This window comes from Papaver somniferum, chromosome 9 (assembly GCF_003573695.1).
Source record: "Papaver somniferum cultivar HN1 chromosome 9, ASM357369v1, whole genome shotgun sequence".
Lineage (NCBI taxonomy): Eukaryota > Viridiplantae > Streptophyta > Magnoliopsida > Ranunculales > Papaveraceae > Papaver > Papaver somniferum.
This window is the reverse complement of record NC_039366.1, coordinates 20213232-20357410: the sequence shown is the minus strand read 5'-3', so window position 1 is coordinate 20357410 and position 144179 is coordinate 20213232. Positions and strand designations below refer to the sequence as shown.

The 144179-nt window shown below is 36.2% G+C and overlaps 5 protein-coding genes, 1 long non-coding RNA gene, 23 other non-coding genes and 4 pseudogenes across 32 annotated transcripts; 13 read left to right on the top strand and 20 right to left on the bottom strand.

The window, feature by feature from the left end:
- Nucleotides 1-5000: 5000 nt before the first annotated feature.
- LOC113311543 lies at nt 5001-5633 on the bottom strand. Its single transcript, XM_026560371.1, has one exon. The coding sequence runs from the start codon at nt 5631-5633 to the stop codon at nt 5001-5003; it is 633 nt and encodes a 210-aa protein (XP_026416156.1).
- A 43890-nt stretch (nt 5634-49523) lies between these two features.
- Nucleotides 49524-49642, top strand: LOC113314499. Its single transcript, XR_003342439.1, has one exon. It is a non-coding gene; the product is annotated as a U5 spliceosomal RNA (small nuclear RNA).
- A 1011-nt stretch (nt 49643-50653) lies between these two features.
- On the top strand, nt 50654-50773 carry LOC113314497. Its single transcript, XR_003342437.1, has one exon. It is a non-coding gene; the product is annotated as a U5 spliceosomal RNA (small nuclear RNA).
- Nucleotides 50774-51671: 898 nt separating this feature from the next.
- On the bottom strand, nt 51672-51760 carry LOC113314520 (annotated as a pseudogene).
- A 2652-nt stretch (nt 51761-54412) lies between these two features.
- On the top strand, nt 54413-55012 carry LOC113311542. Its single transcript, XM_026560369.1, has one exon. It carries the CDS (start codon nt 54413-54415, stop codon nt 55010-55012), a length of 600 nt encoding a protein of 199 aa, XP_026416154.1.
- Nucleotides 55013-57190: 2178 nt separating this feature from the next.
- LOC113314490 lies at nt 57191-57310 on the top strand. Its single transcript, XR_003342431.1, has one exon. It is a non-coding gene; the product is annotated as a U5 spliceosomal RNA (small nuclear RNA).
- Nucleotides 57311-58059: 749 nt separating this feature from the next.
- Nucleotides 58060-58249, top strand: LOC113314469. The gene has a single exon (XR_003342417.1). It is a non-coding gene; the product is annotated as a U2 spliceosomal RNA (small nuclear RNA).
- A 759-nt stretch (nt 58250-59008) lies between these two features.
- LOC113314695 lies at nt 59009-59170 on the top strand. The gene has a single exon (XR_003342575.1). It is a non-coding gene; the product is annotated as a U1 spliceosomal RNA (small nuclear RNA).
- Nucleotides 59171-61496: 2326 nt separating this feature from the next.
- LOC113314517 lies at nt 61497-61563 on the bottom strand (annotated as a pseudogene).
- Nucleotides 61564-62689: 1126 nt separating this feature from the next.
- Nucleotides 62690-68824, bottom strand: LOC113313868. 2 transcript variants are annotated; one of them, XM_026562650.1, is made up of 12 exons: nt 68454-68824; nt 68268-68369; nt 67838-68159; nt 67591-67725; nt 67338-67420; nt 67168-67261; nt 66975-67073; nt 65785-65976; nt 64918-65323; nt 63789-64740; nt 63337-63683; nt 62690-62891 (listed from the first exon to the last, which is right to left on the bottom strand). In XM_026562650.1, exons 1-8 carry the CDS (start codon nt 68741-68743, stop codon nt 65953-65955), a joined length of 1149 nt encoding a protein of 382 aa, XP_026418435.1. In that variant the 5' UTR covers nt 68744-68824; the 3' UTR covers nt 62690-62891; nt 63337-63683; nt 63789-64740; nt 64918-65323; nt 65785-65952. The 2 variants fall into 2 exon arrangements, with proteins under 2 accessions (XP_026418435.1, XP_026418436.1); XM_026562651.1 differs by lacking the exons at nt 62690-62891; nt 63337-63683; nt 63789-64740 and having other exon boundaries at nt 64931-65048; nt 65150-65323.
- A 1299-nt stretch (nt 68825-70123) lies between these two features.
- On the top strand, nt 70124-70285 carry LOC113314710. The gene has a single exon (XR_003342588.1). It is a non-coding gene; the product is annotated as a U1 spliceosomal RNA (small nuclear RNA).
- A 3657-nt stretch (nt 70286-73942) lies between these two features.
- On the bottom strand, nt 73943-74063 carry LOC113314500. Its single transcript, XR_003342440.1, has one exon. It is a non-coding gene; the product is annotated as a U5 spliceosomal RNA (small nuclear RNA).
- A 651-nt stretch (nt 74064-74714) lies between these two features.
- Nucleotides 74715-74875, bottom strand: LOC113314700. Its single transcript, XR_003342578.1, has one exon. It is a non-coding gene; the product is annotated as a U1 spliceosomal RNA (small nuclear RNA).
- Nucleotides 74876-80224: 5349 nt separating this feature from the next.
- On the bottom strand, nt 80225-80422 carry LOC113314720. Its single transcript, XR_003342598.1, has one exon. It is a non-coding gene; the product is annotated as a U2 spliceosomal RNA (small nuclear RNA).
- A 268-nt stretch (nt 80423-80690) lies between these two features.
- On the top strand, nt 80691-80799 carry LOC113314510 (annotated as a pseudogene).
- Nucleotides 80800-81922: 1123 nt separating this feature from the next.
- On the bottom strand, nt 81923-82040 carry LOC113314486. The gene has a single exon (XR_003342427.1). It is a non-coding gene; the product is annotated as a U5 spliceosomal RNA (small nuclear RNA).
- Nucleotides 82041-83204: 1164 nt separating this feature from the next.
- On the bottom strand, nt 83205-83367 carry LOC113314708. The gene has a single exon (XR_003342587.1). It is a non-coding gene; the product is annotated as a U1 spliceosomal RNA (small nuclear RNA).
- A 4827-nt stretch (nt 83368-88194) lies between these two features.
- LOC113314717 lies at nt 88195-88392 on the bottom strand. The gene has a single exon (XR_003342595.1). It is a non-coding gene; the product is annotated as a U2 spliceosomal RNA (small nuclear RNA).
- A 3235-nt stretch (nt 88393-91627) lies between these two features.
- Nucleotides 91628-95980, top strand: LOC113313777. Of its 3 annotated transcripts, XM_026562562.1 has the most exons (11): nt 91628-91998; nt 92084-92185; nt 92294-92615; nt 92730-92864; nt 93035-93117; nt 93194-93287; nt 93382-93480; nt 94479-94670; nt 95132-95305; nt 95407-95537; nt 95715-95980. In XM_026562562.1, the coding sequence occupies exons 1-8, from the start codon at nt 91709-91711 to the stop codon at nt 94500-94502; spliced, it is 1149 nt and encodes a 382-aa protein (XP_026418347.1). In that variant the 5' UTR covers nt 91628-91708; the 3' UTR covers nt 94503-94670; nt 95132-95305; nt 95407-95537; nt 95715-95980. The 3 variants fall into 3 exon arrangements, with proteins under 3 accessions (XP_026418347.1, XP_026418346.1, XP_026418348.1); XM_026562561.1 differs by having other exon boundaries at nt 95132-95537; XM_026562563.1 differs by lacking the exon at nt 95715-95980 and having other exon boundaries at nt 95424-95524.
- Nucleotides 95981-98902: 2922 nt separating this feature from the next.
- LOC113314516 lies at nt 98903-98969 on the top strand (annotated as a pseudogene).
- Nucleotides 98970-101297: 2328 nt separating this feature from the next.
- Nucleotides 101298-101459, bottom strand: LOC113314686. The gene has a single exon (XR_003342567.1). It is a non-coding gene; the product is annotated as a U1 spliceosomal RNA (small nuclear RNA).
- Nucleotides 101460-102221: 762 nt separating this feature from the next.
- LOC113314468 lies at nt 102222-102411 on the bottom strand. Its single transcript, XR_003342416.1, has one exon. It is a non-coding gene; the product is annotated as a U2 spliceosomal RNA (small nuclear RNA).
- Nucleotides 102412-103163: 752 nt separating this feature from the next.
- LOC113314489 lies at nt 103164-103283 on the bottom strand. Its single transcript, XR_003342430.1, has one exon. It is a non-coding gene; the product is annotated as a U5 spliceosomal RNA (small nuclear RNA).
- Nucleotides 103284-104145: 862 nt separating this feature from the next.
- Nucleotides 104146-104343, bottom strand: LOC113314715. The gene has a single exon (XR_003342593.1). It is a non-coding gene; the product is annotated as a U2 spliceosomal RNA (small nuclear RNA).
- A 3897-nt stretch (nt 104344-108240) lies between these two features.
- On the bottom strand, nt 108241-108360 carry LOC113314487. Its single transcript, XR_003342429.1, has one exon. It is a non-coding gene; the product is annotated as a U5 spliceosomal RNA (small nuclear RNA).
- Nucleotides 108361-110556: 2196 nt separating this feature from the next.
- Nucleotides 110557-111156, bottom strand: LOC113311541. Its single transcript, XM_026560368.1, has one exon. The coding sequence runs from the start codon at nt 111154-111156 to the stop codon at nt 110557-110559; it is 600 nt and encodes a 199-aa protein (XP_026416153.1).
- A 1992-nt stretch (nt 111157-113148) lies between these two features.
- On the bottom strand, nt 113149-113346 carry LOC113314718. The gene has a single exon (XR_003342596.1). It is a non-coding gene; the product is annotated as a U2 spliceosomal RNA (small nuclear RNA).
- Nucleotides 113347-115419: 2073 nt separating this feature from the next.
- LOC113314504 lies at nt 115420-115522 on the top strand. The gene has a single exon (XR_003342444.1). It is a non-coding gene; the product is annotated as a U6 spliceosomal RNA (small nuclear RNA).
- Nucleotides 115523-116553: 1031 nt separating this feature from the next.
- On the bottom strand, nt 116554-116673 carry LOC113314501. Its single transcript, XR_003342441.1, has one exon. It is a non-coding gene; the product is annotated as a U5 spliceosomal RNA (small nuclear RNA).
- Nucleotides 116674-125712: 9039 nt separating this feature from the next.
- Nucleotides 125713-125874, bottom strand: LOC113314699. The gene has a single exon (XR_003342577.1). It is a non-coding gene; the product is annotated as a U1 spliceosomal RNA (small nuclear RNA).
- A 1315-nt stretch (nt 125875-127189) lies between these two features.
- LOC113314506 lies at nt 127190-127292 on the top strand. Its single transcript, XR_003342446.1, has one exon. It is a non-coding gene; the product is annotated as a U6 spliceosomal RNA (small nuclear RNA).
- A 1221-nt stretch (nt 127293-128513) lies between these two features.
- On the bottom strand, nt 128514-128633 carry LOC113314498. Its single transcript, XR_003342438.1, has one exon. It is a non-coding gene; the product is annotated as a U5 spliceosomal RNA (small nuclear RNA).
- A 10182-nt stretch (nt 128634-138815) lies between these two features.
- On the top strand, nt 138816-142420 carry LOC113308862. The gene is made up of 6 exons (XR_003340144.1): nt 138816-139077; nt 139303-139351; nt 139751-139909; nt 140248-140357; nt 140789-140900; nt 141992-142420. It is a non-coding gene; the product is annotated as an uncharacterized LOC113308862 (long non-coding RNA).
- The last annotated feature ends 1759 nt before the right edge of the window (nt 142421-144179 follow it).

The following is a 144179-nucleotide window of genomic DNA, read 5'->3' as shown; positions in this document are numbered from 1 at the left end:
AAACCACACACCCTTTTATGTTCTTCTGTCTTTCTTTTCTCTTTGCTTACAATGTTGTCTATCATTTTTGGCCATGGATTTAGCTTCTGTTTTACTTCAACTAATTCACATTTTCGCAAATTATTACCACATTGCATTTTACCATCATGATTTATTAAAAAAATGAAATACTAATTATTAGTACATTTTTTCATTATTTTTTGTAAAATTTAATAAAATGGAATACGAATAATGTTTGTAATATTCGGCGTAATGATAACGAATACGCGAAACTCACTGTTAAGTAATTATCTAATCTTGTACTAAGGCCTAAGCTTACTTAAAACCAACAAATATTCTTGGGTCAATGTTAATAAAAATATTAAAACCATTGTTTTCAGGCATGCGTAAAGCTGGTTATGGCATTTTGTGTGCCTAAATCGAGCTTATGGCAGCTAAAATAATGTACTTTCTCCGAGGTTGTCTGCTTAACTTTTATCAAATTTAGTAAGTAATATTAATTCGTTAATGCCTTTTAGTTTAGTTCTTAAGCAAGATCCAAGTAAAAGTTTACAAGTTTCTTCCATATTCATGTCAGTATATGTTTGGACTCCGAATATCTATATTATCTCTATATATATAGAGAGAGAAATGAGCTAGCAATGGTGATAATGAGGTGTGCATCAGATAATATATATCTCGATATATTTATTTATTTTCTATCTTTTTGATCTGCTACAATTTAAGTGTATTGGGGTTGTGTCTGAGAAAACATTAGGGATCCAAGAACATTAGGGGCAGAGTGGATACTTTTAGTCCTACCACCAGCAGACCCCAACCTTTATGACTACTCTTCGCCCCTTCCATTCCCGATGCTATGGTTTTAGGACCCATGACTTGTTGGGATTCTATAGTTTTCTCATCATAAATGTGAATAAATGGTGTTTAGATTCAAAAATTTTGACAGCATGGTTTGCCATTTTATGTCTTTTGAGAAAGCTCCTGGAAGCTACGACGATGGACTGGATTTCGACTTGTTTTTTTCACTGAATCAACTGATTCATGTGAATAGGACTCTGTTCGGTCTCGTCGCGAGTCAGATGTCAGATCGTATGGTTTTTTATTTTTCTATTTGAGGTATAACTAGTCGACTTGCACATCTAATTCGAAGCTATCTGAGTCAGATATTATTTTATACTACCTAACTTCCTGGGAATATATCTAGTCTGGTAAAAAAAAATTATAACTCTGCTAATTAATATTCTTTTCGTCCCTATTATAAAGGCGGAGAAGTAAAAATTTTCAGTCCCACCAAATGGACAATTTTATTTTCTTTAATGATCTTTCTTCCATATATACCCTTATTAAAGAGTATGGGTATCAACAAACTTATGGTACTCCCAAAGATAATTCCACTACTATAGTATTTTAATGGGATTAAAACTGTTATTTTGACACTTTCTAGATAAATCCAATTAATTTTATTGGGATTTTGTACGGGTAAATAAGGTAAAATAAGGGAGTAATCTTTGAGTCAGATCCAGACGAAGCAGAGTGTCACCAGAAAACAAACAACCCATAAATCTTATGTTACTTCAACATTCAAGAATACTCAAGACGAAAAGCGCGGAAAAAAGGGTCGATTCAAGTTGTTATTCAAGCATTTGCTTAAACGTGAACTTAGATCAAGTCAGATGTGCCTAATGGTCAGGCGCAAAAATATAAATCACTTTTGTGCAACCATTAGGCGCAAAACAACAATCGGATAAACACAAATACACTGGTGATCTAACGACTATATATTTTTGTGCTAAATTGTTGGGCGCAGAAAGTCCAAGCGATCGTATTAACATATCCACTGGTGATCCAACGATTACACTGTTTGTGCCAAATCGCTAGGGATATTTTTCTTGAATCTTAAATCACCATAAGAGTTAGGAACTGATTCAAGGTGACGTGCTCTCAAGTTGAATCTTGATTTTGATTCACCATAGGACTTAGCCTTATATTCACTTCAGTACAAAAATGATTTTTTTTTATTGTTTTTTTATTTTTTCTTGAAATGAAAGGTGATATATTAAAGGAAATCAATTGTGAATATGAGTAGCATCAGCCAACAATTGAGTTGTGATCTCCACAAGAGAAGAATTAATCCAAGTACTAGATAAACCGTCCACTCTAGCTATTTTTGAGATTATGCAAGCTACTTTTTTGCCTTCTTTAGGAATGTAGGAACATTTCCAAGAAGTGAAAGAAGAAAAAAATATTCTAATGTCTTTAATCATATTAAGTAATCTCCATGCAATATCATTGTTGATATTATTGACTGCATCCACCGTTGTTTTTGCGTCAAGATCAAAATGCACCTTTTCCAGCTTTAAACTTCTAGCCCAATTTATTGCTTCCCACAATCCTATACATTCAGCTTGTTATGGACTTCTCAGGTCCCTTAGATGGATGCACCTTGTTGATTATTGTGTACCTGCATATTTACCAATAATTATTCCAATCCCCCCAACTTTACTAGTATTTTGATAAGACCATCACAAATAAGAGTAAAAGCATTAAAAGAAGGAGGAGTGCAATATTTATTATTGCGACAGTTTTTATTATTAGTGTTCAACAAAGAATATTTCAGTGTTGCATGCTCCTCAATGTAACTTCTGCATCTCATAATCGTTCTATCTGGAATAGGATTGACGTGTTTAAAAACTTTATCACATCTGTCAGACCAAAGACACCGACCAATGATAACTCTCTTGCAGACATCATCCTCAGAGATTTTCCTTGCATGTAGATCACCAAACCAGCTACAGATCAAGTCAGAAAAAGAGATGAGGCCACTCTAAGACCAACCTAAGATAGTAAACCAAACTACCCTAGGTAAATTGCAATCTATCAGAACATGAGATGGATTCTGTTGAACCTGCTCACAGAAAGGGCATTCATCTGAAACTCCAGGGATGGCATAACTAAGAATATACCTAGTGGGAAGTAACTTAAATATAACTTTCCACAAGAAATGACGTATTCTAGGAAGAACATAAAGCTTCCACGTGGTTAAGTATATTTTCCTCATCCTTGGTCCAACATAGACTAAGCTATTTTGTCCTTCATACATCCGATGATAACATGATTTAACAGAGAACTTTCTGCTTCTTTCCAGCATCCAAACAAATCTATCCTCTTGACTAGTATGAATTAAGATGCGAAGTATATAGCTGACTGTAAGAGGCTCGAACAGTTGGTCAAGAACATTGGAATCTTGATAAAAGAGCTAATTAACATGCTTAAAATTTTGATGGATAGAGCAACTCTGTTTTGGAGTAGGTGGAGTTGTCAGTTCCGAAATCCATTTGTGCTTCCAAGTGAGCATTTTGGTGCCATCTCCAAAATTTCATCAGCTATTTTTTTGAACAAAATTAATTTTTGAACTCATACTTCTCCAAGACCATGTAGTATTTGTCTTCTTCTTCTTCAAGTTAAATAAATCACCATCAGAAAAATATTTGGCATGTAAAGATTTAACGATCATTGATTTTGGATTAGAATAAAGTTTCAAGCGGACTTTGCAAGGAGTGCTCTGTTAAAGATATGCATGTCCCTAAACCCTAGACCACCTTCTTTTTTAGGTTTTTGAGTTCTTTTTCAAGTAATAATGTGATTACCTTTAGAAGATTTTTTATTTCTCCAGAATGCTTGTTGAGTAGAACCCATTTTTTTGATAGTAAGTTTAGGAAGTTTGAAGCTTGTCATGTGATGAATAGGAATAACACTTGAAACATTTTTAACCATAACATATCGAGCTGCTTCTGACATATTACTACCACTCCAGTTAGAGAATTTAAAGCCCATCTTGCCCACTAGGGTAGAAAAAGGAATACACTTGCTTCTGCCAACAAAGAATGGAAGTCCAAGATATTTCTCTTCTTTGATATTAAGTTGTCTCACCTGCATGATTCCACTGATAGTTTGACACATGCTTGGTTCTATATTAGAGATGAAATACACAACTGATTTATTAAAGTTAATCAACTACCCTGAATAAGCACTGAATGTTTCAATAACTTATAGAAGCTTATGAACTTGTGAATGATTAGCTTTACAAAATAACATGCAATCATCCGCGAAGAGTAGATGATTAATCTTAAGGACTGAACGAGATATTTTCACACCTGTTAACTGGCCAGTTTTTTCACAATAAGCTAAATACCTTGAGAAAGATTCCATAGCTAATATAAACAAATAAGGTGACAAAGGATCACCTTGACGAATACCCCGAGAAGGTTTGAAAGCTATAGTAGGAGAACCTTTGAGCATGACTTTTATCTGAGTTGTTGAAATATATTGAGATATGAGCTGACAAAATTATTCGAGAAACCAATTTTTTTAAGAATGTCGATCAAGAAACTCCATTCAAGTCCATCGAATGATCTGGACATGTCCATTTTAAGAGCTAGGTGTCCACTTTTTTCTTTCTTCTTCTTCTTCATTGCTAGCACAATTTCCTGAACAAGACAAATACTTTCAGATATTAATCTTCCTGATACATAATCAGATTGCATTGGAGATATGCTTCTTCATCTCAAAGCAATGATTTTTGAGATAATTTTATGGGTTGTATTGCACAAAGCAATGGGTCTAAAATCCTTAAGCCTTTGAGGTGTTTGTATCTTTGGAATCAAAGAGACTCTTGTATTGTTAAGCTGTTTTAGAAGGACTCGAGAATGGAAAAAGGACTTGATCATTCTACAAACATCATCTTTGACGACTTGCCACTGAGATTGATAGAATCCAGGAGGGAATCCATTCGGACCTGGAGATCTCCAAGGATCCATAGTTAATAAAGCTTGATGTATTTATGAATCAGTTGGGATAGCTTCTAATTATTGATTATCTTCTTCTGAGATGCATTGAGGAATATGCTGAAGACAGTGCCAACTATCAGTTGGGAATAAAGTGGTCATTAAATTTTGAAAGTGATTCTTGAGCAGGTTCACAACAGAATCCTTATCATTACACTAAGACCCATCTGGAGCTAAAAGAGAATCAATCCTGTTGCGAGATTTCCTTCTGTTTGCTCTAATGTGGAAATATTTGGAGTTCATATCCATATCATTGTAGACGTGATCCCTAGCTTTTTGCCTGTTGGAACTTGCTTGAATATCATTGAGTGCCCTGATATATTTCTCTAATTTGATGACTCCTTCAGTATTAGAACCACAAATATCTGTAACTTGTAAGTTGGAAATCTTAGATTGAAGCTGTAAGATCCTGTTATTTATGTTGCCAAAAGTACTTTTACTCCAGACAGATAGAATATGTCTGGTGTTAGATACCTTGTTTGTCATGACAAAAATATGAGATCCCGAGTAATTAGATAACCAAGTAGACTTAATTTCATCACAACAACTATCATGTTGTAACCACTGCTCAAAAAACTCCCAACTCTTACCAGTAACTCTGTATTGTTTAGATAATTCCAGTAAAATAAGAGAGTGATCCGAACCATTTTGAGAAAGGTGACTGAGAATAGAGTCAGGATACGCTAAGGTCCACTCATTATTAATTAAAGATCTATCTAGTCTTGATTTGTGTTTACCTGTTCCGTGTTTATTACTAGTCCACGTAAAAGGGCTTCCACAAAAACCCATATCTGAAAGACCAGAATCTTTAATAAGATATGGGACTTCACTAGGTATAATATGAGAAGATTCAGTATTTCTCTCACAAGGGGATAAAGTAATATTTAAATCACCTAAGAGAACTCATGGAATCTTAACAAATAAATAAAATGAAAAGGTGTGTTGTGTATGAACATTTTGATACGGCGGTGCGTTCAAGTCATTAAGAAAATGTTTGAGTATCACATAAGAAGTAATATATCAACATGATTGGTTGGAAAGTCAAAACTTAATTTAGTAGCTAAAGTTCAAAATGAAATAAAAAGTTATCTCGCACCCTAAAATTTTGATATCCTACTTTGTTTAGTTCGATAAGGTGTTTGGATATCACTTAAGAAATAATTTTGCAACTTAATTTATTCAAAAAGTCAAAATTTAGTTTGGTAACTAAAATTCGGAACAACTTCTAGAAATAAAAAACAAATATATGGTCTTTGCTCTCGACTTTTGAAAACCAAGAGTGTCAACGATTCGGATGCCTTAGGAAACAGAACCGTATTCGGGTGCCGATCAAATCATGGTACTCGTTGGTTCACTAGAAGGTAATCATTTATCATAATAATTTATTATTTAATAAAGGGGTAATTTGCGTTACCTCCCCTACAGAACAAATATTAGTGAAACCTCCTCTCGTCACTTTTTCCATCCAAACCCAATTAGCTGAGTCAGCTGCTTCGTACAGCTGGACAATTTCTTACACGTGAATTTTATACTTTCCCATAATACCCTCATGTATGATCATCCAACGGCTGTGCATCATGTCAGACAATGGATGGTTTCGATTTGGCACCGTTTGGGTAATTGATTAGAATTTGAACACGTACCTCTTCGTCTGTATAACTACCCCTCTATAGAGCGGGAACACACATTAGAGAGAAAGAAAAAAGTTTATCAGTTGCAGAGAGAAGAATAAATTGATCGAAGAGAAGAAGAAATTGATCGAAAAGAAGAACTGGCTTCCTATTTCTTTCTGTTTCATATGTTTTCTAGGGTTTAATCGTGATGAATCATAACCGGAGACGAAGATTGTGAGTTTTTTTTTCTAGAGTTTATGTTCTTCCATTCTGTTTTCGTTTAATGATTCGATACGTGATTATGGGTTTGATGTTATGCATGTTGTTCTTGGGTCTTTATCATTATCCTCTAATTTAGGATGGATGTTATATGCTTAATCGATTGTAGAAATTACCTGTGTGTGAGTTGGTGATAGTTGAGAAAAGGGTCTCTGATGTGATATAGTGTAGGAATTGGGTTTTTCAAAGTAACCCTAATTTCATTTTTTATAATTTCTGTATTTGACGCTCTGTTTTTTTTTGTTCATGTGATTTGGGTTTGTTGTATATTGTACAGTCTATTAAAAGTGTTGATTGTGGTGATTAATTTAGGTTTTTGGTTATGTTGCAGTGAAAGTGTTGTTTATGATACTAAGAATGTCTATTTACACTATGATGGAGAATGGCCTAGGAAACAACCTGTTTGTGGATTCAGTTTCCTTGATTATATGAATGGAAAGGAGGTGTATTGGCCTAAGTATGATGGAGACACTCTGAACATGCTGGATCTGTTGCACAATGTTTATGAGTATATTGATGGGATAGATGGCCACCATTGTGATTTTCAGTACTTGGAGAGTGGATTTCTTTGTGATGTTGTGGATGATAAAGGTTTGCTGAAGTTTTGGAATGAATCAGATCAAGATGTTCCTAATGAAGTTCATTTGTTGCACCTGAGGTTATGAATCAGATAATGAAAAAGAATCCGAGGAGTATAGGTGTTGTTTCCACTGATACTGACCATGACTTCAGTTATTGTTGCTTGGCATTTGATGCTTTTTTGACTGGTTTTAAGGATGGATGCAGGCCATTTATAGGTCTAGATGGGTGTTTTCTCAAAGGAAAGTATGGTGGAGTGTTGCTTTCTGCAGTGGCACTTGATGGAAACAATGGTATGTATCCTCTGGCAAAGTTTATTTGTGATTGTGAAAACAAGGAAAATTGGATTATTTTTCTCAATCTAATCAAGGATAGATTGCTAGAACATCCTGCTCCATTAACATTCATCTCAGATAGGCAGAAGGGATTGGTCTCAGCACTTGAAGAAGTGTTTCACTCAAGTAGGAATAGATTCTGTTTTAGACACATATTTGAGAATTTTAAGACCAAAGGCCACAAGGGGACTCACTTGAAGACATTAGCATGGGGTGCAGCAAAGGCCTACAGGAACACAGATCACAATAAGTATATGGCTACCATGGAAACAGATAATAAGAGGGCAAGGGATTGGTTTGCTGATATCCCAACACATTTGTGGGCAAGATCTACTTTTGATACTACTTCAAAATGTGAGCATGTGACAAATAATTTTTCAGAAAGTTTTAATAGTTGGAGTTTGGATGTAAGATCCAAACCTCTGCACAGGATCCTTGAAGGGTTTAATTTGAAAATGATGGGTCTGATGTTTGATAGAAAGATGAAGGTGAAGGAATGGGAAGCTGAAGGTTTAGTTCTTGTCCCTAGAGCTGACAGGATAATCAAGAACAGGATTGAGAAGAAGAGAAGATACCATTTGTATGGTTCTTCTGAGTTCTGTTGGTGTGTGCAGAACCATCAAACCTCAAGTAGATGGAATGTGGATGTCAAGGAGAAGACTTGTAATTGTAATGTATGGGAACTTACAGGAATACCCTGTGTACATGCTATTGCTGTTGCTTGTCACCTTAGACTGGATATCAATAGGTCAGTTAAACACTTCATGCTAACTGTTTGTAACTTCAGCTTTCATTTAATAATTCATTTGATACTTTTTGTTGATTTTGTGCAGTCTGGTGGATGATTATCACAAAATCTCATCTTATAAAAAGGCTTATGCTGGAAAAGTTATTGCATGTGATAGTCAAGATCACTGGAATGAGGAGGTCAGTTAGTAATGTCATTTAATGCAATTGATTAACTTTTAGCATTCATTTGTATTATTTAATTGAGTGTAATTGTTTGTTTTTTGTACTTGATAGCATCCAATAGTGGTGTACAGGCCTAAGTTCAAGATAAAGACATGTAGACCAAGAACTAAGAGAATTAGGTCTGATGTAGAAGGAGAACAACCACACAAGAAGGCAAAGAGATCTTGTACCAATTGCCAGTCTACTAAACATAACATTAGGACTTGCCCAACCAGAAATGCAAGGGCTACACCCCCAAATGGCAGTGGAAAAAGAAGGGGCAGAGGTAGAGGCACAACATCCTCATCTACACCTAATGTATCACATGCTGTGGGAAGGTAAGTACTGTTTTCTTTCTCTCTTATGCCTTTTTTCAATGTTTACATAATAATATCTTAACTCAATTATCTTACCTAGACTGATTGAATATGGGCAGGGAGGGAGCTGCTTCTACACCACCAACACAAAGAAGGGGCAGAACACAAGAAAGGGGAAGAGGCTTTGAATACCTTCTTTTTGGGACAACAACTGAACCATCACCAGGCAGAGGAAGGTCTACACTAACACAAGGCAGAGGAAGGTCTGCCCCAATGTCAGCATCAAGATCAGCCACTATTGGAAATTATCAGAATCTATATGGGACTATGCCAGATGGAATGAGGGAACCAAATAGACCAGCTTCTCATACATTCAAGCCACCAAGATGCAGGATTTAACTAACAGTATGAGCATCTTTTTTTGGAACTTAAGACTTTTACTTAATTACTAATTATGCTATTACATAATACTACATAGCAATTGAACAATAGCTAATTAAACAGATGATGAACTGCCTTTTTTTGTGAATGCTATTACATAACAATAGCTAATGATGAAGCAGATGATGAAACTGCCTTTTTTGTGAATGCTACATAAGACTTTTGTGAATGCTCTTAGTTTTCTTTTTGTTCTCCCTTTTCCACAGTCACTGCACCTTTAAACCTGTCACATATTTCTGCAAACATACTGTCACTAACATCTGAATCAATGACCATTTTCATGTCGTGTGTTTCAATTGAATATTTCCCTTTGATAAAACACCCATCAAGGCCAGCTATTGGTGTGATTTTTTTGTTGGATGCAGGTGAAGCTTCTGGGCATTGTGAAACCCAATGAGAATCACTACCACACTTGAAGCACCCATCCCCTAACTGTTGTTTTTCTGTTTTTGGTATTTTTGTTACAGCAGCTTTATCCAACCACTCAAATTCATTACACTTTGGTTGGTTTTGGCATCTCAAGAATCTCCTTCCTTTGTTGGCTTGAGTGTTTGCTTCCCAAACTCTACGCAAGCCATCACATTTTCTACATTTGGAATAGAGGTAAGGGCATTTCATGGCTAAATGGGTAGTTCCCCTGCAAATTTGACTGCTACACAGATGTTCAAGACACTGCAAAAATATGAAAAATTCTTTAGTTTTACCTCCTAACTGTAAATATAAAAATTAGTGTTACCTCCTCTAATGGTGGTTTTACTTACATCGGTGGAGTTTGAAGATGAATCACCCATAATTCTGGCAGCACTTCAGATGGTGAGATTGGTTTTGTTTGAAAAGAGCAGGTCTGTGGTAATGGATTTAAGGAGAGGTGCAAAATATTTTCTCTTCATATATGCTTTATATAGAAATGGATGGTGAAGATGACGGTTGCAGGTGACTGTTGAAGGTGACCGCACAAATTCGACCGTTGAACGGTCGAATCTCAGAAAATCCGACCATAACACGTGTCTAGCCGTTGGATGATCATACATGAGGATATTATGGGAAAGTATAAAATCCACGTGTAAGAAATTGTCCAGCTGTACGAAGCAGCTGACTCAGCTAACTGGGTTTGGATGGAAAAAGTGATGAGAGGAGGTTTCACTAATATTTGTTCTGTAGGGGAGGTAACTCAAATTATGATCTTCACCAGGGGAGGTAACGCAAATTACCCCTTTAATAAATGATTAAAGTATGAAAAATGAGAAATAATATAAGTTCATAATAATATAAGAAAAATGAAAAATGAGAAATAATTGTTATTTATCATAATAATTTGTTATTTAATATAAGTTCGAAGTGAAATTGGATCGATTTGAGCTAATTATACACAAAATTAAACATATTCAAATGCCCATTATTCGGCGAGTACCTCACAATATACCTTATTAGGAGCCGAAAGCTAATGGTTTCTAAACAATTTTGCCTGTCACGTACTGGATCCGGTATTATGACTCGAAACCGAAACCATTTAGGGCCGATTTGGTTATAGACAATTAGATTTCCATTTCCTAATAAAAATTAGTTATGCTCCTGATCGGGAAACACTTCTGCTTCTGCTCGCCAAAATAATTAAAATGTATATTCATGTATTTACGGTGTATAAACCATTTTCTTTTTAAAGACAAAACACATTAAAAAAATTTGACAGTTTGATCCATGCTTTTGAGCATGTAAAGATTTAGTGGCCTGAACAGACAGTCATACCATCACTGGCAAGTTGCCTTGTTTGCAGCATTGTTGCACAACTAGCGAGGTGAAAGTGAACGAACAGGAGTAATTCTTGTTCAGAGTAACTGGTAAAACAAAATGAATAAAAGAAAAAATGGTCCTAGACCTTACCCTAGCATGACACGTGTACATACAAAATGATGGAGATCTACGTGTACCCATGATAGTTGGTCCAATGAAGAAATTTCGTCGTTATCTTTTCTTCTCATCATAAGAGCCAATCAGAATTCGACAGATACTGACCCTACGATTACTCTCTGTTACTCCAAATTTAGAAACATTTTGCTTTTTGTTATAGTCTGGCTCACAGTTCACAGCCTTCTCAGGTGGGTGTTCAGTGTGAGAAACTGAAAAGACGAACTTGGCCCACTTCTCCTACGCGATAACGACTGTGTTGCCTCCACAAACCAAGTAACAGCCCGATCCCACTTATCATCATCACATCGACGATTTTTACATCAATGATAAGATTAGGTAAACTATTTACAATAACAAACACGATTAATTATTTCCTCCGCTCCTAATTAATAGACTGGTTTTGTTTTTAGAGAAAATTAAGTGAACTGATCATTAAAAGTGATTCTCATGATAATTGTCACGACATCTATTTATAGAAACCAGCCTATTATTTAGGAACGGAGGGAATATACTTTATCAAATATCGCCCGAAATCGAGTAATTAGTGATCTGAGTTCAAAATTCTTTACTGATAAGATTAAAAAAAAAGAGGATAAATCGATTGTACATTTTGGTGGAAAGATTAGGATTAGTAATCTTATAGGCATGAGTAAATTTAAATCAAAAATAAAAGCATCGAAAACAACATTGTAGTAAAAAGTATTATCACTGGGTAATTCTACCAGTGATCTGAGTTTAAAAAAACAAAAAAAAAAAGCCGGGTGAGCTATCTTTTTCATGGATCACTCCTACCACCTTTAAATTACTTGTATGAAATGAATGTGTGACTAACTCAACAACCTTTACCCATAGAGCAAGTATCAAAGTCGTTATAATAATCCGTTGCTAGGCTTTCTTTTTCCGTATGCAGACGTGAGAATCACGTACACAAACAGTACATGCATGTTATGGGATCAAACCTTACTATTTATTATCCCTTCTTTTACCATCGCAAATCCATAAACATTGAGTCAACAAATACTCTTTTTACCAAGCAAGAAAATTACAAAAATCCTCTTAAACAAATTTTCTTTAAGTAATAGAAATTGGGATTACAACACTAGGTATATACATTTTAATTCTATATTTTAAAATTTCAAACACCAAAATAATGGGATCAAACGTTATTATTCTTTTACCACCTCAAATCCATAAAAATGAGTCAAGATGATACTTTTTTACCAAGCAAGAAAACTCCAAGAATTCTCTTCATTTCTTTTTTTTTTTTTTTACCATCACAAATCCATAAAGATGAGTCAAAATGATACTTTTTTACCAAGCAAGAAAACTCCAAGAATTCTCTTCATTATTTCTTGAATTCTTGGGATTTGAAACAAACAAACAATTTTCGAGTATTAGAGATTGGGATTACAAGAGTACCCATTTCATGTCGTTGCTTGGGGTTTCTATATTTTTTAAAAACCAAAAAAGAAATAAAGGAATCAAAATTTGGTTTGTTGTAGAAAATGGGAATCCTAATCAGAGATTTATGATCCAAATATTTTGTCCCATTGCCTACATTGATCCCCAACAATGATGCGGAGATAAGAGGAGTAGATTAACACAAGTAACAAAGATGAAGATGAAGAACAAAACCCAAGCTAAGCTTAGCTAGTAAAACAACAACAACAACAACTTAGATGAGCCATCATCAAATGCTTGCATCCATCTTATCTAATCTAATCTATACACTCCCTAAACAACCCTAGGTTTGTGCTCCCGTTTTGTCCCCCATTCACATATCTTACCAAGGTTTTTAACATTTCTCTCCTTTCCTTGCCCACGTCTCTCTGTTATTATATTTAGCACGTTTTTCCTCATCTTGTGTTTTTCAAGTGCCTGTCTCTCCATTTCCACTGTTCTTGTGGTCCAATAGCATCAGTTTAATCAAACAATGTTTTCTTTGCATAATCAAGAAGGTTTCTAGGTATTAATATGTTCAGTCCGCGAGCCCAATGTGGCCGGAAGCAGTTTTGTTTCTAGGTAGCATTCGGTAAGGTTTAAATACTCACCCAAAATGAATTCAGATGCTACGGTATGCTCCCTCCGCTTCAAAAAGATAAACTTGTTTTATATATAATTTATACCTGAAATAAACTTATCTTTTTGAAAAGTAATAATCGTTAAATAACAGTCCTCCGTATTAAAGTGTCATCTAAAAGAAAAATTGTATTCATTTTCTTGCCAATGTTTGTATTTGTTTTTATAACTTATGATGCCCTGAATGGGCATCAAGCAAGTTTTAGATGCCTTTGCTTGGGAAGCACTAAGCAGCCATAACTTTGACAATGGCTTTGTTGGATAAATTAGTCTGCATGGACCCTATACTTAGTCCACAGTCCATGGCATTATCATGATTAGATAAATAATTTACTAATTAAACACATTTGATTAATGGTTCAATGCTCTAATTAGTTAACATGTGATTTTAAGGATGCCAAAACCTACAAGATTCAAAGTAATCTTACTAATAAAAAAGGAAGAAAGGGAAAAAAGAGAGATAAGGATATAAATTTGTGGTAAAGCAGCCAAGGACTGTGGTTTCCCATCTTAAGCCAGAATAACTTTTCAGAAAGAGGAAGATGACAACTTTGGATCTAGGCATGGGAAATAAAAAACAGACAAGGAGTTTAAAGATCAACTTTCTAATGAGTGTGTACCATGTACGAATTCCACAAGGTACTAAGGACTCCTAAAAGATATTCGTGCAAGTATAAAGCGAAACCACCAAAAGTTGTATTTTCTCTTTCTTGACGGGCCAGGATCAGGGACAAGGTCTCTTAAAGCATCCGACTAATTCCTGAAGCAGATCATCAAGATTAGGGGAAGACTAATCCTCGCTCGCATGATTTATAAAGGGATGCCACCAGTATCAGCGGAGTCAATACCATTTGAGCGATCCGATGGTTAGGATCTGTCAGCACTTGTTTATCATATATGTAATGGTATCATCCCCGTTAATATTGATATATCTCCGTTGTAAATCATGAATCCCGGAACAAATCATTAAGAAGAAATGATTCTTCGATCTCTAGTTTGTGAGGTGATTGTCAAATCACTTGGCCATCTTTTTGATGGTTATATTCTGAAAGGGAACGTGTTTAGATGACATCCTCTTTTACATCTAAATGTATAATCTTATCAACCAAATTGATAACGATGTTAAATCCGAGTCTGCTTCAATGACATGAAAATGTGGCTTCTCGATTAGATGATAAGTAATTTTGTCAACACTATGTCAATGGATATTGAAGAGATAATTTTGACAGGATTTTGTAGTTAGAGATAAACATTGTTCTTCAAAGTTTAGTTGATGGGGACCGTAGTAAAACCACCACATATTTTTGTTGGTTCCTTTTTAGCTAAAATCAATTTTCATTTTTCTTAACATATTTTATTTGGTGATTCTTTTGTGTGGTTCTATAAAAACGATCGTTAATGCAAATTCTCATCGGACTGTTTCCAAATAGGTTATTGAATTTATAAACACAAAAAAAAGACTATTATCTTCTTGATAATTCCTTTACCATAACCAAACCGTAATTCAAGAAGTATATTGAATTGATCCATGGACAAATTAAGAAAGTGACCAACTTCCAAATTCCTAATTAATAAATCGTCTGTTTTCTTTATCCTTATATAGAATGGCTTTTCCGTTAGTTTAACCACTTGGGACCCCTGGAATGGTCAACCATGTTAATAAAGTCAGTTACTCGAAATTAATCAAATATTCTTAATGACCTATCCATACATCATTTTAAGTCCATTTGATTTCAATTCTTCTTCTCCTTGTTTATGCTTCTGTCAAATATATCTTCTTCAATGGGTCTGAGAAGAATGAATGTCCTCTAAGATATTGAATCTCATCGTCATCATCTCTATGACAGAGTAGAAAAATTTCGCTTCAGACATGTCGGGTTACAATCCCCTTGGAAAGGTCCGACTCCCCGATATGCCACATTACCAACTTTTTGAAAGATTTTTCCTTAAAAGTAATTATTTTTCGAATTTCCCCAACTACTTTATAAGCGTCTTCAGGCAAAACACTCATTTCCACACGCATCGGAGATCCCAAAGGGAATTTTCATTTTAACCATAACAACTTTGTTTTCGAGTTTAAGGGTCGTATCGTCATTACTGTGAAGATCTAATATCTCTTTAAAGAATTAAAACAAAATAAGAAAGTCAATTTCAGAGAGCAACAATAACCAGAGATGAGAGCTAGACATTCTCTCATTTTGCTCGTAAAACCAACTTATATCAACATCACCAGTAGATCAAGGTATTCGTGTCTCTACACAACTACCTCATGCATGATTATTTCAATCAGTTTCTTACGATTTTTCAGTCGCATGGAAAAATGAAAAGGAAAAAGGAATTATGAGAATCCATGGAAAATAAATGAGCTTCTCCATTTTTATTTTTCATTTTCCAAAAATGTGACATGTGTCATAATGGATGTTGAACTATTTAGGCACATTAGCTTATGATTAAAGCTGCATGTTTCCCTTCAAGAACCAATATTTTGGGCAGTCATACTTTTTGAGGTACTCTAACTTAGGTTTCTCGGCAACTTTCAGAAGAAATATTTATATCTACCTGTTTTAATGGGTTGAATTAAACCCGAGAAAAAGTTTGGGATCTCACAATCTCTACGATAGAATTTCTTCTTTGCTAAATAATTTCTCTCATTGTAATCATCATCATCTTTGATATTCTCTTCTTCCCAAATTTTAGGGTTTCAATTTCCTTCCTTTAAGGTTTTTATTTCTCATTGTTTTTTTTTTTGTTCAATTTTCAGATGAGTGGCGATTTTGAATTTGGGTATTTGATGCTTTAGATCTGATTGGTGTTAATAAAAAAAAAAGTGTAAAATTCTCGAGCTTATTCCCTGACGGTTATGCATTCCGTAAGATGGTGTTAGTTGTCGCCTTACCTCTCTGAATGCATAACCGCCAGGGAATAAGCTCAAGAACCTTAATCTTTACGTATGTATATGGTTAGGGAAGATATAATTCTTATGTGATTCATATTGCTAAAATTATGCTCTTTTTCCGTAAATGGCTTAGAGAATAATTTTTATTAATGTTATTTTTCTCACGGAAGTGATGTTTCTTAGTTCCCCTAATGTTAAGATGATTATTTTGAACTTTTTTGTTCGTAACTAGCGAAAAGAGAGAAAAATATTTGGCATACAAATTATTGTTAACTTACTGTCCAAGAAATCCTTCTCTTGTAGTTAGAGAAATATCGCTCATGTTGTTCTCTTGCGAATGACATGTAATGGGGGGGGGGGGGGGGGAGTTCAAGTTGAACTTGTGCTTAATTGTTATATCTTAAAGGGAAGTGCGGTTGTGGAATTATAGTAGATGACTGTACTTTTATCTCTTTTTGGTGAAGATGCTAAGTTTACTTAGTGAAATCGCCTTAAAACTTTGGTATGTTATCTTTAGTCTCGATAACTCCTTTTGTAGTTCATTAAGATCCCTTTTCTTTCACCTTTGCCAATTTTGTTGATAAAAAGAGGGGAAATTCTTTAGTAGTATTCTATATAACATATGGATTCTCGGGGAATAATGTAAGGTAGTGAATTACAATATGTAAGTTTTTACCTGTTATGCAAAAGAGACAAGTAAGGACTAAGGGGAAGAACATATTTCCATACTATTGATTCAAAGTTTTGGTACAATTGGACTTTGAGGTAGGTAAAAATACCATACACTGATGTAACAACTATTGAGTAGATTGACTTGTCATTCTAGAAAATCTCTAAACCAGTATTCTCATAAGTTTTTATTCGCCACGGATCTCCAACAAAAAGGTACTGACATGATCATATGTAAAACCGTAGAAGAACTTTGAATTACGAAGAATTCAACCAAATGCTGAAGATTCAAGAAATCGAGCATGATGGATATTGAGCCGAAATGTTTATTTTATCGAGTATATATGTATAGGTAGTTTTGTCATTAAAATTGATAAAGGGAGAGATTGTTAGAGAATCGCTTGGTCAAACTCGCAAGTTTTTCTATCTCAGGCTTATTGTCAATGTTAGATGTACAGAACATGCAATATCTTGATCCCTAGTTTATTAAAGTCAAGTCTCGTATTAGGATTATAGTATGGTAGTTGAACATCGCTAGTGCTTGTAAGTTCAAAAGGTACTTAGCCACTATGAACCATCATCATACACGGTTCCATAACCCTAGATCATAATGCATATTCTTCTGTGTAATTTCAAGGCATAAATTTCACATACTTACATAAATTCCTAATAAGAATTTCACCCAAACCAAAAAAGTGTTTGCTTGAAGTCAAAGCTACTTGGATACTTGAAAGAGATACTCTTGCAACATGATTTCTGAATACCTAACACTCTTGTGTCATAGTTGCTAAACTAGAATCGTCCTCTATAACCTACATTCTTCTTAGGATTATATTGTCGATTACGACTTTGAATACTTCTTTTAGGGATTCGTGAAGCCCGGTCTGACTATCTTATACCTGATAGTCCTTGAACTCGGATCTTGTTCTTATTGATATTTGAGGTTTTCGTAATCTTGGATCAGGAACGAGATAAATAGAATCATAAAGTTTTCTTCTTCTCGAACTTTGTGATTCATCAATATATATATATATATCTAAACTCTTCTTTAATTTGTTTGTAATGTTCTTGAGAGGTGGTTAGTAATCCAGGCTTCTCAGAAAACTAAGTGTAAGTGCTCCGGATTCGTGAGGTTAGCTGTACTTTATCTAATGTAAACAAATGTCTAAACCTAGATTAAAAAAAATCAAAAGGAATATCAAACAATTTTGTTTATTAGAGGCAGATTGGTATTAAAAGTATTTAGTGACTTTGAAGCAACTCTTAGGCTGTAAAGGACGCCAGCAAAGGGAATCAAGTGCTTAGAATCTTACGAGGTTCAAGAGACGTAAGGAACATGACTGCATTTGAATTGCTTAGAGGGTTAATTCGGCCTAAACTACATTCCAGTCCGAAGTCGGATAGTAGGCTAGTGTCTGTAGCGGTTTAATACAACATGGTGTTCAAAGCTGGACGACGTCTCATGGTTTTTCTGGAGGTGCAGTTTTCCTCAACAAAATTTCTAGTGTCTTAAAGACTTCACTTGGGAAATTCTGATGTCTTAAAGACAAGCTTGACTCGAAATTTCTTCTTTGCAATAAATCTACTGAAGTCATACGACATAATCTCAAATACATAAAATGGTAAAGCTTGTGAGTAAATAGAATGGTTGATATATAGAGTCATCCTCTATTAACCTAGGTTTCTTATGAGAAATATAATTAGGTCTACGACTTAAAGACTTCACTTGGGGATTCGTGGATCCAGGTCCGACTATCTTCACCTTGATAGTTCGTGTATCCTGTTATCCAGGTTCTCGTAATCTCTTTCAGGAAAGATAGATATAAATCATAAAGTTCTCTTCGTCTCATAATTTGTGATTCCCCAAGATTGATATCTGAAAACTATTCATAATTGATTAGTTCACGATTGTTCTTGAGAGGTGATTAAAGATTCATACTTCTAAGCTAAGCAATACACAAAATAATCGATAAAGATTAGGTATTGCAATCATCTTCAATAAAATTTAATTTAATAAACTTAACGATTGATAGTTGATAATATTTGAATTAGTTAATGCAGAACACATAAATAGTCTACTTCTAAAGCTAGATTTTCCTCCTTGAAACAATAAGAATAAATTCCTATAATGAGTTAACTAGAATGGTAAATCCTTAAGTAATTCTTCATCATTCCCGAACTCATTGTCAGCGAACAGTGATAGACGCATTTATGTGTCTAATTTGTCCTCAATGTTTCGTATTGTTAGTACTTGTTTTCGTCCTTATTATGGTGTTTTGTGTGTTTGTAGGTATTTTTGGAAAATAATTATTGTTGGAAAATTCGGCTCGAAAAGTTGCAGGGAGCACCCCCGGAGGACATTTTTTATTCGGACTCTCATCATTGGTTAAGGGGCACTCAATTACTAAGGGGCAACCCAGGTCACCCCAAAAAGGCAGATGCTATTCGCACCCCAGGATCGGATAGGGGGACCATCTTCAAAAATTTGAATTTTCATTTTGGCGGGAAATTTTCTTCTTCAATTGGCAGATGTCTCGATCGATTTTTGGACGTGATTTTGTACGATTCAATCGCTGAAACTTTGTAGAAAGATGTGATATAACCATATTAAGCTATTTCAGGTGTTATCTCGGGCCAGAATTGGCTGAATCAAATTGTGGAGAAAAACAGGGAGCACGTCATTGTATGGAGACTGTCACGGTATTTGCATGAGTTGGAATGAGTTTGCGTATGCTAGGATGACTCTAACAACCATCTGAAGTGTGAAGGATATAAATATAGTAATTTGGCAGCTTCAGAACTCGTGGAGAAATCAAATATCTAAATTATTTCATAAACAGATAGTGAAGAATAATTGAAGATTATATGAAGTTATGGCGAGATATTTGGGCCCTGTGGAGTATATATAGGGTGTTGGGAACTCAGAGAGGTGCTATCGAGACTTAGGGAGGTTTAGGGAAGCTCAGAAACAAAGAAAAATGTTTACAGAGAAACTGCCGAGTTGCAGTCGGGGAAGAAGGTGAATAGTGAACTCGATAATTGAAAACAGTCGCAGAAACTATGGCATAAACTTTCAAATCCAAACTCTTTGTAACAGTTTTATAACAATTATTCCAACAATTAATAAAGTTTGCAGCAATTCACTTTCGTTCTTCCGTTACAGCGAGTTTTGTAGCAATTATAACAGTTACAAACTCACAGTTTCATACTTTTCACTCTTTTGATCATCTTTTGAGCCATAAACCAATCTTTTGAGACCATGACTGATATGAGGAGCTAAACCCATCCTCTGGGGCGACGGAGGAAGCTATTCTGACAATGAAAAAGTGGTAATTTATATTTTAAATAATTTATGCAATTTAAATTATGATTTTTTTCATAGAACAAAAGAGTTTTTCCAATGATTTTTATTAAGCAATTGTTATTTTAATTGATGGTATATGCTTAACTTTGAGTTCTTGATATTCCATGCTTTCAACTTACAATTGCTCTTTTATAAAATCTATTTTTGCAATATTTAGAATCACTTAAATGGGAAATTGCATAATAATAATAATAATAATATCAATTTGGAATTGATATAATAGTGGAATCCTTAGCCCCAGTTTCTCCAAAATCTTGACATCACTTTTTGAATCAAATTTGCAATATTTATTTAAATCTAAAAATTCTTTCCTTCACAAGTCTGAAAAGAACCTATTATTTACCACTATTACAAAAACTTTGAGAACACATCAAATTTTTGGCGCCGCCGACACGGACTTGTCTTTAGGATAGAGTTTTTAGATTTTTTTCTTTTTTTCTTTTTTAGTTTTTTTTTTTTTTTTTTACGTTTTTGGGTTTTTGTCTTTTCCTTTCAGATTTTGGGAATTTGGAGCGAAAGAAATTTTTGCCAAAGCTTTTGGCGAATATTTAAAGACTTGAAGTAAAAGGCAAAGCGAAAGGAGCTAAAGAAGAAGAATTTTTTTTTTATATAGAAAAAAAGAGAGTGTTATTTTATTAGATTGTATTAGGAATTCTTTTTATTTTGTATTTTTCTTTTTCTTTTTGCACTTTATTTTTTGGACCTTTCTTTTGGACTTTGGACATTTGGACATTTTTTTTTAAACCCTACGGAAGGGTAGATTAAATATTAAACTGTTTGCAGAGAAGGACGGTGATTACGATATCACCTCGGCCCCTCGGGTTCGTACACAACATAGGAGTTGTGGCCCGAGTCGACGACAACGGTTCATCCCCCGTCTGGAACGGGAGGTAAGTCTGTCGAAACACTCGCGAATCCCCTGTCAGCGAGTTACTGTATTCCTTCGTTTGCATATATGCTGAGGAACTGAAAACGGTTGTTTTAAATTCCTAGTAAAGGGCAAGGACTGGCCATACAAGATAAGGGTTCGGATTTCATCACCGTTCTCTTCTTGCCCGCCTTAGGAAAACGAAACCAAACGCGAACCTAAGCTTTAAAATTTGGAATAGAACGAGACCTATAGGGTAACGAGCTTAGTAGGAAAGTCGTTCGAAAAATATTGGTTACTCTTTTAGCATACTTCGAAGTTCATGATGGTTTCTGTGAGTTGAATGCGTGACTGCGCCGCCTTGTGATAGCGGTGAGGCCTTGGGTATCAAAGCTCCACTGAGCTTCCCTCGCCTCAATTCAACTTACTTTGACTTGGATTGATTCCAGAGGGGTTTGCTTAAATTGTAACGAATTCCCTTTCGAAGGATTAGAAGCTGGTCTAGAAACAATCTAAGTGGAACCATCATGCTTTTTGTTTGCTAGAAATCAGTAGGTTTGCTGTGGTGGAGTCAGCCTTGTTTGTGTTTGCATAGAACTTCCCTTCCTTTTAGGACTTTTCTCTTTTTTTTTTTTTTTTTAGTGTATGCCCGAAAGGGCTTGGAAAAGAAATACTTTTGGCCGTTTGATTAGTGACGAGCCTAGAAGTTCTTCTTGTGAAAGCGGGGAGCTCGAAGACTCTTTTTTGAGAGCCCCGTTTTTGGAAACTTCAGTTTTGAAAATCTGTCTCTTCGTGAGGAAGGTACCCCTAGTACTTCAGCTGTGCCAGCGATGGCAACTTTGAAAGATTACATGTTCCCAACTAGGACCAACCGAGCTTCGTGCATTAAATTGCCAGCCAGTACGGCTAATTTCGAGATAAAACCTAGTATTCTTCAGATGATCCCTATGTTCTTAGGAAAAGATGATGAGAACCCTTATTTTCATATTAGGGACTTTGAGGAAATCTGTGGGACAGTTAGAATAAAAGACCTCACTGATGAAGTTTTGAAACTTAAGATGTTTCCCTTTTCCTTGAGAGATAAAGCCAAGACCTGGCTGAACAACCTACCACCTGAGTCCATTGAAACATGGCAGGAACTTGTTGCTGCTTTCTATATGAAATTCTACCCTAAGCATAAAACTGCAGCTGTTAGGCAGAGAATTAGTGCTAGTGTGCAACAAGAGGGAGAGTCTCTTTATAGGTTTTTAGAGAGATTCAATGATCTCCTATCCCAGTGTCCCCACCATGGATTTGATAAAATGAAACTTGTTGAGATTATTTATAATGGTTTAGACTATTCGACCAAAGCCATGGTCGAGTCTATGTGCGCTGGTGAGTTCACCAGTAAAAATGCTGATGATGCTTTTACCTTCTTAGGAGCTATCGCTGAAAAATCCCAACAGTGGGAGTCTTGTGTTGAACCCCCTAAAAGACTCTTGGTCAATAGAAGTAGCACCAATGTGGTAGATACAAGCTTCGAGTCAGATGCTAAGTTTGCTGCTTTGTCTAGAAGGTTAGAAGCTTTGGAATTGAATCAGCCTAATTATAGGTCTCTTGTTGAACCTGATGATAGGATTAGAGCCGCTCAAGTCTCTAGTTGTGGAGTAGAGCCCAATAACTCGTTTTGGGAAGGTCATGTTAGTGAAGAACAAGCCCATGCTGTCTATAACAACGCTAGGTTTGAGAACCGTCAGAAGTTTGACCCATACTCAGAAACCTACAACCCTGGTTGGAGAAACCATCCTAATTTTTCTTGGTCTAAGGGCCAGAATCAAGGTCAGTCTAGTAATTCTCAGCCTCCCCCAGGTTTTGGTTATGCTAAGAACTCTTCAGGTCAACCCCAGTTTCAGAACCCTTCGGATAAAAAGATCACAAGTTTAGAAGACACTCTAGCCTCGTTTATTAAAAACTCTGATAAGATCAACCTAATGGTTGCTCAAGGGATAGAAGAAAGTAAAAATATAGGTTATGCTAACTCCCAAGCTATTTCTGAGTTAAAAAACCAGGTTAGTCAGATAAATGAATCTTTGAGGGAAAAAGGTAAGTTTCCTAGTCAAACTCAACCCAATCCTAAAGCAGAGAAATCGTACAATCATGTGAACTCTATTACAACCCTTAGGAGTGGAAAGAAAGTTGACAATAAGGTTGCCATGCCTGATAGTGAACATGTTGTAGTTCACCCTTCTGAGCCAGAAAATGAGGAGACTGATAGAGTCTCTAAAAAGACCAATGAGGGTCCTGATGAGCCCGCTTTGTTCCCAGAGCCCCGTTCCCCCAGCTGCTAGTTCCGACTAAGAGGGAGTCCAACTTTAATGATATATTGGAGGTTTTTAAGCAGGTAACTATCAACCTTCCACTACTAGATGCAATTAGGCAGATTCCCTCTTATGCCAAGTTCCTTAAGGACTTGTGTACGCGAAAGCGTAAGCTCAGTGTCCAGAAGAAAGCCTTCATAGCTAGTCATGTGAGTTCTATTATTCAGAATACCACTACTCCTAAGTATAAAGACCCAGGGTCCCCTACCATTGCTTGTACAATAGGTAAATACCGTGTTGAGAAAGCGTTGCTTGACTTAGGAGCCAGTGTGAACTTACTTCCGTACCATGTGTACCTTAAGCTAGGACTTGGTGAGATGAAACCTACCCAGGTAACACTTCAGTTAGCTGATAGGTCCGTTAAAGTTCCTCGTGGTGTGATCGAGGATGTTCTCATAGAGGTTGACAAGTTTATTTATCCAGTGGATTTTATTATCCTAGATACCCAACCTGTCCCTGACCCAGAGAACCAAATACCAGTGATTTTAGGTCGCCCGTTTTTAGCCACGTCTAATGCGATCATAAACTGTCGAAATGGTATTATGAATCTATCTTTTGGTAATATGACTATTGAGTTGAATATTTTTAATGTCAATAAGCTACATTCTGAGCTAGATGACACGTGCATTGAAGAGGTCAACATGATAGGAACCTTAGTTCCGAAGTCTGTACCAAACACCGAATCGGAAGATCCATTAGAGAGTTGTCTAGCCCGTTTTAGCATGGATTTCGACGATGATAGCAACATTGAACAAGTAAATGCTCTGTTGGATTCCATTCCTATGTTAGATACCGATAGATGGAAATCTAGTTTGAACCATTACTAGCTACCGAATCTACCTTAAGCCCTTATTTCGAAGAGCCTAAAGATCCTCCTAAGTTGGACCCCAATTATGCATTTGTAGGCCCATCTGAGATTTTTCCTATAAACTTCCGATTTGGATAGTGATCATGAGATTAGGCCAGTAACCGTGCTTCAACACAATAAGGAAACTCTAGGGATGACCATAGAGGATATGAAACATATAAGTCCTATAGCTAGTATACCTCAAAAGAATTTAGAGGATGAACCACCTGATTATAACTCAGAGAAAGCAATTGACCTTTTTCAGGAACCGGATGGTCTAGAAATTAGGAATATTGTGACTAGTTTATCTAGAGACACCCAAAACTCTAAGTTTGGGGGTAGTGAACTAGAAGAAGCTCTAGAGTATTTTAAATACTCTCCGGATCCGGAAATTCAAGCCATAGTTAAAGGTCTTACGGAGAATAGTGATTACCCTAAATTTGGGGGTAGAGATTGTCAATTATCCCCAGTAGAAGTCCCTAACTTGGGACTCAAGCCTAGTGCATCTGAGGTATCGCTTGAGTCTATTCAGACTCCACAACCTGATCCGCCTGATACTGTTCAGGAGGAAATCCATATATTAGAAACCCGTTTTTCGGATGAATCTATTTTTCAAGACACTCTTATGAAGCCCAACTGGAGGCTCTGGATAGATCCGGTTGTCTTGCAAGAAACCTTAGATGAGGATGTGCTCCTTCTGTTCATTTTTCTGAACCAGTGCAGTTGTCTCATATTGGTGTTAGCTCTATTTGGTATTATGGACCCACAACTTTTTCGGCTATTGGTATATGACTTTGGAAGGTGAAGATCCTTTTTGAGGTATTTGATGTCTGGCTGAAGACTTTAAACTTAGCACTTCTTGGGAGGTAACCCAATCTCACGCAACACGGTAATATCTTTCCTCAACCCTTTTTGCTTCAAGTGGTAACAATTTCTCCTCGTTCATGGTTAATTTTATCATTGGAAACATTGAGGACAATGTTAGATTTAAGTTTGGGGGTATGGGAAAATCTTTTAGTTGCAATAAATAAATACGCTCCAGAGCCTAGAGATTTATGCGTATTCAGGATGGCACTAACTAATCTAAGTGGATGGAAGCATCTTGGTTGTAGGAGTTGAGGAACCAATCTGATTAGATGGAAACATCTATAGAGTCTATTCATAAAAGCACAGAGCTCAGGTGTTAGAAATAACATGATAGTTGCACCATATCTCGTTGAGTCCTTTTCATTTCTTTTTTTTATTTTTTTTTTTCATTTTAAACTATGTTTCTCTAAGTGATTAGGTGGGGCACACGATTCAAGTTGTTACCACTGCTAGGGTGAATTAGAGTGACTGAGTTACTAAAAAAAAAAAAAAGACCGGACCAGTTAGACCAATCGGAATAAGTATTAACACTTGGATAGCAATATGCGTGTGTTCTCCCTGTTTCCGTCGCCTAAGCAAGCGTGGAATGCAGGACCCGTGGGAACTATCGTGTAATCTGCTGACAAGAAGCATGCGCTTGGATCAAAAAGATCTATTCATGTCGTTAAGTTAAAAAAAAAATGGTTATTGTTCTGTGTAGTCAACTGCTGGTTCCCTTGTATTTGCCAGTTTGTTGATCTAGATTTAAGTTATTGACCACTGGTTCCCTTGTATATGCCAGTTGTGTTGATATTAGTCAGACCGGTATCTCAGTCCATTAGGATAGGTTCATTCTGGCAGTGGCCTTCAGACAGATATGTGAAACATCGATCATTTGGTTAACATCAAAACCATCTACATTTTTCTATTTCCATCTCCTTTTTCTATCCATATGATTAGTTTGACTCCGGATATGATGTCCATAGTGCAACTATCTGAGTAGAGCTCTGTCACTTTATATGAATTTTAGTATGCTTGAGTTTAAACTCGTGTACAACAATTGGAATTTCGCATCAGGGTACTTCCTCCTGTAGTCAGTGGTTGTAAGCCAACCTAGGAGATTTTTTAGTGCCTTCCAAGGTTCGACATAGATAGCTAGGGTCTGGAGTAATGGTTTTGTGGGTACACCTCTGGTAAACCCTCCCGAGATTAACTCGGTTTTATTTTTTATTTTTGCTCGAGGACTAGCAAATAATAAGTTTGGGGGTATTTGACGCATTTATGTGTCTAATTTGTCCTCAATGTTTCGTATTGTTAGTACTTGTTTTCTTCCTTATTATGGTGTTTTGTGTGTTTGTAGGTATTTTTGGAAAATAATTATTGTTGGAAAATTTGGCTCGAAAAGTTGCACGGAGCACCCCCGGAGGACATTTTTTATTCGGACTCTCATCATTGGTTAAGGGGCACTCAATTACTAAGGGGCAACCCAGATCACCCCAAAAAGGCAGATGCTATTCGCACCCCAGGATCGGACTTCAAAATTTTGAATTTTCATTTTGGCGGGAAATTTTCTTCTTCAACTGACAGATGTTTCGATCGATTTTTGGACGTGATTTTGTGTGATTCAACCGCTGAAACTTTGTGGAAAGATGTGATATAACCATATTAAGCTATTTCAGGTGTTATCTCGGGACAGAATTGGCTGAATCAAATTGTGGAGCAAAACAGTGAGCACGTCATTGTATGGAGACTGTCACGGGATTTGCATGAGTTGGAATGAGTTTGCGTATGCTAGGATGACTCTAACAACCATTTGGAGTGTGAAGGAGATAAATATAGTAATTTGGCAGCTTCAGAACTCGTGGAGAAATCAAATATCTAAATTATTTCCTAAACAGACAGTGAAGAATAATGGAAGATTATATGAAGTTATGGCGAGATATTTGGGCCCTGTGGAGTATATATAGGGTGTTGGGAACTCAGAGAGGGGATGTCGAGACTTAGGGAGGTTTAGGGAAGCTCAGAAACAAAGAAAAAAATTTACAGAGAAACTGCCGAGTTGCAGTCGGGGAAGAAGGTGAATAGTGAACTCGATAGTTGAAAACAAGCGCAGAAACTATGGCCTAAACTTTCAAATCCAAACTCTTTGCAACATTTTTGTAACAATTATTCCAACAATTAATAAAGTTTGCAACAGTTCACTTTCGTTCTTCCGTTACAGCGAGTTGTGTAGCAATTATAACTGTTACAAACTCACAGTTTCATACCTTTTCACTCTTTTGATCATCTTTTGAGCCATAGACCAATCTTTTGAGACCATGATTGATATGAGGAGCTAAACCCATCCTCTGGGGCGACGGAGGAAGCTATTCTGACAATGAAAAAGTGGTAATTTCTATTTTAAATAATTTATGCAATTTAAATTATGATTTTTTGCCTAGAACAAAAGATTTTTTCCAATGATTTTTATTAAGCAATTGTTATTTTAATTGATGGTATATGCTTAACTTTGAGTTCTTGATATTCCATGCTTTCAACTTACAATTGCTCTTTTATAAAATCTATTTTTGCAATAATTAGAATCACTTAAATGGGAAATTGCATAATAATAATAATAATAATATCACTTTGGAATTGATAGAATAGTGGAACCCTTATCCCCAGTTTCTCCAAAATCTTGACATCACATTTTGAATCAAATTTGCAATATTTATTTAAATCTAAAAATTCTTTCCTTCACAAGTCTGAAAAGAACCTATTATTTACCACTATTACAACAACTTTGAGAACACATCAAACAACATCGAAACATATTGTTCATGACTTAGGGTTTTAAGTCATTCAAACCTATTAAATTGTTGTTGACAGGTGCTTCTTGAATCTCGGAAGATTTTTGCAAAATACCTTTAAGAGACTTCACTTCCATCTTAGTCTTCTTAAGTTCTTTAAGAAGGGTTGTAAATCTTTGATGGTTGGATCAGTTTTCTCTTGGCTTCTACATATTTTCTTCTTCCTTTTAAATAGTGAATCTTAATCCTTAGGGTATTTTTTTCCATCTTCCTTAGTAGTTGTGAGAATATCAACAACCATAGGAATACGCGTCTCACTGGAAGAGTGTGTTCTTGGAGTCTCTGTTAGAGCACTGCTCGTTCGAACTCGCAAGCGTTGTTATCTCAAGCTTGTTTGTCAAGTTCAGTTGTCAAAACTATAAGTCTTGCTTTATAGTCTACTTATAACTATGTCTCGGATTAGGATAAATATGTAGTTGAGCTTTAGACTTCACGGCGTTCATCGATTGAAGACGAAGAACTACTTAGGGGAGCTTATGGAACTTCATCAACAAAAGTTATGTGGAGACTTGAACTCATCTATCACTCAGAAGTCTATTCTATTCTATCTCCTATTGAGACAAAAGTCGTATAACTATATAGACTTTACATTATAAACATTTGATATTTCGAGCTGAGTTTAACTCGCTTATATCTTTCTCGAAATATGTGTTAGTAAGCTTTTTGCTTTAAACACATTCATCATTATTCTTGACGAAATTCAAAAGATGATCATGTGAAAATCACCTGGTAACATCTTACATGATTTGTGTGAGACAGTCATTTGATGTAGGATCAGAATATTTCGTATTGATCATTCGATCACTTGAAAATTGCCTATAAGCTAATAGTTTGTGTGAGACAGTTATTGTCGTCTTCTAAAAATGTTTCAATGATTGAAATGGTAGTTAAGAGCTAAAACCCATGTCTGGATACATTACGGTTTGTGTACTTAGTGTACAAACTGTTTTGACGGAATTCAGGACCGGAAGTTTGCATACCCGTTCGCAAACTTATTCAACTGTTTAAGTCAGGTACTTAAGTTTGCATACCCGTTCGCAAACTGATTTAACTGTTGAAGTCCGGGAACCAAGTTTACGTACCCGTTCACAAACGGTTTCAAATGAATTAGGTCCGGAGCTAAAGTTTGCGTACCCGTTTGCAAACCGTCGAGTTGTGACCAATGTTCAGAACTTAAGTTCGCGTACCCGTTTGCGTACTTAAGTGATTCAAGTTCTTAAATCGGTTAAGTATGGTTTCATACTCATGAACAAATACATTTATAAATTAAGGAATGCAATCTTTACAAACTGTGGCTAAAATGTTCATGAACTAATTCTTTTGAATCAATCCGATTTTGCATCAATTGTGTCTTATATACTTCTATGAGAGTATAAACAATTGAACAAATCTATGAGTAACACAATTAGATTCATTTGATTATCAATTGATCTAGAAGTGTTAAGATGAACAAGGTTAAGAGAAAAGTTTTCATATGGCTAACTTCGGTTAACTGTTATTGAGCCAACTCAATGTACATGTTTAGGTACGGTTATCCATATCTAAATGAAGGTATATTTCATTTGTGTGTAACAAGATAAAGACCATCTAACGGTGAAAGATATTAGCTTGAATCTTAAATCAGGTTTAATCTAATGGTGAATATTGAATGCTTTGTTACCAATGTAACATTGATTGTAAACCCTGATTTGAAGACTATATAAGGGAGAACTCTAGCAACTGGGAAACCCAATCCCCACACCTCCTGTGTGATACTAGTTGCGACTAGAGTCGATTTTCCTTTAACCTAGGTTTTTCCTAAAACCATTATAGGTTAACGACTTAAAGACTTAATTGGGATTCTGAAGCCAGACCCAACTATTTTCTCTGTAGTTGCATGTTCTGATCTTACTTTGTTTTATCGTATTGAGTATTATATTTTCTAAGATTTGCTCGAGATTTATCTCTGATAGGTAAGATATAAAAAGTAATCACAAAGCTCTTCGTTTCATTCTTTGTGATTCCACAATAACTTGTTCTACTACCATATAGTTAAGTTATTGTGAGGTGATTGATATTTCTAGGCTGTTCTTCGGGAATATAAGACCGGATTATTAATTGGTTCCTGTTCACCTTGATTTATCAAAAGACAGAACAAAAACTTCGTAGGTATTTCTGTGGGAGACAGATTTATCTATTCAAATAGACTTTTCTGCGTGAGACAGATTTTTTTATCAAGTCTTCGACTTTCGGTCGTAGCAACTCTTAGTATTGGGTGAGATCAGCTAAGGGAATCAAGTGTGCAGAGTCCTGCTTGGATTCAGAGGCGTAAGGAACGTGAATGTACCTTAATCAGTGTGAGATTGGTTAGGGATCAACTACACTACATTCCGAATTTAACTTGTAGTAGGCTAGATTCTGTAGCGTCTTAATACAATGTGGTGTTCAAATTTATACTAGGTCCCAGGGTTTTTCTGCATTTGCGGTTTCCTCGTTAACAAAACTTCTGGTGTCTGTGTTATTTTTTTTCCGCATTATATTTTCTATATAATTGAAATATCACAGGTTGTGCATAGTTCAATCAATTGGTAAATCCAACCTTTGGTTGTTGATTGAAATTAATTGATGCTTGGATATTGGTCTTTGGTAACATCCAAGTTATTTCTCATATTGATCCGGCTCACATATTTTTATCTGTTCGATTGCAGATTGATTTGAGAAATTGAGATATAACTCTTGGATATATTTTCCTTGATTGAGTCTGACTGTCTAGTCGATTCTCTTGGAAATATATTAGAGTTAGTCCATACAGATTGCCTAAACGAAATATTGAGTGTGGTTGTTAGACCCCATTTTTTCAGGCTCCATAATAATTTCTTAAAGAATGTGATTTTAGAATTCTCATGAATCGCGCGTGCGCACAGACACACACACACAAATATATATACTTCGATAACAAATCTTTGGAAGAATTCCAAAATAGAGTAAGAATAGAAAATGGAAGATGACCAACCATGAGGAGTTACAAAACTTCAAGAATTCTTCTTTCACGAACTAGAAATAAAACATGAAATGTCGAATTCCAATACCAGACTTTCTTAAGGTTTATACAAGGCAAAGTCTTTTCAGCATCACTATTTGAAATATAGAGAATAATGAAGATGTTAATTGAGGTAAGATATGTGTCCCGAGAATATATGAATTCCTCATCAACTAATGCCAGAACTATTTAAGTTTAAATATCAATTGTATGATTAGATAATTTTCTAAGAGCATACCATATATCTCAGCTAGGTATGTAGAAATTCCCATAGATCATGTTCTCATCTCTTGCTTAAGAGTCGGATAAGCAGGGAGAATTTTATACTAAGAACACAAGATGTATTGATACCCACATCGGTCATTAAATTTTGGACTTACTATTAGCGATGTGGTAGCACCAAGTCTTGGAGTGACTTACTTTATTAGGTGCATAAAGAATAATTTGACATTTTAGCTTGGGAAAGTTGTTAAAAACCAGACAAGATACGTGATCTATATATTGGACTCATCCCAATGGAGTAGGTACTCAACTATCAAAGATGAATGTTTGTTATTCTCTTTTTATTAACGTCTATAACTGGCAAAAGATATCATAAAACTAAAGACCCACTTTATTACACAAAATAAACACCAAAGAAGATGAAATTTCAAGGAATAATATTCAAAACACAAACTAAGGTTTTTTTTGCCAAAAAGCGAACATGTTCATATAGAATAGTTCGTGTAATTCTGCTAATACTGGAACTGTACAGGTTTGCAAACCATTGGTAGTGAATCCAGGCCCAAGGGGTTTGTGAACCTTAGCAGTTCATGAAATCAGATTCAAAGGGTTTGCAAACCGGGTTTAAACCATGGCCCGAATTTTCTAAGTGTCCAATACCCTATCCCATGACAGAGGTGTACCTCGGGACTCCCTCGTGACTCAAAGCTTGTACTGGGGCTAAAATCTCTCATTGTGACTCAAAATTTACAAGTGTAGATTAAGATTTGTCTAACGGCCCTAAAATATACTTCATAAGGCCAAGCACTATGGTGAGGGATTTCACTAGGCTATCCCCTAATTGTATCGAAATCCAAGTTCTATGGTTTCCCAAATCCCTATCCGTTTTCATGATATTATGCACGGAGCAGATACATCATGGCCAATTCCTCAGAAAATCTCTCCCATTTGGATCGGAGAATTTACGGAGGAAATCGGGTTCTAAATTTCCAGAAAGGATATCCCTTAGCTACTCTACAAAGTTGATCAAATATGATACGCTTTGTAGCGCAGAGAGATCACACGGATACTGAGTATCAGTTTGGTTTTTCACTTTACGGAAACACAGTTTCCGTGTAATATTCAACGTATACTCAGTATCAGTTTCTGGTTTTCCTTATTTCACACTAATATTTTTCCTTTTCACTCTTTTTATTTATTTTTATTCTTTTTTTTTACCACATGGATACTCAGTATCCATTTGACGCTATTTACATGAAAACTTAATTTCCGTGTAGTATAGCTAAGGGATGCAAAATCGCTATAGTGAGGTTGGCTTCAGACCCATTTCCCTTAGCTTTAAATAAGCTACAACTAAGGAAAAAGGATCACCATAGTGCTTTGCCTAAGCCAAAATTTGACATGTTGTCAAAAATGTGTATTGTAACAATATATACCTCATGATCCAAAATCTCGACTACGACCCAAAAAGAACTGTTATATGATTTAAATTTGTCGTATGACCAAAATGTGTCATCTGTCTTGATATTCATTTACCTATCAGCCGAAATTTATATCGCACGATACAAGCATGAACCCAGATCTTCCATTAAAACCCATATGACACAATCTCTTTTAGGATCTAGAACACCAATACAAAGGTCCAATAACTTGGATTATTTCATTTTTATGCAATAACATCTTGCGAGCACTAATACAAAGATCCGGCAATTATTATTATTTTATTTTATAAGCAATAGCACCTCTCAAAAACCTAATATTTTATTTTATAAATGAATCTAGGTACTCTATGAAAATTGAGTATGCAACCAAATTACGTGGCAAGACCGGTATTAGTAATTACTAAATTCCATAAATAATCCAATCTATTCGGTCTAACGGTAAAAACTATTTTGTTTTACATGGATAATAAATTGATGTGGAATTTAATAACCCCATAAAATAGTCATGCTAGAGCAACCTCAATGGACACACCAAACATGAAGATTTGATGATTGATTATACACCTACAATGGGCGGATGAGCAAACCCTCAAATATAAGGGTTTGTTCATCGCGTCTCAGATTGAGTCGATCGACTCAATCTGAGATGGCGGTTTTAACGGAAACGATCGGTGTGTACTGAGTCGAGGCTCGGTTCAATCAAAGCGGAAGCTCATACCATATTGAGCCGATCGTTGCATACTGAGCCAACAAGGGCTAGTCCATCCAATGGCTATGAATCCCCTCCCTATAAAATGAGTTGATTTCAACTCCAAAATCACACATTCCTTCTGCACCAACAAATTTTCTGAGCAATGGATCAACCATATATTAATCCAGCTGAATTTACGATTGATGAAAATTTGTCGCATTTTCGAAACTATGTAGCTCTATATCCGGCTAGGGGTGAAGAACGACGTCAAAGTGGCGTAATGAGTATGAGTTATATCCATAGAATTTTTGATAACTTATGTAATGATACCGGTAACCCCAACAATCGCAACGCTGGGTTGTTTTACTGGATTCATGATATAAAACAAGAAGTTAGAGGATTCATAGCTTTCGTTCGGCTTGTTGGTCGGTGTAGACTTAGGGGTGAGATAAATGTTGATGTTGTATTGCAAGCTCGAGAGGAATGGCGAAGATGGAAAAGAATAAATTTTACTTATGAATCTCATTAAGCAATCTTAAAGGATTTTTCGATATCTCGTTTTGGGTATTGATAAGTACAAATACTGCTCGAGATAAAGTTATAATTAAGTTATAATTTAATTTCTAGATAAAGTAGTATTGATTACATGTAACAGTTACATTAAATAATATAATTTTGTTTTACAAATATTAAATAACGATAATTTTAGTTATCGGCTCCACTCCAGTTCCTGTAACACGTCCCCCCTTGCATCAAACTTTCAAATCCACTATAAGTTGCTGCAGGTTGAGACCCTTGAGCATCATCTCCCGCACTTTGGTTTCCAAACCATGGACATAAAGTATTAACTGGAGACCCATCAAAGTTTAATGATCTCCTAATCTTGATAACCTTTGGGACCTTCTTCACTTTCCAGATGATATGAAGATTATTGCACTGGACGAACTGGAGAACCTTGAACTGGATGAAATGGAGATCGTGGCACATGAGGTATTTTTGTTTCTGGCACTACATCATGGGAGGATGGAGTTATTGTACGCTGAAAAAAATAGGACTGAAGTTCAATGTATCCCCAAAACTCGCGCAACTGTTGTACGTATATACGTCTAGTTTCAATACCTCTTAACTCCATTTGGTTCAATTGTTCGATCAATTTTTCTTGAGTTTCCGAAGTGCCTGTATAAGAATTAGGACGATCGAGACCTTGCGACACAACGGGAAGAACTTGACGCTCTCCAGCAAGATTAAAAGTCTCTAACTCCCAACTCAAAACTGGCAAATTAGATCCATCCAATGAAGAAGAAGATATGGTTTTTCGTCTTGATCGAGTCGACGAAGATGAAGCTCCCGATCTAGGATAAGTGGTGAAAGTTGGAATCACTGATGGTGCGTGTGTTGGAGCATCCAACTTTAGTAATGCTTTTCCCATTGCGACGAAATCCAAACCATAAATGCTTAAAACTTCTCTAAGAATTATTGGCTTTGTAACACTCTTGTGCCATCAGTCGTAATGGTCTTCATCACAAGGGGTGAATTTAGTCTCATACCTTTCCCAGACTCTTGCCTTTAGTTGTACGTATCTCGACCTGTACTCGCCAGATATTCTTGGAGGATGGAGTGTCTCTCCAACTCTGACCAACTAATTGTCTAGCACATCTCTCCCCCAAAAAATAAACACCAATATTACTGACAGGACTATACAACACCATGCGCTGCAGTGAAAAGTCTATGATCCTTCTGACTCTCTCAGTATTGTATTCTTCAAAATCCAGATACGACCTCCAAATAACATTATATTTGTTCCTAATCGACATTTGGGATCTCCACACATGAATGTTATCCCGCTCATACTTTTGTTGTCTTGGCTTCCAATTACCACCTTCGTACCTTACTATCATTGTCCAAAATTTCGTTTTGTAGTCGAAAAGTCTTGGTACACCAATGTTGAAACATGCATACCACCAGAGCTGGAGTAAAAAAAAATATAAAGGAAAGTAAACTATATTTAGTTTAAGGAATGTATCAGCGTATTGGACTTGCTAAATATTTGTACACTGATATAAAGCTAAATAAATGTATTGGCGTATTTACCTCAAGATGCCAAAACAACCTTCAATGTTTGACCTCCAACAACATGCGAGATCGAAACAAATGTATAATTCAGCCAATATAGCAGACCCTCAATCATAAGTGGCAGCCTTTTCCATTTCTTGCAGCGTCTCTAGACACGCCACTTGAGTGCTTAAGTTTGAGTTGCGAAAAAAACATGAACCGAGTATCCATAAAATAAATACCCTAGCAATTTATGTATCTTTAGCAGGGCCATACCCTTTCAATCGTTACCACCATGCAATTCGTTGACTATATATTCCTTTAAACCGAAATTAGCAATTCCGCCACCTCTTAAAGCTAAATTATTTCTTTGTGTTGTTACTTGGAAGTACAGTGGAAGTGCATCTTTGTATCTTTATTCGGCTAACCATCTGTCTTGGTCAAATGGAGGATCATCTCCCACCCCATAAGGTATCTCAAGTAGGAAATACAAATTTAATGGTGTTATGCCTGAAAACAATTCAATTTGTTCATTTCATTTGTAATCCTCGTATTGAGTGCATACAAAATATAAATCAAAAGATATGACATACCTATTTCGAAGTCATGAAAATGAAACGTGTGAATAGTATACCACCAACGCTCCATTAGTATACCCACCAGTTTGGGCGAATTTTTATGCGCTTGGATATGGCACAAAGTAAACCAAGGAAATCGATCGACAATAATTTTAAAACCACGAGGAAGTTGGTCATAAACTTTATGAACTTCGTACCAACCACCTCTTGTTTTCTATAGAGAACTATCCCCCTCAACCTTTGTGGACAGATGACCTTCACTAATTGCTAATTCTGGACATGAGAGTAGTCGGGCATTGTAATCTTCCTACGAATCTTGTCGTCTCCCCCGGTAGAACTTCACTGTGTTTATTTTTAGGTGGTTTTCTATTTCTTTGTTGACTAATATCTTAAGATCGATGAGGCATGGTAATTAAATGAGTGTTAAATTTGTGTTTAAAAAAATGTATAGAAGATTGAATTTTGTTGAAAAGATATAGAGAAGGTTGGATTTAAGTTGAAATTATGTAGAGAAGAAAACAAGTTGTTGTGAGTAGAGAAGATTGAAGTTGAGTTGAATTTATAGGGTGTGGGAATGTGGCCGCTTTTCTGTTATTGGAATTTTACCGTTGTTGAGCCACTTTGAGCCGAGGCTCGTCTCAGTTGGATCCGAGTCTCGTCTCAGTTGGAGCCGGTCGTACCAGACTGCAACGATCGATTTTTTTTGTCTCGATAAACCCCTTGTCCACTGCTCAAAATTAACACCATTCACCTGACGTGCCAAACACTCTAATCAGGTATGGCCCATTGGAGTTGCTCTTACATGGGCGACCATTTTCTCACAGATAAGCAAGATGATCTTGTCATTCGCTATTAGACCCACTAAAACTCACAAACCTTACGCAGGTCACATGGTTAGAAAAGTACCCACCTCGGTGTGTTTCTCGGCCTGTTTGTAATTATTCAAAAATAGCTTTAACTCTTCTTATCAGCAACAAATTAACTTGTAAAAATTCAAGGCACAAGCCTACACATATATGAGCAAGCAAGATTAGAGGCACATAATGCTTAGAATATTAATGTGACACTAAAGTTGATCGAAACACCTTACCTAGATTTTTGAAATGTGGTGGTGGTGGTGCTTATGTCTGTGTCTTGCCATGATTTGTGTTTGTGTTGGGGTTTTTGCTGTCTTTGATCCCATATTCCACATGGTGACATGAAGAAAACATTCATGTTATGATGTAGGGTTTTGTTATAATTGATTTCTTGGGATAAAGCATATTCTTAGCCTAGGGTTTTGCTTGGTTTGGAGTTGTATGTATGATGCATTAGAGTCTAATCACCATCATCATGTCACAAGTATAGAGCCTTCTAATAAGTTTGTGATCTTATCACAAACAAAACCCCATTTGCATAATTCATTTCTCTTTTGAAATTTTTCATGAGTGTGTTTTGACCCACTGGTAAAGCCAAACCAAAACAACTTTATGCAAAACAACTAGTAAAGTTGGGATATCTTATGTTTGAACCCTATTGGACAGCTTCGCCATGTGTCGGTTTCGTATTGAGTTAAGTAGAATACCATCAAGTTCATTGGAGCGCTTGTATTTTGGTTTTAGTGAGTCGGAACCCATGAAAAGATCATCACCATTAGTTGTACTTGAGTTCACCAACCGTCCAACCCTAGTCTCTCTAATTTGTCAGTTCATCATCCATCAAAGAATAGTCAGGGGTTCTCGTGCAATCTTGTTCCCAAGTAGTTCTAGACAAACTCTCGAGGAAAACTCCTCCAAAACAGTCATGACCTAGATAAAAAAAATTTGGTAAACCTGGTATCTGTTATCGGGAATGGTAGGTCTTACCTAAATAACAGGGGATCAAAAAAGCATTGACGCATTATCTTAAAACCTAATTTTGTTCGTGCTTGATCTTTCACCACATATATAAAAGATGGTAAGGTCCTGTTTGGTATAGTTTTCAAAAACAGTTTTCTGTTTTTAAAAAAGAGAAAACAGAAAACAGGAGAAAATGCGTTTGGTAAGGACATTTTCAGAAAATGTTTTCTATCTGTTTTCTGTTTTTAAAAACAAAAAAATGAAAACAACAAATTATTGTTTTCTGTGTTTTCTCTTTTTTTCTTTTCTTTATTCTTTTCTTCTTTTCAGAACAAAGTAAGAGATGGGGAATGACTGCAAGTGAGTCATGGCTAATATCACTATTTCTTAGACGAATCTTTACATTTGATCCGATTTAGTTGGTTTTCCTTGTTTTCAAAAACAGTTTACCAAACAATTTTTAGAAAATGAAAACAAGGAAAAAAGGGTATGTTTTTAAAACAGTGGAAAACTATTTTTGAAAACTGTTTTTCAAAACTGTACCAAACAGGCCCTAACTGTTTAGAAAATCTTTATCACCCATTCCCTTAGATTTTTAAGATCCAAAATGTTGTTTTTCCTTGCCGAAAATGACAAGTACTGAGACAGTGAAAAAAAAGAACGCAAATGAAGACCCAATGCATGGATATAAGATTCTATGTCTCATTATAAAAGTTACTTGACGTAATATGATTCATCTTGCCGACCCTATAACTATTGAAGATAAGGCGATGATTACGTTAACGATCGATGGCTACGATGATTACATTTTAAATTTTTGGAAAAAAATAGAAGTCTCTTTTCATTTCTACTTTGTAATGTACATTTACTTTTATTAAGTACATTGATTTAAAATACTGTACTTATTAGTGTTTAGAAGACCATCATCTAAAGCTCTTTTTCGAGCTCAAAGTAAATTTTAATTATGAGCTTGAGAGTAAAGCCCGTTGTTCTACTTAATTTGGCCTTAAATTTAGATGAAAAACTTGAAAAGTATAAGTCGATAAATGTCTTTGGAATTTGATTTTGATTAGTGAAGTCTTGAGCTCAAGTTTGACGAATGGGAAAATATCGGTTAACATTTGTTTTTGGAGGAAAACGTTGCTTTCTACTTTAGCTTTTGGTCTCCATTTTAGGCCCTAAATCACTAACTTGGATTCTGTTTTCAGTTACTTGTGATCTTTGTTTTCGTTTATAAATTTTGTTTCCTTCTCTCAAATTTAGAATAGTTAGATCATAAATGTGTATTATTGCATGCCACAAAAGTTAGTAATAAAGCCTATGCAAAAAAAAAAAACTAGGCATACCCTAAAGTGTGAGGTAAATTATGTTACAGGAAAATCAGATATTTTCTTAAAGCTTGTTCATATAGTTTTTGGAACTACTGAATTCAAATATGAGAATCAATTATGTATAATTAATTGGGGTGCTATTTTATTCTGGTTCATGCGTTCTGTAAGCTATACAATTTATTGGGGATAGAGTTCGAACTTCAAGAAATAGTGAATGATCTCATCAGTTTAAGAGTTGGTTGAAAACTTTTCTCAAATTTCAAACTCAGATCATTGATATGATCATTCAGTGACTTTACCACTATACTAGAGTGACACCAGCGTCCATATGAAAATTTGATTGGCCTAAAAACAAAGCTAAAATGACCTATGGTCAACGTGGGTGCTTATCACTGATCACATAGAAAGATGATGGCTTCAAATATGACAAAAGCACTAGGACCCTCATGGACCATTCCCCTAACCACCCTAGCTAAAAAATTGGTCAATACAGTTTGATGATACAAAGAAACAATGAAGATACCTTAGTTAGGGTTTGGGCCCATTGTTGTTTCCCCTTTTATTGGTATTGTCTCTCTTTTGGTAGCTAATTCTAGTTTTACGACATCAATATGTCAGTCACCCCTTCTTCTTTGGTCTCTCAACCAATCAATCTTCCTTCCTTTCAGCTAAAATAGCTTTTAACTTTTACTTAAAAGTAATTCTTTTTTTCTTTTTTCGTTCAAATTAGTCTGAGATGATATCTTTTAAGTGGTAAAAAGTGAAAAAAAAAATACTCAAGAGAGTCAAACTCAAAACAGAAAAAGAGATAAAAACCCATGTGAGAATCTTGAACTTGTTTAAGCAAAAGTTTAATTAGAGATGATATAAGCTAATCACTTTTTTCCTTTGGTATTAACTACTACTTAAAAGTTTAAGGTCAAAATCCTTATTCAAAAATAAAAGCTAAAAGCCAAAAAATATGAATTATTTAGTGTAGTTTTTTTTTTCTTTTTTGGCCTAAGAACGAACAGCATTTTAATTGAAAATTAGTTTCTTGTTGGGAACACATTAACCATAATAACTGAAAATTGATTTTGAGAAAGCTTAGGACAAAAGTACGGTTGGAAGACGTTTCGACAAAGCGTCAATCGGTCAAAGGTCGGTTTATTGTCCATGATCAACGGCTTGATTTGTCAATTATTTTAAATGTCTGTAAAACTATGTTCTTAGTACATTGTTTATCCAATTTTATGAAAATATTGATTTATGGAAGATGAACACGAAAGTGTAAACGATCACAGACAAATGAATTCAGACAAACCGAAAGCAGTTTGCATATATTGTCAATTAGCATGAAAAACCAGATAGTAAACTGTCGGTAACTAACATAACTGCTTCTAGAAAATTAATCGGAAAATGGATCATTTGTCCAAATATTTTTAAATCACGGTTCAAATAGACGAGTAAAAAATAGTTTGGGTGAAATGGCCAAAAAAGAAAATAGTAAGGATGAAACTGGTTTCATCCTGACTTAAATTTAAAAAATAGCAAGGATGAAACTAGATACATCTTGTGTAAATTAAAAATAAGAAAAAATATTTGAAAATGACCACAATGAAACTGGTTACATCCTGTCTATTTTTACATTTTTGTCCATTTAAACAGTATCAAAATCTAACTGTCCATTTCACCTAGGAATTGTTGATTTTGGTCTTTTTAACCAATTTTGTGAAAATTAATTACGTATGTTAAAGAAAATAATTAAAAAATTCCTCTTAAAACAAAATTAAGAAAAATAAAACAAAACACTCAACCAATGCTTTAGTTTCCAAGCAACTTGGGCATATGAAAACAAAGATTCTATAATATTTTAGTGCAAAAACATGATTAGAGAGCTTTAAAAAGTGATTATGAGTCCATAACACTATTTTAGTAAGCCAAAGTATCTTTATTAACTTTGAAGTTTTCTTCAACTTTAAGTCGACGTGATTTATTTAGTCGAACTTCCACAGTCACTTCTAATTATCATGCATCTGAGTTTTCTTTTAGTTTCAAAAGTTTTGGCGCCAAATTAATCAATCAAAGAAGCACCAACCAACAAAAAATTATCGACAACTTAACTTTGTTTATCATGCGTACTGCGAGTTCCATATCAGTTGGCAATAGTCTAACGTAGCATGCTGTCTCATTGATCAACTTTCAGCATATTATGACTTATGAATGTCTTTATTTTCTTTCGGTCACTTGGTACGTACATAGTGTTTTGTACGATCGTGGTTATCGTATGTATCAACTCCTCAAAAAGTTTATTATTATACTCCCTCTATCTCACTGTTAATTAACCTATTTTGGAATTTTGAGTTAAAATTATCTATGTGAGTGAAAATTGTTTTCAAGAATTAACTTCCAAGAAATGTGTTTGGGTTATGTCTTTTCACCATAAGACACCTAGTCATGAATAGGTGTTATGGAGACTCACCATTGGCCATGGAGAGTCACCTATGGATGAAAAAACATCTTGTAGAGTCACCATTGACTCTATATAAACCCTTCTCTTAGTTTTGTTTTCATAAGTTAAAAACGGGTTTTTACAAGTTTTTGAGAAGAAGAAAAACAAGTTTCCAAGTCATGAGTCAGAGTCATTTAAGAGCACAATAATTGTCAACATTCGCTGGCCTAAAAGTATTGTAGTGCTACTTACTATAAGGCGTGATCGTCGTATCTTGGAAGGCGACATCCGTAGAACCGTGAGCACCGTATGCGGGGATGAATTGTCTTTAAGGAAAGAGGATCACCTCGCCTCGATCAACCAATCCGATAAGTCTTTCTAACTCTCTTATTTGTTAGTATTTTGTTTGTTGCATGAACATGATTTCCGAGAAACCGAAACCGCATATTATTTCCAACAAAAGCTGATTTGTTTAGTAAACTAAGTCAATTAATTATGGGACGGAGGTAGTATCAGATAAGCATATGTTAGTAGGAGTGTGTTACATTCCTTTTGCATCGCTGTGAAAGTCGGAAAAGAAATCAACCAATTTCTTAGTAAGAGTCTTAACGTTCCAAAACATTACTTCCATTTCTCGCATGCAGGTATCCTAGTTACTGCATGGGCCTGACTCCAATGGGCTAGTTCGTTGTTTAATAACACTGCATGAGTCGTGAGATTTCTAAAAAAAGGTCAGAACGATATGCGGACGCATTGTGTGTGTGTGTGCGCGGGAGGGTGGAAGTCGCAGAATTTTGAGTTTATGAAAATAAACTACTCTAGTAACTTCATTGGTGTTTGGGGTTGATATTTACCACCTACATATGAGGAGGAAGCTGCAAAATTTTGAGTTTATGAAAAAAAAAACTACTCTAGACAGCTTTTCAATGTGTTCCAAACTCGACATCATAGTAAACAAAGGTACATCCAGCAAATGAAACTCTTCCGCCGCTAATCCGGCGTTATACTCTGGAAATTTCTGCAAATTAACTACAACTGAAGACTTCGTTTCTAGCATAGTTGTAAGCAACTCCTTTGCTGCTTCCTGCCTAACTTCAAGTTGATCAACCTGCAAAAATCAATTGAAACTGTCAACAAAAACCTACTTAGCTTGAGTTTTTTCTATGTCTACCATCACAAGAATGTACTGTTACATATAAATATGTTCCACTACAAGAATGTACTGTTACATATCAATATGTAATGGTAGATACCACTACATATTGATAAGTAACAGATAGATACTGATATGTAACAGATAGATAGTGGTATACAAGAATGTATTGTTACATATCAATATGTAATGGTAGATACCACTACATATTGATATGTCACAGATAGATATTAATATGCTACTTAGACTACGTACTGATATGCTACTTACCTGTGTGTTTTCTTTGCCCTTTTTCTCTTGTATCTCTTTGACTTTTTGCTCCAAATTATATTTAGCCCAATTTTTAACCTCAGAACGCGGAACTTCAACATCATGGAACTTCAACACTGAAGTTGTTGACAATTCAACCTCAGAGGTGGAATTAGCATGAGTTTGATCTTTCGGTGTTGACAAACCAACTTCAGGAATGTTGACATTAGCATCTGTTTGATCTTCCGGAGAACCTTTTATTTCGTTCTCAACTATTTGGTCCACATTCAACTCTTCATTGGGGTTTCTTGGAGTAGGTGTACATCCCAAGCTAACATAATCTTCCTGGCTGGCTTCTCTCTGCAAAGGGAAAGCTTTCCGGTAAATATCATGCAACATGAACTCAAGCTTTGAAGCGTCAACCGGTTCGCCCTCTTGCTGCATTGTGTTGAATTCACTCCATTTGGAAGATATTGTATTCCTCAAATCATCGTATTTAATCTTCCAATCTTCTCCCCCCAATACTGAGTCCTCTTCTTCTTTCTCTTCTTCCTTCTCTTCTTCCTCTTCTTCTTTCTCTTCTTCCGATTCGGAATTCTCATCTAAACAAAAAGCATCATCATTTGCTTCCTGTTGAATCCTTCTTGAAATACGATTAAGGATTTGTCTTTCTTCGTGTGTTATCTCATCTTTGAAATCAACATGGAACTGGTACAAATCAAATAAATGTAAAAAAGCAACTACATATTAGATATTACCAAAAAAAAACATGTCGTAGTTCTTTCTCTATTAGATACACAGGGAGAACTACATATTGATATGCTAATAACTACATATCAATATGTATCACCACAAATTGATATGCTAATAACTAATACATATTGATATGCTAATATGTAGTAGCATATTGATATGCTAATAACTACTACATATTGATATGCTAATAATTACATATCAATATGTCGAACTACGTGTACTTATCAATATATATTTTTATTATGACAAAATATGTACGGCAAGTTTACCTGATACTCAGAAAGATCAATATCCTTTAGGAACTCAGCACATATCTTTGTATGATTCCACCTAGCCACTCTTGGCACATACATTCCTGCAGGTTCTGTCACTATATCCTCGGGCGCCACCAAATGGGTATGCTCCGCAAACCATGGCTGCAAAATATTGATATGCAGTATTAGATATACTATCAAAATGTAGAAAACACATAAAACAAAAACATTTTGAAGTAGAATAAACAAATAAATAGATTCTTACCAACAAATAAATAGCACAACCATTTGTGCGTTCTACGGATTCCACGTTTTCATTCAGCTCTTTCTCTAAATGAGAATGGATGAGGTCAGGCCATGAAATATTCTTAGCCTTCTCAAGATCAAGAACGAAACCAATATATTTTTCAGTCAAAGCGTTTGCATCACTTGTAGCGAAAAATAATGAAGTGCACATATACAAGCAGATAAGCCTAACAAGATCTTCGGCATCTTCCTCGTCTTCTTCAGAATCTTCATTTGATTGATCACCCACGCTTTGCAGAGACTCTTCATCAGACTTCTTCTTTTTCAGATTAATTGGTGTTCGTTTAAGGATATTCAAGATTGCCTTCACAATCATTGGCCTAGTCACTTTATCACCAGCTTTCATATCAGTAGGAAAAGTCCTTTTGAAAAATTCTGTTTCACGCCATCCACTTTTTTTATTGACTTGTGTAAGCCTATAATCAAGATATTCCCTATTTGGAATTCTCGGCATCCCATAAATAAGTGCCATTTCTTCTGGTGTGGATACTAGCTCATTCGGTTGGCCATGCCTTTTAAAGACAAATCTAAGCTTGTTTGGATCTTGACCCCTAACGTAACAGCGTAACATTTTCGTCATTGCATCTTCAATCTTCAACCAATGTTCCAACTCAAATCTTGTGTACCAGAACATTAGGAACAGGTTACCGAATGATGCTTCAGAAATCATCTTCACAGCTGCACTCACTCAACTCAAGGTTTTCAGTGGACTTCGCAATAGCCTTCTTAGTGGTCCTAATAGTCTTCGCAAGCCCCCACAAGCCCCTGAAACCGCCACGGTATAAACTTCGTGGTTTTCCAGCTCCTTTCTTACGCTTATTAGCACCTACACAATAACAAGAACCAAAAACTATACAGTACATATCAATATGGTATATCAAATATGTAGTTACATCATCAATATGTAGTTGTAATATCTACCAAGTCTTGAAACTACATATTATTAACAGTACATACGAGAATATAAGTATCTACCTCTACATATTGATATGTAATATGTTATGAGAATATAAGTATTTACCTCTACTATTGATATATATAGTAGATACCACTACGTATTATTTTAACTACATATCGATTTGTAATAGTACGTATGGCATATGTATCTGCTTTGATACAGTAAAAATGTAAAAACACTTAATACCAAAAACAAGCACAACAATGCATCATTACATACTCATAAACATATGTTATTAAGGATACATATTATTCATACGCTTTGTTTATATGTAGTTGTACTACATACCTTCTACATTTGCTTTCCCCCTTTTGTTTTTGGTGAAGGAGTAGCAGCTCTCAAGGCAACTGCTTTCTTCCCCTTCTCTTCCCCTACACCATATCAAATATGTAGTTAATGTATCTACCATGAACATGAAACAACTACATATCAAATACCACAACATACTGGTAATTTTATAACTACATACTGATAACTACATATGAACCACAATTTACGGGGGTCGAGGGGGCGCCCCCTCGTTATTAAGAATTATCTTCAGTTTTAACATTACAAACCTTCTTTCAGGAGCGCTTTTGCTTTCCCCCTTTTTTCTTTTCCCTTTCCTTTTGGAGAAGGAGTAGCAGCTCTCAGGACAAGTGCTTTGTCCCCCTTTGCTGGTGGTGAAGGAGTAGCAGCCGTTGTCGCTGTTTTTCCTTTTGCTTTAGTAGTTGCCGCTGCTGTTTTTCTTTTGCTTTTTGCTTCAGGAGCAGCAGCTGCTTTCTTTCCTTTGGTTTTTGCTGTTTTTGTAAACCAAAAGTTTTGTACACATTACATATTACAGGCAGATAATAATATGTAGCACACATATCAATTTGAGATGCTATCATTACATATCAATAACTACAAATTGCAGACAACATATTGATATGTAGTACAGATATAAAACATATGAATCACACACTGCATGTCAAATTACATACACAACAGATGAAAAACATGTAAAACATATGACTCACAGAGATGTTGTGTTTCTATTGAACAAAAAACATATGAATCACACATTGCATGTCAATATGTTGTCTCAAATTACATATAAAAAATATGAAAACATGTATACCAGACACTACATACAAATATCTAGTGATTCCATTGAGCATAGAAACACACGCTGCATGTCAATATGTAAGAGTAAATTGCATATACAACAGTTGAAAACATGTAAAACAAACACTACATACAGAGATGTAGTGATTCTATTGAGCATATGTAGGATATTAGTTGAACATCACTACATATCTACAGTTTTTCATCAACACTACATATTGATATGTATTGCATGTCAATATGAAATTCAACAACAGTTTTCTAAGTATTGCATGTCAATATGAAGTACAAATTAGGCTTTACTTTCTTCTGAATTTTGCTTACCTTCTACCTGAGGAACATTTGTTCTTGACGGAGTACCAACTTTACTCATACTCCTTGTTGTCGGAGATTTAGCAGCAGGGGAGGATTGTGTTGGTGAATCATCAACATTTTTTCTTCTTCTTTTTACCTGGGTTTCTTCTACAATTTCTTATGTAATTGTCCGCTTGATAGTTCTAACCATTTTTTCTCTTCAATTGAATGAATAAAAATTAGGTTTAGGAACTGATGATTTATGTAATTGATTAGGTCAGAAACTGATGATTTTTCTGTAATTAATGATTTCCGAAATCGTTTTTCAGATGAGTTTGATTGAGAAGAAAGAAGAGATAGAAGCGATTGGTAAAGAAGAAATTGAATGTCTAAAGGAGCGGTTCTGTAACTGAAGAAACAAGAGAGAGAGAATCGAAAATGAAACTGAAAATTACTTGTCGATACGATTGCATGTCAATATGAACTGATGATACCATTTTCTCTCTTCAACTGAATGAAATGAAAATTAGGTCTGAAAGTTATGAAAATTAGGTTTTCTGTAATTGTTGTTGATAGATTTTCGATTTCAAATTTCGGTAACTGTTGTTGATGACCTTTATCGATTTCGTTTTCCTGTAACTAATTTCAAATTTCGGTAACTGAATTTCTGCAACTGTTGAAAGAAGGGAGAGAACTGAGAGAGAAGAAAACTGAAAACTGAGTAGAAGAAAAATGAAAAAGGAACTGACATAATCCCGTGTTATGGGTATAAAGGTAATTGCCACTGCTTTTAAACATTTTTGGACCAGCGGATAATTTGTTTATCCCGCTGGACTACACAGTAATCCCGGGTCGGGTTTTTGGACTAAACAGGAAATTCCTCAAATGTAAAAATAGGCAGGATGTAACCAGTTTCATCGTGCCCATTTTCAAATATTTTTTCTTATTTTTAATTTACACGGGATGTATCCAGTTTCATCCTTGCTATTTTTTAAATTTAAGTTAGGGTGAAACCAGTTTCATCCTTACTATTTTTTTTGGCCATTTCACCCAAACTATTTTTTACTCGTCCATTTGAACCGTGATTTAAAAATATTTGGACAAGTGACCCATTTTCCGAAAAAAAAATTAACAGCCCAAACACAAGTGCGCACCACTGAGAGGAAAGTGAAGAAAAAAAGTATTAGAACTTGGAAAGAAATGTGTGTAACAAGACAACTGATAAAGTTTTCTGAAAATGGGTCATTTGTCCAATATTTTTGAATTATAATTCAAATGAACGAGTAAATATTAGTATGGGTGAAATGGACACCAAAAAAATAGCAAGGATGAAACTGGATTCATCCTGACTTAAACTTAAAAAATAACAAGGATGAAACTAGATGCATCCTGATGTAAATTAAAAATAAAAAAAAATATTTGAAAATGGGTAGGATGAAACCGTTTACATCCTTGCTATTTTTACATTTTTATCTATTTAAACAATATCAAAATCTAAATGTCCTTTTCACCCAAAAATTGTTGATTTTGGTCTTTTTAACCCATTTTGTGTGAAGTTTTTGGAGCGCCATCATAAAATGCCGCACTAACATCTCACATAGGCTCGAATTTTGGGCCTCAAATAGTTGCAGCTCGTACAACAGTCCTCTTACGCATGTTTTTCTTTTTTGGAGCCCTTATTCAGATTTCATTCATATGGGCCACGGGAATGAAGTATTTGCCAATTAACTTAATTGTAGTGCTACTGCTAGTGATAGGCCAATTGTGTGAATGATGTCATTTCTAGGGTTGAGCATTTGGCCCGTAATCGGTAGATTTAACCGGGACCAACCGTTCATTTACGGATGGATGTCCGGACCGTTCGTTAATGGGTTGGATACGGATGGAATTTTTGAAATCCAACGGATAACGGATCGGGTCCGGTGCAATCTTGAAAATCCGTTAGACGTCCATATCCGTTAAATTAGGGGCATTTATATAGTTTTAGAAAATAGTATGAAACATTTAGGAATTATTAAGATGTTTGCTTGGGGTGCATATATAGGATATGTAGGTTTTGTAAGGAGTCATTTGTGTCAGCTTATTTTCTTTACTATAAATTTTAACAAAAACAAATCCATTGGATTATCCGCATCCATCCGTGCATCCATTAGATGCAAATCCGTTGGATATGGATTGGATGCGGATGCCAAATTTGAAATTCGTAGTGCAATGGATTGGATGAGGATGAGGCGCAAACCGGTCCATACCGTCCCATGCTCACCCCTAGTCATTTCCTCACAATCGAAAACTCCAGAGTATAGTTAGAATAGGAGGGCCTGTGCCTCTCTGGAAGCAGATTTTTTCGTTGGACGTTCACAATACTATTTATCACAAAGTTGCTTCAAAAAAAAAGTAAATGACCAGATACTTTGAAATCACAATACATAAGCAAAATCATGGAAACTGAGTTTCATTGCTGACTTTGTTACGAATCACACGCATTGTTTTAAAGAAAGAATAACAATGGAGAAACAAATCAAACGCATAGTAAAAAACTAATAATGTGTTTTAGTACATTGTTTTCACATCCCTAAATGTAAGTAAGTGGCAAATGTTTAATCATGTGGATGCATTTAAACTCTCTACACTAGCTATAAAATTTCAGTTGGATCTAGCTAAGACCAACTGTGTAATACTGTTTCAGGGGATGGATCTAGTTAGGGCCACAAGATAACTTGGACTCAAGTCCCATTTGAGCTCTGCAATGAAAAGCGACTAGTCCCACATAGGTTACAAAGTAAAAACTCTACTCAAAATGATTTGTATATAACAAGTTCTTCACGCTTGCTAAAAATTTACGCAGCCGTGTGGTAAGCACAAAGCCAACTATTCTTTCGCCTTTTACTAAAGAATACCGTGTGCTTGCCATATATAAGCGGCATACACCTATTATATTAATTTAATAATTTGTAAGTTTGTTAAAAGACTCGGATTTGTAAGTTTGTTAAAAGACTCGGATATTGTTGATTTTGCAAAACGTTGAGAATGGTTTATACAAGCTTAATTTAGATTCTTATTTTTAACCATAACCTTTGCACCAAGACTAAAAGTATTGGCATAAATCATAGGATTGTGAATAAAGAGTACGTCATCTTTGTTATGGCATAGAAGATTGGGACATATCTCCATTGCAAGGTTAAAGAGGTTAGTGAAAGAGAGTATTTTGCAAACTCTTGATTTCTCTGACTTCGATACTTGTGTAGATTGTATAAATGGAAAACAGACTAACAAGATAAAGAAAATTGCTAGGAGAAGTTCCAACATTTCGGAAATCATTCATACTGATATATGTGAACCGTTTACACCTCCATGTTTGAATGGTCAAAAATGGTTCATCACCTCTATTGATGATCATATAAGATTTTGTATCTCTATCTTCTTAATGATAAAAGTGAAGCATTAAGTGTTTTTTTAAATCATTTAAAGCCTAAGTAGAGAAACAAAATGATGAAGCAATAAATAGTGTAAGATCAAGTAGAGGAGGTGAATATTATGAAAGATACATAGAGAAAAATTGTTGAGGCTAGAAATGCAAGATTTATAGAGGATGGCAACGTCAGTGGGAGTCTTCAAAGAATAGTCATTGAAGAAGTGTGTGATCCAGTAACTACATATGCACATTCTTTAGAATTACCGCTTCGAAACTCTCCACGACTAACGGGGATTTTGAGAGACTCCCTAAAACTCCCTCTCGACTAACGGGTAAAACCCAACTACACTCAACTCCCCACAAATCACTCGAGGACTAACCCCTATTAAATTCTCAGTTTGGAGGGTGTAATTTTGTAGAGCTAAAGGGAAAACGATACAAGCGACTAGTAGTGAATTTAAGTCTCAACTGAGCGACTAGTCCCACATAGGTTACAAAGCACAACTCTACTCAAAATGATTTGTATATAGTTAGTTCTTCACGCTTGCTAAAGACTTATGCAGCCGTGTGGTAAGCACAAAGCGAACTATTATTTCGCCTTTTACTAAAGAATACCGTGTGCTTACCATATATATACGGCAAACGCCTATTTTTGGAGGGTTTCTCTTTTTCAGAGGAACCCAACAATTTTCAAATCCCCAATTTTCAAATCCCCAATTTTCAAATCCCCAAATGTTTTGTTTCCAATCTACCTCCCCAACCTTGGGATAGAGTACTCATCTGGAATTTCAATGTTTCATTTTTAATCTTCCCAAAAAGAGGCAGTGGTTGAGACTTTGGCGATACATTCTCCCCAAAAATTGTAATACTCCCTCTGTTTTTGGAAAATAGATACTTTCACTAGACTTTATGCGCTTTGTGTGGTTTAGCCGATGAGGACTTAGATCTCATACTATTGCAGGCCTTGGGGAAATCATATACAACACCAAATAAATGATCTTCGACCCTTCTTTCAGCCATCGACTGGTGTCATGAACTTCAAATTGACGGGGTTCTTTTTGTGTCAGATAATGCTAACCTTGTAACTGCTATAAATGATAACTCTTGTAGTACCAGATGGGAAGATCAGAATCTTGTTCAAAATTACGTTTTGCTTTTATCTAAGTTTTGTAAATCGGATTGTAAACAAATTGTTATGTCTTGGCAAAGTATTGAACTGGAGCCTGTACCAATTACTCTCAGTCCAAGTGCTGACTTACATCTCCCTGTTAGTAAAAGTAAAAATCTTAAGCAGAATGTTGTATCTGTATCTCCTTGTTAGTAAAAAAGAATAACGAGACTTGCAGGAAAAAGAAAAGTAAAAATCTTAAGCCTGTACCAATTACTCTCAGTCCAAGTGCTGACTTACATCTCCCCGTTAGTAAAAGTAAAAATCTTAAGCAGAATGTTGTATCTTTATCTCCTTGTTAGTAAAAAAAGAATAACGAGACTTGCAGGAAAATCTTAAGCAGAATGTTGTATATGTATCTCCCTGTTAGTAAAAAAGAATAACGAGACTTGCAGGAAAAAGAAAACCAAAAAAATTTGGACCATTTCTTGATTTGTGCGTGTCATCCTTGGGCAGGGGCCATGGACGTCCCAATTTTATCGGATGTCCCCGAAGGGACAAGCTAACTGGGAAGCTCAGACTATTTAAACCGGTCTCTGTTGTGTAATATGAACGCTGTGGGACTAAACGATCCAGTGCCCATCCTTTACAGGTAGTGAAAAATGAAAACGCGCTAGTTGCAGTTTCTGAATTCCTTCTCTTAGGCAGTTAAGTGTTCGAGTCTCTCTAGTGACAACTTTATAGGAAACAATATTTCCAACATTCTTGCCTAAACCTCAACATTCATGGGCATAGATTTGTACTTCTATGCATGGTGATATTTCTTCTTGCCATCACTTAAAATTTGGTACACCACTTTTTTCTTTCTTTGTTTCGACATAGTGTAGGAACTATATACCATGTTTTTTCAACCAAAGCCAGTCATATATCCATTGGTGTTCGAAAGTTCGAAACCTCTTACCCAACGTCTTGATCAATCCTATTGGAGGATGAATGCATATTAATCTCTTTAGAGGTGCCATTGCTCATTAGCAAACTTGAACAAACATTTGTTTTGGTGTTCAAGGAAAAGACAAACACACTGCATAAGGTGGTACACTGTGTTTGGGTTCCTCTGTCAATAATTTAGGTGAAACATGTGTCCAACCATAAAAACAAACTAGGGATGTTTCCCAGTCAGCCATTTCATACGTTTCAAAGTTACTCAAGCTGTGATGTTTGGCTCCAATTTATCCCTTAGAACTGAAATGAACTTCAGCTTGCTATCAGCGACTTGAATCAACAATGGTTAATCATGAAGGATGTAGGTGAAACTCTTAAGCTGGGAGCTAAATAGAGCATCCGGAAGACTAGAAACTCGGTTCTACTTGACAGGATATTAATTTAATTTTTTTCCATGGGGGATTTCCCATCTCAGTTGCTTGCTGCTGGGGTTCTTACCCGTCGCCTCTGCATTGCACTACTTAAAAGGCCTGGCGCACCCCTACCAAAACTAACAAAAAACATTTGAGGCAGTTTAGTCTAGTCATTATGCTGATAAGTCTCAAACCCCAACTTGTCTGCACTTTCAAGTATGAAATCTAAGCATTTTGTACTCCGGTTTTTTGTTATGCTGTGTGTGTAATAGAGTCTCAACCCCCTATAGAAATAGGGTGTGGGGCCGTTCGGCTTTTGTATACAGTTGAATGGGTTTTAATGGTTGAAATTGGCAGCTTCCATATAAAAAATTGACAGCCCAAACATAAGTGCGCAGCACTTGGAGAAAAATGATTGGCATTCGTACATCACTTGCAAAAGGATTGGCTTTTTGGTTTTCATTATTGGTTCTTATCTATTCCGATCAAATCGACAATGACTGGAGGTATGTGATTCTATCTTATTTCCGCATAAAGATTTTTCTAACATTTGACATCAGAGCACAGGCTGCTCTGGTCCTTGTTCGATTTGATAGTACCAATCATGATCTAGGATCATATTTATATGACAGTAAATTTGGTAAATCAAAATTATAACCAAATCATATTTTATAATCACGGTAATCATGGGAAAGCCGTTTGATTTGGATGTATACATGTTTCCGATGATTTTAACTATTAATAGGGTCCACATCTTGCTGAGCGTACCTAGTTAAGATTCTGTTTAATTTGAATTGTTGGAGTAATGTAATGGTTTCCTTAATTACGAGATTTGCATGGTTAAGTTTTTAATGAAGAATATATTCTGATTGCATGAATATTTCGTGGATATTTACAACGTATCAATCATCTTATCTGTTTCCTTAATTGTCTGCCTATTTATCTTTAGGCAATAAAGATTTTGCCACATACTCCGTATTTAAATGCGTTTTGAAACTGTCCTTGAATTAATTAAGGATCAAGATGACTTCACGAACCAATGAATGGGCAATCGGCATATGTTGTTTTCTTAATTATCTCATGCATATATATATAAGGATCCCGTGCATATATTTAAGGATTGAAGATGGTGCATATTTAAGATTGTGCGTGTGCAGTGCATGTATGATGACTCATGAGATAGCACGTAACAGATGAGATATGATAGGGTACTCTATATCTCATACGTATATTTAGGAATTATTGTTTTCATAATTATCTCTTGTTTGTCCAGCATATCCTAGAATTTCTCACTAATGCTCCATTCAGCCTGTTTCAAATTATTGGAATTGTGTAGTAATCGTATATAATGATATGCATAACAAACGACAGTTTCCATGTAGTGCCGGAGATATTTTAGGTTGTTTGATTAAGGATTAATTGCCTTTTAATTATTGTAAAATATTTTGAGTTAATCAGTTCAATTTATAAGATCAGCCACAACACCTTGTAGATTTAAAGCTTTAAATTAATGCAAATAACCATAAATGATATAGACCATGACCCACAGGGAAGTTTTCGGGTGTTATTTGGGATATGATTTTTAAATGAAATATTATATTGAAAATTTCTCAATAACCACAAGTGAAAGATGTTTTAAATTTGATATTTTAAATTTATTAGTCATATCATACGGCATCATATATATATATACATGTCATTTGTATGTATGATATATTGTGTTGTTGTAACTTTTACCCACAGGAGGGTTACAATAACTTAAAGTTTTTAAACTAGATTAGTAAACATTGGTTGAATTTCTAGACTTTGTTTGTTTTATTAATTAATTGTGAGCATATTTAGTATTATTTGTAGCTATGCAATCTGCTTTTCTGAATGATTCATCTTCTCGTATCCCAATATTGAATAGTGACAATTATAAGGAATGGAAGGAGAAAATTCTCTTGTATTTAGGATGCATGGATCTTGATTTAGCAATCCATGAGGAAGAACCACCAATTGCTATCGCAATCGGTACTCAGGCTGAGAAAGCAACATATGAACGGTGGGAGAGATCCAATTGTCTAAGTTTGATGCTTATCAAGTCTCACATTAATAAGAGTATCAGAGGTTCAATTCCTGAACATGACAACGTGAGGGACTATCTTCAAGCTATTGAAGAACAATTTGCTACTTCTGACAAGGTCCTAGCAGGCACCTTAATGCAAAAATTGTCATCAATGAGGTACAATGGGACTTCCGGTGTACGTGAACACATTATGGAGATGGGAGATATTTCTTCTCAACTTGGGGCTTTAGAAGTGGAAATTTCAGAATATTTTCTTGTTCATTTAGTAATCATTTCCCTACCATCTCAATTTGTGCAATTCAAAATCTCTTACAACGCACAAAAGGAAAAATGGTCTATGAATGAATTATTGACTACGTGTGTTCAAGAGGAAGGAAGGTTGAAGTAGGAGAATCTAGAGAGTGCCCATCTAGTTTCTCAGGGAAAAGGACAAGGGGAGAAAGGGGAAAGTTCTTCCCAGAAAGAGAAGAACAATAACTTGGTGGTGAACAAGACCAACTTAAAGAAACCCATTAAGTATTTCTTCTGCAAAAAGAAAGGCCACGTGAAGAAAGATTGCCTCAAGTATAAAGCATGGTTTGAAAATAAAGGTAATCTCATCATTTCATTAGTATGTTTTGAATCCAATATGATTGATTATCACAATACTCGGAGGATTGATTCTGGTTTTACAATTCACATTGCCAATACTATGCAGTGCTTCCTCAGCCAAAGGAAACCGACAAACAGTGAATTTTGTATCTATTCTGGAAACAAGATTCCTTCTACTGTAAAAGTTATTGGAGCTATTGGAGCCTATATACTTATCCTTGACTTTGTTTTTCGTTTGGATTTGAAAAATAACCTTTTACATTACTTTGTTTTCTAGAAACCTTATTTGTATCTCAAGACTTGTGTTTTCTTGGTTTTAAATTTAATTTAATAATTTGTAAGTTTTTTAAAAGACTCGGATGTTGTTGATTTTGCAAAACGTTGAGAATGGTTTATAGAAGCTTAATTTAGATTCTGATTTTTAACCATAACCTTTGCACCACGACTAAAAGTATTGGCATAAATCATAGTATTGTGAATAAAGAGTACGTCATCTTTGTTATGGCATAGAAGATTGGGACATATCTCCATTGCAAGGTTAAAGAGGTTAGTGAAAGAGAGTATTTTGCAAACTCTTGATTTCTCTGACTTCGGTACTTGTGTAGACTGTATAAATGGAAAACAGACTAACAAGATAAAGAAAATTGCTAGGAGAAGTTCCAACATTTCGGAAATCATTCATACCGATATATGTGAACCGTTTACACCTCCATGTTTGAATGGTCAAAAATGGTTCATCACCTCTATTGATGATCATATAAGATTTTGTATCTCTATCTTCTTAATGATAAAAGTGAAGCATTAAGTGTTTTTTAAATCATTTAAAGCCGAAGTAGAGAAACAAAATGATGAAGCAATAAATAGTGTAAGATCAAGTAGAGGAGGTGAATATTATGAAAGATACATAGACAAAAATTGATGAGGCTAGAAATGCAAGATTTATAGAGGATGGCAACATCAGTGGGAGTCTTCAAAGAATAGTCATTGAAGAAGTGTGTGATCCAGTAACTACATATGCACATTCTTTAGAATTACCGCTTCGAATGACATTCCACGAAATGTCATACAAGAAGAAGTGGTGATTCAAGAACTGTCTCTTTAGAAGATCTTCAATATCAAGGAAATTTGCAATGTCCTCATACTATAAAGTGTATTTTCAAAAATGTGTCTATGACATCGGAGATGATGAAGTTGCATTTTCATAAGATGTTAATAGTGCAAACAAGTGTTAACTTTAATGTCAACTATGATGATAGAGTTGTAGCTATATGGTTACAATTTTTTTTTATCACAGGGCTAAGAACTTTGGATTCTATTTTTAAGCCGGTAACGTTGTACTGTGATAATTTAGCTGCAGGTTTTCTACTCCAACATCAAGAAAAGTGGGAGTAAGAATTAGCATATCGATATCAAGTAGCTTTTGTTAGAAAATGTGTCAAGTTAAATCACGTGACTAAGGAGCACATTAACACATAATTTATGCTTGTAGATCCATTGACAAAAGGATTATATCCTCGGTTGTATGGGGATCTTGAAAAAAAAAAAGTAAATGACCAGATACTTTGAAATCACAATACATAAGCAAAATCATGGAACCTGAGTTTCATTGCTGACTTTGTTACGAATCACACACACTGTTTTAAAGAAAGAATAACAATGGAGAAACAAATCAAACGCATAGTAAAAAACTAACAATGCGTTTTAGTACATTGTTTTCACATCCCTAAATGTAAGTAAGTGGCAAATGTTTAATCATGTGGATGCATTTAAACTCTCTACACTAGCTATAACTAAGATCAACTGTGTAAAACTGTTTCAGGGGATGGATCTAGTTAGGGCCACAAGATAACTTGGACTCAAGTCCCATATGAGATCTGCAATGAAAAGCGACTAGTCCCACATAGGTTACAAAGTAAAAACTCTACTCAAAATGATTTGTATATAACAACTTCTTCACGCTTGCTAAAAATGTACGCAGTCGTGTGGTAAGCACAAAGCGAACTATTCTTTCGCCTTTTACTAAAGAATACCGTGTGCTTGCCATATATAAGCGGCATACGCCTATTTTTGGAGGGTTTCTCTTTTTTAGAGGAACCCAAAAATTCTCAAATCCAAATGTTTAGTTTCGAATCTACCTCCCCAACCTTGGTCCATAGAGTACTCAGCTGGAATTTCACTGTTTCATTTTTGATATTCCAGAACTGAGGCAGTGGTTGAATTTTCCCCAAAAATTGAAATATTATTCTAGACTTTATGCAACACCAAACAAACGATTCTATGCAACAAGATGTTGGATTAGTACAACTACAACAGTGAGCCAAGTAGACTTCAACCCTTCTTTCAGCCATCGACTGGTGTCATGAACTTCAAATAGACGGGGTTCTTTTTGTGTCAGATAATGCTAACCTTGTAACTGCTATAAATGATAACTCTTGTAGTACCAGATGGGAAGATCAGAATCTTGTTCAAAATTACGTTTTGCTTTTATCTAAGTTTTGTAAATCAGATTGTAAACAAATTGTTATGTCTTGGCAAAGTATTGAACTGGAGCCTGTACCAATTACTCTCAGTCCAAGTGCTGACTTACATCTCCCTGTTAGTAAAAGTAAAAATCTTAAGCAGAATGTTGTATCTGTATCTCCTTGTTAGTAAAAAGGAATAACGAGACTTGCAGGAAAAAGAAAAGTAAAAATCTTAAGCTTGTACCAATTACTCTCAGTCCAAGTGCTGACTTACATCTCCCTGTTAGTAAAAGTAAAAAATCTTAAGCAGAATGTTGTATCTTTATCTCCTTGTTAGTAAAAAAGAATGCTATAAAACCGGAATTGCGAGAGCAGAACAAGCATACCTTTCTCGGCCTTTTGGCTAAAATCAAGTGTAGTATCTGTTCTTATCAGTTTAACATCTGATATGTGAGCCATCGGCTCACACGATATTAAATTGATTTTTTTCATGGGGGAGTTCACATCACAGCTGGGGTGGGCTGGCGCACCCCACCAAATCTGAGATAAACAGTTACTGTATTTGAACGCCTCATTTCTTAAACTTGTCTAAGCATTTTTGTTTCCAGTTTTTGCTCAGCAGCATTATCATCTCGATTACAATTTTTTGTCTGTATGAAATTCATTCTATCTTTTGATAGTTGCACTATTATTCCAATTTAGCAATTCAATGAAAACAGGGCAACAAAGAAATTGAAACGAACTAAACAACCAACATGGCATCCTCTGACCTTTAAAGAAAAAAATAGTTTGTTCAAATGATAATTAATGCGAATTTACGGCCTACAGTTTGGAAACTTTACATGGCCAACAGTCGTATTATAGCTAAATGGATTATGCCGTAGGTTTCTTATATCAAATTATCTGTAGGGAATCATCTTGATTTTTGTTCAGAGGCATCAATGCATCGTGCAGAACGAAATCCTGGCAGATCTCGTCCCTATAACGCATAAGCAGAGAACATGTCTGATGGATTGATGACAAGGAATTGCATAGTCAACTACTTGATCAAATTTGTTTTCAATCCCATTCTAATTTTGTTCATACCAGGTAGCAATGTTACAGACCCTGCCGTTCCAGCCTTCCAGGCTCAGTATCAAACACCAAAAAGTTTCCGAATGTAAAACTTAGAACCATTAATGCAGTTATACTGCAACAAATTCTGAAAACTGCACTTTCCAGGGACCATAAAAGATGTAAAATGAAAGGTAATAGTAGTCCCACATTTGTTGGATAACAGAAAGATAGAGAATACAGTCCTATAAGAGAAGCTTGGAATGCAACGTAAAACCATACTTACCTGGACGGGGTCTATGATTGATCAAGAAGGATCATGGCCTAGGTTAGTGACTTCCATTGCACTTTGGAAGGGCGCTCGCCTAAGATCTCCCCATTGAGGGAGAGTCTACGTCATAATTTGTTCCTGAGGGAGAACGCGTCCGCGCGGCCCCTGCCAATTTCACAAACCCAAAACTTCTCAGTGTGCACCTGATAAACTTTTCCAGCTGTTTTCAGAAAGCCATTTTGCATTCCTGACATATGGTTTATTAATTAAAATGAATATCCACTTGAAATGCCACTGAATTAGATTTTCAAGTACTCATTTTTCCATGGCATTCTACAGCCAAATCGATCTCTGAAGTGAGTCTTGTAATTTGTAAACCCAATAGCAAGTTAAACATGATTCCAGCCTTGGCATCTCTGGGGTGAGTCCTGTAATTTTTAAATCCAGTAGCTAGTTAAATATGATTCCAACCTTGCGAATAGGTGAAGAAGGACTTGGCTAGAAAAGTAGCCTTGCATTTTGAAAACTTCCGGGCAGCACATTAGGGGTTGATCCGAGGCTTGTAGTCAAGTTCAAAGCTGAAACTGTGATAGACAATGTATTTATTCAGCAAAAGTACTTTACTGAGAAATGCTATCATCAAAATTTGCGCGCATTCATGCATCAGGATTCTACCTGCACTCGATGATTCCTGAGACTCAAATCTTCTCGTACCTGAATTCTTCTAGCTCTATCACTTTATTGTAATTTCCACTTGGGTATTTAATAATATGGTGGGGAAACTTAATAGCAGTGCTAGTGATAGGCCAATTCTGTGAATGATGTCAAAACACAAATTATCACAAAGTTCTATTGGATTTCATCTTTCGAACTAGAAGTCGAGGCTAACAACTTCTAAGCAGGATTATTATTCAAGTTGTAAACTTCTTGATCATGTCAAGCAAGTTTTCAAAATATTATGACAAGAGCGTAATAATCATAAAACTGCAAAATGACCAGGTTGTCTGTAATTAAAATACATGAGCAAAATCATGATAACTATGAGTTTCAGTGCCACGTGTGGTTACTAATCACAGATATTGTTTTCAAGAAACAGTAACAACGGAGAAATAAATCAAACACATTGTAAAAAAGACTAACAACTACTCCCTCCGTTATTTTTTAATAGGTCAGTTTTTTTTTTTGAGAAAATTAAGGAAATTAAGAGAACTAATTATTGAAAGTGGTCCTCTAGACACTTGTCAATAAAAAAAGTGAAGTGAAATGGTCCCCGTGACACTTGTCAGCCAAAGAAATAAGTGAAATGGTCCACATAACACTTGTCATCAAAAGAAGTTAAAAGAAAAGTGGTCCCAGAAAATTTAAGTAACATTTGACTTTCCCAATTAGGAAACTGGCCTATTTTTTTGAAATATTCATTTATAGAAACTGGCCTATTAAAAAGTAACGGAGGGAGTATGTTTTAGCACAAAACTTGCAGCTTATTAACTTATTAAGGGTACTCAGCTTGGCCGTGGAGTAACAAATATTTAATTGCTGGTACCCCTTCCTCGGCCTTAGGTCTCCTAGGGCCGTCCAGAATTTCTGGAAGGGCTCCCTCTAATCAAGGATAAAGCCCTACAATACTTAAAACTAATGATTTCAAAGGGAATTTGTCTCCTGTGCATTTAGCTGTTGCAAAGATTAAGCCACTCATTTTAGATCAAGTATGTCCGCTGAAATCAAAGCAAATGTTTGGTGGACTTTAAAGTATGAAATCTAGTTTTATGCTCTAATTAGCTAGTTAGCATCTCAATTACAAGTTTTTGTAATTTAACGGCCTACAGTTTTGAAACTTTACAGGGCCAACAATCGTATTATAGCTAAATTCCCGGTGCATAAGGATGTAAAGCTAGGTGTTCAGCATTTGAGTTTAAAGTATGAAACTGAGCATTTTGGATTCCAGTTTTTGCTCAGCATTTGACTCTCGTGCTCTCATAACATGACTAGTTAGTATCTCAATTACAATTTCCATTTGTATGAGTAAATCATTCTACCTTTTGAAAGTTGCACTTAGCATTTCAAATATTGCACAAGGCAACAAATTGAAACTATCTGAACCACCAAGAAAACATCCTCTGAAGGAAAAAAGGTTCTAGTTCATTCAAATGATAAAAAAAAGGTTCTAGTTCATTCAAATATTGTAACTAGAAAACATCCTCTCAAGGAAAAAAGGTTCAACCAAGTTGCACTTAGCATTTCAAATATTGCACAAGGCAACAAATTGAAACTATCTGAACCACCAAGAAAACATCCTCTGAAGGAAAAAAGGTTCTAGTTCATTCAAATGATAAAAAAAAGGTTCTAGTTCATTCAAATATTGTAACTAGAAAACATCCTCTCAAGGAAAAAAGGTTCAACCAAGCTAGCATTTGAGTCCGTGAAAACTCTTACTTAAGAAAAAAGTTCTAGTTCTAACTGTTAGCAACAGCACCACCAAGGAGAAAGAAAAAACACCTTGCGCAGGGGCCATGCTAATCTTCTCTGTATCGTTCCAACTTTATCAAATGTCCCCAAAGGGATGGGCTAATTGTGAAGCTCAGACTATTTAAACGAATATCTGTTGTGTAATATGAGCACTGTGGGACTAAAGCAGCCAATTCCCATCCCCATCCTGTACAGATAGTGAAAAAACGCAAGTCAAGGATTCTGAATTCCTTTCCTGAGGCGGTTAAGAGTTCGAGTCTCTCCAGTCACAACCCTTAACGATATAATCTTTCCGATATTCTTGCCTAAACCTCAACATTTATGGGTATAGATAGATTTGTACTTCTGTGCAGTGGTGATATTTCTTCTTGCCAAAAGCCCTTTTGTCCAGGAACAAGTCCCGGGTCGGGCTAGAGACTATCTCGTGAAGAATCGTCTCATACATGTGTGGCAAACGTTTTTACGCCGGCTTGCCCCTTGTTAATTAGGGCAAGTCCCTTTGAGATATTAAACCAGAGAACTTGGGATTTCTTTTTCATACAGAACCAACAACTTTTGGCTCCCTTGTTAATTAGGATTTTTGATCCTAACAAATAATTTCGAAGGCTCTTCTGGAAAACAAAAAATCTTAGAGATGTCGGAAGCACGATCATGTGGATTTCTGGACAATTTTTTAAAAGAATGTGGCAAATCATTAGCTGATTCGATTTTTGATAAGGCCGACTCCAAGACCGATTCAATAGGAAGAAGTGTTGATTCGATTGAGAAAAATCTCGATGCAATCATGGATAGCATGGTTTCGATTAATAGAAGTCTTGAAATTGGTAATGCTATTTCGGTTATGATTATTATGTTAGGTGTCTACTGGATTGTTGTTAACGACGATTCCAAGAAAAAGCCTAAGACTAAGAGATACATTATCACCAAGTACTATATGGATGATGATAGAGGAAGGGGAGGTATGCAGCTCAGCTCTTCGTATGTTTTGACCAAGTCTGAATTTGATGAAACTGATGCTTCTTGTCGTCCTCGTGAAAATCATTGAGTAAATAAAAATCGGTATATAAATATTTTTTCAGTTATTTTTTTTAATTTTTTATTAGACTTTTTTTATTTGTAAAATAGATAAAACTACGTGAAATAATACCACTACAAGAGATTCAGTTAACGATTTTATCCTAATACTAACAAAATAATTCTCTTATTATTTCTAATAAATTTGTTACAGACTTGCAGCCAACATTTTTAAACATAAAAGGTCCATAAGTTTAAGCAGTTTCAAATAGAGGTAGATTGCAGCTCAGCACAGCATACCATGATCAATGCCACAACCCATTTTGACATCTTTATCTGGGTGATACTTGAACACGTTTTCAAGCACATATGCTTGATCCTCCGCTGACAACGGTTCACCGTCCTTGTCCCTTCAAAGACAAACAAGAGACGTCAGAGCAGACTAGTGAACAACACAAATACCATAGACATCAACAAGAAGTTAATAAGTAGGTGTTCATAAATTTCATCCACCAAACAACACGCAAGTTAGCAAGTAGGTGTTCATAAATTTCATCCACCAAACAACACAAACAACAATCGCTAAGATAACATGTATACGAGAGTCTTTTTCACAATGTCAGATACGGGATCATATCAAACTGGTCCACTGAAAAGTCTAACCATGATCTAATTCCCAGGAATTAAATGCTTGTCAAGTAGATGTATCCAGTACGTAACATAAACATGTTTGTGGTGCAGGCTTGTAGGCCCTGGTATTAAAACCATAAAGCAGTTTTGGCTCCTCTGACATAAGCGAGATTTGCCTCACAAACCTGTTACGGAAAAAAGGAGAGCATATGTTACAAAAATTACCTTAGCGTCAACCTCTGAAAGAGCACTTTGTTCCTCAGCTGTAAAACGATCTAATCATTGTCTTGTTGCAGTGTAAATCCCACTTGCATTCCACCCACTTTGATCATCTGGCGTTCCTTGGGGATTGTTAGGGCGACCTTTGTTTTTCCAGTCCCCCGTGTTTGAGGAGGAATCCCAACCACGAGAACTCTTATTTGTACCCCGTGCAAATGGCTTAACAGGCGGTTCTTCGCATTGGCTCCACTGGACCTCTTTTTCAGTCTGATCTCCAACAGAAGAAGAACCCCAAACTTGAGAATCCACTGGTTGATTTACGTGTTCACCAGCCATACTAGTCCCCCATGTACCTAGTGCAACGAATGAACAGAGTTATACATTAGACTATATGATTTCAGGACAGACTTTTTAATTGACGGTGTAACAGTCTAACTCTCTCTCTCCGGATCTAGTACCTGCTGATTTGTTGTTAGTGGTCACAGTCTCATTTTTAGGTGGCTCACTCCATTGGTTCCATTGACCATTCCCTTCCTTACCATTCTGGCCTGTTTTATTGGCCTTCTCCATGTGTCCTCCCCAAGAATCACTGGGATCATCCTGCGGCTGCTTTTGGGCATTCCAACCACCAGTTGTGTTGGTTTTTTCCGCAAGTCCTCCCCAAGAATCACGAGCTTCAGCCTGGGATGACTGCGTCTTGGTATTCCAACCACCAGTTGTGTTGGTTTTGTCCACAAGTCCTCCCCAAGAATCATCAGGTTCAGCCTGGGATGGCTGCTTCTTGGTATTCCAACCACCTGTTGAATTGGCCTTCTCCGCCAGTCCTCCCCAGGAATCGTTAGGATCGTTTTGTGAAGGCTGACTTTTGGTATTCCAACCACCAGGTGCAGAAGAATTTGGATCATCTTGCGAAGGCTGCTTTTTGGTATTCCAACCACCTGTTGAATTGGCCTTCTCCGCCAGTCCTCCCTAGGAATCGTTAGGATCGTTTTGTGAAGGCTGACTTTTGGTATTCCAACCACCAGGTGCGGAAGAATTATCAAATTCTTTGGAAGAATGGTTCTCTGACTGGATTTTATCGCTACTATCCCAGCCAGCCCAAGCATCAGAATTTGATGCTGCACCAGGATTGTCTGAGCCCGAAGTTTTGTCAACTTTCCACTCTCCCCAGCTGCCAGATTCACCAGTTTGTGAGGAATTGTTTCCCCAATTTCCTTCTGATATTTGGCTAGGCTGTAAGTTCGGTTCGAATTCGGCTATGTCATCAAAGGTGGCCTTGCCCATCAGGGTGCTCAGGGGACAGGGCCAGATCAACGTCTTCAATTTCCAGTTCCATATCATCAAGTTCTTCACCTAAACATCTATCTGGAGAAAGTTGCAGATATCCACTGCATTTTGATTGAGTCCCATCTAACAGAATAAAATGGAAAACAGATCAATCATGTCATACAAGAAGAGCCCTAATAAATTTATCCACGTAAATATGACCTAGATCGAAAAATCATCAGAGAGAAACTCCATCTTAACAACTTACAATAACGCACAAGTAGCAACAGACTTGAAGATGATATACACAAGTAAACTTACCTCTTTCTTTTTCCACAATTTCAAAACGGGTTCCTGTACCAACTGGAACACGCTTACCGAAGGGAAATGATGCGACTGTGCTTGACAAAGAATCTAGATGACACTTTTCAGCAGCTTTCTCAAAGCATTTCCTTCAAAAAATTCCATCAGATCAAGAAGGCCAAAGGCACGAAGCCACTTATACAACATTATTTCCACCATCAAAGTATACAGACATGCAGAAAATTCTTACAAAGAGTGTAGCTTCTGTAAATGGTATTTGGACATCTAGTGAGCGGAATAATGCTTTATAACCACCAGTGTTGAAACTGACCAAATTTCCTGTGCAGGTCAAGCTATTTGCCACAAGTATGAGGTGCTCCTTCAGCACACCTTTTGCAACCATCCTAATTGATGTTGTGAGTCGCTGCATGAGAACACACAATATTAGTGTATTAGGAAGGGTTAAGAAACAGGTAAAAACAAAGTACGACGCACGGGGCCATAAAACATTAACACATGAGCAATATAACAAGTGTATTTTATATGATGCAACAAATCTGAATCTGACACTACAACACACGTACAAAACCAAACTGCACTTCTGTCCTAATTTATGACTGAAGACATGCAAGAGTTCTAACAAGAAATAATAAAATCCAATAGGTGGAGAAGTTGAGTAGTGCAGATACTCATGTCATCCAAATATACCATAATACCGTATAAGTAAAAGTAATCAAACATTTCATGAGCATGCAGCCAAAGAAAGAGCACATTATTACAGTAATCAGCTGAGTTAACAAATAGTCACATATGTTACTATGCCATTACCAAAATCCCATTCAGCAACCATATAAACAGAAACTTAATCCAAGAAAGAAACTTAACCTGATCAAACATATATGGAGTAGTAATGCAATTCACTCGCTGCTGTTCTTTCAAACTGATATTAAACGCGTTAGAATCAGGTAATATCCATTTGACATCCTCATATTCCTGCCAAAAGGGCTTGGATATCTCTAAAATCATTTTGTAGATGTCGCAGATTATGCCACTTTAAAAAGTCTTTTCATGAAACACCTGCAGGGAAATCAAATACATTGTCAGATGTGGGAAATGTACCTGACAGAGTCAAATAGAGGAACTATCACGGTTGATGGGCGAAATTTTATACACTTTCGAAATTCTAGTGAAACCTTTGAAAGTTGACGTAAAAAGTGAATCAATGACTTGATAGAATATAAGTGTCAAGCTGATCTGCTGGGAAATGGAATAGCCAACTTGACAAATTCCTGTAGGGTTGCAACTTAAGATAAGATAGCCCATAGTACAATATGTACTAGTTCCTAAGTGCAAGCTGGTTATCTACCATTACACTTGATCTTTTTACAAATGCACATGAACACGATAGCAAGATCTTTTTTTCCTTGACAAGCAAAACCAGGATCTTGATAACCAAGGATTGTCTTCCACGATTGAGTATTCAGATATCTTTTCTGGTTAGAAAGTAGAAACTAAGGAAAACCCTAACTAATCCTACTTTTGCTCACAAGAAGACAACAAGTCCTCAACAACTACAGTAAAAAGACAGAGGACAGTTCTCGTTAATCAACCAAAACAATATCATCAATGTAAACACTATTACCTATGAAAACAGTAAGACTAATGCTGAACGCATAGAGATATTTTCTTTACCTAGTTTGACGAAAAACGATTATCGAAGAAGCTATACTACCGACAATGATAATTTTGCGAATAGAAGGTTTTCAATCACTCATGCAGTTTGTTTAGTTCCAATTATCAATAGAGTCTAGGCACCAATGAATGAAAACACTTGATGGATCATCCCTCATACATTCTTCACATCTATGATATTCTTGAGTCCTGAATACACTTGGGAAAATTTTGAAGAAACTAGCATATTTGCTGAACAACAAAAGTACTTGAGAATTAGAAGGGTTTTTCACAGACGCTGAACTCTGCGAGCACAATGTACATAGAGCATGCATAGAAAGTCTAATAATTATTCCATATTGTATATTAAATTTTGGGAAGCAATATTAGTGTAGGTTTCATACCTTGCAAACTTTGCGTGAACGCCCTGAGACCCATTCATTGTACTCATCCATTCTTATGATAAAGGAGCTGGAAGCTGATGTGCCTCCCCCACCATAAGCCTTCATGTTTAGAGAGGTGACAATAGTTAGATTAGATGAATATTCAACAAGAGGGAAAGGAATCCTCTGCGTGATGCACATTTGAAATGCATACCTTAGCAATTTCAGAGGTGTCAGTGCTACTATCATTACTCCTCAGGCACATCTTGAGATTTTTTCGTTGCATGTAAATAACTGCACCTATGGGCCTGACATGATAAACATAATTCAGTAACACATCAAGCCTGCTGTCACTTCGGAAACTTATTTTGATGAAAATTTTACCTTAAGCCAGCTGCAGCACTTCTTAAACTAAGTTCTTTTCCAATTTCATCGCTTAAGTTTGCGTTCCCATCAGCTCTAATTCCCTATAACAGTAACACATGGATATAGTATGAAAATTTACAAATTAAAATGTGGAGGATTGGACAAATCAAATAAACTATAAACATAACAGGAAATCACTTTCCTACGTCAATCATTCAACAGTTACAGACTAACGGCAGGGATAAGTGGGGGGAGAAAGAGAGAACTATACCAAACATTCTCCATAGAAACCTCTGCCCAAATGAATTTTGAAAGGTTTATCCAGTAACTTATTTGCGGCATTTTGGCGAGAAGAGATGTAAGCATTTCCCCGGGTAATTAAATCAGTGGGATCCAGTTGCATTAACTGTTGGTAAATCATATTCAAGTTAATAAACAATCACATATATTACATTCCATTACCAAATCCCATTTAGCAACCATATAAACAGAAACTTAACCCAAGAAAGAAACTAAACCTGATCAAACATGTATGGATTAGTAATGCAATTCAGCTTCCGCCGCTCTACTTTCAAACTGATATCAAACGCTCTAGTATCAGGTAAGTTCCACTTGTTCAGCTCACCATCTTCAATGTACTTAAGTAGTGTTTCAATACGGTCTCTATCTTCATTTCTAACAAGTGTACAGTTTGTATCCAATAGTTTGTTCAAGAAGTAATTATAAACAGCTTTGGAACTACTCTCATGTACATTGATATTCAACTCTAAGTTATCTGGACATTCCTCATTGGAGGGAACCTTTGACATTGCCAATTTACTGTGGTCGAACACTATAACCCTAATTCAAACGTAAAATCATCATTTAAGTACCTGTTCAAATCATAAACCCTAAACATACATCAAAAATGAAAGAACAAAATATTGATAAACCCTAAACCCCACTTACCTGTTAAATACCTTAGATAGTTTCACAGTGAATCCTTTAGGCCCAACAAAATCAAGGAGATAACATGTATCAACAGTTCCTCCTATATTCAAATCTTCAACCCTATTACAATGAATCAACAAGATCAAAATCAGAAGAAAGGAGAAAAGAAAAAAAAGTCAAAATTGGGTTGCTATTCATAGTTACCTGAAAGGTTCAACTGAAGAGAAAGGCAAAATGAGATGAGGAATTTGAAGATGAGTATAGTAAATCTGAGCAAAGAGAGCTGAATAAGAACCAGAAAATGAAGGGTAATTGTAAAGAATTAGATTAGAGGTTTTTTCTTCAGCTGCTGTAATTAGGGATTCTAATGCTGCTTTGGATCTGAAAGTTCTTCTGGTTTCATTGTAGAGTGTTGTTGATGATGAGAGTGAGGATTTGGTACTACTAATATGAGCATAAACCCTAAAAATTCTTCTGAAAAAGAGAGATGCCATGAATAAGTGAGAAGAGGAGAAAATGAAATGGTTGATGGAAGAGAGGATTTACAATTTAGGCCGTTTCTTATTTTCACAGTGTGCTTGGGCTAACCCAGTTGGCTAGGACTCTAGGAGCTTGAGGTCAATATATCGAGCTCCGCTCCGTTTCTAAAAAACTAAAGGCAGTGATCTTTTACAAAAATGTGACCAATTTATTTTTTTTATTTTTTTTGAGCATGCATTTTACTAATAGAAAATTACGTTACAATTTGATGTGGGTATGTGTACTCACGGAGCCATGGAAGATAATATGACTAATAAAAATCGGGATTGTCTGGTCCCAAATTTTGGTTGAAAAATTTCTCATTTGACTTCCATCTACCGCATGATTGGCCGAGCCATCTACTGCTTGATTTCCTTCTTTGTAGTTATGCTGGATAGCAACCTGCGCAATATGTCGTATTTTGTTTTTTTATTTCCTCAATCATCCCTGAGATGTGCCAAGGGGGAGCGATATGGGATGTGATGAAGCGCCAAAAGGTTCTCTGAATCCATCTCGAATAGAACTTTTGACCATTGCCTTTTTGTTGTCGTTCTTAATGCCAAAAGCAGAGCTCAAGTTTTTAAGGCAGTCGTAATTCCTAAAGGTTGAGCTAAATCCATTACAGTTCGTGCGTATGAATCCTGCAAATGAAACCTACACCGACGAAACTCGGGTGACCCATGGCCGCCCCGTATGTGTTAATCTTAATCCTGTTCATGTTCGGGGTAGAATATCCTACCGAGATTGTTGATATCCTTTTGGTACTTGTTGAGTGGTTAGATACCGGTAAATCTCCTGGTAGGACCGGAGGTAAGGATTCTATTGTCGCGGAATATACTTCATAGCTTAGTCGGAGGAGCATAAATGATTCTTAGCCTCATTTATAGATGTGTAGCCTTGCCAATGGGGCATATGATGCGAAGGCATCTATGCCATTCCACGGACTAAATATGTGCAACCTTTGTGCATTTTGGCGGAACGGCCTATACGGACTAGGACATTATTATTATTGCTTGGCCACGACCTTGCAAACGAGGTGGCTTAAGTTACTTATCCCTCGAGGATAAGTTACGGTAAGTGCTTGATCCTTTTAGAGTAGAGAATGGTACGTAGACATCCGCAATGAGTCGCAGCATTACCGGTCTAGCACGTTGTCACTCATGTCATCTAATTGAGAGATAATTGCGGCGTATTGACCTCTCATATCATCTGTCTAGATATTGCGATGCAAGATATGATTGTGACCAAACTTGATGAGTCAAGTTGCATTCCATTTGTTGGATGCTCATACTTCCTATGAAGAAAAGGTAGAGAAAATAATCATATAACATAAGCGTGAAATGCAAATGGAAATCATACTTACCTGGAAAGGGTCTATGGCTGATCATGAAGGGTCATGGCTTAGGTTAGTGACTTCCATTGCACTTTGAAAGGGCGCTCGCCTAAGATCTCTCCACTGAGGGAGAGTCTATGTCATAATTTGTTCATGAGGGGGTACGAGTCCGCGCGACCCCTACCAATTTCATAAACCCAAAATTTCCAGCTTTTACAGAAAACCATTGTGTATGCTCGTGACTGAACAAAAATGAATTTTGGTTTTAATGGTAGAAACCAATGAAAAATCTGGGTAGAACTTTACCTGCTTCCGCTACTGGATACTGAATTTTTGAAGCAGAAAAGATCTGTGTTGCATCTTTCTCACAGTACACTTTTACCGGAAAAAGAAAATGAAAAAATGGAGCTTAAAAACAGAAATTGACAAACAATGAAGAAAAATCATGCCAGGGGCAGTCTCAATATCGAAGAAGTCGTGACAAGGTCAAAATATTAACCAAACATGCATCTTTTAGTAATAGTATAAGATCATCTCCATTAACAAAGAAATAAAAGTGAGTTGATTTTACATTCTCTGAATTACAAAGAAGAAAATAAAAAATTAGATTCAAAAATAAAAGTTGCATTAACATATAAGAAAGAGAAAGACTGTTATTTAAACATCCAGACACACATGACATACACATGAGTATTGTGAAGCACCCAAGACATATTACTTTGTACTGCCAACATTTAAATGCTGAGTTGTAGCGTTAGCACATGTAGTATCTTCTGCATCTATACTAGCTATGCCATTACCCACCCTCAAGTGTAAGGTGAGTGGAGATGAAACCTTCAACTTGGATCTTATAAAATTGAACCTTGGACCATGAAAAGCCTTGGTAAAAATGTCAACAGTTTGATCAATGGTGACCACATAATAAACGTAGGAAATACCAATAGGTCCTAGAAATAATATATTAGAGAGAGTTTGGTCTCAACTGTCTGTTTGGTCCATTTTCAAAATATATATTACAGTTTGGTCCTGTAAATTATGGTTTGGTCCTAGGGTGACGTCATGGATGATGTAATTGTCATCTTGTAGTGGCAGAGATACCCTTTCAGATCCATATATATAGGAATTTCTTAGCACAAAAGAAATCATTTTCTTTTCTTTTTCTCTCTCTTAATTTCAGATCTAGTTTCTCTCTGTTCTTGTTTTTCTTTTTCTTTTGTTTTGCTGCTGGTGTTTGAATATGTTGAAGATGAAGAAGACGATGAATACGATGAACGATGAAGATTTATTTTTATTTTTCTATTTTTTTTTTGTTGTTGAAAATGGTGGAGACGATGAAGACGACCACGAGAATTTGTGATGAAGATTTTGGATGTTTTTTCATCTCTGTTGTTGTTGCTGCTGATGATGGAGACGATGAAGATGAGTTGTTGTTGATGATGAAGATGACGAAGTTCATTTATGGAATGAACTCTGGTTTGTGATGAAGATTTTGATATCTTTTCGTCTCTGTTGTGCTGATGATGATGGAGACGATGAAGATGATGAAGATGAGTTGTTGCTGCTGATGAAGAAGATGAAGATGACGAAGTTCATTTCTGGAATGAACTCTGGTTTGTGATGAAGATTTTGATGTTTTTTCGTCTCTGTTGTTGCTGCTGATGATGGAGATGATGAAGATGAGTTGCTGCTGCTGATGATGAAGATGACGAAGTTCAGTTCCGCAATGAACTCTGGTTTGTGATGAAGATTTTGATGTTTTTTCGTCTCTGTTGTTGATGCTGATGATGGAGATGATGAAGATGAGTTGCTGCTGCTGATGAAGAAGATGAAGATGACAAAGTTCATTTCTGGAATGAACTATGGTTTGTGACGAAATTCATTTTTGGAATGAACTCGTGTTGAATTACTAGGTGTTATTTTGAAGGAATGACCACAAAAAATAAGTAGGAAATTTAGTTAGGTTTTATTAGGAGTTCATTTGAAGGAATGAACTCCGGCATTCATCAAACAGAATGAACTGCTACAAAAAAATAAGTAGGAAATTTAGTTTTGTTTTATTAGGTGTTCATTTGAAGGAATGAACTCCGGAGTTCATCAGACATAATGAACTGCTACAAAAAATATATAGGAATTAACACGAAAGGGTACTTTGGTCCATTTAATATTTTTAAATAATTATGGACCAAATGGAAAAGGTGATTTCTGAAAGGACTGACTTGGGACCACCTAAAAAAGGACCAAACGATATTTTCCCCCATAATAAACCTGCAAAGTCTTCAATTTAACAAGTTCTCTGACATAATGAAAATCAACCCTTAAGCTCTTCATTTTACTGTGCATCACTGGATTGGAGGCAAGGGAATTGGAGCTCATATTATCACAGCCAATTCTAGGAGGTGTAGCAATATGAAAATGCAAATCCTTTAATAACTGACAAATCCAGATAGACTCTCCAACTGCAATGGCTAAAGCCCTATATTCAGATTCCGTAGAAGACCTAGAGACTATAGCTTGTTTCTTGGCAGCCCGAGATATTGGGTTTAAGCCAAAATAAACACAAAAACCCCCCATTGGATTTACTTCCAGTCGCAACACCAGTCCAATCAGCATCTAAGTAACCATGAAGCGTCATGGGACCCTTGGTGAAGCAGATACCAAAATCAGTAGTCCCCTTAAGAAGATACACAAAGACTATTGGAGAAGTGGGTTTATACATAAACTGACATACTTGTTTAACTGCAAAGGAAATTTTAGGTCTTCTCCAAGTTAGATAATGTTGTGCACCAACAAGGGATCTGTAGATGGAAGGATCTGGAAGTAAATCACCCTCAAAAGTAAGTTGTAAATTGGCAGCGGCTGGAGAAGTACAAGGTTTGCAAACTACCATGTTTTTCCTTTTGAGAAGATCCAGTATATACTTAGACTGTGAGAGAAAAAGACCAGTAGAATTCCTTTGGATCTCAAGCCCAAGAAAATAATGAAGTGCACAAAGATCTTTACGGGATAATGAGTATTCAACTCGGGGATGAAAGAACTAATATAAGCATTGTCATTTCCAGTAGCAAGAATATCATCAACATAAACAAGTACTATAGTAAGTCTCTTACCCACTTTCTGAACAAACAAAGTGTCAGCTAAAGAAGATACAAAATCCATTGAGAGAAGAACATCTGATAATCTAGCATAAAAAGACATATGAGCTTGCTTCAGACCATAAATGTACTTGTGTAACTTGCAAACATAATGAGGATGATCAATATCTTGAAAACCAGGAGGCTGCTCCATGTAAACTGGTTCCTCTTAAGTCCCAATGAAGGCTGATCCAAGATGAGAGATTTTCCAGTTATAATTGACTGTAAGAGATGAAATGAGGATATGTTTCCTACTTGAAAAAGATGAGTAAATAGAGTTAAGCGCAGATTTTAATTATGCGGGTCATAGTTATGGATGGGTTTATACAAGGTGATCACATAGAGCACCGTAGTGAGCTTTCTGTAGATGTCAGAGGACCACAAAATAAAGTACATAGTTAATTGGTGAACCAGGAAGAAATCCAATGTAAAACACCATTGCTGCATGAGAAGATTCGAAACACATGAAGGGATAATGCAAAAGTATGCGATCTAAGTTCTCATCGGCTAAACCAACAAAGGGCATAAAGTCTAGGATATATTTAGCCTGGAATGATTTGGAGGGCAGAAGATTGAAAAGACAAAACTTTCAACCACTGCCAAGGTTGACTACACGAATTTACAGTGGAATTCCAGCTGAGCTGAGTACTCTATCCCAAGGTTGGGGAGGTAAATTCTGAAACAAAACATTTGGATTGGAGAATTGTTGGGTTCCTCTTGGAAAAGAGAAACCCTCCAAAAATAGGCGTATGCCACTTATATATGGCAAGCACACGGTATAATTTAGTAAAAGGCGAAAGAATAGTTCGCTTTGTGCTTACCACACGGCTGCGTAAATTTTTAGCAAGCGTGGAGAACTTTTTATATAAAAATCATTTTGAGTAGAGTTTTTACTTTGTAACCTATGTGGGACTAGTCGCTTTTCATTGCAAAGCTCAGCTGGGACTTGAGTCCAAGTTATCTTGTGGCCCTAGCTAGATCCATCCCCTGAAACATTTTTACACAGTTGGTCTTAGCTAGATCGAACTGAAATTTTATAGCTAGTGTAGAGAGTTTAAATGCATCCTCATGATTAAATATTTGCCACTTACTTACATTTAGGGATGTGAAAACAATGTACTAAAACGCATTGTTAGTTTTTTACTATGTGTTTGATTTGTTTCTCCATTGTTATTAGTTTTTTACTTACATTTAGGGATGTGAAAACAATGTACGACAGGGTGTGTAACATTGTTTTCTGAAAATTTAGTACATTTCGAGTACCTGTAACATTGTTTTATGAAAATTTAGTAAATTTCGAGTACCTGTAACATTGCTACCTCGTATGAACAAAATTAGAATGGGACTGAAAACAAATTTGGTCAAGTGACTATGAAATTCCTTGTCATCAATAATCCATCGGACATGTTCTCCGCACACTGAGAATTCTGTAGGCTTGTGTTTATCAGGTGCACACTAAGAAATTTTGGGTTTGTGAAATTGGCAGGGGCCGTGCGGACGCGTTCCCCTCAGGAACAAATTATGACGTAGACTCTCCCTCGATGGGGAGATCTTAGCCGAGCACCCTTCCAAAGTGCAATGGAAATCACTAACCTAGGCCATGATCCTTCTTGATCAACCATAGACCCCGTCCAGGTAAGTATGATTTTCGGTTGCATTTCACGCTTATCTTATAGGAATGTTTTCTCTATCTTTTCTCCTATCCAACCAATGTGGGATTACTATTACCTTTCATTTTACATTATTTCTTGTTTTTCATGAATTAGAAGATAGAGAAAACATTTAGTAATTTTGGAGTACCTGAATATAATGATCTAATTGGTAATTAGGAGTAGTTCTTATTTTGACTAGTTATACTATATGATGGGAAGTACTCCTGTTGGATCGACAATATCAAGAACTCCCTTTGGCAACGCATGCATCTTTCAAAAGTTATGAATGCTTAAATCATCCTTCAACATTTCATTTGTTGGTCTTTTTTTCTGTAAAACATCTCTAGCAATAGGATCCTACAGCTGTATACATCACCTTGTGTAGCCACCCATTCCACATTCTATTTAACCATTGTGAAGATTTGTCACCAAAAATATAATTCACCCACCTGGGCAATTAGGATTCCCCTGAAAAGAAATTGACATTCAGCGGTAGAAAATGACAAAAGATGGATAGGAAAGGTTTCCTTCCTAATGTTAACTCATTACACATACATTGAATTGACATGACATGACAAGGGACGAGACGAGATCTGCCAGGATTTCGCCCTGCATGATAATATTGATGCCTCTGAACAGAAATTCAAGATGATTCCATGTAGATAATTTGACATAAGAAACCTACGGCATAAGCATCTTCCTTAATTTAATAAATCAACTAGCTTTACATCCTTGTGCACCGGAATTTAGCTATAACTAGGTACTTGGCCCGTGCTTTGCACGGGCATTTTAATATGTTACAGAAAACACCTAAACGAATTCCAGAAACATCAATTAAACTGCTGACTTTTATTGAAAGAATATCAAATTTAAATTTAATCTCAAGAATCGTTATCCTGACTTCATGCACATAGTGTATCAAACTGTTATAAGTTATGTATTAATTCAAAACGATTCTATAGCGAATAGAATGACTACTACCGATTAACTTACTTCATTCTCTCTCAAATCCTTACCAAATGGGTGCTAATTTTCTTCTTTTTATCCCGAGTGTTTCAATGACTTTGATTTGATAAAACAACCGCCAATATACTTTTACACGTTTGGCAGTGCAGATACCTGACTCATTTCTCAGTGGGAAGAAATCATGCCTGAAAATGTGATAGTAGTTCTGCGGTTGCTTACTTCGATTAATGTAGGGTAAATCATTTCAGGAGAATCATCCGCAAATGGGGGATTCCAACACAATAATGAACTTGAATTTTTGAATGATTGAATTGTAGTACTATAGTTAATTATCAAACTATCTCTAGCTCTAGTAGTTATTTTTACAGTGAAAATCTCATCTATAGATTACAATTAAGTTCAGAAGTTACAACACCAAAATCTCTGCCTAAAATTACCCAAGATTAGCTGTTTTATCAGTCAATACATCGACTTTATATGCTGTAAATGTGATGCCTGGCAGGAGAAAAACAAAAGAGTGCAACAACACCAACGTACTACGTTACCGATCCAGAGGCCCAAAAAATGCAATCACTCTCTATGATCTTCAAATAAATCTTCCACTGTAGCTAGCCAACCGAAACCTCAATTGACAACCTCCCCTAAGAGCCATTTCCACGCATAAATTTGGCTTCTTTGTAAAACCTTCTGGAAAACTTCTATTTTCTCTTCTCCACACACAAATCCAGACAAACAATTGTAAGAAAGATTCCAGAACGCCAATTCTTAAAGGGAATTAAAAAAACCAATGTAATTATTTATCAGTTTATATCTCTTCTTTCTAATAGTGTCACCGACCAATGCTTACTGCATAGCTAATTTATTGAAATTTCATTTTTCAGTTTGAGAACTATAAATTAAGTCTGGAATTAATTTATCGGTTGTTAAAACTCAGTAGCATAAGTTATATCATGATCAAGAATAGAACCAAAATTTGTATGTCCTAACCTTAACTGTGTGCATGGAATGTTTTATTCGGTCAGGAGCAATCAATCACTACGTCACCAGATGCAATAACACATTCTTTACTTCCCATAAACATCCAATTGAATTTTCTCGTCTAAATACTACAAACATAAAGCAAAAACGCAAGGGTCCAATCACCAGTTGAAAGCCTAGATTTTGACCAAGTTATTACCAGCCAGGCACTCTGGAAGCATACTCATACATCGATTGATGTTGAAGAGATGCTAGTTGTTCCATCTGATTTCTTAATCTTGTTTTGATTTATTGTCTAAAGTCAACCTAAGTAGAAAGCTATATATGATTTCTACTATATTCATGGTATCAGTGGATAACACAGGCTCAAAGACTTCTTACTTTTTCAAGTTCAGTAAGATATTTTCAGCATGCTCGGATGCAGTTAGTCAGTAAGCTCACTCGGAAATTTTATGCGTTCTTAACCTACAATTGCATGAAAATGATTACAATGCATAAAGTAATGCATAAACCTGCAATATCTTCGGATTATGGAGATGTTATAGGTATAAATTGTTTTCATATAATAGGTTTATGTTTCTTCTGTATTGCGTATTCTCATTTCTTCTTACTTGAAAAAGAGTTGGCACATTTTAAAATTTATATGTAGGTACAATTAAATCTTTTCTATATCGTCCCTTTACTTTATATGTAGGTACATATAGATCATCCCGATTTGATGATGATATTGTTGATTTGGCTCTGTTTAGTATCTTCTTTAGTTGTCCTGCCAATATGGACCATGATTAAAATTCAAATCATAAATTCGAAGTTTTTTTTTTTTTTGGTTTGATTCATAGATAAAGAGAAATAGATAGAGAATAACCTATGGGGACTTTTGGATGTATCGAGTTGGCAAGAAAAATAAGACTAAGATAAGAAAGAGTTAGGGCTTTGAATTACTTTGAAGCAAATTAAAAGAGGGAGCAAACACAAACATGAATGAACATGATTAGTGAATTTACATTACCTAAAATCTTCACTGTATAATTTTTTTTGCTGGATCTATTATCATCGTCATCACAACTAAAAAATCACATCGACCCTCTCCTGCACAACAGAAACACAGAAATAACATCAGTAAGCATGCTTATTGCTAAGAGAAAGACGGAGAGGGAAAAAGAGTGAGATAATTAAGTTTTTGCGATTCATTAAACAACTTGTTCTTCTCTTCTTTTATGGTTTCCCTTTCGAGTGTGGATCTCCCAGGTATCTTCTTTTGGTTGCGGTCTAATCCGAGAAGAAGAACTCTAGCTAAAAAAAGCCAAATATGTTACTCTAGCTAAAAAAACATCTATATTTCTTATTTGATTGTCACTTTCCTCAACATTCATCTGAAGCGCAGTAAAATAGCAGGAAATGAGAAAAAAGGGTCCCTATACACACACACACAGCCAGCTAGATTTTATTGTTCACACATGGCACCAACTGGCCTTGTTATTCCATATGTCAGTAATTTCCACATCAACATATTGCAATGTTACTTATAAAATGATAGGAATCAATGACTATGATACCTATGTACTGACTTAATGAACCTTACCATTTTAGAATACAAAAAAAGGACAAAGTAAGGAATTTCTGGCAGAATTATAAATGATAGCAATTTCCCACTTTGATGATGTTGATAGGTTGTCAATATGGATATATAATGAGGCCTTCCCAAGAGGTGCAAATCTCTTAAGCTTTATCATCTGCTTGGATACAATATTATCCTCTTGCTACTCCTCCAGTGATGCCAAATAAATTTGCAATTAAAGTATCACATCCATACAGGATAACACCTCCCCATAACTATTATTTTGTAACTTTCGGGCCATTTTCACTCCAAATGCCTAAGATTAAGCATGATTTCAAGAGGCGTACATCCATCAAGGAAATTAGTGGGTAAGCTAAAATAAAATGAAACTCAAACCATAAAAATTCGTCACAGTTACAAAGGCATCATTTTCATAACTAAAAACTAATGTAAGCTAAATTACTAAAATTATAACATACCTAAAATCATTCTTTTGTGATTATACAATCTTCTAACATTACTTTTCTTTTAATCATTTCATAAACACCATATTGCGCTCCTAGTTTAACTACGAAATTTCAATTCTGGTACCTTATGCATGTGAGTAACTGTGATGGTATCCTCAGGTCACTAAATTGAAGTTGCCTATGTTGTTTGCAATTCAGTTATTCCCTTCTCACCTAAAGATGAAATCCAGATAATGGATAGTAGCTCAAAGAAGAGGTTAATTATTCATCCATTAAGTGAACATGCAATGCAATTGGATTGCAATTTATTTATCAAGTTTAAATCGCTTAGGAACTTACCTCTGCAATCAGAGAAAAGACTACAAAATCAAAATCCAAAGCACAAAATGAAAAATATGGAAGAGAATATAATGCGATTTTACCAAGCCCGTTAGCGCAGCAAACTTATAATTATAAGTGCATAGTTAACTGATTCATTAAACAATCCATAATAACATATAGGGCGGAACTTCTTAGTGCCTGCTACAAACCAATTAAACAATGAGTCAATATCATCGAATAAAAAAAATACGATGAGAAAGAAAGAGATCCAGTATACCGAAACTGAGAAAATACATTAGATTTTAACAGATCAAAACTTGCTCGAAGATAATCGAAGAATAGGTTATTAGGGTTTTAGGATATGGAATGGAAGAACGAAAATCGATTATGACAGGCCTCATCTATTATCAATGATAGTGTTGAACATGTTGTACATCTCGACGTTTTTTTGACAATTTTTCTTCATCAGAGTTTTAGTAGGGTTTCATAGAGATTTAGGAGAGTGGGCGGAGGGAAGGGAGAAGGGATATGTTCTTTACGTGAGCGGTGAGTAATCTTCACCCCTAGTCTTTGGTGTGCACGAAGAGTTGGCAAATAAATCGGAAATCCTCAATTCCTATTGGTCGGGGGCCATGAGCTCTAGAATTCAAGCTTTTGGCCTAACTTTCGATATGAGGCCAGCAATTTGTACTCAAATTATATATACAATATGACCGTTGGCCATGTAAGGTTTTAGAACTGTAGGCCATATAATTCGCGTTAACATACCCTAATTTATCTTGTATCATTTGAGTGAAAATGAGCTATAACTTTGGGTTTCCTCCAGAGGTTGTTTTCTTCGTTGTCTAGTCCGTTTCAATTTGTTGCCTGCTAAATTGGAATGCTAATTCAAAAGATGGAATGAATTAGTCATACAAGGCACGGTATGAGAGCATAGAACTCAAACGCTGAATGTTAACCCCAGCCATAAGAGCATAGAAAACTTTAAAGTGCAGACGGTACAACCCACAGGCATAATAAGAAAGAGCAATGCTTAATGATTAGATTTGGTGGGGGTGCACCAGGCCTTTGCAGTAGTGCAACGCAAAGGCGACGCATGAGGACCCCAGCAACAAGCTACTGTGATAGAAACTCCCCCATGAAAAAAATTAATTTAATATCGTGTGAGCCGATGGCTCACATATCAGATATTAAACTGATAAGAACGAATACTACACTTGATCTTAGCCAAAAGGCCGAGAAAGGTATGCCTCTTCAATTCTCGCAATTCAGCTTTTATAACACACAGTATTCACAATGTCTTATACCTTTACCAGTGTGGGACAAAAGCTCAAATATCCTGTCCGATCTCCGCTACATATCTGTGACTCCATTGGAAGTAATTTCCTCCTTAGTAATTTCCTTCAGAAACTGCGACTAGCGCATTTTCATTTTTCACTACCTGTACAGGATGGATATTGGTTGGTTTAGACCCACCGCGTTCATATTACACAACAGAGACCGGTTTAAATAGTCTGAGCTTCACAATTAGCTCCTATCCGATAAAATTGGAACGATACAGAGAAGATTAGCATGGCCCCTGCGCAAGGATGACACGCACAAATCGAGAAATGGTCCAAAGTTTTTTTTGGTTTTTTCTTCTGCAAGTCCTCATGTCTTCTTTGATATTGAGAATGCCTACTATCATGATATTTCAATTGTTTGTCATTCATTTTTGAAAGCTCCATGGGAAGATAGCTTCTGTTAAGAAAGTATCACTAGACAAAACGAGAGATGCAACATTCTTCTTAAGATTTTTACTAACAGGGAGAAGTAAGTCAGCACTTGGACTGAGAGTAATTGTTACAGGCTCCAGTTCAATACTTTTGCCAAGACATAATAATTTGCTTAGAATCCGATTTACAAAATTTAGATAAAAGCAAAACGTAATTTTGAACAAGATTCTGATCTTCCCATCTGGTACTACAAGAGTTATCATTTATAACAGTTACAAGGTTAGCATTACCTGACACAAAAGAAACCCTGTCAATTTGGCTCATTATTGTACCTGGACTAATCCAACATCTTGTTGCATAGAATCGTTTGTTTGGTGTTATATATGATTTCCCCGAGGCCTGCAATATCAGAATTTTTAGGAATAAAAGCATCCAGAAAAGTACAACACAATCGAATATTTATCGAAGTCTACGGACCACGGAGGTAACAAAACGCCGAAAATGGTTGAGTATGATTTGTGATTCAGATCTCTAAGGGTGGACTGGGATGTGCAAATAGAGTTAAGCACAAATTTTAATTATGTGGGTTATAGTTATGGATGGGTTTGTGCAAGGTGATCAAACAGAGCACTGCAGTGAGCTTTCTGTAGATGCCAGATGACCACAAAATAAAGGAAATAGTTAACTGGTGAACCAGGAATATCCAATGTCACCATTGCTGCATTAAAAGATTCGAAACACCTGTAAGGGATATTCCAAACGATGCTTCACTTGCAAAAGGATAATGCAAAAGTATGTGAAGGGCATAAAGTCTAGAATATACTTAGCCGAGAATGGTTTGGAGGGAAGAATATTACAAAGACATTCCCATAAGAAGATTTTCAATTTCTGGGGAGAATGCATCGCCAAAATCTCAACCTCTGGCTCTTTTATGTAAGATAAAAATGAAACAGAGATATTCCAGCTGAGTACTCTTTATCCCAAGGTTGGGGAGGTAGATTCGGAACATAACATTTGGATTTGAAAATTGTTGGGTTCCTCAAAAGAGAAACCCTCCAAAAATAGGCGTATGCCGCTTATATATGGCAAGCACACGGTATTCTTTAGTAAAAGGCGAAAGAATAGTTCGCTTTGTGCTTACCACACTGCTGCGTAGATCTTTAGCAAGCGTGAAGAACCTGTTATATAAATCATTTTGAGTAGAGATTATACTTTGTAACCTATGTGGGACTAGTCGCTTTTCATTGCAAGTCTCAGCTGAGGCTTCCACCACCTTAAACATTTTTGTTCCAACAACTGAAATTTTATAGCTGGTATAGAGAGTTTAAATGCATCCACATGATTAAACATTTGCCACTTACTTGCATTTATGGATTTGAAAACAATGTACTAAAACACAGTTGTTAGTTTTTTGCTATGTGTTTGATTTGTTTTTACATTGTTATTGTTTCTTGAAGACACAGTATGTGTGATTAGTAACAATATTAGCAATGAAACTCGGTTTCCATGATTTTGTTTATGTAAGTATCTGGTCATTTTGCATTTTTATGAAATCCAGAATGTTCCGTAGACTTGCTTGACATAATCAAGAAGTTCATAGCTTGAATAATGTCCCTGCTGAGAATCTGTTATATACTGGATTTTCAGTTCGAAAGATGAAATCCAATAAAACCTTTTTTTTTTTTTTTATTTTGAAGCAACTTTGTGATAAGTAGTATTGTGAACTTCCAACGAAAAAAACTGCAATCTTGAGCTACTTCCAGAGAGGCACAGGCCCTCCTATTCTAACTATACTCTGGAGTTTTCAGTTGTGATGAAACTACATCATTCACAGAACTGGCCTATCACTGGCACTACGATTAAGTTTTCTCAACATCTTACTGAAAACTATAATAACGTGACAGAGCTATAAGTATTCTACAATCATGTCCTCCAGCTGTCAGTTAATTTAACTGAAATACTGCAATTAAACCTAATAAACCATTGCCAACAACAACTGGAATCCTAATGCAGGAATGCGCACAAATTTTGATGGTCAGATTTCTCAGTGAAGTACTTCTGCTGGATAGATGTATTATCCATCATAGTTTCAGCTTCGAACTTGACTATAAGCTTCAGATCAACCCCTAATGTGCTGCCTGAAGCTCTTCAAAAATGCAAGGCTACCTTTCTAGCAAAAATCCAAGCTCTTCAATTGGATTTACAAATTACAACATCAGAGTTGTAGCATGCCATGGAAGTAAACACTAGGGAAAGGGAGCAACTGGAAAATTTATTAGTTGCAATCAACTGAGAAGTTTGGGTTTATGAAATTGGCAGGGGCCACGCGGAACGCGTTCCCTCCCAGGAACAAATTATGACGTAGACTCTCCCTCAATGGGGAGGTCTTAGGCGATCGCCCTTCCAAAGTGCAATGGAAGTCACTAACCTAAGCCATGATCCTTCTTGATCAACCGTAAACCCTGTCCAGGTAACTATGGTTTCCAGTTGCATTTCCCGCATGATTTATAGGGTTGTTTTCTCCATCTTTTCTTTTATGCAACCAATGTGGGACTACTATTACCTTTCATTTTACAGAATTTGTTTTTATGGATAGAAGTTGAGGCTGTAAATCTGGTCCCTGGAAAGTGCAATTTACAGAATTAGTTTCAGTATAACTGCATTAGTGGTTCTAAGTTTTACACTCAGGAACTTTTTGGTGTTTGATACTGAGGCTGCAAGGACGGAACGACGGGGTCTGTAACATTGTTTTCATAAACAGGTCCATCATAATGACTTTATGAATAAGTATCAATTACTTACTAGGGTCCAATTGTTGTCTCTAACGAGACATTTCTAATTTTCCCAAAACCTTATGTACACAACTTGAATGGAAAATATAGAAATTTATTCCCAAATGCTGCAAGTCACATAATTCAGAATGTGTCGAAACGCACAATACATAATACACATAAAGGTTGATCAGACCCATATGCTTAACAAGATCCCCATACAACCGAGGATATAATCCTTTTGTCAATGGATCTACAAGCATAAATTATGTGTTAATGTGCTCCTTAGTCACGTGATTTAACTTGACACATTTTCTGACAAAAGCTACTTGATATCGATATGCTAATTCTTACTCCCACTTTTCTTGATGTTGGAGTAGAAAACCTGCAGCTAAATTATCACAGTATAACACTAACGACTTAAAAATAGAATCCAAAGTTCTTAGCCCTGTGATAAAAAAAATTGTAACCATATAGCTACAACTCTGTCCTCATAGTTGACATTAAAGTTAACACTTGTTTGCACTACTAACATCTTATGAAAATGCAACTTCATCATCTCCGATGTCATAGTCACATTTTTGAAAATACACTTTATAGTATGAGGACATTGCAAATTTCTTTGATATTGAAGATCTTCTAAAGAGACAGTTCTTGAATCACCACTTCTTCTTGTATGACATTTCGTGGAATTTCATTCGAAGCGGTAATTCTAAAGAATGTGCATATGTAGTTACTGGATCACACACTTCTTCAATGACTATTCTTTGAAGACTCAGACGGATGTTGCCATCCTTTATAAATCTTGCATTTCTAGCCTCAACAATTTTTCTCTATGTATCTTTCATAATATTCACCTCCTCTACTTGATCTTACACTATTTATTGCTTCATCATTTTGTTTCTCTACTTCGGCTTTAAATGATTTAAAAACACTTAATGCTTCACTTTTATTATTAAGAAGATAGAGATACAAAATCTTATATAATCATTAATAAAGGTGATGAACCATTTTTGACCATTCAAACATGGAGGTGTAAACGGTTCACATATATCAGTATGAATGATTTCCGAAATGTTGGAACTTCTCCTAGAAATTTTCTTTATCTTGTTAGTCTGTTTTCATTTATACATTCTACACAAGTACCGAAGTCAGAGAAATCAAGAGTTTGCAAAATACTCTCTTTCACTAACCTCTTTAACCTTGCAATGGAGATATGTCCCAATCTTCTATGCCATAACAAAGATGACGTACTCTTTATTCACAATACTATGATTTATGCCAATACTTTTAGTCGTGGTGCAAAGGTTATGGTTAAAAATAAGAATCTAAATTAAGCTTGTATAAACCATTCTCAACGTTTTGCAAAATCAAAAACATCTGAGTGTTTTAACAAACTTACAAATTATTAAATTAAATTTAAAACCAAGAAACACACAAGTCTTGAGACACAAATAAGGTTTCTAGAAAACAAAGTAATGTAAAAGGTTATTTTTCAAATCCAAACGAAAAACAAAGTCAAGGATAAGTCTATAGGCTCCAATAGCTCCAACAAATTTTACAGTAGAAGGCATCTTGTTTCCAAAATAGATACAAAATTCATTGTTTGTCGGTTTCCTTTGGCTGAGGAAACCCTGCATAATATTGGCAATGTGAATTGTAAAACCAGAATCAATCCACCGAGTATTGTGATAATCAATCATATTGGATTCAAAACATACTAATGAAATGATGAGATTACCTTTATTTTCAAACCATGCTTTATACTTGAGGCAATCTTTCTTCACGTGGCCTTTCTTTTTGCAGAAGAAACACTTAATGGGTTTCTTTAAGTTGGTCTTGTTGACCGCCAAATTATTGTTCTTCTCTTTCTGGGAAGAACTTTCCCCTTTCTCCCATTGTCCTTTTCCCTGAGAAACTAGATGGGCACTCTCTAGATTCTCCTACTTCAACCTTCCTTCCTCTTGAACACACGTAGTCAATAATTCATTCATAGACCATTTTTCCTTTTGTGCGTTGTAAGAGATTTTGAATTGCACAAATTGAGATGGTAGGGAAATGAGTACTAAATGAAGAAGAAAATCTTCTGAAAATTCCACTTCTAAAGCCCCAAGTTGAGAAGAAATATCTCCCATCTCCATAATGTGTTCACGTACACCGGAAGTCCCATTGTACCTCATTGATGACAATTTTTGCATTAAGGTGCCTGCTGGGACCTTGTCAGAAGTAGCAAATTGTTCTTCAATAGCTTGAAGATAGTCCCTCACGTTGTCATGTTCAGGAATTTAACCTCTGATACTCTTATTAATGTGAGACTTGATAAGCATCAAACTTAGACAATTGGATCTCTCCCACCGTTCATATGTTGCTTTCTCAGCCTGAGTACCAGTTGCGATAGCAATTGGTGGTTATTCCTCACGGATTGCTAAATCAAGATCCATGCATCCTAAATACAAGAGAATTTTCTCCTTCCATTCCTTATAATTGTCACTATTCAATATTGGGATACGAGAAGATGAATCATTCAGAAAAGCAGATTGCATAGCTACAAATAATACTAAATATGCTCACAATTAATTAATAAAACAAACAAAGTCTAGAAATTCAACCAATGTTTACTAATCTAGTTTAAAAATTTTAAGTTATTGTAACCCTCCCGTGGGTAAAAGTTACAACAACACAATATATCATACATACAAATGACATGTATATATATGATGCCGTATGATATGACTAATAAATTTAAAATATCAAATTTAAAACATCTTTCACTTGTGGTTATTAAGAAATTTTCAATCTAATATTTCATCTAAAAATCATATCCCAAATAACACACGAAGACTTCCCTGTGGGTCATGGTCTATATCATTTATGGTTATTCGCATTAATTTAAAGCTTCAAATCTACAAGGTGTTGTGGCTAATCTTATGAATTGAACTGATTAACTCAAAATATTTTACAATAATTAAAAGGCAATTAATCCTTAATCAAACAACCTAAAATATCTCCGGCACTACATGGGAACTGTCGTTTGTTATGCATATCATTATACACGATCACTACACAATTTCAATAATTTGAAACAGGCTGAATGGAGCATTAGTGAGAAATTCTAGGATATGCTGGACAAACAAGAGATAATTCTGAAAACAATAATTCCTAAATATGCGTATGAGATATAGAGTACCCTATCATACATGCTATCTCATGAATCATCATACATGCACTGCACACGCACAATCTTAAATATGCACCATCTTCAATCCTTAAATATATGCACGGGATCCTTAAATATATGCATGAGATAATTAAGAAAACAACATATGCCGATTGCCCATTCATTGGTTCGTGAAGTCATCTTGATCCTTAATTAATTCAAGGATAGTTTCAAAACGCATTTAAATACGGAGCATGTGGCAAAATCTTTATTGCCTAAAGATAAATAGGCAGACAATTAAGGAAACAGATAAGATGATTGATACCTTGTAAATCTCCACGAAATATTCATGCAATCAGAATATATTCTTCATTAAAAACTTAACCATGCAAATCTCGTAATTAAGGAAACCATTACATTACTCCAACAATTCAAATTAAACAGAATCTTAACTAGGTACGCTCAGCAAGATGTGGACCCTATTAATAGTTAAAATCATCGGAAACATGTATACGTCCAAATCAAACGGCTTTCCCATGATTACCGTGATTATAAAATATTATTTGGTTATAATTTTGATTTACCAAATTTACTGTCATATAAATATGATCCTAGATCATGATTGGTACTATCAAATCGAACAAGGACCAGAGCAGCCTGTGCTCTGATGCCAAATGTTAGAAAATTCTTTATGCGGAAATAAGATAGAACCACATACCTCCAGTCATTGTCGATTTGATCGGAATAGAGAAGAACCAATAATGAAAACCAAAAAGCCAATCCTTTTGCAAGTGATGTACGAATGCTAGAAAGAAGTATGAAAGAAGTATTGAAATAATTATTACAAGATCTTCTGCTCTCTTATTATTCCCTATATCTCTCTGTTTGATGGGTACAGAATTATTGAGATTGTTTTTCAGTGAGAGCAGGGACCCTTTCATATCTCCTTAAGTGACTCTTCCACCAAGAGTGAACATGCATGAGAACTAATTCCAAAAGACATATTCTTCCAATACAAAGGGACACAATCTAAATGGAAGAGACACATGGGTTACACAAAACCGTTCCTTATTACAGTTTTCTAACAAATTTATCTTTTATCATTTGAATGAACTAGAGCTTTTTTTCTTTCTGCTTTCTTGGTTGCTCAGTTCCCTCCAGTTTGTTGTCTTTGTGCTAAATTGTAACGCTAAGTACATCTTTCACAAAGGTGGAATGAATTATTCATACATACAACACAGTAATTGAGATGCTAACTAGTCATGATATGAGAACACAAGACTCTAACGCTGAGCAAAAGATGGAATTCATACTACATACTATAGACAAGACAAGTTTGAGATATCATTATGAACTGAATTTTTATCTTAGATTTGGTGGGGGTGCGCCAGGCCATTGCAGTAGTGCAACGCAAAGGCGACGCGTGAGGACCCCAGCAGCAAGCTACTGTGCTAGGAACTCCCCCATGAAAAAAATTAATTTAATATCGTGTGAGCCGATGGCTCACATATCAGATATTAAACTGATAAGAACAGATACTACACTTGATCTTAGCCAAATGGCCGAGAAAGGTATGCCTCTTCCACCCTCTCAATTCCGCTTTTATAGCTCACAACATTCACAATGTCTTATACCTTTACCAGTGTGGGACAAAATCTCAAATATCCTGTCCGATCTCCGCTACATATCTGTGACTCCATTGAAAGTAATTTCCTCCTTAGTTTACCAAACAAAGAATACTGTCTCTGACCCTCTGGTAATTTGGTTTTGGATTCAACCCATTATTTCTGATTGCCACCATGATCCCAGTAAACTCTAGTTTGGGTTGCTAATCGTTATGATCCTCCACTTACCACTCTATCCACTATATTTTTCGATTACGATGGAAAGCTTGTACTTCAAACTAAAACAAGAAAGAGTACGACGAAAACGCTTGGGGTCATGGCACTGCATTCTTGCTTCTCTAACTAAGCAAAGAAGTTTGATTTATGCTCAAAGACTTGCAACCTAAGGAAAGCTGTTACAGTAGGAAGCCTCATTTAAAAGGTCGTTATTCCAATGCTTCATGGATGCAAAATATGGGAGATACCAAGACAGTTCCGTTTCGAACAATACCAACTTGCACACAGATGAAGAATACTGTCAGGTTACGGCATGTGCAAATTTTGGAGGAAGGAGTTGCTTCATGACTGAATTTTCATTTTACAATGAACTGAAAACGCATTATACTTCATTCCGGTGAGGCAGTGACCCACATGAATGAAATCTTCCCAAAAATAAAAACATACATACATAAGAGGACTGTTTTAAGAGCTGCAACTATTTTGATGCAATATCTGAATCCCAATTCGAGCCTACAAGATCCTTCCTACTCTCTGGTTATATGCATTCTTGTATTCTTTCCAAGTTCTAATACTTTATTTCTTCATTTTTCTCTAAGTGTTGCGCACTTATGTTTGGGCTGTCAATTTTTTATATGGAAGCTGCCAATTTCAACCATTAAAACCCATTCAACTGTATACACAAGCCGAACGGCCCCACACCCTATTTCTATAGGGGGTTGAGACTCTATTACACACACAGCATAACAAAAAACCGGAGTACAAAATGCTTAGATTTCATACTTGAAAGTGCAGACAAGTTGGGGTTTGAGACTTATCAGCATAATGACTAGACTAAACTGCCTCAAATGTTTTTTGTTAGTTTTGGTAGGGGTGCGCCAGGCCTTTTCAGTAGTGCAATGCAGAGGCGACGGGTAAGAACCCCAGCAGCAAGCAACTGTGATGGGAAATCCCCCATGGAAAAAAATTAAATTAATATCCTGTCAAACAGAACCGAGTTTCTAGTCTTCCGGATGCTCTATTTAGCTCCCAGCTTAAGAGTTTCACCTACATCCTTCATGATTAACCATTGATGATTCAAGTCGGTGATAGCAAGCTGAAGTTCATTTCAGTTCTAAGGGATAAATTGGAGCCAAACATCACAGCTTGAGTAACTTTGAAACGTATGAAATGGCTGACTGGGAAACATCCCTAGTTTGTTTTTATGGTTGGACACATGTTTCACCTAAATTATTGACAGAGGAACCCAAACACAGTGTACCACCTTATGCAGTGTGTTTGTCTTTTCCTTGAACACCAAAACAAATGTTTGTTCAAGTTTGCTAATGAGCAATGGCACCTCTAAAGAGATTAATATGGATTCATCCTCCAATAGGATTGATCAAGACGTTGGGTAAGAGGTTTCGAACTTTCGAACACCAATGGATATATGACTGGCTTTGGTTGAAAAAACATGGTATATAGTTCCTACACTATGTCGAAACAAAGAAAGAAAAAAGTGGTGTACCAAATTTTAAGTGATGGCAAGAAGAAATATCACCATGCATAGAAGTACAAATCTATGCCCATGAATGTTGAGGTTTAGGCAAGAATGTTGGAAAGATTGTTTCCTATAAAGTTGTCACTAGAGAGACTCGAACACTTAACTGCCTAAGAGAAGGAATTCAGAAACTGCAACTAGCGCGTTTTCATTTTTCAACATTAATTTAAATGTTGGATATCTTCTATCTCTTTGACAAAATTACTTTTAACCGATTCCTCAAGGTTACTAGAAATTTTCTTTAGTCCTGCTTCCCCTAGTTTCGTAGATAGTTGGAGTTTTGGTTGGATTATCAGAATCCATGGAATCGAAAAACAATGGAGGTTTAATAGATAGAGATTCCAGAGACATACATCGCACATGAATAAAGGATAAAGGACTTGAAAAAAACATGAGAAGGACCTACATCTAATTACAAAGATATGCCAGATGTATTTTAAATTGAAAAACTTAACCAATAGTAATCCAACGGTTGGTGAGATAATCCTACGACTGAGAAGCTGCTTCCGCCAAAATGCACAAAGGTTGCACATATTTAGTCCGTGGAATGGCATAGTAATGCCTTCGCATCATATGCCCCATTGGCAAGGCTACACATCTATAAATGAGGCTAAGAATCATTTATGCTCCTCCGACTAAGCTATGAAGTATATTCCGCGACAATAGAATCCTTACCTCCGGTCCTACCAGGAGATTTACCGGTATCTAACCACTCAACAGGTACCAAAAGGATATCAACAATCTCGGTAGGATAGTCTACCCCGAACATGAACAGGATTAAGATTAACACATACGGGGCGGCCATGAGTCACCCGAGTTTCGTCGGTGTAGGTTTCATTTGCAGGATTCCTACGCACGAACTGTAATGGATTTAGCTCAACCTTTAGGAATTACGACTGCCTTAAAAACTTGAGCTCTGCTTTTGGCATTAAGAACGACAACAAAAAGGCAATGGTCAAAAGTTCTATTCGAGATGGATTCAGAGAACCTTTTGGCGCTTCATCACATCCCATATCGCTCCCCCTTGGCACATCTCAGGAATGATTGAGGAAATAAAAAAACAAAATACGACATATTGCGCAGGTTGCTATCCAGCATAACTACAAAGAAGGAAATCAAGCAGTAGATGGCTCGGCCAATCATGCGGTAGATGGAAGTCAAATGAGAAATTTTTCAACCAAAATTTGGGACCAGACAATCCCGATTTTTATTAGTCATATTATCTTCCATGGCTCCGTGAGTACACATACCCACATCAAATTGTAACGTAATTTTCTATTAGTAAAATGCATGCTCAAAAAAATAAATAAAAATAAATTGGTCACATTTTTGTAAAAGATCACTGCCTTTAGTTTTTTAGAAACGGAGCGGAGCTCGATATATTGACCTCAAGCTCCTAGAGTCCTAGCCAACTGGGTTAGCCCAAGCACACTGTGAAAATAAGAAACGGCCTAAATTGTAAATCCTCTCTTCCATCAACCATTTCATTTTCTCCTCTTCTCACTTATTCATGGCATCTCTCTTTTTCAGAAGAATTTTTAGGGTTTATGCTCATATTAGTAGTACCAAATCCTCACTCTCATCATCAACAACACTCTACAATGAAACCAGAAGAACTTTCAGATCCAAAGCAGCATTAGAATCCCTAATTACAGCAGCTGAAGAAAAAACCGCTAATCTAATTCTTTACAATTACCCTTCATTTTCTGGTTCTTATTCAGCTCTCTTTGCTCAGCTTTACTATACTCATCTTCAAATTCCTCATCTCATTTTGCCTTTCTCTTCAGTTGAACCTTTCAGGTAACTATGAATAGCAACCCAATTTTGACTTTTTTTTTCTTTTCTCCTTTCTTCTGATTTTGATCTTGTTGATTCATTGTAATAGGGTTGAAGATTTGAATATAGGAGGAACTGTTGATACATGTTATCTCCTTGATTTTGTTGGGCCTAAAGGATTCACTGTGAAACTATCTAAGGTATTTAACAGGTAAGTGGGGTTTAGGGTTTATCAATATTTTGTTCTTTCATTTTTGATGTATGTTTAGGGTTTATGATTTGAACAGGTACTTAAATGATGATTTTACGTTTGAATTAGGGTTATAGTGTTCGACCACAGTAAATTGGCAATGTCAAAGGTTCCCTCCAATGAGGAATGTCCAGATAACTTAGAGTTGAATATCAATGTACATGAGAGTAGTTCCAAAGCTGTTTATAATTACTTCTTGAACAAACTATTGGATACAAACTGTACACTTGTTAGAAATGAAGATAGAGACCGTATTGAAACACTACTTAAGTACATTGAAGATGGTGAGCTGAACAAGTGGAACTTACCTGATACTAGAGCGTTTGATATCAGTTTGAAAGTAGAGCGGCGGAAGCTGAATTGCATTACTAATCCATACATGTTTGATCAGGTTTAGTTTCTTTCTTGGGTTAAGTTTCTGTTTATATGGTTGCTAAATGGGATTTGGTAATGGAATGTAATATATATGTGATTGTTTATTAACTTGAATATGATTTACCAACAGTTAATGCAACTGGATCCCACTGATTTAATTACCCGGGGAAATGCTTACATCTCTTCTCGCCAAAATGCCGCAAATAAGTTACTGGATAAACCTTTCAAAATTCATTTGGGCAGAGGTTTCTATGGAGAATGTTTGGTATAGTTCTCTCTTTCTCCCCCCACTTATCCCTGCCGTTAGTCTGTAACTGTTGAATGATTGACGTAGGAAAGTGATTTCCTGTTATGTTTATAGTTTATTTGATTTGTCCAATCCTCCACATTTTAATTTGTAAATTTTCATACTATATCCATGTGTTACTGTTATAGGGAATTAGAGCTGATGGGAACGCAAACTTAAGCGATGAAATTGGAAAAGAACTTAGTTTAAGAAGTGCTGCAGCTGGCTTAAGGTAAAATTTTCATCAAAATAAGTTTCCGAAGTGACAGCAGGCTTGATGTGTTACTGAATTATGTTTATCATGTCAGGCCCATAGGTGCAGTTATTTACATGCAACGAAAAAATCTCAAGATGTGCCTGAGGAGTAATGATAGTAGCACTGACACCTCTGAAATTGCTAAGGTATGCATTTCAAATGTGCATCACGCAGAGGATTCCTTTCCCTCTTGTTGAATATTCATCTAATCTAACTATTGTCACCTCTCTAAACATGAAGGCTTATGGTGGGGGAGGCACATCAGCTTCCAGCTCCTTTATCATAAGAATGGATGAGTACAATGAATGGGTCTCAGGGCGTTCACGCAAAGTTTGCAAGGTATGAAACCTACACTAATATTGCTTCCCAAAATTTAATATACAATATGGAATAATTATTAGACTTTCTATGCATGCTCTATGTACATTGTGCTCGCAGAGTTCAGCGTCTGTGAAAAACCCTTCTAATTCTCAAGTACTTTTGTTGTTCAGCAAATATGCTAGTTTCTTCAAAATTTTCCCAAGTGTATTCAGGACTCAAGAATATCATAGATGTGAAGAATGTATGAGGGATGATCCATCAAGTGTTTTCATTCATTGGTGCCTAGACTCTATTGATAATTGGAACTAAACAAACTGCATGAGTGATTGAAAACCTTCTATTCGCAAAATTATCATTGTCGGTAGTATAGCTTCTTCGATAATCGTTTTTCGTCAAACTAGGTAAAGAAAATATCTCTATGCGTTCAGCATTAGTCTTACTGTTTTCATAGGTAATAGTGTTTACATTGATGATATTGTTTTGGTTGATTAACGAGAACTGTCCTCTGTCTTTTTACTGTAGTTGTTGAGGACTTGTTGTCTTCTTGTGAGCAAAAGTAGGATTAGTTAGGGTTTTCCTTAGTTTCTACTTTCTAACCAGAAAAGATATCTGAATACTCAATCGTGGAAGACAATCCTTGGTTATCAAGATCCTGGTTTTGCTTGTCAAGGAAAAAAAGATCTTGCTATCGTGTTCATGTGCATTTGTAAAAAGATCAAGTGTAATGGTAGATAACCAGCTTGCACTTAGGAACTAGTACATATTGTACTATGGGCTATCTTATCTTAAGTTGCAACCCTACAGGAATTTGTCAAGTTGGCTATTCCATTTCCCAGCAGATCAGCTTGACACTTATATTCTATCAAGTCATTGATTCACTTTTTACGTCAACTTTCAAAGGTTTCACTAGAATTTCGAAAGTGTATAAAATTTCGCCCATCAACCGTGATAGTTCCTCTATTTGACTCTGTCAGGTACATTTCCCACATCTGACAATGTATTTGATTTCCCTGCAGGTGTTTCATGAAAAGACTTTTTAAAGTGGCATAATCTGCGACATCTACAAAATGATTTTAGAGATATCCAAGCCCTTTTGGCAGGAATATGAGGATGTCAAATGGATATTACCTGATTCTAACGCGTTTAATATCAGTTTGAAAGAACAGCAGCGAGTGAATTGCATTACTACTCCATATATGTTTGATCAGGTTAAGTTTCTTTCTTGGATTAAGTTTCTGTTTATATGGTTGCTGAATGGGATTTTGGTAATGGCATAGTAACATATGTGACTATTTGTTAACTCAGCTGATTACTGTAATAATGTGCTCTTTCTTTGGCTGCATGCTCATGAAATGTTTGATTACTTTTACTTATACGGTATTATGGTATATTTGGATGACATGAGTATCTGCACTACTCAACTTCTCCACCTATTGGATTTTATTATTTCTTGTTAGAACTCTTGCATGTCTTCAGTCATAAATTAGGACAGAAGTGCAGTTTGGTTTTGTACGTGTGTTGTAGTGTCTGATTCAGATTTGTTGCATCATATAAAATACACTTGTTATATTGCTCATGTGTTAATGTTTTATGGCCCCGTGCGTCGTACTTTGTTTTTACCTGTTTCTTAACCCTTTCTAATACACTAATATTGTGTGTTCTTATGCAGCGACTCACAACATCAATTAGGATGGTTGCAAAATGTGTGCTGAAGGAGCACCTCATACTTGTGGCAAATAGCATGACCTGCACAGGAAATTTGGTCAGTTTCAACACTGGTGGTTATAAAGCATTATTCCGCTCACTAGATGTCCAAATACCATTTACAGAAGCTACACTCTTTGTAAGAATTTTCTGCATGTCTGTATACTTTGATGGTGGAAATAATGTTGTATAAGTGGCTTCGTGCCTTTGGCCTTCTTGATCTGATGGAATTTTTTGAAGGAAATGCTTTGAGAAAGCTGCTGAAAAGTGTCATCTAGATTCTTTGTCAAGCACAGTCGCATCATTTCCCTTCGGTAAGCGTGTTCCAGTTGGTACAGGAACCCGTTTTGAAATTGTGAAAAAAGAAAGAGGTAAGTTTACTTGTGTATATCATCTTCAAGTCTGTTGCTACTTGTGCGTTATTGTAAGTTGTTAAGATGGAGTTTCTCTCTGATGATTTTTCGATCTAGGTCATATTTACGTGGATAAATTTATTAGGGCTCTTCTTGTATGACATGATTGATCTGTTTTCCATTTTATTCTGTTAGATGGGACTCAATCAAAATGCAGTGGATATCTGCAACTTTCTCCAGATAGATGTTTAGGTGAAGAACTTGATGATATGGAACTGGAAATTGAAGACGTTGATCTGGCCCTGTCCCCTGAGCACCCTGATGGGCAAGGCCACCTTTGATGACATAGCCGAATTCGAACCGAACTTACAGCCTAGCCAAATATCAGAAGGAAATTGGGGAAACAATTCCTCACAAACTGGTGAATCTGGCAGCTGGGGAGAGTGGAAAGTTGACAAAACTTCGGGGGCAGACAATCCTGGTGCAGCATCAAATTCTGATGCTTGGGCTGGCTGGGATAGTAGCGATAAAATCCAGTCAGAGAACCATTCTTCCAAAGAATTTGATAATTCTTCCGCACCTGGTGGTTGGAATACCAAAAGTCAGCCTTCACAAAACGATCCTAACGATTCCTAGGGAGGACTGGCGGAGAAGGCCAATTCAACAGGTGGTTGGAATACCAAAAAGCAGCCTTCGCAAGATGATCCAAATTCTTCTGCACCTGGTGGTTGGAATACCAAAAGTCAGCCTTCACAAAACGATCCTAACGATTCCTGGGGAGGACTGGCGGAGAAGGCCAATTCAACAGGTGGTTGGAATACCAAGAAGCAGCCATCCCAGGCTGAACCTGATGATTCTTGGGGAGGACTTGTGGACAAAACCAACACAACTGGTGGTTGGAATACCAAGACGCAGTCATCCCAGGCTGAAGCTCGTGATTCTTGGGGAGGACTTGCGGAAAAAACCAACACAACTGGTGGTTGGAATGCCCAAAAGCAGCCGCAGGATGATCCCAGTGATTCTTGGGGAGGACACATGGAGAAGGCCAATAAAACAGGCCAGAATGGTAAGGAAGGGAATGGTCAATGGAACCAATGGAGTGAGCCACCTAAAAATGAGACTGTGACCACTAACAACAAATCAGCAGGTACTAGATCCGGAGAGAGAGAGTTAGACTGTTACACCGTCAATTAAAAAGTCTGTCCTGAAATCATATAGTCTAATGTATAACTCTGTTCATTCGTTGCACTAGCATAGGTACATGGGGACTAGTATGGCTGGTGAACACGTAAATCAACCAGTGGATTCTCAAGTTTGGGGTTCTTCTTCTGTTGGAGATCAGACTGAAAAAGAGGTCCAGTGGAGCCAATGCGAAGAACCGCCTGTTAAGCCATTTGCACGGGGTACAAATAAGAGTTCTCGTGGTTGGGATTCCTCCTCAAACACGGGGGACTGGAAAAACAAAGGTCGCCCTAACAATCCCCAAGGAACGCCAGATGATCAAAGTGGGTGGAATGCAAGTGGGATTTACACTGCAACAAGACAATGATTAGATCGTTTTACAGCTGAGGAACAAAGTGCTCTTTCAGAGGTTGACGCTAAGGTAATTTTTGTAACATATGCTCTCCTTTTTTCCGTAACAGGTTTGTGAGGCAAATCTCGCTTATGTCAGAGGAGCCAAAACTGCTTTATGGTTTTAATACCAGGGCCTACAAGCCTGCACCACAAACATGTTTATGTTACGTACTGGATACATCTACTTGACAAGCATTTAATTCCTGGGAATTAGATCATGGTTAGACTTTTCAGTGGACCAGTTTGATATGATCCCGTATCTGACATTGTGAAAAAGACTCTCGTATACATGTTATCTTAGCGATTGTTGTTTGTGTTGTTTGGTGGATGAAATTTATGAACACCTACTTGCTAACTTGCGTGTTGTTTGGTGGATGAAATTTATGAACACCTACTTATTAACTTCTTGTTGATGTCTATGGTTATTTGTGTTGTTCACTAGTCTGCTCTGACGTCTCTTGTTTGTCTTTGAAGGGACAAGGACGGTGAACCGTTGTCAGCGGAGGATCAAGCATATGTGCTTGAAAACGTGTTCAAGTATCACCCAGATAAAGATGTCAAAATGGGTTGTGGCATTGATCATGGTATGCTGTGCTGAGCTGCAATCTACCTCTATTTGAAACTGCTTAAACTTATGGACCTTTTATGTTTAAAAATGTTGGCTGCAAGTCTGTAACAAATTTATTAGAAATCGAATAAGAGAATTATTTTGTTAGTATTAGGATAAAATCGTTAACTGAATCTCTTGTAGTGGTATTATTTCACGTAGTTTTATCTATTTTACAAATATAAAAAAAGTCTAATAAAAAATTAAAAAAAATAACTGAAAAAATATTTATATACCGATTTTTATTTACTCAATGATTTTCACGAGGACGACAAGAAGCATCAGTTTCATCAAATTCAGACTTGGTCAAAACATACGAAGAGCTGAGCTGCATACCTCCCCTTCCTCTATCATCATCCATATAGTACTTGGTGATAATGTATCTCTTAGTCTTAGGCTTTTTCTTGGAATCGTCGTTAACAACAATCCAGTAGACACCTAACATAATAATCATAACCGAAATAGCATTACCAATTTCAAGACTTCTATTAATCGAAACCATGCTATCCATGATTGCATCGAGATTTTTCTCAATCGAATCAACACTTCTTCCTATTGAATCGGTCTTGGAGTCGGCCTTATCAAAAATCGAATCAGCTAATGATTTGCCACATTCTTTTAAAAAATTGTCCAGAAATCCACATGATCGTGCTTCCGACATCTCTAAGATTTTTTGTTTTCCAGAAGAGCCTTCGAATTCTTATGTGTTAGGATCAAAAATCCTAATTAACAAGGGAGCCAAAAGTTGTTGGTTCTGTATGAAAAAGAAATCCCAAGTTCTCTGGTTTAATATCTCAAAGGGACTTGCCCTAATTAACAAGGGGCAAGCCGGCGTAAAAACGTTTGCCACACATGTATGAGACGATTCTTCACGAGATAGTCTCTAGCCCGACCCGGGACTTGTTCCTGGACAAAAGGGCTTTTGGCAAGAAGAAATATCACCACTGCACAGAAGTACAAATCTATCTATACCCATAAATGTTGAGGTTTAGGCAAGAATATCGGAAAGATTATATCGTTAAGGGTTGTGACTGGAGAGACTCGAACTCTTAACCGCCTCAGGAAAGGAATTCAGAATCCTTGACTTGCGTTTTTTCACTATCTGTACAGGATGGGGATGGGAATTGGCTGCTTTAGTCCCACAGTGCTCATATTACACAACAGATATTCGTTTAAATAGTCTGAGCTTCACAATTAGCCCATCCCTTTGGGGACATTTGATAAAGTTGGAACGATACAGAGAAGATTAGCATGGCCCCTGCGCAAGGTGTTTTTTCTTTCTCCTTGGTGGTGCTGTTGCTAACAGTTAGAACTAGAACTTTTTTCTTAAGTAAGAGTTTTCACGGACTCAAATGCTAGCTTGGTTGAACCTTTTTTCCTTGAGAGGATGTTTTCTAGTTACAATATTTGAATGAACTAGAACCTTTTTTTTTATCATTTGAATGAACTAGAACCTTTTTTCCTTCAGAGGATGTTTTCTTGGTGGTTCAGATAGTTTCAATTTGTTGCCTTGTGCAATATTTGAAATGCTAAGTGCAACTTGGTTGAACCTTTTTTCCTTGAGAGGATGTTTTCTAGTTACAATATTTGAATGAACTAGAACCTTTTTTTTATCATTTGAATGAACTAGAACCTTTTTTCCTTCAGAGGATGTTTTCTTGGTGGTTCAGATAGTTTCAATTTGTTGCCTTGTGCAATATTTGAAATGCTAAGTGCAACTTTCAAAAGGTAGAATGATTTACTCATACAAATGGAAATTGTAATTGAGATACTAACTAGTCATGTTATGAGAGCACGAGAGTCAAATGCTGAGCAAAAACTGGAATCCAAAATGCTCAGTTTCATACTTTAAACTCAAATGCTGAACACCTAGCTTTACATCCTTATGCACCGGGAATTTAGCTATAATACGATTGTTGGCCCTGTAAAGTTTCAAAACTGTAGGCCGTTAAATTACAAAAACTTGTAATTGAGATGCTAACTAGCTAATTAGAGCATAAAACTAGATTTCATACTTTAAAGTCCACCAAACATTTGCTTTGATTTCAGCGGACATACTTGATCTAAAATGAGTGGCTTAATCTTTGCAACAGCTAAATGCACAGGAGACAAATTCCCTTTGAAATCATTAGTTTTAAGTATTGTAGGGCTTTATCCTTGATTAGAGGGAGCCCTTCCAGAAATTCTGGACGGCCCTAGGAGACCTAAGGCCGAGGAAGGGGTACCAGCAATTAAATATTTGTTACTCCACGGCCAAGCTGAGTACCCTTAATAAGTTAATAAGCTGCAAGTTTTGTGCTAAAACATACTCCCTCCGTTACTTTTTAATAGGCCAGTTTCTATAAATGAATATTTCAAAAAAATAGGCCAGTTTCCTAATTGGGAAAGTCAAATGTTACTTAAATTTTCTGGGACCACTTTTCTTTTAACTTCTTTTGATGACAAGTGTTATGTGGACCATTTCACTTATTTCTTTGGCTGACAAGTGTCACGGGGACCATTTCACTTCACTTTTTTTATTGACAAGTGTCTAGAGGACCACTTTCAATAATTAGTTCTCTTAATTTCCTTAATTTTCTCAAAAAAAAAAAACTGACCTATTAAAAAATAACGGAGGGAGTAGTTGTTAGTCTTTTTTACAATGTGTTTGATTTATTTCTCCGTTGTTACTGTTTCTTGAAAACAATATCTGTGATTAGTAACCACACGTGGCACTGAAACTCATAGTTATCATGATTTTGCTCATGTATTTTAATTACAGACAACCTGGTCATTTTGCAGTTTTATGATTATTACGCTCTTGTCATAATATTTTGAAAACTTGCTTGACATGATCAAGAAGTTTACAACTTGAATAATAATCCTGCTTAGAAGTTGTTAGCCTCGACTTCTAGTTCGAAAGATGAAATCCAATAGAACTTTGTGATAATTTGTGTTTTGACATCATTCACAGAATTGGCCTATCACTAGCACTGCTATTAAGTTTCCCCACCATATTATTAAATACCCAAGTGGAAATTACAATAAAGTGATAGAGCTAGAAGAATTCAGGTACGAGAAGATTTGAGTCTCAGGAATCATCGAGTGCAGGTAGAATCCTGATGCATGAATGCGCGCAAATTTTGATGATAGCATTTCTCAGTAAAGTACTTTTGCTGAATAAATACATTGTCTATCACAGTTTCAGCTTTGAACTTGACTACAAGCCTCGGATCAACCCCTAATGTGCTGCCCGGAAGTTTTCAAAATGCAAGGCTACTTTTCTAGCCAAGTCCTTCTTCACCTATTCGCAAGGTTGGAATCATATTTAACTAGCTACTGGATTTAAAAATTACAGGACTCACCCCAGAGATGCCAAGGCTGGAATCATGTTTAACTTGCTATTGGGTTTACAAATTACAAGACTCACTTCAGAGATCGATTTGGCTGTAGAATGCCATGGAAAAATGAGTACTTGAAAATCTAATTCAGTGGCATTTCAAGTGGATATTCATTTTAATTAATAAACCATATGTCAGGAATGCAAAATGGCTTTCTGAAAACAGCTGGAAAAGTTTATCAGGTGCACACTGAGAAGTTTTGGGTTTGTGAAATTGGCAGGGGCCGCGCGGACGCGTTCTCCCTCAGGAACAAATTATGACGTAGACTCTCCCTCAATGGGGAGATCTTAGGCGAGCGCCCTTCCAAAGTGCAATGGAAGTCACTAACCTAGGCCATGATCCTTCTTGATCAATCATAGACCCCGTCCAGGTAAGTATGGTTTTACGTTGCATTCCAAGCTTCTCTTATAGGACTGTATTCTCTATCTTTTCTGTTATCCAACAAATGTGGGACTACTATTACCTTTCATTTTACATCTTTTATGGTCCCTGGAAAGTGCAGTTTTCAGAATTTGTTGCAGTATAACTGCATTAATGGTTCTAAGTTTTACATTCGGAAACTTTTTGGTGTTTGATACTGAGCCTGGAAGGCTGGAACGGCAGGGTCTGTAACATTGCTACCTGGTATGAACAAAATTAGAATGGGATTGAAAACAAATTTGATCAAGTAGTTGACTATGCAATTCCTTGTCATCAATCCATCAGACATGTTCTCTGCTTATGCGTTATAGGGACGAGATCTGCCAGGATTTCGTTCTGCACGATGCATTGATGCCTCTGAACAAAAATCAAGATGATTCCCTACAGATAATTTGATATAAGAAACCTACGGCATAATCCATTTAGCTATAATACGACTGTTGGCCATGTAAAGTTTCCAAACTGTAGGCCGTAAATTCGCATTAATTATCATTTGAACAAACTATTTTTTTCTTTAAAGGTCAGAGGATGCCATGTTGGTTGTTTAGTTCGTTTCAATTTCTTTGTTGCCCTGTTTTCATTGAATTGCTAAATTGGAATAATAGTGCAACTATCAAAAGATAGAATGAATTATTCATACAGACAAAAAATTGTAATCGAGATGATAATGCTGCTGAGCAAAAACTGGAAACAAAAATGCTTAGACAAGTTTAAGAAATGAGGCGTTCAAATACAGTAACTGTTTATCTCAGATTTGGTGGGGTGCGCCAGCCCACCCCAGCTGTGATGTGAACTCCCCCATGAAAAAAATCAATTTAATATCGTGTGAGCCGATGGCTCACATATCAGATGTTAAACTGATAAGAACAGATACTACACTTGATTTTAGCCAAAAGGCCGAGAAAGGTATGCTTGTTCTGCTCTCGCAATTCCGGTTTTATAGCATTCTTTTTTACTAACAAGGAGATAAAGATACAACATTCTGCTTAAGATTTTTTACTTTTACTAACAGGGAGATGTAAGTCAGCACTTGGACTGAGAGTAATTGGTACAAGCTTAAGATTTTTACTTTTCTTTTTCCTGCAAGTCTCGTTATTCCTTTTTACTAACAAGGAGATACAGATACAACATTCTGCTTAAGATTTTTACTTTTACTAACAGGGAGATGTAAGTCAGCACTTGGACTGAGAGTAATTGGTACAGGCTCCAGTTCAATACTTTGCCAAGACATAACAATTTGTTTACAATCTGATTTACAAAACTTAGATAAAAGCAAAACGTAATTTTGAACAAGATTCTGATCTTCCCATCTGGTACTACAAGAGTTATCATTTATAGCAGTTACAAGGTTAGCATTATCTGACACAAAAAGAACCCCGTCTATTTGAAGTTCATGACACCAGTCGATGGCTGAAAGAAGGGTTGAAGTCTACTTGGCTCACTGTTGTAGTTGTACTAATCCAACATCTTGTTGCATAGAATCGTTGTTTGGTGTTGCATAAAGTCTAGAATATTTCAATTTTTGGGGGAAAATTCAACCACTGCCTCAGTTCTGGAATATCAAAAATGAAACAGTGAAACTGAAATTCCAGCTGAGTACTCTATGGACCAAGGTTGGGGAGGTAGATTCGAAACTAAACATTTGGATTTGAGAATTTTTGGGTTCCTCTAAAAAAGAGAAACCCTCCAAAAATAGGCGTATGCCGCTTATATATGGCAAGCACACGGTATTCTTTAGTAAAAGGCGAAAGAATAGTTCGCTTTGTGCTTACCACACGACTGCGTACATTTTTAGCAAGCGTGAAGAAGTTGTTATATACAAATCATTTTGAGTAGAGTTTTTACTTTGTAACCTATGTGGGACTAGTCGCTTTTCATTGCAGATCTCATATGGGACTTGAGTCCAAGTTATCTTGTGGCCCTAACTAGATCCATCCCCTGAAACAGTTTTACACAGTTGATCTTAGCTAGATCCAACTGAAATTTTATAGCTAGTGTAGAGAGTTTAAATGCATCCACATGATTAAACATTTGCCACTTACTTACATTTAGGGATGTGAAAACAATGTACTAAAACGCATTGTTAGTTTTTTACTATGCGTTTGATTTGTTTCTCCATTGTTATTCTTTCTTTAAAACAGTGTGTGTGATTCGTAACAAAGTCAGCAATGAAACTCAGGTTCCATGATTTTGCTTATGTATTGTGATTTCAAAGTATCTGGTCATTTACTTTTTTTTTTTCAAGATCCCCATACAACCGAGGATATAATCCTTTTGTCAATGGATCTACAAGCATAAATGTTCTTTCTCTAGTAAGGACTGAGAGTAATTGGTACAGGCTTAAGATTTTTACTTTTCTTTTTCCTGCAAGTCTCGTTATTCTTTTTTACTAACAAGGAGATACAGATACAACATTCTGCTTAAGATTTTTATTTTTACTAACAGGGAGATGTAAGTCAGCACTTGACTGAGAGTAATTGGTACAGGCTATAGTTTTTTACTAACAAGGACCCACATGAGTAATTGGTCATGATATGAGAACACAAGACTCTAACGCTGAGCAAAAGCTGGAATTCATACTACATACTATAGACAAGACAAGTTTGAGATATCATTATGAACTGAATTTTTATCTTAGATTTGGTGGGGGTGCGCCAGGCCATTGCAGTAGTGCAATGCAAAGGCGATGCGTGAGGACCCCAGCAGCAAGCTACTGTGATAGGAACTCCCCCATGAAAAAAATTAATTTAATATCGTGTGAGCCGATGGCTCACATATCAGATATTAAACTGATAAGAACAGATACTACACTTGATCTTAGCCAAAAGGCCGAGAAAGGTATGCCTCTTCCACCCTCTCAATTCCGCTTTTATAGCTCACAACATTCACAATGTCTTATACCTTTACCAGTGTGGGACAAAATAGTAACAAGAGAGTTCCATTTCGAACAATACCAACTTGCACACAGATGAAGAATACCGTCAGATTACAAAGAATTTTCATAAAGAATTTCAATTCCAATTTACAAAATTTATATAAAAGCAAAATGTAATCTTGGACAAGATTCTGATCTTCCCATCTGGTACTACAAGAGCTACCATTTGTAGCAGTTACAAGGTTAGCATTATATGGCAAAAAAGAACCTTGTCAATTTGAAGTTCATGTCAATGCCTGAGAGAAGGGCCAAAGTCTCTGCTTGGCTCACTGTTGTAGCTGGGCTGATCCAACACCTTGCTGCATAGAGTCGTTTGTTTGCTGTTATATATGATTTCCCAAAGGCCTGCAATATCAGAATTTTTAGGGATAAAAGCATCCAAAAGACTACAACACAAGCAAAATATTTATCGAAGTCTACAGAAGTAACAGACCTGAGAATGGTTATGCATGAATATTTTCAATTTTGCGGGAGAGAGCATGGCCAGAGTCTCAACCACTGCCTCTGTTCTTGAAGATTAAAAATGAAAGAAGCCGTAATAAATTGACTACACGTATAATTGACAGTGGAACTTCCATCAATTGTTGGTCAAGGATCAGTGAGGATAACCTGTGCCTTGAGGGATTCTGATCTGCTATATGCTTTGAATTTGTTTATTTGTAAACAGTTCTTGTAGTGCTTGATCATCCCTGAGTTAGTAGAACTATCTATAAGGTGTAATCTTGGAGAGAATAATCTGAAGGTCTGGTGAGCAAGTCCACCAAACATAATGTTGCCCGACAATATCAAGGCCTTGCTTTGATTTCAGCAGGACGTACTTGATTTAAAATGGGTCTAGTTTATTTGGAGCAGAATAATTAGCTTAATATTCCGCACCAGTTAAATGCATGTAAATCAAGGTAAAAGTTCTAGGTCCGATTCCAACAGGTCAGGTCCAAACAATCAGATGCTATATGGTTCCAAAAGTTTGTTTTCCATTATTCCATGTAGTTGGGAAAACCGCTTTTCTTTAATATGCAACAATATCATTAAAACTAAATTACAAAGAGGCTCAAATCGGTTGAAAAGTACCCGATATGATTACAAAATATCAATATAAGAAGCGTACCAAAAATGATGCAAGCGCTGTTGGCTGTAAGAGGTTCAACCTTCCTTCATCTGGAACACACGTAGCCGATAATTCATTCATAGACCATTTTTCCTTTTGTGCGTTGTAAGAGATTTTGAATTGCACAAATTGAGATGGTAGGGAAATGAGTACTAAATGAAGAAGACAATCTTCTGAAAGTTCCATTTCCAAAGCCCCAAGTTGAGAAGAAATATCTCCCATCTCCATAATGTGTTCACGTACACCGGAAGTCCCATTGTACCTTATTGATGACAATTTTTGCATTAAGGTGCCTGCTAGGACCTTGTCAGAAGTAGCAAATTGTTCTTCAATAGCTTGAAGATAGTCCCTCACGTTGTCATGTTCAGGAATTGAACATCTGATACTCTTATTAATGTGAGACTTGATAAGCATCAAACTTAGACAATTGGACCTCTCCCACCGTTCATATGTTGCTTTCTCAGCCTGAGTACCAGTTGCGATAGCAATTGGTGGTTCTTCCTCACGGATTGCTAAATCAAGATCCATGCATCCTAAATACAAGAGAATTTTCTCCTTCCATTCCTTATAATTGTCACTATTCAATATTGGGATACGAGAAGATGAATCATTCAGAAAAGCAGATTGCTAGCTACAAATAATACTAAATATGCTCACAATTAATTAATAAAACAAACAAAGTCTAGAAATTCAACCAATGTTTACTAATCTAGTTTAAAAACTTTAAGTTATTGTAACCCTCCTGTGGGTAAAAGTTACAACAACACAATATATCATACATACAAATGACATGTATATATATATATATGACGCCGTATGATATGACTAATAAATTTAAAATATCAAATTTAAAACATCTTTCACTTGTGGTTATTAAGAAATTTTCAATCTAATATTTCATTTAAAAATCATATCCCAAATAACACCCGAAGACTTCCCTGTGGGTCATGGTCTATATCATTTATGGTTATTTGCATTAATTTAAAGCTTTAAATCTACAAGGTGTTGTGGCTGATCTTATAAATTGAACTGATTAACTCAAAATATTTTACAATAATTAAAAGGCAATTAATCCTTAATCAAACAACCTAAAATATCTCCGGCACTACATGGGAACTGTCGTTTGTTATGCATATCATTATATACGATTACTACACAATTCCAATAATTTGAAACAGGCTGAATGGAGCATTAGTGAGAAATTCTAGGATATGCTGGACAAACAAGAGATAATTCTGAAAACAATAATTCCTAAATATACTTATGAGATATAGAGTACCCTATCATATCTCATCTGATACGTGCTATCTCATGAGTCATCATACATGCACTGCACACGCACAATCTTAAATATGCACCATCTTCAATCCTTAAATATATGCACGGGATCCTTATATATATGCATGAGATAATTAAGAAAACAACATATGCCGATTGCGCATTTATTGGTTCGTGAAGTCATCTTGATCCTTAATTAATTCAAGGACAGTTTCAAAACGCATTTAAATACGGAGTATGTGGCAAAATCTTTATTGCCTAAAGATAAATAGGCAGACAATTAAGGAAACAGATAAGATGATTGATACCTTGTAAATATCCACGAAATATTCATGCAATCAGAATATATTCTTCATTAAAAACTTAACCATGCAAATATCGTAATTAAGGAAACCATTACATTACTCCAACAATTCAAATTAAACAGAATCTTAACTAGGTACGCTCAGCAAGATGTGGACCCTATTAATAGTTAAAATCATCGGAAACATGTATACATCCAAATCAAACGGCTTTCCCATGATTACCGTGATTATAAAATATGATTTGGTTATAATTTTGATTTACCAAATTTACTGTCATATAAATATGATCCTAGATCATGATTGGTACTATCAAATCGAACAAGGACCAGAGCAGCCTGTGCTCTGATGCCAAATGTTAGAAAATTCTTTATGCGGAAATAAGATAGAATCACATACCTCCAGTCATTGTCGATTTGATCGGAATAGATAAGAACCAATAATGAAAACCAAAAAGCCAATCCTTTTGCAAGTGATGTACGAATGCCAGAAAGAAGTATGAAAGAAGTATTGAAATAATTATTACTTTTCTTTTTCCTGCAAGTCTCGTTATTCTTTTTTACTAACAAGGAGATAAAGATACAACATTCTGCTTAAGATTTTTACTTTTACTAACAGGGAGATGTAAGTCAGCACTTGGACTGAGAGTAATTGGTACAGGCTCCAGTTCAATACTTTGCCAAGACATAACAATTTGTTTACAATCCAATTTACAAAACTTAGATAAAAGAAAAACGTAATTTTGAACAAGATTCTGATCATCCCATCTGGTACTACAAGAGTTATTATTTATAGCAGTTACAAGGTTAGCATTATCTGACACAAAAAGAACCCTGTCAATTTGAAGTTCATGACACCAGTCAATGGCTGAAAAAAGGGTTGAAGTCTACTTGGCTCACTGTTGTAGTTGTACTAATCCAACATCTTGTTGCATAGAATCGTTTGTTTGGTGTTGCATAAAGTCTAGAATAATATTACAATTTTTGGGGAGAATTCAACCACTGTCTCAGTTCTGGAATATTAAAAATGAAACAGTGAAATTCCAGCTGAGTACTCTATGGACCAAGGTTGGGGAGGTGGATTCGAAACTAAACATTTGGATTTGAGAATTGTTGGGTTCCTCTAAAAAAGAGAAACCCTCCAAAAATAGGCGTATGCCGCTTATATATGGCAAGCACACGGTATTCTTTAGTAAAAGGCGAAAGAATAGTTCGCTTTGTGCTTACCACACGACTGCGTAAATTTTTAGCAAGCGTGAAGAAGTTGTTATATACAAATCATTTTGAGTAGAGTTTTTACTTTGTAACCTATGTGGGACTAGTCGCTTTTCATTGCAGATCTCATATGGGACTTGAGTCCAAGTTATCTTGTGGCCCTAACTAGATCCATCCCCTGAAAAAGTTTTACACAGTTGGTCTTAGCTAGATCCAACTGAAATTTTATAACTAGTGTAGAGAGTTTAAATGCATCCACATGATTAAAAATTTGCCACTTACTTACATTTAGGGATGTGAAAACAATGTACTAAAACGCATTGTTAGTTTTTTACTATGCGTTTGATTTGTTTCTCCATTGTTATTCTTTCTTTAAAACAGTGTGTGTGATTCGTAACAAAGTCAGCAATGAAACTCAGGTTCCATGATTTTGCTTATGTATTGTGATTTCAAAGTATCTGGTCATTTACTTTTTTTTTTCAAGATCCCCGTACAACTGAGGATATAATCCTTTTGTCAATGGATCTACAAGCATAAATTATGTGTTAATGTGCTCCTCAGTCACGTGATTTAACTTGACACATTTTCTGACAAAAGCTACTTGATATCGATATGCTAATTCTTACTCCCACTTTTCTTGATGTTGGAGTAGAAAACCTGCAGCTAAATTATCACAGTACAACGTTACCGGCTTAAAAATAGAATCCAAAGTTCTTAGCCCTGTGATAAAAAAAAAATTGTAACCATATAGCTACAACTCTATCCTCATAGTTGACATTAAAGTTAACACTTGTTTGCACTATTAACATCTTATGAAAATGCAACTTCATCATCTCCGATGTCACAGTCACATTTTTGAAAATACACTTTATAGTATGAGGACATTGCAAATTTCCTTGATATTGAAGATCTTCTAAAGAGACAGTTCTTGAATCACCACTTCTTCTTGTATGACATTTCGTGGAATGTCATTCGAAGCGGTAATTCTAAAGAATGTGCATATGTAGTTACTGGATCACACACTTCTTCAATGACTATTCTTTGAAGACTCCCACTGATGTTGCCATCCTCTATAAATCTTGCATTTCTAGCCTCAACAATTTTTCTCTATGTATCTTTCATAATATTCACCTCCTCTACTTGATCTTACACTATTTATTGCTTCATCATTTTGTTTCTCTACTTCGGCTTTAAATGATTTAAAAAACACTTAATGCTTCACTTTTATCATTAAGAAGATAGAGATACAAAATCTTATATGATCATCAATAGAGGTGATGAACCATTTTTGACCATTCAAACATGGAGGTGTAAACGGTTCACATATATCGGTATGAATGATTCCCGAAATGTTGGAACTTCTCCTAGCAATTTTCTTTATCTTGTTAGTCTGTTTTCCATTTATACAGTCTACACAAGTACCGAAGTCAGAGAAATCAAGAGTTTGCAAAATACTCTCTTTCACTAACCTCTTTAACCTTGCAATGGAGATATGTCCCAATCTTCTATGCCATAACAAAGATGACGTACTCTTTATTCACAATACTATGATTTATGCCAATACTTTTAGTCGTGGTGCAAAGGTTATGGTTAAAAATAAGAATCTAAATTAAGCTTGTATAAACCATTCTCAACGTTTTGCAAAATCAACAACATCCGAGTCTTTTAACAAACTTACAAATTATTAAATTAAATTTAAAACCAAGAAAACACAAGTCTTGAGATACAAATAAGGTTTCTAGAAAACAAAGTAATGTAAAAGGTTATTTTTCAAATCCAAACGAAAAACAAAGTCAAGGATAAGTATATAGGCTCCAATAGCTCCAACAACTTTTACAGTAGAAGGCATCTTGTTTCCAGAATAGATACAAAATTCACTGTTTGTCGGTTTCCTTTGGCCGAGGAAGCCCTGCATAGTATTGGCAATGTGAATTGTAAAACCAGAATCAATCCTCCGAGTATTGTGATAATCAATCATATTGGATTCAAAACATACTAATGAAATGATGAGATTACCTTTATTTTCAAACCATGCTTTATACTTGAGGCAATCTTTCTTCACGTGGCCTTTCTTTTTGCAGAAGAAACACTTAATGGGTTTCTTTAAGTTGGTCTTGTTCACCGCCAAGTTATTGTTCTTCTCTTTCTGGGAAGAACTTTCCCTTTTCTCCCCTTGTCCTTTTCCCTGAGAAACTAGATGGGCACTCTCTAGATTCTCCTACTTCAACCTTCCTTCCTCTTGAACACACGTAGTCAATAATTCATTCATAGACCATTTTTCCTTTTGTGCGTTGTAAGAGATTTTGAATTGCACAAATTGAGATGGTAGGGAAATGATTACTAAATGAACAAGAAAATATTCTGAAATTTCCACTTCTAAAGCCCCAAGTTGAGAAGAAATATCTCCCATCTCCATAATGTGTTCACGTACACCGGAAGTCCCATTGTACCTCATTGATGACAATTTTTGCATTAAGGTGCCTGCTAGGACCTTGTCAGAAGTAGCAAATTGTTCTTCAATAGCTTGAAGATAGTCCCTCACGTTGTCATGTTCAGGAATTAAACCACTGATACTCTTATTAATGTGAGACTTGATAAGCATCAAACTTAGACAATTGGATCTCTCCCACCGTTCATATGTTGCTTTCTCAGCCTGAGTGACGGTTGCGATAGCAATTGGTGGTTCTTCCTCATGGATTGCTAAATCAAGATCCATGCATCCTAAATACAAGAGAATTTTCTCCTTCCATTCCTTATAATTGTCACTATTCAATATTGGGATACGAGAAGATGAATCATTCAGAAAAGCAGATTGCATAGCTACAAATAATACTAAATATGCTCACAATTAATTAATAAAACAAACAAAGTCTAGAAATTCAACCAATGTTTACTAATCTAGTTTAAAAACTTTAAGTTATTATAACCCTCCTGTGGGTAAAAGTTACAACAACACAATATATCATACATACAAATGACATGTATATATACATATGATGCCGTATGATATGACTAATAAATTTAAAATATCAAATTTAAAACATCTTTCACTTGTGGTTATTAAGAAATTTTCAATCTAATATTTCATTTAAAAATCATATCCCAAATAACACCCGAAGACTTCCCTGTGGGTCATGGTCTATATCATTTAGTTATTTGCATTAATTTAAAGCTTTAAATCTACAAGGTGTTGTGGCTGATCTTATAAATTGAACTGATTAACTCAAAATATTTTACAATAATTAAAAGGCAATTAATCCTTAATCAAACAACCTAAAATATCTCCGGCACTACATGGGAACTGTCGTTTGTTATGCATATCATTATATACGATTACTACACAATTCCAATAATTTGAAACAGGCTGAATGGAGCATTAGTGAGAAATTCTAGGATATGCTGGACAAACAAGAGATAATTTTGAAAACAATAATTCCTAAATATACGTATGAGATATAGAGTACCCTATCATATCTTATCTGTTACGTGCTATCTCATGAGTCATCATACATGCACTGCACACGCACAATCTTAAATATGCACCATCTTCAATCCTTAAATATATGCACGGGATCCTTATATATATATGCATGAGATAATTAAGAAAACAACATATGCCGATTGCCCATTCATTGGTTCGTGAAGTCATCTTGATCCTTAATTAATTCAAGGACAGTTTCAAAACGCATTTAAATACGGAGTATGTGGCAAAATCTTTATTGCCTAAAGATAAATAGGCAGACAATTAAGGAAACAGATAAGATGATTGATACCTTGTAAATATCCACGAAATATTCATGCAATCAGAATATATTCTTCATTAAAAACTTAACCATGCAAATATCGTAATTAAGGAAACCATTACATTATTCCAACAATTCAAATTAAACAGAATCTTAACTAGGTACGCTCAGCAAGATGTGGACCCTATTAATAGTTAAAATCATCGGAGACATGTATACATCCAAATCAAACGGCTTTCCCATGATTACCGTGATTATAAAATATGATTTGGTTATAATTTTGATTTACCAAATTTACTGTCATATAAATATGATCCTAGATCATGATTGGTACTATCAAATCGAACAAGGACCAGAGCAGCCTGTGCTCTGATACCAAATGTTAGAAAATTCTTTATGCGGAAATAAGATAGAATCACATACCTCCAGTCATTGTCGATTTGATCGGAATAGATAATAACCAATAATGAAAACCAAAAAGCCAATCCTTTTTCAAGTGATGTAAGTATGAAAGAAGTATTGAAATAATTATTACAAGATCTTCTGCTCTCTTACTGTTCCCTATATCTCTGTGTTTGATGGTTACAGAATTATTGAGATTGTTTTTCAGTGAGAGTAGGGACCCTTTCATATCTCATTAAGTGACTCTTCCACCAAGAGTGAACAGGCATGAGAACTAATTCCAAAAGACATATTCTTCCAATACAAAGGGACACAATCTAAATGGAAGAGACACATCGGTTACACAAAACCGTTCCTTATTACAGTTTTCTAACAAATTTATCTTTTATCATTTGAATGAACTAGAGCTTTTTTTCTTTCTGCTTTCTTGGTTTCTCAGTTCCCTCCAGTTTGTTGTCTTTGTGCTAAATTGTAACGCTAAGTGCATCTTTCACAAAGGTGGAATGAATTATTCATACATACAACACAGTAATTGAGATGCTAACTAGTCATGATATGAGAACACAAGACTCTAACGCTGAGCAAAAGCTGGAATTCATACTACATACTTTAGACAAGACAAGTTTGAGATATCATTATGAACTGAATTCTTATCTTAGATTTGGTGGGGGTGCGCCAGGCCATTGCAGTAGTGCAACGCAAAGGCGACGCGTGAGGACCCCAGCAGCAAGGTACTGTGGTAGGAACTCCCCCATGAGAAAAATTAATTTAATATCGTGTGAGCCGATGGCTCACATATCAGATATTAAACTGATAAGAACAGATACTACACTTGATCTTAGCCAAAAGGCCGAGAAAGGTATGCCTCTTCAATTCTCGCAATTCAGCTTTTATAACTCACAGTATTCACAATTTCTTATACCTTTACCAGTGTGGGACAAAAGCTCAAATATCCTGTCCGATCTCCGCTACATATCTGTGACTCCATTGAAAGTAATTTCCTCCTTAGTTTACCAAACAAAGAATACTGTCTCTGACCCTATGGTAATTTGGTTTTGGATTCAACCCATTATTTCTGATTGCCAGCATGATCCCAGTAAACTCTAGTTTGGGTTGCTAATTGTTATGATCCTCCACTTACCACTCTATCCACTATATTTTTCGATTACGATGGAAAGCTTGTACTTCAAACTAAAACAAGAAAGAAAGAGTATGACGAAAACGCTTGGGGTCATGGCACTGCATTCTTGCTTCTCTAACTAAGCAAAGAAGTTTGATTTATGCTCAAAGACTTGCAACCTAAGGAAAGCTGTTACAGTAGGAAGCCTCATTTAAAAGGTCGTTATTCCAATGCTTCATGGATGCAAAATATGGGAGATACCAAGACAGTTCCGTTTCGAACAATACCAACTTGCACACAGATGAAGAATACTGTCAGGTTACGGCGTGTGCAAATTTTGGAGGAAGGATTTGCTTCATGACTGAATTTTCATAGAGAATTTTTACAATGAACTGAAAACGCATTATACTTCATTCCGTTGAGGCAGTGACCCACATGAATGAAATCTTCCCAAAAATAAAAACATTCATACATAAGAGGACTGTTTTAAGAGCTGCAACTATTTTGATGCAATATCTGAATCCCAATTCGAGCCTACAAGATCCTTCCTACTCTCTGGTTATATGCATTCTTGTATTCTTTCCAAGTTCTAATACTTTATTTCTTCATTTTTCTCTAAGTGCTGCGCACTTATGTTTGGGCTGTCAATTTTTTATATGGAAGCTGCCAATTTCAACCATTAAAACCCATTCAACTGTATACACAAGCCGAACGGCCCCACACCCTATTTCTATAGGGGGTTGAGACTCTATTACACACACAGCATAACAAAAAACCGGAGTACAAAATGCTTAGATTTCATACTTGAAAGTGCAGACAAGTTGGGGTTTGAGACTTATCAGCATAATGACTAGACTAAATTGCCTCAAATGTTTTTTGTTAGTTTTGGTAGGGGTGCGCCAGGCCTTTTCAGTAGTGCAATGCAGAGGCGACGGGTAAGAACCCCAGCAGCAAGCAACTGTGATGGGAAATCCCCCATGGAAAAAAATTAAATTAATATCCTGTCAAACAGAACCGAGTTTCTAGTCTTCCGGATGTTCTATTTAGCTCCCAGCTTAAGAGTTTCACCTACATCCTTCATGATTAACCATTGATGATTCAAGTCGGTGATAGCAAGCTGAAGTTCATTTCAGTTCTAAGGGATAAATTGGAGCCAAACATCACAGCTTGAGTAACTTTGAAACGTATGAAATGGCTGACTGGGAAACATCCCTAGTTTATTTTTATGGTTGGACACATGTTTCACCTAAATTATTGACAGAGGAACCCAAACACAGTGTACCACCTTATGCAGTGTGTTTGTCTTTTCCTTGAACACCAAAACAAATGTTTGTTCAAGTTTGCTAATGAGCAATGGCACCTCTAAAGAGATTAATATGGATTCATCCTCCAATAGGATTGATCAAGACGTTGGGTAAGAGGTTTCGAACTTTCGAACACCAATGGATATATGACTGGCTTTGATTGAAAAAACATGGTATATAGTTCCTACACTATGTCGAAACAAAGAAAGAAAAAAGTGGTGTACCAAATTTTAAGTGATGGCAAGAAGAAATATCACCATGCATAGAAGTACAAATCTATGCCCATGAATGTTGAGGTTTAGGCAAGAATGTTGGAAAGATTGTTTCCTATAAAGTTGTCACTAGAGAGAATCGAACACTTAACTGCCTAAGAGAAGGAATTCAGAAACTGCAACTAGCGCGTTTTCATTTTTCACTATCTGTAAAGGATGGGCATTGGTTCGTTTAGTCCCACAGCGTTCATATTACACACCAGAGACCGATTTAAATTGTCTGAGCTTCCCAGTTAGCTCGTCCCTTCGGGGACATCCGATAAAATTGGAACGATACAGAGAAGATTAGCATGGCCCCTGCGCAAGGATGACACGCACAAATCGAGAAATGGTCCAAATTTTTTTTGTTTTCTTTTTCCTGCAAGTCTCGTTATTCTTTTTTACTAACAGGGAGATACAGATACAACATTCTGCTTAAGATTTTTACTTTTCTTTTTCCTGCAAGTCTCGTTATTCTTTTTTACTAACAAGGAGATAAAGATACAACATTCTGCTTAAGATTTTTACTTTTACTAACAGAGAGATGTAAGTCAGCACTTGGACTGAGAGTAATTGGTACAGGCTTAAGATTTTTACTTTTCTTTTTCCTGCAAGTCTCGTTATTCTTTTTTACTAACAAGGAGATACAGATACAACATTCTGCTTAAGAGTTTTACTTTTACTAACAGGGAGATGTAAGTCAGCACTTGGACTGAGAGTAATTGGTACAAGCTCCAGTTCAATACTTTGCCAAGACATAACAATTTGTTTACAATCCGATTTACAAAACTTAGATAAAAGCAAAACGTAATTTTGAACAAGATTCTGATCTTCCCATCTGGTATTACAAGAGTTATCATTTATAGCAGTTACAAGGTTAGCATTATCTGACACAAAAAGAACCCTGTCAATTTGAAGTTCATGACACCAGTCGATGGCTGAAAGAAGGGTCGAAGATCATTTATTTGGTGTTGTATATGATTTCCCCAAGGCCTGCAATAGTATGAGATCTAAGTCCTCATCGGCTAAACCACACAAAGCGCATAAAGTCTAGAATAATACTCCCTCCGTTTCTGGAAAAGAGATACTTTCATTTTTTCAATTTGGCCTATTTTTAGGCTAAAATGAAAAAAATGAAAGTATCTATTTTCCAAAAACAGAGGGAGTATTACAATTTTTCCAAAAACAGAGGGAGTATTACAATTTTTGGGGAATATTACAATTTTTGGGGAGGGAGTATTACAATTTTTGGGGAGAATGTATCGCCAAAGTCTCAACCACTGCCTCATTTCGGGAAGATTAAAAATGAAATATTGAAATTCCAGATGAGTACTCTATCCCAAGGTTGGGGAGGTAGATTGGAAACAAAACATTTGGGGATTTGAAAATTGTTGGGTTCCTCTGAAAAAGAGAAAACCTCCAAAAATAGGCGTATGCCGCATATATATGGTAAGCACATGGTATTCTTTAGTAAAAGGCGAAATAGTAGTCCGCTTTGTGCTTACCACACGGCTGCATAAGTCTTTAGCAAGCGTGAAGAACTAACTATATACAGATCATTTTGAGTAGAGTTGTGCTTTGTAACCTATGTGGGACTAGTCGCTCAGCTGAGACTTAAATTCACTACTAGTCGCTTGTATCGTTTGCCCTTTAGCTCTACAAAATTGCACCCTCCAAACTGAGAACTTAATAGGGGTTAGTCCTCGAGTGATTTGTGGGGAGTTGAGTGTAGTTGGGTTTTACCCGTTAGTCGAGAGGGAGTTTTAGGGAGTCTCTCAAAATCCCCGTTAGTCGTGGAGAGTTTAGAAGAGTCACCCATACTCCCTACAAAACACCTGTTAGTCATGGGGGAGTTTGAAAGAAACCCTTGAACTCCCTGTTAGTCGTAAAACTCTAGAATGCTAGGGAGTTGGTTGTTTTGGGGAGTTCTGAAAAGTTGATAGTGTATTTTTACCTCTGCACATATCTCTCAAAAGAGTAGAGATTTGGGAGGGAGTTTGGTCAGAGAAAAAAATAGAAGAAAGAAGAGGAAACACTTCAGCTTTCGGGTATGCTTTTTTTCTCATCATTTTTCTTCTTTGATCTCCATGATTGTTTGTTTTGATTGTTTATAATTTGTTTTATGTACTATTTAGATTGTTTTTCATATCAGTTTTTGATTGCTTTGTGTACTATTTTGATTGTTTTTCATATCAGTTTTTGGTGTTTATAAACAATCAAAACCCTATTCTTCCAGTTTCTGTCAAAAACCCTGAACCCTTCTGGTTACGGATTTTAGGGTCACCAAGTCTGTTGTGTTCCCCTGAGATTGGTTGTAGGGTTTTACCACTAAATGGAGGATTAGCTGATAAGTCGTTAAAACAGGTGGACTATGAGATGATAGCCAAACAGGGTGAACAGAAAGTCTCAAATGGGTCAGATTGTAGTTGTGCAGAGATTTATACTTATCTCCTAACTCACAATGAATTTGGGTTAGTCCTTTTAGCCTAGTCTATAAGACATACTGATAATCAACTCCACAAAAATTTAGAATTTTTGGAGCGACTGAACTATTTTTTTTTTTGAGATTTTACAAAGTTCAGTCACGTTGCTGAATTTTTCTGTAGACACAATTATTGTAGTTGTGCAGTGATTTATGTTTATCTCCTAACTCACAATGAATTTGGGTTGGTCCTTTTTACGGAGTCTATAAGACATGATGATAATCATCTCCACAAAAATTCAGAATTTTTGGAGTGACTGAAGTAATTTTTTGAGATTTTACAAAGTTCAGTCGCGTTGCTGAACTTTTTTATAGACACAATTATCGTCCCTGTTGCCGTGTGGTTTTCTGATCATTTCAGTGCTCCTTTGAGTCCGGAGTATAAATGAAAATTATAGACCATGATATTTTCTTGAATATCCATATTTAATAACTCCAATTTGGGATTTCTTTGTGAAAGACGACATTATTTTGAAATCATTACTCATGACTCAGAAATGTTTTTGCGGAAAACTTTATTGATAGTGTTTCAGTGTGAAGTATTGAACGGTTAGGATGATACCAATTATGAAATCTTTATCATGTAACGGAAAATGTTATAATAAGTTTGATTTAACATATAATTACTTCTGGCACAGGTATTTGAGACTCTATAATTACTACTGGCACAGGTATTTGATCCAGTACCGTGATGAACTTGAATGATAAATATATGCATATATATAGACTTAGTAGACTTAGTAGTATTGGTATATGACTGATTTAATGAAAGAGTATAGCAGATGATATGTGGACTAACGTTCGTGAATAAAGGGAGTTAGAATTGTATGGAGACCGTTAAAATGGAAAAAAAAATATCTCGTTGCACAACAATAACGTACTATTGATAAAGAGATAGGATCTTTTTTCTTTCTTTAGATTAAATATCATTTTTATTTGCAAATGAGGATTTGTTGTTTCTTAAAAGAGAATAAGTTAGGAATGAACTCTCTCAAACTCCCTTAAACTCTCCCAAACTCCCTCTAATAAACTTTCTCAAACTCCCTACACTCCCCCAAATTCCCTCAAAAACACCAACTCTCTCAAACTCCCTACACTCTCTCAAACTCTCTCAAAATCCTCAAGATTCAAATTACACTCAACTCCCCACAAATCACTCGAGGACTAACCCTCTGTAAACTTCAGAGAGGCAATACAACCGAAAACAGAAAAAATTACAATAAAAAATCAAAAAAATCCACGGGGCACCCACCAAGGGTGATGTCTGGTCGCTCGTTATCCTCCGCAAGGGCGAGCTACGGGTTCAACTACAGATCCTGTACGCTTAACTCGGTGCTAGTAATTCTGGCCTTGCGAAATATAAACCAAAAGCAAATGAGTAATCTACACAACGTGGGACTAACCTATTATAACTACAACTAAATACCAAGAAATTTGTAATCCTTATTATTTGTATGTTCAACTTTTCCTCCCGGGAAAGGGATAAATGAAATTTTGGGATCCTAAAATGATTCTCAATTTTTTTTTCTTTTTTGCTCGATCAATAATACATTTTATTAAGCCAAAGACAAATTACAAAAGAACGATTTTTTGGGGATCATGGTTTTATTTTGGGTAAAGACATTAGAAGTAATCCTAGGTCACCTTATATCTAGTTATTTATTGAATACCTAATCTACCCTCTTAATTAATTTTAGGTTATGATTAGTGAATGATTTAGTTAAAAACAATTAGTGAGATTAAATTAAAAGATGGGTTTATTATTAGTTGAGTAGAATTATTGAGAGAGTAGAGTTAGAGAAGATGAAGGAGAAAAACATGGAAAATAAATTCTTTTTCCAATTCACTAAGTTTGAGTATTCAAATGATGAAAAATCATCTGATTCTTCATCTCCATCCTCTCCTAGAATATTTGTTAACCTTCAAAATGATCCGGATTTGAACTGGATTTTGAACAGTTCGGTTACTTTATATGAAGAACAAGTAACCGAACTCATCTAAAGCTGTAGTTTGGTTGCCCCGTGAGATGAACAAGTAACCGAACTCATCTGAAAGTGTAGTTCGGTTACTTGTTCCAAACACGCAGGTTACCGAACTCTCTAATAATTTCTAAGAGTTACATCGTTATGTTCGGTTGGTTCGCAAACTGCGTGCACTTTTGATCTAACCGAATTTTACGTAATATAAGAGTATATAAGTTTACAAAGTTCGGTTCTTTCGCAAACTTGAACCTAACAGCTAACTAACCGAACTCTGAGTTCGGTTTCTGCGATAAAATTGTGAAGTTACCGAACTTAACAAACAAAAAAAATATGAAGTTCCAGCATCTATTGGCTAAGTTCGGTTACTTTGTAGTTTTAAATTTTTTTGACAAACCGAACTCTATTGGCTAAGTTCGGTTATTTTGGAACTCGACATAGTGGCCACAACAACACAGTTCGGTTAGACTGGATTTGTTTGTTTTTTTTCGGTTCTAAGGATGGAGTTCGGTTACTTTATAATTTTAAATTTTTTTGCGAAACAACCGAACAGAGAGTTCGGTGACTTAGTTTTAAATCTAATAGAACCGAATTGTTCTTCGTGTTCTTCATTTTCAAGAAGTTCGGTTAGTAAACTAGGGTTTTTTGGAAAATCGACATAACCGAACATGGCTCTGTAACTCCTATTAAAACCCTATTTTGATGATTTCTATTCGATTGAAGCAATCAAAATCAAATTAAAGCGAAGGGTTTGTTGGAAAATACCTTCAGAGTGGTTCCATGGCAGAATCAGGTTGCGGCTGGCGTCTTTTATACTCGATAAAATTATTATGTAACCGAACTTAATTGTGATTGCATTGATGTTGTTACATTTCTTAAATAGGCGGTGGTGGTGGTGGTAATCGGTGGTTGGTGGTGGTGATAATCGGAGGTGGTGGTGGTGGTAATCGGTGGCGGTGGTGGTGGTGGTGGTAATCGGTGGTTGGTAGTGGTGATAATCGGAAGTGGTGGTGGTGGTAATCGGCAGTGGTGGGCGGTGGTGGTTATATATATATATAGGTGGTTATTAGGTTGGTTTTAAATTAAATTAGGTTAAGGGTAGGTTAGTCATTTCAACGTTTTAGGACACCCCTTATCACTATAGGGAGGGTGGCCTAATAAAATCATGGTCCCCTTAAAAAAAAAACCATGGTCCCTAAAAAATCATTCTTACAAAAATCAACAAAAGGGATTCTTTCCAGTAAAGAAACCCAACCAGAAAACAACCCATTACAAAAGAAAAAAAAAAAAAGAAAAACAACAACAGGCCCATTTAAATTTAGCCCAATAGAATCAATAAGCTCTTAAGTATGTTATTCCTGGGACTTCCAAATCTTTTAAGAAAGATGGTTTCATCAAGTATTGCTGACTCTCTCCTTTATTCAACCCAGCACCCCCTTTTGCCAGTGCATTAGCTGTGAAATTTATTTCCTTATAACAGTGAACAAATATCATCTGTAACGAGGAATTCTTTATTCTTTTCCGTCTGGAGTTTAAGAACCAAGGAATTTTACCTGTTAAGAAAGTTGTTACAGCTGCCTTTGAACCAGATTGGATAATTAAGTCTTGAATCCCATTTTTAGTAGCCCATTCTGTAGCACACATAATTTCCATGAGTTCAGCCATGAAGGTAGTAGCAACCCCTAACCCCCTTACTTCAGCAAAAAGGAAAGATCCTTTATGATTTCTACTGATAAAACCAATACCAGCAGCACCTGGGTTACCCCTTGAAACACCCACACAGCAAACCATTATTTGATTTCTACAAGGTAGTTCAAACTTTAATTCCATTATCTGTAATCTTCTCACTGGTCTATTCTTCAAATCAAAATTTTTGAAAACTTGGAAGTCATAACTACAATCCCACATTTTGCCTGTAATTCTCAGTTCACAGTCTTTTGTGAATTTTTAGGATTTTTCTCTTGAGAGTACCAATATCAGGTCTTATTTATTCAAAAGCAATCTTATTTCTTAGGAACCACAGCTCCATCATTGTTATTGATGCTGACAAAATCCATACTTCATGAACTGCACTGCTTTTTGATCCAGCTAAAGTCATTACATCTTCATAAGAATGGGGATTTAAGAACAAGAACATGCTTCCCAACCACTTCTAGATTATTTGACTGAAATTGCAGTACCATAAAATGTGTTCCAAATTTTCAGAATAATTTGCACACAGATAACACTTTGAAGCAAGACTGTAACCTCTACCCTGCCATTTACCATCAGTTACACAAATTCCTCTTACTATTTTCCAAATATTACTAGTTGTGGAAGGATGTAGAACTGGATGTCATACATTTCTTTTCCATACTTTTTTTATCATGGTGAGTTCTAATGCATTCTACTGCTGACTTTACAATAAATTCACCAGTCATAGTACCAGACCAGATTCTTTTATCTTCTCCTGTTGATAAAATTGGTAATTCTTCAAGCTGAAAGTATTGTAACATTCTCTGGGGTAAAACCCATTTTCCATTCTCTATAAAATTGGTATTCAATATGTTAAAGATAGCTTACTTAAGCATCGATCAGATCATGACCTATTTCAACTCTGATACAACAAACATTTACAAAATGAATCACAGGCTATAACTGAATGTTTTCCTAGCTCCGGAAGCCTGCAAGTTTTTCTTCGTTTTGGTAGGGGTGCTCCAGGCCTTTGCAGTAGTGCAACGTAAAGGCGACGCATAAGAACCCCATTAGCAAGCAACTGTGATGGAGACTCCCCCATACGAAACAAAATAAAAAAAATACTAGGAATTACCCTATTTTCAAACACATCATTCAATGTAATAAGGCAGGGACAATTATGATATTAACAATCCTCATCCTAACAAGAATTTTGTAAATTCATGGATCTAAAGAATTTTCGTGCGCATCTTACTTCACTTCTTGTAAGCTTTTGGTTTCTCCATTTTTTTTACAAAGATTTTTTTATCATTTGAATGAACTAAAGAATATTTGTTGGTTGAACCTTCGTTTCTTCGGAGGATCTTTTCTTGGTTGTTCAGATCGTTTCAATTTGTTTCCTGGTGCAATATTTGAAATGTTAAGTGCAACTTTCAAAAGGTATGATGAATTACCTGTACGTACAAAGTCAACAGAAATCATAATTGAGATGCTAACCAGTCATGACTGAGAGCACAAGACTCCAAATGCTCAGCAAAAACTGAGTTCCAAAAATGCTTAGATTTCATACTTGAAACACACAGCATAAAAAAGAACTAACATATCATACTGGCTAGACTCAACTGCCTCTACTAACCTCTCCAGCATAAGCAGGAATTGAAATTTTTGTTATTGTTAGTTTCGATAGGGGTGCTCCAGGCCTTTGCAGTAGTCCCACTCTTGGTTTAATATGAACTTGGATTGAGAACAACTGGTCACAAGCTCTGATTCTGAATTAAAAAAGGACGCATTCACCTCCTTAGCAACATATTTCCCATACTATCAGCTGATCTATCTATATATATAGTGGAAACTGAGACATACTTGCCATCCGATTTACAAACTTTAGATAAAAACAAAACGTAATTTTTTCTGGTCTTCCGATCCGGTACTACAAGAGTTGCACCATTTATGGTAGGCATTATATGACACAAAAAGAACCATGTCAATTTGAAGTTCATGACACCAGTCAATGGATGAAAGAAGGGCCGAAGTCTCTGCTTGACTCACTGTTAGTAGCTGGACTGATCCAACATCTTGCTGCATAGAATCGTTTGTATGTTGTTATATATGATTTCCCCAAGGCCTGCAATATCAGAATTTTTAGAGATTAAAGCATCCAAAAAACTACAAAACAACCAAAATATTTGTCAAAGTCTAAAGAAGTAACAGACCTGGGAATGGTTATGTATGATTTGTGATTCAGAGCTCCAAAAGTGGACTGGGATGAGTAAATAGATTTAAGCATAGATGTAATGTGTGTTGTAGTTATGGATGGGTTTTGTGCATGGTGATCAAACCGACTTTGCAGCGAGCTTTCCCAGGAAGTAGAAAAAGACTTGGAGAACCAGGATGAGATCCAATTGAAAAACACCATTGCTGCATAAGAGGATTCGAAACACCCGAAGAGCTATTCCAAACCATGCTGCCCTTGTAAAAGGATAATGCGAAAAAATATACTAACTTCCAAGTTCTCAACACCAAACAAAGGACATAAAAGAATGATTTTATAGGGGCGGAATATTATGCAGACATTTTCATAAGAAGATTTTCAATTTTGGGGGAGAATGTTGAGATTATTAGTCCCACATTGTTGGGTAATCTAAGATCCCGTGGTTTATAATTTCTTAGGGCCTCTCCACTCATAGCCAATTGGTTTTGAGTTGGATGCCCGTATTCTAATTTGGTATCAGAGCAGGCTATTTGCGACGAGTCATTCACCGCGCCTTTACTCCGCGTCACCCGATTTAATTGTCCACGTGTTAGACCCAACGAGGTTACACGTGAGGGGGCGTGTTGAGATTATCAGTCCCACATTGTTGGACAATCTAAGATCCTGTGGTTTATAATCTCTTAGGGCCTCTCCACTCATAGCCAATTTGTTTTGAGTTGGATGCATGTATTCTAACTGATAGTTATGGATGGGTCTTATGAGAAAGCATGGCCAAAGTTTCAACCACTGCATCGGTTCTTGAAGACTAAAAATGAAAGAAGCCTTGATTGTTGGTCAAGGATCAGTGAGGAGAATCTATAGTTATGGAATGGACTTATGAGAAAGCATGGCCAAAGTTTCAACCACTGCCTCGGTTCTTGAAGACTAAAAATGAAAGAAGCTTTGATTGTTGGTCAAGGATCAGTGAGAAGAATCTATGCCATGAAGAGGGATTCTGATTTGCTTTGTACTTTGAATTTGTTCACCTGTGAACAATTCTGGTAGTGCTTGATCATTCTTGAGTTAGTAGAACTATCTATAAGATGTGAAAAAGCAACGTGTGGCATAGGTGTTAGTTTTTTACAATGTGTTTGATTTATTTCTCCATTGTTATAATTTCATTAAAACAATATCTGTCACTGAAACTCATAGCTATCATGATTTTTCTTATGTATTTTAATTACAAACTATCTGGTCATTTTGCATTTTTATTATTGTTTCGAAAATTCATAATATTTTGAAAACTTACTTTACATGATCAAGAAGTTTACAACTTGAATAAGGTTCCTGCTTAGCATCTGTTAGATGTTTTAGTTTGAAAGGTGAAATCCAATAGAACTTTGTGATAAGTCGTGCTGTGAACTTCTAACGAAAAAGTCCTCTGCAATCTAAGCTACTTGCAGAGAGGCAGTCGGCACTCCTATTGAAACCCTGCAATCTAAGGTACTCCTTCAGCTGTGAAAAAATGACATCATTAACAGAATTGTCCTATCACTAGCAATTAAGTTTTTCCACCATCTCAGAAATTATATTAAAGTGAGAGAGCTAGAAGTATTCAGGTGCAAGAAGATTTAAATCTCAGAAATCATCGAGTGCAAGTGGACTCTTCCATCTGTCAGTTAATCCTATTGAAACAGTGTTGTTCAAACCCCAAATACCATTGCTAACAACAATTGTAATCCTGATGCAGGAATGCGCACAAATTTTGATGATTGCAATTCTCAGTAAAGTACTTCTGCTCAATAGATACACTATCCATCGTAGTTTCATCTTTGAACTTTGACTACAAGTCTCAGATCAATCCCTAATGTGCTGCTCGGAACTTTTCAAAATGCAAGGTATTTAACTAGATATTGGATTTACAAATTACAAGACTCTCTCCAGAGATCCCAAGGCTGGAATCATATCTAACTTGCTATTGCAAGGTTGGAATCACGCATGTTTAACTTTCTATTGGATTTACAAATTACAAGACTATCTGAACTATTGGATTTAGAGATCCCAAGGCTGGAATCATGCCATGGAAAAATGAGTACACCTGAAAATATAATTCAGTGGCGTGGATTTTCATTTAACCAAACTTCATTTTTGTTTACTTCATTTTTGTTTAATCGGGAGCTTAATAAACCATATGTCAGGAATCCAACAATTTTGGGTTTATAAAATTGGCAGGGGCCGCGCGAACGCGTTCCCCCTCAGGAACAAATTATGACGTAAACTCTCCCTCAGTGGGGAGATCTTAGGCTAGCGCCCTTCCAAAGTGCAACGAAAGTCACTATTCTAGGCCATGATCCTTCATGATCAACCATTGACCCCGTCCAGGTAAGTATGGTTTCCAGTTGCATTTCAAGCTTCTCTTATAGGACCGTTTTCTCTATGTTTTCTCGTATGCAAGAAATGTGGATTACTATTACCTTTCATTTTACGTTATTACTTGTTTTCATGGGTAAAATTGGAAGAAGTTGGGCCTGTAAATCTGTAATCTTCTTGCCAACATTGAGCCATGTATCAAGGAGCACAAAATTAGATGGTTGCTTTTGAATTGGTAACAACATAGGATTTTTTTTGTCGTATAACTGCATTAATGGCTCTAGGTTTTAAACTCGCACAAAATTTTGGTGTTTGAAGGTGGGATATGTAACATTGTCTCCTGAAAATTTGGTCATTTAGCTGGACATTGATCTAATTGGTAATGAGTTCTTAGGCTTAGTCCTATGGGCTAGATATCTAGCTGCTAGATTGGCCATCCACGTCAGCATGGGCAACCTCCTAAGTTCAATGGGATGGTGAATCTAGCTGAGAAACGCTGAATCAAATAGCGTTCAATGCTGAACCAAACTGCGCTCACCAATTAATTTTATTTCTCTCTCTTTTTTCTTCTCTCTCTCCTTCTTTTCCTCCCTCTCCACGCCTCTCTCTCCCTCTTTTTCTTTTCTCTCTCCTTCTTTTACTCTTTCTCTCTCCCTCTTTTCCTTCTCTCTCCATCTTTTCCTCTCTCTCATAGGACGTGCTTCGGTTGGGACCGAAAACAAATGTAATCAAAGTGAATGTGCAATTCCTTGTCAGCGAATATGTTCTCTGCTCACGTCCAAAACGGTGTGTTTCTATATAATGGTAAGAGACATAGAAGAGAGTCTAGTAACAGATTAACTCATATGAGATGAGATTATAATTTTTTTTCTTTTTAGTTGTTCAACTTTTATCTTGTTCATTCAGCCGTAAAAAATAACCGAAGATGGATATGAAAGGTTTGCCTTCCTAATGTTAACTCATTACACGTACACTGAATTGACATGACATGACATGACATGGGACGAGACGAGATCTGCCAGGATTTAAATTGGATAGGCGATCGCGTTATTTTAAGTGATGGCAAGAAGATATATCACCATTGCACAGAAGTACAAATCTATTCCCATGAATGTTGAGGTTTAGGCAAGAATGTTGGAAAGATTGTTTCCTATAAAGTTGTGACTAGAGAGACTCGAACCCTTAACCGCCTAAGAAAAGGAATTCAGAAACTGCGACTAGCGCGTTTTCATTTTTCACTACCTGTACAGGATGGGCATTGGTTGGTTTAGTCCCACCGCGCTCATATTACAAAACAGAGATTGGTTTAAGTAGCGCGAGGTTCACAATTAGCTCGTCCCTTCGGGGATATCTAATAAAATTGGAACGATACAGAGAAGATTAGCATGGCCCCTGCGCAAGGATGACACGCACAAATCGAGAAATGGTCCAAATTGTTTTTGGTTTTTTTTCCTGCAAGTCCTCATGGCTTCTTTGATATTGAGAATGCCTACTATCATGATATTTCAAATGGTCCAATTTTTTTTTGGTTTTTTTTCCTGCAAGTCCTCATGGCTTCTTTGATATTGAGAATGCCTACTATCATGATATTTCAATTGTTTGTCATTCATTTTTGAAAGCTCCATGGGAAGATAGCTTCTGTTAAGAAAGTATCACTAGACAAAACGAGAGATGCAACATTCTTCTTATATTTTTACTAACAGGGAGATGTAAGTCAGCACTTGGACTGAGAGTTGTTACAGGCTCCAGTTCAATACTTTTGCCAAGACATAATAATTTGCTTAGAATCCGATTTACAAAATTTAGATAAAAGCAAAACGTAATTTTGAACAAGATTCTGATCTTCCCATCTGGTACTACAAGAGTTATCATTTATAGCAGTTACAAGGTTAGCATTACCTGACACAAAAGAAACCCTGTCAATTTGGCTCATTGTTGTACTTGGACTAATCCAACATCTTGTTGCATAGAATCGTTTGTTTGGTGTTATATATGATTTCCCCGAGGCCTGCAATATCAGAATTTTTAGGAATAAAAGCATCCAGAAAAGTACAACACAATCGAATATTTATCGAAGTATACGGACTACGGAGGTAACAAAACGCCGAAAATGGTTGAGTATGATTTGTGATTCAGAGCTCTAAGGGTGGACTGGGATGCGCAAATAGAGTTAAGCACAGATTGTAATTATGTGGGTTATATTTATGGATAGGTTTGTGCAAGGTGATCAAACAGAGCACTGCAGTGACCTTTCCGTAGATGCCAGAGGACCACAAAATAAAGGAAATAGTTAACTGGTGAACCAGGAAGATCCAATTTTACCATTGCGGCATGAGAAGATTCGAAACACCTGTAAGGGATATTCCAAACGATGCTTCACTTGCAAAAGGATAATGCAAAATTATGCGATCTAAGTCCTCATAGCTAAACCACACAAAGGGCATAAAGTCTAGAATATACTTAGCCGAGAATGATTTGGAGGGCAGACATTCCCATAAGAAGATTTTCAATTTCTGTGGAGAATGCATCGCCAAAATCTCAACCTCTGGCTCTTTTCTGAAAGATAGAAATGAAACAGAGAAATTCCAGCTGAGTACTCTCTATCCCAAGGTTGGGGAGGTAGATTCGGAACATAACATTTTGATTTGAAAATTGTTGGGTTCCTCTAAAAAAGAGAAACCCTCCAAAAATAGGCGTATGATGCTTATATATGGCAAGCACACGGTATTCTTTAGTAAAAGGCGAAAGAATAGTTCGCTTTGTGCTTACCACACGGCTGCGTAAATCTTTAGCAAGCGTGAAGAACCTGTTATATACAGATCATTTTGAGTAGAGACTGTACTTTGTAACCTATGTGGGACTAGTCGCTTTTCATTGCAAGTCTCAACTGAGGCTTCCATCACCTTAAACATTTTTGTTCCAACAACTGAAATTTTATAGCTAGTGTGGAGAGTTTAAATGCATCAACATGATTAAACATTTGCCACTTACTTGCATTTAGGGATGTGAAAACAATGTACTAAAACACAGTTGTTAGTTTTTTGCTATGTGTTTGATTTGTTTCTCCATTGTTATTGTTTCTTGAAGACATAGTATGTGTGATTAGTAACAATGTTAGCAATGAAACTCGGTTTCCATGATTTTGTTTATGTAAGTATCTGGTCATTTTACATTTTTATGAAATCCAGAATGTTTCATAGACTTGCTTGACATGATCAAGAAGTTCACAACTTGAATAATGTCCCTGCTGAGAATCTGTTATACTGGATTTTCAGTTCGAAAGATGAAATCCAATAAAACTTTTTTATTTTATTTTTTATTTTGAAGCAACTTTGTGATAAGTAGTATTGTGAAGATGAAATCCAATAAAACTTAAATTCTTGGAGATAAATCGTGGCTAAAAATGCCTCCCCTTTTCATGCCATGATCCAACGTTCGTGATTGTCTGCATGTGGAGTTCATAAACTCATTCTTACGTTTACTCGATTCCTCCCTAATTTTCTCCGTTGATTCTTCCGTTACGCAAAGAAGAATCTCCGAAAATGGTATTAACAACAACCCCATTCATAAGTCATAACAACTGCTAATCAATCCGTTTCAGAAACCTTGAATTAAAAATGCGATTATATAAACCTCTCTAGAGCATCAGAGTTTCTTCTTCCGGTCCTTATTAGAGCTGGCAAACAAGCCAAAACCCGCGGGTTTGCCCAGCCCGGCCCGTAAAAAACCCGCACCCGGCTCGGCTGGTGTCTGAACAAGCCGGGTTAGGGTTGGAGAAATGCCGGCTTGTGAGTAAACGGGTTAACCCGTCCCGGCCCGTAAAACCGCGGATACAACCCGTGATCCCGTTAACCCCCCCACACGTGTCCCTCCAAAGTCCAAATACCCCCACTTGTCTCTTCGTCTCTTATTTTCTTTCATTACAGTACCAGTCAAATATTTAATGAAATAAGAAAGGAAAAAGAGACGAGTTTGTTCATAGATTTAAAAAAAAAAAAAGGTGCAACTGTGTAATTTATTTCTCACAAGTTCAGGTATTCTCTATGTGAGCCAAGTCTCAATATCGGCGAAAGCAATGGGTCTGTTTGAATTGATTTTCACCTGATGCAATTGTTGATCTGAGAGAAGGATTACAAGGAATAAGAGGAGAGAGTTGTATATACTCAAAACAAGTTACAGGGAATTGATTTCATTTGATGCTACTCAAAACAAGCAAGTAAAATCGAACCCACCTTGTTTTTGCCAAAATTACATGTTTAATTGTGTTAATTTTGATATCGAAATGCAATTTTATTTTTAGGGTTCATAAGATATAGGGGTTTTTCTGTTTTGTATATTACTTAGGGTTTATAATCCAAATTGAAGATTTTGAATGATTAATTTGATGTGACAATGGTTCAATTAGGGTATACCGAGATTGGGTATTTCTTCCTGATTGAGTGAAATTGAATGAGATAAACATGATATGAATTATAATTACATCATGAATGAACGAAAATTGATGCCTCTATATGAACTCAGGTGTTGGTGGCGGTGGTTTGCAGTGATGTTTGTGTACTTTAGTTGTTGGTGTTTGAAATCAGGATTTGATGGTTGATGTTGAAGAATATAAGAGAGAAATAGATGAGTTATTCAGATACGAAGAGATGGGGGTTTGATTTGAATGGGTTTATGTCGGTGTTACCAGACTGAAATGGAGGAGGAAATGAAGGTTAAGATTGGTTTTGTGCTGGATTGGGATTTAGCAACAGAGTGTATGGTAGTTCTTGTAAGGGTTTAGAATGAAAGATATTGTCGAGATTTGGATGATTGGTGGAGATGGAGGTGGAGGTGGAGATGGCTATGTATTCCGGTGGTGTGTAGCCAAGATTACCAAGGGGTTCTGGTGACGTGAATCTGAGAAGCCGAGATGGGAAAATGGTGGTGTTGCAGGTGATTATCATGGGTTGTAGTTGTCGGTTAAAGCTTAAACAGGAGTCCTTGTAAATTTTTCATAAATTAAGTAAATTAATTTTTAATTTTATTTTTAATTAAACAAGTCGGGTAACCCGTAAGCCCGCAAGCTTTACCCGCTACGGGAGCGGGTTGAAGAAATGACGACTCGTTAAGAAAATCAACCCGCAAGCTTTGGCCCGTGTTAACCCGTACCCGCGTAACCCGTAACAAACCAGACCCGGCCCGCCCGTTTTCCAGCTCCAGTCCTTATCCTTCGCCCTCTTAATCTTTTTGTTAATTTGTTTTTATTTATTTTTTGATTTTATTAATATTGAAAGGTATTGCAGATGTGTGACTTTCTCATCACGGGTTTTGATTTTTGAGATATCTTGGCTTGGGTATTTTGCAATTATCAATGACAACACCAGAATCATCATCAATTGAAAATTCCTGGCTAGAAAAGTCATCCAGGTAAATGAAACTTTTGTGTTTTTGTGAAAATAATTTTAATCGATTGGTTTTGCTACAAATTTTGGTGTATTATTGCAGATTTTTGTTGATTGAGGACATAGTGAGAAAAGATCCAGCATCCATCTTAGGTAAATCATTTAAATCGGCACTGGAATACCCATCTCTAACTGTTGTGTTTCTGAGATTTAAATGGCATGTGATTATTGTACAATGATGATAATGTTCCTGAAGAAATACCATTGAGTGATTGTCGTGTGACGATTTGATAATGATGCATTGCCTAATATTGTTGTAAAGTTAAAAAAATACTATTGGCTAATATGTTTCTCCATTGCCTTTCAGCAAACCGTTTTGCTAGCTTACTAATTCACCTTCATTTTGGTTTGGATCAATTCTATACACGAACTCGATATAGTCTACTTAGGCGGTGTATCAAGTTAACAACATTCTAATTTATTTTTTCTAAAATGCCTACTTAATTAATAATTTAGAGATTTCATGGGATTGTTCACTTCCGGCATGAACAGAATGAAGAGTGTATGGTTTCCTATAGTACTAAAAATACCCAAGCCTATAGTTTGCTAATTAAGTAGGCATTTCTGAGGTATCCTGTTTCATTTCATGAAATTTTTAGTTCTGTAGGAACTTATACACTCTTCTATATGAACTATGAGAAGAAGTGTAGTCTCTTTACGAACGTTCAAACTCTTTTTTTAGTGTGCTTGAATTTAACATACAAAAGATTTTAATAGGAATATAAAGCGCCACCAATCTGATTGGCAACGGTGACCTCATTTGAAACTGATTTGCAGCATTTTGACTGCCTTTCCTTGATTAATGCTAGGGACATCTCAGTAGACTTTTCCATTCAACTAATTTGTATGAAGATATATGGAAGATATTTCTAGCATGTAGCTTGTGGAGTAATTTTTGTTGGAAATTCATAGGTACATGTGGTTTCAGCTCTTTTAAAAGGACGTGCTTAAATTTTTATGGTAAACTGGGAAGTGTGGTCACTATGTGGGACGTTTATGTAATCATCTTCTTATGAGGCTACTTGGTTTACTTTTCTGAGGTTATGGCAAGGGGCACATTGGACCTATTTGAGGTAATAAGGCATTCCCAGATGGGATAGATTGGTGGGGTTTGCAGCGTTTGCTTTTTCAAGAGTTACCAAAACTAAGTGCCGTCACAAAGTGTTGTTTGGAGCTGAGTCTTATATATGTTAGCGGTCGTCTAAATTTTGTGGTCTTAGTCGTTTTTATTCGTGCATACGTTGTGTGTCAGGAATGAATAGCTAAATTGAAACGTTGGAGCTTTCAATATGGCATCTGGTGTGTTGAAAAATTGGTTTATTAATCGTATGCTTGCCGTCAACTAAGTGAAATATAATTTTAATAAGAGATGCAACTACAAAAAACGAATTATCTAGGATAATTAAAATAATATCGTACATTTTTGGTAGTTATCAATGTCATTCATAAGATTATCCTTCAGTTGCTCCCTAAAATGACGTCTTCAACTACTGTAATGAGGTGTGCTCATTCAATTGCTAAATAAATTTTCCTACAATTCCGCCCAAAAGTTACGTTGTGTGTCACTGGTCAGTTACACATCATACATTTACGTCAATAAATAATTTACAGACTTGACAAGAACGAAAATGATAAGTTATCTCTTCGATTCCTCCCCAGAATGGCGTTTTAAAATTTTGGTATTCATGGAAAAAACGGATAAAATGATATTTGATTATCACAATATCCTAAGTTTTAAAGGGAATACGACATGAATTGGATGCCATCATAATTTTCATCCAAAGGAAAGCCACTGATTTAGTTTAACATGATGAAAATCAGATCCCAAAGACTTTAAATAGAATGTTGGCGGGGTGATAGAGTTACAAAAACAAAGAAGAAACGCGTCGTGAAAAAGGGTGGAGATACCAGTTTGCGTGAATTTGAGGCTTCAACGAAATCATGCAATGGAAATGACGTGGGGTATTCCTGGATGGAATCAGTAGAGCATATGGATAATGAACATAGGACGATAGTATTGGTGTTCGAGAAAGAATTTTCGGGAGGGAATAATTACATCTATTGCTCATGTGATGAGGATTCAGCATAACGGTCTGATTACAACACATAACTATCAAATAAAACAAATCTTTTTAATGGATCAAACGCAACCGTTCCTCAATTTAATGGATCAGATGGGCTACATTGATTTAGATTTCAGAGGAGATCCGTTCACCTGGACAAACAAACAACAAGGTCAAGACAACATTCAACAAAGACTTGATAGAGCGATAGCAAATCAACATTGGAGAACAACCAACCCCCATGCAGGAATCACACACCTGCCGCGAATAGCCTCAGATCATGCTCCTATCCTGCTTCAAACGAAAGTCTTGGACTGGAAAGAGAGTTAAAATTATAAATTTGAACATCTTTGGCTATCCCACCCGCAACTTCAGCAAGTGGTTACCTCGGCTTGGGATAAACTACAAGACTCATATCCACCTTTGAACCTACATCTCAAACTCATCTCGACCAGTGAGACTTTAACAGAATGAAATAAGATTAATTTTGGGCATCTACCCATTTTAATCAAAAAATCAACCGTGAAAATTAAGGATGCCCAGCATCAATGTGCTACGCAAACTGGAGATGCATTGGAAAATTGGATTCATCTAGAAAAGCAACTACGAAGTGAGCACCTGAAGTTGCTAGATTGCCATGCAACCTACTGGCAGCAGCGATCCAGAATACAATGGCTTCAGTCAGGCGACCGTAACACCACATTCTTCCATACCAAGGCTACAATTCATAGAAATTGCAATAATATACAACATTTTCGGGATCATCAAAAAAATTGGATTACCTACAAAGAAGAAATTATCAAGATCATGCTTGAACACTTCACAAACCAGTACACAGCTCCAAACACAGTTATTGATGAAAACCTGTTCCAGGCAATAACACCAAGGTTAAACCATCGACAATGTGAAAATCTAACAGCGGAAGTCACCACTGAAGAGATCAAACAAGCGCTTTTCTCCATAGGATCGGACCGCGCTCCGGGACCGGATGGATTCACCAGTAAGTTTTTTAGAGTTTTCTGGGAAACAACCCAACCACAACTTATTGCTATGGTACGAAGTTTCTTTGAGTCTTTTAGCATTCACCCTCTCATGAATCACACTAACATCACCCTAATCCCAAAAATCGAACATCCCTCAAAACCATCTCAATTTAGACCGATAGGATTATGTAATGTAACCTACAAAATCATCTCAAAGATAATAGTCAATCGCATTCGACCCTCTACTTCCATTCCTGATAAGCCCATACCAAAGTGCCTTTGTGCCTCAACGATCCAATCATGATAATATAGCTATCGCAGCTGAACTTTTTCACCACATCAGAACATCCTACCTTACGAAAGATCCTAAAATAGCTCTAAAACTATACATTCAAAAGGCTTATGACTCCTTGGACTGGGGTTTCATCAAACATGCTTTCACCAGCCTAGGATTCCCTCCCAACTTCGTGGATTATATTATGCTATGCATATCTACAGTAACCTACTCGATCCATATCAACAGCACACCACATGGTTACATCACACCAACCAGAGGAATTCGGCAAGGAGACCCTCTCTCTTCTTTTATCTTCATCATTTGCGCGGAAATACTCTCCATCAATTTGGGAATTATCGAAGCACAAAATAAGATAGAGGGGCTCCGCATTTCTCAAAAAGCTCCACCAATTTTGCACCTTATGTACGCGGATGATCTGTTGATAACATAGAAAGCAACTCCATATGGCACCAATCACCTAAAACTTCTGCTGCTGGCTTACGGTAGATCGGCGGGTCAGCACATCAATGACTCTAAATCCACACTAATTCATCACCCAAGGCTAGAACAACCTCACATAGATAAGTTAACACAAAATTTCAATATGCCAACAACATCAATACCCCACCTATTTAGGAGTGCAATTTAAGCATGGTAGATCCTCGAGCCACATACATGCACCTCTGCTTCAACGGCTGGCACGCAAGGCAAAAGGTTGGATGACCAAATGCCTCAACCAATCGGGGATATTTGAGCTCATAAAATCATCGTTAACCCCCACTGCCAATCACCTCATGCAAACCCAACTCCTTCTTTCACATGTCCACCAAAAAATGGATCGTATCACGACAAACTTCTTCTGGGGTCACGATTCTTCGATCAGGAAACTCCACCCGCTGGGAAAAGACAAGCTACACCAAACCAAATCACAAGGAGGGCTCGGTATCCGAAGTAGTAAGGAGCACAACAAAGCTCTACTCATGAAACGAGTTTGGCACATTCATCAAAACCTTAACTCTATCTTGGCCAGGCTATACAATGCAAAATACCTAGACCAAAAACCCATTTTCGAAGACATTACTCCGCTACCGTCTTCCACAAGCCCTCAATGGAGACAAATGGCCTCACTCATACCATTTTTCAAGCAACACCTCTTCCACCAAATAGAAAATGGAACACACACCCCCTATACAAGCAAATTGGATACCCCAATTTGAAAATACCATCAACCCAACGTCTTGCTATACAATACAATCAGTAGCCGACATCATCGACCCATCGACCGGGAACTGGGATCATGAAAGATTAAGCCTATTACCCACCCCATAATTCAGCGAATCATTAACATCCACATCCCCCAGCACAATCAACCCGACAGGATCATCTGGCCTTTTACCAAAAGCGAACAATATCATACTGCCTCAGGATACAACTGCCTCATTAGCACTGCTGCACAAGCTCACCAAACCACCCCCTCCCGCCATCCAAATTCATTTGGACACTCCCATGTCCCCCAAAAGTTCAGCTTTTCTTGTGGAAAGCAATTAATGAGGGTTTACCAACCCTCAACATTCTCAATCGCATTCATCTAACCAACTCCAACCTATGCCCTCAGTGCAGTTCTAATCCCGAAACAGCTAGTCACATCCTCCTACATTGTCGGACAGCTATAGATTCTTGCAACCTCTTACTAAACCACATAGGAAACCTTCACGTCGTTTTGCAAGGCATACCTGTTTAACCGTCCCACCAAACAACCATATCTGAAATCCTTCAAACAAAAGTGCCAGCACCGATAGTCACAACCCTCTGCTTCCTTTTTTGGGCGTTGTGGTTAACCGGGAACGATGTGATGTACCGCCAACAACAACAAAATCTGATAAATGTAATTCAAATGGCCATCAAGATCCAACAAGAATACTCTTGGGCCCAGACACACCTTCCACCGGTGCTCCCTGGAATGCAACCATATGCAAACCCGGCACAAAGAACAGTAACAACTTCAGTCGTCTTTGTAGGATGGATCAAGCCTCAATCAGAATGGATCAAAATCAATACGGACGGCGCAACAAGAGGAAGCCCCGGAATAGCGGGAGCAGGTATTATTTGTAGACATGATGAAACCAACACTATCATAACAATAACACAACCTCTAGGAATCACCACAGCTCTTGCAGAGGAGACATGGGCCATGCACATAGCCTCCAAAACGGCGACGGAACGAGGATGTCCAAAAGTCCATTTTGAAACAGATTCGAAAAATTTAATGAGATTTCTAACCTCGGACACCCCACCCCCTTGGTATAAATCTGATCTGATTACAGAAATCAAGCATAGGCTCACCAAAATCCAACAATGTACCGTTACCCACGTCGACAGAGAAGCAAATCAGGCGGCAAATGACTTAGCAAACCGAGCAGCAGATGATTGCCCCATATGGAGACTCACGACGAAAATTTGGGAACATACGATTCCTCAGTTTATCAATTCTATTGTAATGGCAGACTCTATAGGTACCAAGTACCCTCGTGTAATCTCAGTCTAGTTCTAATAAATTCATGCTTCAAAAAAAAAACAATCTTTTGGGAAAAACAACAAAAATAATTTTATGTTACAATACAGCAATTTAGATTACATTAATTTCAATAATTATTCTCTTAAACTTGAGAAATATATAAGATTTTTATAAAAAAACGTCAATTATCACTTATTACCGACAACAATCAAATCTCCGGACCGTCACGACACGGGTCATATGCTAGTCTATAGAATAAGAAAACGTTGGCTCTGTCTACGGATACATCGTCCGTCCAAAAGGGATGGGATAAATCGGAACGTCCATGAACATTTGTATGCGGCTGAGATTTTATTATTTTGAAGGTTAGAGATTATGGTGTGGCCCGGCAATAGATTACGCTAATCCAGCCACTTAAACCGATCACGGTTTAAGTGGGTACTTTCTTTTTTTTGGGTACTTTCTTTTTTCTCTCATTGTTCTTCCACCAAAACCCTCTGATCAATCAAAATATTTCGCTTGATAAGGTAAGAATTTGTGGAAAACCATTTTCTTTTCGCATTGCTTAATGTATGATTTTAAAGGTTAAATTGTTATTCAGAGAATTATCTGTAGATTCTGTACTATGGCCATCCAAACAGGTAGATAGTTTGTATGTACGTGGGAGCCCCATCACTGAAGAGAAGTATGAATGGCATTGGTTGACTAATTGCATTGGATTGCTTTTTGTTTTTCTTTTCCGGTTTCCGTCATCCTGTTCCCGGAATGCCAAAGAAAAATTTTTAAGATTCGTTTCACACTTGGTTTTCTAATGGTGCCATTATTTTTGCTGCACATGTGTAGTACATTTTGAATGAAAACCTAGATGAAGGAACCTGTATAGTTAAGAAGATACTTAAACATGGATGAAGAAGATTTGGGTTTAATACTGATCAAATTTATTGAATGAGTGTTAGGTTTCTCAATCGAACAGTAGCTTAAGCCAATGATAATTTCAAAGCAATAACTGGCAATTAATCCCACTGATTACGAGTAATAGTCCACAATCTTCTCCAACTCACAAACAATTGAGACCCATAAGCAAACAAAGATGATTATATCTGGGTCTAAAGGATAAGGCTAATCAAATTCATGGTATCTTTGATTGGATCCAACTCTCCCAAACTATGCTTGAAACTTTGAAAACGTTGCTTTGTAATATCTTCTATTAAACTAATTCATTTCCAAATGTAGAATTTTTGCTCTTTTCCTTTTAACAATTCTGCGGCACTAAATTTGTTCGTATATAGGAAACCATCTCTAAATTTGTCCGTACATGTACATTACGTACATGCATGCGTTAGTTTTGTTAGGTTGTTGTTGTAAGGGGTAGCTTTATCGAGTTGTAGAGGTCTACATGGTTCAACACTTGCGTTTGGACGACTATTTTTATGTCGTGTGTTGCTTGGTTTGGCTGGGATATTATTTGTAGATGAGAATGATAATATCTAAATATGTAGTAAGATCTAAGAGAATGCAAAATAAATAAGACGTGCGGCAATATTCGATTTATTTCTTGGCAGGATGAGAACGATAATTTATTGATGAAAGTGCCGATATACATCATTGTTATAAAAAGGTATGGTCTTTGTCTCCGTTATGACAAAAGCTATCAGACGGACGATGTTTAATATCGACCCGATCCGAAAGTCAGGAAGCTCCGGATTGGAAAGTCATTAGACGGCTACGAAAGACTCACGCTGATGTTAAGTAAGTTCATCGAAATGGGCGAACCAAATATTGGCCTTTTCTCTCTATTTTCCATCTTCAGCTAGCCGAGTAATAGATTTCTTTTTCTCTGAGTTCTTCATTGGTTCTCCGGCACTTCCACCACCACCATTATCACCAGAATCTATACCTTCATCTACTTCTTCTTCTCCTTTTCCTTTTCAGTTGGTCATGAAGGTATTTTCTAATTAAGTAGAGATTTTGGTAATAGTAATTGAATTTTGTTAATATTTCAGAAATTAAATTCTAGGGTTTCATATATCTGGTGTAAATCTGGGGGGTTTTAAATATACTGTTTAAGTTTAATGTTTTTTTTATTCGATTTTGTTTCGAATTATTGAGTCTCTTTTTTATGGCTTTGATTTTTTTTTTGTTTCTGCAATTTTGTTAATGAAATTACAGATCTTTTCGCTGACCTTCAAGAGGGAAAATATTGTAGTTTTTCTAAGAGGTATGGATCTCGAAACCTATTGCAGCAATCCCTAATTTATTAGTTTCTTATATGATATCTAGGGTTTCGATTTGTTTTTATTTCGAATCATCGAGTTACTCCTTTGATAAATTAGGGTTCTAATAAGGTTGTTCTGATTTAGGGCTTCTTTGAAACCTATATAGGTAGGATACAAGTTCTCCCATGAGTAGCACTTCAAATCACGAAATAGTTTGATCCTTAGTTGAGGTGTATTGACATAAAGGCAGTCTCATGTACGCCACCCAGGAAATCCTAATTCAACCGACTGTTTTAAGCTAATAAATTTCGAAACTAAGCTCATTACCAAAAACAAGATTATCTTACTGTTTTCATCCCGTATCTTATTTATAACTTTGGTGATTTGTAATGTTCAAATAGAGAGAACCACTACCAAAAAGGGCAAAAGGTGTACCAAAAATAAGAGGTACCGGAAGCATTCGAGAGAACTCGGGTTATATTCAGAAGGTTAATCTCAGTCATTGAAAAAATGGGTTGATGATGATATCAATACTAACAAACTCGGGTTATATTCAGAAGGTATACATTTGCCCAATTCAAGTAAGAAAAATTTCTATGAACTAATATTTTGAATTTCGTGCGCTTTCAACTTTCTTGCCGTGTTTTGTGAAGTGTGGCATCTCAATCCATTATGTGCCCTTTCTGTACTGCATTTTATCTAATCTTAGCTCAAAAGTCGTTGCATAAAATCTCTTCATACTATTTGGTTGATTTTCACGAATTATGGTTGTAAAACAATTAGTCTTGATCATGCCATTTCAAGTTCATATAGGAATTCATATAAAACTTGCTAATGCTAGGGAATATTTTATATATCTCGCTAAAGAATCTGATATGGTTGAATGGGTGGACAACAGAACTCAGGTGGCCATTGCCGTAAAGAAACTACGCCAACCTTCAGTATATCTGCTACAGAAAGGCGCAATGTATACTAAGGGCTTTTCCAGGATCGGCACTATCAGACAAGGTACGTCATTCCTTCAATTGTATGCATCACGTCCTTGATGGTAAGGCATGTCGTTTCTATCCATTTGCTGTTATGATAGGCTATAGTGCTCCATCTCACTGTGTAGCTGATCTCTGGAAGGGAAAAATTGCTAGCTAGGCAAACACATCATCCGATTTATAAGGAGCCCGCAGAAGTTGGCTAATGAGTTTTCTAATAATAGTTTCTGGCAATTTCATTTTTGCCAAGAATTACAAAACCTACATTGACTGATACTTTCTCCAGTTGGGGTGTTATCACTGTTGGACATGTTAGAAGTAGTTTCCTGTGATAGGAATATGAATACTGAATAGATATGATTGGTGAATTGTGTATCCGTATTTAAATTGTTTTTTTGGCACAATTTGTTGCACCAAAGCTTACTTCAGTTGGTTTTTTAAATTACTTTGCAGTGAATTGACTGAGCTTGGCCATACTGACAGAGATCAGTTTGTGTTATCTGCTCCTCACCCAACACCCGCTACAGTATTCCCTCATGTAGTAGCGACATGGTGGCTAGAACAGGTACATATGATCCATGTCACTCTTTCTCTGCTACCATTGGTATCATAGAAGTATCTTTTTGCGAAATTTGTATTGATTATCGGACCAAAAAACAAAGACACTGAAGCTTAGGTAGATAAAACAGAAGAATGAAGAGACGATTGACCGATCCGCTTCTGTTCTATTTAGTTTTTTATGAAGGTTCTCTTCGTTCCCCCTAAGTTTATACATTAATTACTTGACTTTGTAAGAATAATATCCGGTGTGTTTCTTCCTAAATTGTACACTGAATATTCAAAGAACTATCACGATGATCAGAATACAGTTTCAAACAACAGGACAACAATAAGAAGTGCTACTCAATATGAAGAGTAATTCTCATCATGTGAAGAAGGCAAAACTATAACACCACCAGACCTAAAATGATTCAGTTTCACATAATTGAAGAGCAACCAAATTTTTAGGCAGCATGTTATACTTAGTGAAGGAGGCTTGACATAGTTTACAAGTGTTATGTAGTATTTGTACCTGATGCTATTGAAAAGCAGTGCACATAGTGAACTGAAAAAGATTCAGTTTCACAGAATATAAAAATACATCCAGAAATTTTAGGAAGGTGTATACTTGGTGAAGGAGGTTTTGATAGAGATTACAAGCATTCTGTAGTGTTTTAGTGCACCCGATGAACTGAAAAGGCGGCAGTGAAAGAGACAAATTAAGACCAACTCTAACTGAGTTAGTATTTGTACGTCTAATCATTATGTTGCTTTTAGAAGCACCTCGGGTTGGAACTATAGATACTAACCCAACCTCAGTTAGATAATCTCACACAACATTTCTCTCTCGGCTGCCCACTGCATGAAGAGAAAATATACGACAATTTGTCTCTTTACTGCTAAGTACCTTAAGTTATATTTTTTTTCTACAACCTTATTCTCTAATCTCGAAACTAACTCTGTGTTTCTATAGAAAATTGGATTAATGCAGGATTTAAGCAAACTATCTTCACTATTGTAGTTGTGTTTCGAGTATTTGATGTCCCTAGAAGGGGGATTATGCTGGATCACATCCAGGGTAGATGTGGTTTTGATGTTATTGTATCTTCTATGCAGGTCAGATCGATTGTACTGACATGTTAACACATAGTTGGAAGCTGGGAAGATACCACTACAATAGATTTTATGCTTGAAGTGTCTGAGTCGAGAAATGCTTATCGCCATCTTAATGTTCTGAATACGACAACTCCTGTACCCATTTATAGGCCTTTAATATGAACCTTTTACAGAGCAAGAATTGACTCTGATAATATGGATCATCTTCGTAAACCACTTATTACCTAAGTTGAAGACTAATCTCACACAATTACATGGTGATTATTGTGTATGAGTAAATTTTGCAATGTGTGTTATTTTGCTTTATTTAAAAATGTTTTATTTCTTATCTATTATCATTTTTTTCCTCATGTATAGGGTGTTTGTTTCGATGTAACCAAGCAGCATATAATAGGTATATAACTACTATATTTTTTTCAATTATGCTTATTACTCATGTCATTGGTTAGGTCTCAGTGTATTGATGATGATTTTCGTCGAAAGTACGTTGAGCTACATTGTGAGTTTCCATAGTGAAATGAGCATTGGTTAAGGTACTACTGTTATGGTTATACACCATCATTCATGAGAAGAACTTGATTTATATATTTATAGGTCATCAACGTCAATAATATTATTTTTCAAATAATATTGAGTTCCTAATATTTCTTAATATGTCTATTGTGATGCTTAACTATCGATAATAGTTTCAGCAACTGATCACTTCTTCTTTTGATAGAAAAGTGAGACCAAGGCTGCAGTTTAGTGTTTATGAATTCATTTGCATAGTTCTGATCATTTTATTTTCGTACAGAGAACTTACTTCTGATATTTTTTTTATGAACTATTCTGCAACCCTTATTCTATTTGGTCGATTCATGCTCATATAAATTCCACAGTTGAATATGCTAGCTTAGGATCTTTTTGACCTGACTACATGTTTTTTCTGTGCATCTTTGGATATGGGTAGTGCAACCAAACATGCACATTGTTTCATTAAGGAAATCGTGTGAATGTTTATATGATTGAATTTCTTCTCTATAGCTTACTATCTGGGTTGCACAGATACTGGTACGGTATCCGATTCCAGTACTATCGAAGAACCCGATTCGGCATCTCCAAAAATGGCCGATGCGGATACATATGGATACCGCATACATAAATATTTTCAAATGCAATTTTATAGGACTCAAAAATGTATTAGAGCACACAAATTAAATCTAATCCCAAAAACACTCATTGTGCACCTATATATCACAACATTTCAGTCTCACATTGCTAGCAAACTTGAAATTTTCTCTCTCAACCCTCATTATGAGGGAAGTAAACTCCATTTTTTTTTAAGTGTTTCTCCTCTTCACATGTACAAAGCATGTGAAAGCAAGAGAGACCTTAAAAAAAAAAACTGAAGAAAAAACCTTCAACAAAACTAATAAATTTTTGATAAGTATCCGAAGATATCGTACCCGATACGGGTATCGGAGAATCCGGTTCGTGTACATACATAATTCTCAAGTATCGGCGCAACCCAGCTTACTATGTATCAGATGTTTTGTATATTGCAGACAAAATTTGATATTTTGAATAAGCTTCTCGAAAAGGACATATATCTCATCTGTATGCATATCATCATGGGAAGACTCTTGGGTGGTATTCCATATTCTGACAGTTGGTGCTTTACCTATCCAGTTGTGTATCCATTAATTAGGACTATCACAGACTCCTAATTAATTATTTATGTCATGATGTCATGCTTAATGATAAATCCTCAGTTGTGTATCCAATTTTGCTCTCATTTAACTGCTCCACGAAGAGATTCAATAGGTCCCAAGATATTTGATTCACAAGCGCGGAAGGTTTACTATTAACTCATTGCTACAGTAATACAGTTACTATATTTTTTCTTGCTAGCTACATTGACAGAACTTCCATGCCAAAAATAAATAAAATTGATTTAAACTGTTTTTTGACTCAAATCTTACTTGATTTCTCCAACGTATTGCAGAATGTCATTAAAATGTGTGTGACATGCCGATGTTAAAGAGTGGGAAACGAGGTAAGTAATGCCGGAATACACGGGGTAAAGTTTTGCTCAAATAAACAGTAATAACTACATATTGTTGGTATTAGCAGATAACTATTTAGGAGTATGCATTATCGAACCATTTAGGAGTTTGCATTCTTAAAATTGGCCATCAGATAAGTTGTA

Excerpts from the sequence above, each read along its gene's own strand:
- LOC113311541 (XM_026560368.1), bottom strand. The coding sequence starts at position 111,156 with ATGCAATCTGCTTTTCTGAATGATTCATCTTCTCGTATCCCAATATTG.
- LOC113311543 (XM_026560371.1), bottom strand. The coding sequence starts at position 5,633 with ATGGGTTTTTGTGGAAGCCCTTTTACGTGGACTAGTAATAAACACGGA.
- LOC113311542 (XM_026560369.1), top strand. The coding sequence starts at position 54,413 with ATGCAATCTGCTTTTCTGAATGATTCATCTTCTCGTATCCCAATATTG.
- LOC113313868 (XM_026562650.1), bottom strand. The coding sequence starts at position 68,743 with ATGGCATCTCTCTTTTTCAGAAGAATTTTTAGGGTTTATGCTCATATT. Across the intron at positions 68,370-68,453 it reads TCTTCAGTTGAACCTTTCAG|GGTTGAAGATTTGAATATAG; the intron begins GTAACTATGAAT and ends TCATTGTAATAG. Across the intron at positions 67,421-67,590 it reads GTTTCTATGGAGAATGTTTG|GGAATTAGAGCTGATGGGAA; the intron begins GTATAGTTCTCT and ends TTACTGTTATAG.
- LOC113313777 (XM_026562562.1), top strand. The coding sequence starts at position 91,709 with ATGGCATCTCTCTTTTTCAGAAGAATTTTTAGGGTTTATGCTCATATT. Across the intron at positions 92,865-93,034 it reads GTTTCTATGGAGAATGTTTG|GGAATTAGAGCTGATGGGAA; the intron begins GTATAGTTCTCT and ends TTACTGTTATAG. Across the intron at positions 93,118-93,193 it reads AGTGCTGCAGCTGGCTTAAG|GCCCATAGGTGCAGTTATTT; the intron begins GTAAAATTTTCA and ends TTATCATGTCAG.